The sequence below is a fragment of the Megalobrama amblycephala genome, linkage group LG12 (assembly GCF_018812025.1).
Source record: "Megalobrama amblycephala isolate DHTTF-2021 linkage group LG12, ASM1881202v1, whole genome shotgun sequence".
NCBI classification, from domain to species: domain Eukaryota; kingdom Metazoa; phylum Chordata; class Actinopteri; order Cypriniformes; family Xenocyprididae; genus Megalobrama; species Megalobrama amblycephala.
The window spans coordinates 26,209,911-26,354,089 of record NC_063055.1 but is presented as its reverse complement, the minus strand read 5'-3'; the positions used below and the strand labels follow the sequence as shown (position 1 = coordinate 26,354,089).

Below are 144,179 nucleotides of genomic sequence, written 5' to 3'. Positions count from 1 at the left end.
AAACACGCTCATCGTCCATACATTAACTTGATCTCACCTCAATGCACATTCTCCTCTCTGTGTATATTTTTTTTCTTTTCACGTAGGTTGCACAAACAACAGATGGCTTCGACGCCAACCTGTGGAAGGACAGCATATTCAAATCCAAGGTCACACGCTATCTCTGCTTCACCCGAGCTGCCACCTCCAAAAATGTAAGTGTAAACGTGCACATTGCAAGTTTTTCTCAAGTTTCTTCACACGCCGTCATAAAGTGTGTTTGCCCCGTTTGCTTCAGTCCATCCCTCATTAGGGTTCTCTGCAGATCTTTGATCACAAACTCCTTCAAAATATGTTCCTCCTTTAAAGAGAAGTATCTAAACCGAATGCAAATACTACTCTGCATTTAGAATGGTTTGAGAATATTTTTTTTCACTTGATGTGTGAAGTCCCAGCATGCTTGCATTTGAAAATTCATTGATGATCTCTAGCTCTCCCGAAGGAATTTGGTTTATGATTATTCATAAACGCAACTCTCCGTGTTACTAGTTTACGATTTCATTTGGCTTAATTAACCTGGTCCCTATAGACAGTTTGAATACCTCCCAGCCATTCATCAAAGATGGAGAAAGCATCCAAAAAATGTCAAACTTTTGGTTATGGGGATTCTTGCTTATGAAATATGACACATCAAACAACCATCCAATATGCCTGCTAAAGGAGCACCTATTTTAAAAGATTCCTCTGTGAATTGGAACTATTTGAACATTTCCCTCACATTCGGCTGAGCTAAATTGAGAATGAGCGTCTTTTTATGTGCAGGTATCTGTCTCGAAAGTGAAACAGGTGGCCCAGTCATGCTGTTTAGGTTATCGGTCTTCATTTAAGGTGAACAATGCAAAGTTGAGTTGCCCTACCTTTATTGTTCCACTGTTTGCTGTGTAAGCGAAGGCAAAACATAGCATGTCTTTTTAGAAAGCATTCTACACTTTATCTCTGTCTAGGATTAAAATTCCTCAAAATTATGTATTTACTGAAAGAAAATTACCTTGTGTTCATAATTGGGTTTAACCTGCTGATAGGTTTGCTTGTAGTGTTTGTGAGGATGACAAAAATAGGCTGTGGCTAATAAGCTTGTTTTGGTGGGTCATTGTTATTCAGTGTTGCATCTCACCAGTGCATCTGCTTTTTCCTTTAATATGCACTGTTGCCACAAAATGCCTTTCACTGATTAATGAATAATTATTTTTAAAACGTTTTCAGTTCAGCCCATTAAAAAAAAAAAATCTATTTTTTTGTTTGTTTGTTTGTTTTCTTCTTTATTGCAAGGGTTTTCAGCCAGATGTCCAGGGGTCACAAGGAAGTGTTAAATAAAAATGTAAAAGAATGCAAAAAAATGCATGTTCATTTGATACAATGCACTATACATACATGTTTATACATCGTACTTATATTTAAAAAACAAAATAAAAACCTGCATGAAAATAATACCTGCAATTTCTGTAATTGCATAATTACCTTATTATTTAATGTAACTACATAGTAGTTAAAGACACCTAATATAATGTGTGACCACATTTATATATATTCAATAATATATATACTTTTAATCATTTTAGAAAGGGGATCCCTCACAAGGAGATCATCATATTAAGGCGTCTTGAACATCAAAATGTTTAAAAAAATGCTCTGAGGACTAATATCATGATATATGTGGGATATAATGCCACATTCAGGTGCGTGGGCAGTCACTATCATAACACACACATGTACGGGTACACGTTCAAGACTGCTCATATCACATGGTAAATCATTAATCTCATGTTAACCTTTGGTCTTAAAAAAGTATTTTTCTTTTTTTTTTTCTTTTTTTTTTTGCTCTTTAAAATTTGTAGAAATGTGTCCCGACCAGTTGTTAGGGGAAAGTTAATTTTAAAAGTAATGCATCACAATATTGCGTTAGTCCCTAAAAAAGTCCCTAATTGCGACTTTTTATGAAAAGTAATGTTACATTACTTTTGTGTTTTTTTTTTTTTTTCTTACCTGGGCTGGGCTTGTTTGTTCTGTTTTTGGTTAATGTTAAGGCCCTTTCACATCCAAAGGGAAATGAATAAGCCTCAGGCTGAAGGAAATGTATATTTACACCTGTACAGTAGAGGGTGCACCACAAACAAACCTTTCAGCTGTGCTGCCATTCTGGATTAAAGAAGAATAGGATACAGGAGAAGGAAGTTACTTTTATTTGTAAATCTAATCTTAAGTAATTTTTGCTTATTAGTATGGTTGAATTAGATCATTGAAAGTCAGCAGCAAAGACATTGGTTAATAAAGTGAGATTAAATACATAAAGTATATTTGTGCAATTTAATACAGTAATTATTACGTTTGCATAAAATTTTGAAATTGCTTTTCACAGTTTTTATTCATTTTGAGGAATACTGAATGTTTTTGTGCAAGTGAGATGAATAAATGCATGTTCGCATTTAGTCTAGAACTACAATAACCATCATGCACTTTATTTCTCTCAAAACTATCAGTCAATAAATGTGAAAAAGTAACTTGCGTTACTTATTTGAAAAAGTAACTTAGATATTTTGTTGTAAATTGAAATTGTTGTGTGTTACTTTACTAGTTACATAAAAAGTAATCTGATTACACAACTCAAGTTACTTGTAATGCGTTACCCCCAACACTGGTTACGACCACAGTGAAGCTGTAAACTCATCTTAAAACTAGGTGTAAACAGGGCCTTTGTTTTAGCAAACTCACATTTGTTTTGTGAAATCAAGTCCCACCCTACTTTTTAAGTTGCTATATTGTTATCATTGCAGGAAAGCTATACATCTTCTAAGCTCCATATTATGAGATTCAGAGATGACGTTGCAATCCACTGTGACTGGTTTACCCAGGACAATTCCTGCCTGTTGATCAAGTTAAATGAGAGCTGCAGTTTTAGTATGTAGCACACCAGTCCCCTCTGCCACCTCTCCAGCATGGAGTCTTAAAATGTGTGTCTGCACTGTTTTGAAGTCCCTGACGCTAATAAAACATGGCAGCGCCATCAACAAAGGCTATTTTGTCTGTCAGTCAAAGTGGCCCCCACTGTAATTGTCTATGACAAAAACAGATTCTACAGAATTAGCCAGTGAATTATGTGGTGGGAAGTAAACAGTTTGTGATTTATCATACTCAGGGTTGGAGGTAGATGGCCCTTTGTCAGGTCCTGATGGGAAAAATCTCTCCCGCGTCTTTTATTAAAAAAAAAAAAAAAAAGTGTTAAAAAGAAGAAAAAAAAAAACATGCCTCATGCATAGTAATAGCATTCATCCATATTCGTACCCTCAAGTCAGAACTATGAATAAAAATGGTCTGTAGTGGTAATAACTGCCGGGTAACAGTAGCGACGGCATCCAGAATGTCGGACTCATCACGTCACGCTATGCTAGCTGCACTCTTTCAGGGCTTTTGCTGGATTATTGCTATTTATTACTGCGAAAAATGGTACCATAATGAGTCCAGGCTGGGAAGGCTGAGGGAAAAAGTCATGCTTGAAAATGTCAACTAAACAGCTCCTGATTGTTTTCAAGTACTCCCTGTTCTGAAGCACAAGCAATTTGGCCTGCCACCGACTGGCCCTAGCGTTGGGCTGCCATGTCTGAAGATGATGGCTAGCACACAGGTGCTTGCATGCTTAAAAGAGGGCAGCGATTCAACAAAATTGTGTGTGCTTGTCTGCAAAATACTACAGTGGCCTTTCATTGTAGGTACGAATCATGCATAATTGAAAGCCGCCCGCTTCCAGACGTAATTTTAACTTCTGTGAAGTGCTTTATTGAACAGGCTCATTGTTATAATGGTTTAAACTCATATAATCATTATTATATCACTAAATTTTGTGGCAGAAGCAATTATGCAACGTGGTCGTGGACATGAAGTTGATTGACTTGAAGGACTGTTTGCCAGAGGGCTTCACTCCGATCCAAGACACCACGGATACCCGTAAGCACAGTTTCCTTCAAAAATAGACTTTTTTTTTTTTTTTTTGCTTTCTCCTCTCTCTCTCTCTCTCTTCTCTGTAGTCATCCTGAGGGAGCGCTTCTCCAGAGGTTGTGAATGTGAATGTTTCATGGGCTCAGGTTTAGCTTAATTTATGATAGTGCGAGAGAGTAAAATAAACATTTTGCCCTGAAGGTAGGAGGAGAGGAGAACGATGAGTCATTGTTTATCTCTGCCAGAACCCAGCTTTTCTTTATGATGTGCTTATTTATTTATGTATTTATTTGTGCAGAGCGGGAGTGGATGGTGGTTATCTAATATTAATGAAATGCATTCCCTTGATGCTTTAGTGCTTTTTGAGTGCTATGTATTTCTCCCCTTCTCGTCTTCTCTCTTCTCCTCTCACCGCGCCTTTGAGAACGCCGCAGTATTATTTTGGCATAGGGAGTGAGGGCAGCATGTTTATTATTTTCATTATTATTGCATTTACACGGCCCTCGCCCCGGCGCCGCCTCGAAACGAATGGGATGGGCTCAGGAGTAATATGGCCGAGTCTGGTAGCGGGTTCTGGAGGAATGACTAAAAAGAAGATGGAGTCTTATTGGGCGCTGGTTTTAATGTGCCACTTTATTGTAGTAAAGACATGTTTAATAGATGCCTCAGCCACTATATTGCCATTTCACTCTCAGTCAAGTCTCTTATATGCTTCTTACACACTTGACACTGAAGATTCCCCTCTAGCACCCAAAGACATTTTTATGCAATTATGATGGGCTTTCATATACTTATATGATGTTTTGAGGCTGAAGGCACATATACGTTGCATTTATAAGGTGTTCAAATATTAATGCATATATATATTTAGCTTGTCTGTCTGAATAAACTGTTAGGAAATAGGTATTTTATATATATAATACGTAGTTAGATTGTTGTGTCATTGTTTATAAGGCTTTCCAAGGACAAATAGGTCAGGCAATATGTTTGCGTAATATTGGTTTTAGTTATGAGTCTATGGGACTGTGGCATATAAAGGCACGTTTGGACTCTGGTGTAAATGTAGTTAGACTGCTGATAAATGAAAGACATGATTAGGGCTGTTTATGTTATGACTGTTATATCTCTTTCTCTCTCAGAGGAACAGGCTTTGAGGAAGGATAGGCTGTGTGTGAAGTTGGTCCCCAGGAACAGCACCGATACGGCTATATGTGATGTGGTTATACTGGGGAAATCAAAGCACAGCCTCACTAATTATACATTTATAGGGTAAGATATCATATATTTGGATAAATTACAAACATGACATGTCTTTTGAGAATTAGTGTGTTTGATGTAGATGTTTTGGTCACTATTCCCTCTGAGGGTAAAAAAGTACCAAAGTAAATATCCTGGAGCCATGTTTATTATGCTGTCTGAATCGTCATTTTTTTAACTGAAGATGATTGTTCTTCTGGTCTGTCTGTGTTTTTTTTTCCCCTCTAGTGCCCCTCAGCGCCTGCGGCCTGCTACAGGCATTATGGGTGCTTTCTTTACTGGTGCTGCTTTTCTAACAGTGTTTAAAGCCACTCCTGATATGTCTTACAAACATTAGATAGTGTTTGAATGCCAATTTTAAATGTTTAATATAATACCATATAGACTGAGTAAGTATTTTCGCTTTTAGGCTCCCACAGCAGGTTTAGACAATGGCTGTTCAAAAGTTTGGAGTCGGTAACATGTTTTTGAAGTCTCTTATGTTCATCAAGGCTGCATTTATTTGATAAAAAATAATGATAATTAAAAAAACAAATTTGTGAAATATTATTTACATTTTAAAACTGTTTTCTAATATATTTTAAAATTTAATTTATTCCTGTGATGGCAATTTTCTGCAGCCATTACTCCAGTCTCTAGTCACATGATCCTTCAGAAATGATTTTAATATGCTGATTTGGTGACTAAGAAACATTTCTTATGAAAACAGATAAAGTTCAGCTTTATATTTTTTTGTGGAAACCGTGATATATTTTTTCCAAGATTCTTTGATGAACAGTAAGTTTTCTGAATAGTATCAAGTATTATTAATTATTAAAGGTGCTAAAGAGGATGTTTTGTTTCATACATTTTTGCAATATTACTTGAAACTGTCTTTACTAACTGATAAAAGACTATTTATTAGGTGCACTGAAAGTAATAATATTAATATACATCATCTGTGCACGAGGTAGGACCTTAAAAACATCAGCCAATCGTTTACGCGATCATCGCGTAAGCGATTGGCCCTCTGGCTTGTCAATCACTGCCATGACGTTCCTTGTGCGAGACGTGCGCGGCTGCACGCTCCAGTAACTTTCCACACTCCATAGGCGCTGCATGCAATGTTTTTGTCAGGAGACAGGAGTAACAACTGCAGATGTTGAGTTACCTGCGGTGAGTCCGACATAATGAATCCACTAACACGACACAGCGAATGCCGGTGGGAAACACTCATGTTCCAATACTCGTGCACGAGTTTTGGGAGGCGTTCCCTCGAAATGAGCTGTGAAGGAGGGAGGGTTGTTCTTACGCATGCGCTCATTTCAAAAACTCACTAACAGTCTTTGGTTTCTCAGTCCACGAAAAGATCCTCTTTAGCACCTTTAAAACCCCAATCTTACATTACTGACCCCAATCTTATATATAGTTCAGTCATGAAACTCTTCTGGGCAGCTGATTGGTTCTCGTAAAGCCAGCTGCTTTGGCTAATCAATCTTTCTGTTCTATCAACTAAACCTTTTTATTTCCGTCCTGAACCAGCTCAATTCAGTGTAGTGCACCATGGGTTTTTTCCTAGCCCCACACCTTCCCCAGCACCACCTGCATAGATCTGCTCTGGGGGTTCTCCCTACTTTCCTTGCTTGTATCCTATTCACTCATATCCTATTCACTGTATTTATGTGCGTCAAAGCCTATATATATTCTATTCTTATCAGTAAATGCTGTTTAATTCTATTCTGAGAGTTGAAATAATTTTTAAATGTTCTTGATGATGCTGGGTTTGTCCACAGAGAGCTGAATAATTTGGGGATTTGGTATCAGCTGGGAAAAGTCACTAAGTCGCAGGACACAGGGCACAAAATGTCCTCTTCCTCTACAACTGCTTTTGGTGTTGTCAGGTAAGACCCTTCATAAGAATACATATACTGTACCATATAGCCTATATATAGGAGGTGAAATTGTTCATTGTCATTGAGTCTCATCAGATGTGGCATATTCCAACAATCTGTAAAATTAAGTATACATATACATGTCCATATACAGTATGTAGGAAGTTGGAAATTCAGCCTTTTCGAGTTGAATGCAGCATAAGATAATTGAGTGTGTTTCCATTGATAACCCGAAGTTCAGCACGGACAAAAAAGCCACGATGTGAAGAAAGTGCTCAAGCAGAGAGACTGCCATGAGGAGAGCTCAGTCTGTTGTCTGCTTTGACACACAAAAAAAAAAAAAAAAACACAGTCTGCCCAGCAGCCACGCACATAAACACACAGCCTGAAGGGAAGAAGACAGAGGGGGAGTGTGACTTTGTACCTCATCCAACTCAAACATGTCAATTATTTATGAGCAGGAAGTAGTGGGGTTTTTCCTCTGTAAATAGTAAATAAACAATCACGGCTCCCCTCCAATGGTTCGTTAGTGGGGGTATGTGGATGGTGCCAACTGAAAGTGCTAGATTTGAGCATGCCAGAAGGCCATGAGGGTCTTGGCACTGCAGTTAGGGCCTCTGCACATAAAGTCTATTTGGAGTTTTATTTCTGCAAGCTTTAGCCACTTTATATTTCAATACCTTTACAACAAGGTTGCCAGTTCAGTACTTTTACCTTAAGAGCCTGCTGCTGGACAAATTATGAGGATTTGAGAGATAATATAGTCTCAGTGTTTAGTATTGCCTACTTTGGAAGTTATACACAGCAAAATCCCCAGAGTTAAATAAACTCTGCTCAGAGAACATATGGTCCCTCTCTACATAGAGTTAAAATAACACTGGATCAGAGTTAAAGTTAATTAGATAATATACTGTTTGTGGAGTTGTTTAATTTAATGTCTTTTATCTTCAGTTGATTTCATCTAGGGCTGTGGCTAGAAGTCATTTGTAGTTATGTTTCTCTTCAGTGATTCTGCTTGTTAACAGCAGGTGTTCATCACTAATGCTCAATCATAACTTAATCACTTAATTATCTCATTAACTTTAACTCTGCTTCAGTGTTACTTTAACACTATATAGAGCAGGACCATATGTAATCTGAGCAGAGTTGGTTTAACTCTGGGGATTTTGCTGTGTAGTTGCCAGTTAGTTAGTTGAAAACGTATTAGCTCTGTTCCAAAACCTAGTCATCTAACATTCTAACAACCATGGAACTGAAAGTGACTGATCGAAAACACTCTACATAGGCAGCAACTCTGTGGGCCCTATTTTAACAATCTAAGCGCATGGTCTAAAGCGCACGGTGCAAGTGCGCTTAAGGCATGTCGGAATCCACTTTTGCTAGTTTAAGGATGGGAAAAATGGTCACGCGAGCAGACCATCTATGCGAAAAACCAGATTCCACCAAAGCATTTTTATCTTTATGCACGCAATAATAATCTTTTACGTCCCTATGTGTGTAATAAGCAGAGTGTACACGCTTTGTGCACCCGCATATAGGGGCATATTACTAACATGCTCTTTAAATAACAAATCAAATATTGCACCATTGACTTTAGACCAGGTTTCAGTTGGTCAATGGCGAAGTCTATTTCAGTTTCCTCAAAATAGTAATACGCCTACAATGAGCCTGAACACACCTTGTTTTCAAACCAGCACGCCCATGGGCCCACGAATGGGCGCAAATGCATTTGCTATTTAGTCAACATGGCGCAGGACATGAAAATGATAACTGAAAACATGTCAGCCAGGAAAACATGAAAGTGATCAGTATTTACACCCACTCGAGCAATTTGTTTGCTAACTAAAGAAGTCATTCAGCATCGTCGAGAGTTTAAAAGGCGACTCTGATACTGTTCTGGTTCAGTGTAAATGAACGCGGAATATAGCCACCCTAAACTACGTCATTGTCATGACAACCAAAAAGAATCCCAGTCAGCTCAGGCGGCGCGAGATTCAAGAAGCAGGGAGACGAAACATATAGAGCAAATAATAAAAATATTGTCTACCATCAAGGGGCATTGAAGTAAAAGAGTCCTGTACTCACATCGTGAAGCAAACCACCAAAATTACAGCAGAGAATCATCGTGTGTCATCATTCATTGGTTGTAATCTTCCTATGAAGAGACTGTTGGATCAACGCTCTGCTACATTTCTCTCAGATAAGGTAAAGTTAAATGCTTAACACAATCGGCGTCACTGTGATTGTGCATTGTTATTTTGGAGTGACGGTCGTGCGAGAGACAGGTAGATCAGATAGAGTTTGAAAGCTGCTTGCCGTCGCTTCTCTATCGTCATCGTGTTATACCCGCCAATAGCGAGCAAGGTGGATAAGCCAGTCTGTGATTGGTTCCCGCAAAAGTGTAACAGCGCAGCAGAAATGAATGCACGGGTTTACCCAGACTAATAGAAAATTTTCTTTCTACAAATTTCATTGAAACATATTTTCAGTGTATCGCCAGATGAATGATCAAGCAAACAGGTCCTCAACAATACTGTTCAACATTGAAAGGACTTTATCTTTTTCCTTCAGTTTTGTTCACTTCAAATGAAATATGGCGTTGAATCTGACTTGGGCCGATTCACACATAAATTCTTTGTGATCATTTGTTGCTTTCATCCTGCGATGAGCATAAGATTTTCCATTGGGCTCCACTTGAAATATTGTCTGAAGTTTTTGCTCTTTGAACCTTTGCGCAAGACCAACCTCTGAAACCTATCGTGGTTTCGTGGCTTGAATAAAGCCCTTTGTGCTGTGTATTTTTTTGGAAGGGGCAGCTATAAGGGAGAAGTGTTTGATGTCTCTAAGTCATCCTACATCCAGTCCCACACTTTCACACACTTCCGTCTCACTCTGTTAATTCTTCTCTCTTTTGAAGCCACTTTTCAAGTTGGAGAAGAATAAATTGTACCTCCAAGCGAGGATCCACGCCTCCCCACTCCGATACCTGCTGTGATCACAGACTGTGCACTTTGGTGTTATTACATTTCATGCTCCTACGTCTGTGTGAATGTCCAACTGCAATCTGTGAATCTGTGAAAAAGAACTTGGTTAACAGGCACAATAGGTAACCAAGAGCTTTATTGAAGATGTTGTTGGACTTTTACCGCTAGCTTCCACTTGAATTGAATGTATTTGTTATAGAATAACACTTTTGTGGCTTTTAGTCCATGTCCATTAGCTTTGAGGGAATTTATTGTTCTTCTAAAAGTTTAATTCCACTTACTTCTGGCTGACAATTGACTGTAGCAAATCATATTAAAAAGAAAACTGGCAATATAAAAATTAGAGCTAATTTTAAATATTATAGTTTTGATACCTAAGTAAGCTTAAGGTCATTACAAAGAAAACATATATTTTATCTAATTTAAATATAGTTAAAGGTGCAGTATGTAAGAATTTTGCTGTAAAATATCCAAAAACCACTAGACCAGTGTTATATATTTAGTTCACTGGAGTACTAACAATATCCCAAATGTTCGCAACTATTTGTAAATTGTGAGAAAATTGCAATTTTAACCAAGGTTCCGGGACGTGTGAGGAGTCGCCTGTCAATTGCGTCATACCAGCGTTATCCTCGGTTTCCAGTTTTATTTTGTAGAAACCATGGAAACACCAAAGACGCTTTGATATATTACATGTTTTAATCAGAGGTTGCATTAGACTTTAACATTGTCCGTCATTTTGATGGACAGGGTAGTAAATAATCCGTCACAATCTATTATTACCCGTCATTTTAATTTTCCTATTTTAATTATAATAACATATTTAATTGCTTTTATTTTTGTTCACATTTGAACAAAAATAAAAGCAATTAAATGTGTTATTATAATTAAAATAAGAAAATTAAAATGACTGGTATTCACACATGAAATGTATCTGTACTGTACTAGGCTACGTGTTGGTAGCCATTAAAGAAAACGTAATTTCATATTTATGTTTAAATAGTCCTATGTTATTTTTTAAATTCATTTATTTGATTATGAAAAGTAAACAGCATGAGTAAGATGCATCATAAGATGCGCAATATATCGGGAGACATGGAGTGTGTCTACAAAACAAAAGTTTTGTTTTGTAGAAAGCCTTAATATAGCAGAAAATATAATCATGACATGGAAGCGCGGGCGCGATCACTGGCGCGTGAACTGGAAGGCGTCTTACAGGCTAAATGAACCAAAACTCAGCGCCTGCTTGCCTCACAGACATGAGAAATATATCTATAGAAAGCTTTAAATATCTACTTTAACGAAAACGAAATAATTCAAAACGAAAAGAAATAGGCTACTCTGAGTACGTAGACTAAACCGAATGAAATGTGAATTCTCTCTCTAGGCGCGTCCACTATGAGTAAAATCCCATCAAATCATTTGGTTAAAGGTGCAATATGTAATATTTTCTGTCCGCTAGAGGCCTATGCAAAACAAAGGTGTAGCTTGATGACACCAAGTTTGAGTGCGGAATCTTGGGACATGTGGTCTTCCAATCACAGCCGGTGGAAAACAGTTGGTATATGACTCGGGAAGAAATCATGTTCATGGATGCAATTATTAACGTTACTGTAGTATAAAGCAGAGCAGGACCGAGTGTTGTGGGAGATGAACGAGGCCGCTGGAGCGATTGCGCAACACACGCCTCACGAGCAGCAGAACTTTTATTATGACACAGTCGCCGGCACCGCTTCTGGTTTTCCGGTCATGAGTATGAGGTAACGCAGCTCTGTTTATCACATTAGATACATTTGAGAGTGTTGAAAATGATGTTATAACGTTACTCTGTGTGTTCGCTCGGCGGCTGCTGTGAGACACTTGTTTGAGACACACTGCAGTAAACTAGATCGATTTTAGAATATCATATTAAATGCCGGATGGCTTGTGTTGATAAATGGCATGCAATTAATTGCATAAAGATTCCGCACTCAAACTTGGCGTCATCAAGCTACACCTTTGTTTTGCATAGAAAATATTACATATTGCACATTTAAGCAAATGATTTGATGGAATTTTTAGGATTTTATTTAGTTTATTCAAAATAACATATGTAATATTCTTTTTTCCCTCTGTGATGTAACCAAAAATGGTATTAAAGGCATGAGAATATGTTGTCAAAACAGAGGCTTTAGAATAGGAAGCCTGTGTTCATGTGTTGCATTACAAGGTTTGATGCTGCTCTTGCCTCATTTCACACAAACTCTGTGGGCCCATCAATGTTTACTGTTTGTATGACTCTTTTAAGACGCCCTCAAATTTAAATGCCTTTTACAGTTATAGGAAAGATGTTTTAAACAGTCAATAAGGAATAAATGTTTAATGACCCCTTTAACTTTGAATGCTGGTGGTTCTGCAAATAAACCTTTTTGCCTCAGGCTACAAGGACACTAATCACTGTGTGTGCAGACTACTGAGTGTAAAGTTGTTCAAATCTCAGTTTCCCTTGCTGCCTGTTTGAAATTTTAAAGCATTTTCATGAATGTTTTATTTATTTATTTATTATTTTTTTTTTGTAGTGTCAACTTTGTGACCCCCATTTCATTCAAACTAGGCCCAGTCAATCCAGTTCCCAAACCATAGGGTTGTTGTTTTTCAGGGTGAGCTCTTTAAAGAGTACAGCAGATCTTCTTCTCCCCTCTTTGCTGCCGTTTGTCGTCCTGATAAAACTGTCATCTCTTGCTCTGATATCTGACCTCTAGATTGACAGAGAACATAAAGTTGCCTTGTGCTAATATTTCGGTTTCTCTTTTTCTTCATAGAATCAAGGTTTCAGGCATTTCTCTCTGAATGATAGGGCCATATACAGTAAGGCAGGGAAAGTTTTTTATATCCAAAAGCCGAACAATATAAATGTAAAGGTCAAGCATATTCCCCACTGTGAGCAGGCAGATTTTTTTATGCCGTCCCATGATTCACTCCACTGATTCACTACTGGAGGTCAGTAAATATACAACCACATTGGCAACTTTGGAAGAACTTTAAAAACAAAATTTACTTAAAAAAAGTTCACTTTAAGAGAAAAAAAGACCACCCTGTTAACAATTTAACTATATTTACATGTGCAGTTTACTTAATAATGTTATGTTAAATTTATAAAGGTTTACTACGCAAGGTGAACACAATTATTGACTTAATTTAACTTATTAAATTAACTGCTCTACAAAATGCACTCAAAAAAAAATAGCTCATTGAACAAACTCAATTTAATTGAGAGCAGGAATTGTAAATGAGCGCTCACAGCCTAAACACAGGCGTCACTCTTCTGCGTAATAACCACAAAATTTAAAAACATTACAGATTCTCCTCTTAATTTCCAACATAACTGAACTTTAAACACTAACATAAACTAAAAACATCTTTCCCTTTACTGAAAAATACATAAAATAACACTTTAATCCCTAAATTTACTCTCCTAATGCAGTCCCTTGCAAAGCATGCTGGGAACTACATATCCACTGCCCAGTTAGTTATGTCAACATTAATTTGTGCTTTATACACAATGTTAAGTTGATTGAACAAACACTTATTAAGTAAAGCTCATTTTTAGTAGAAACAACTCAGTTAAATTAAGTTTATGTAGTTACATAAGTTTTTTAAGTAATGTGAGCAAGGATGGTTTGAGTGAAACTAACAACAGTGGAAGTTAATTTTTTTGACTGCATGCTTGTATATGTTTTGAAACATTAATTATTTTGCAATTCTGTTTGATGCCACTAGTGTTGCAATGATTACACGCATCACCTAACAAATGCTAAAATAATAAAATCAACATACTTCACTCTGTTCTGTGGCAGTCATGTCTCAATATTGTCTTAATATAAGCCAATTGTGACCCTCTCCAAGTGAAGGTGCTTGCTGGCACAGCCTGTTTATGTGAATGTCATGGATTATGAGTACTCTATGCAGGTTAAGAGTGGCACTGATGGACGGGTGTCAATGTTTCTACTCTTTGTTGGTTTCAGTGACCTCCGTGTCACCTACTCAACATCAGCTCTCCAAACAATGGCTGATCTACCAGTTCTCAGGGAAGACAGGCCCTGTACGAGATCTGTTGTGACACCATCCTCAAATGTGTTTTCTAGACACTTTTCTGTGTACCCTTTCCCGGAAAGCCCTAAAAAGCGTGCAAATTTCCATACACATCAAGTAAACTCAAACTGAGCAGTGCCACAAACAATAGAATCATCAGCAAAGATCTGTGGCTCTTTAGAGATTCTACACTCCCATATTCCGCTGCGGAATTCTTCAAGATTCTTCCTTCTCCACACCTGACAAGGAACTTTAAGTGGGGTAATGACAAGCGGGAAAGCCGCCACTGCAGAAAGCAGCTGTCTACAAGCCGTAGGTTGTGTGGGCTGCCTGCTCGGAGCGAGCGTTGAGGTGTTGTCATCGAGGATCTCGGATGAGTGTCAAAACACCGGCTTCCAGATTCCTCTCAGTTCGCGCCGCATTATTTTTATATATAGTTTTTATCCCAGTCTTTGCCTCAACGAAGGCTTTGGCAAATTTGTCCACAGTGTGACAGATGTTCTAGACGTCTCCTCCCCGAGATGGACTCGTGCTTCCGCTTCTACGCCGATGCCTTCTTGAGTTTCTCATCAGCCACCCGTGGAGATTCCAGCATGTGGGATTGGGCTTTTGATATTGAGATTACTCTGACTAATTGGCTCCTTTACGAGCCTCTTCAAAATTTTCCAGGCTGTAATTTTGCCTTTCCTGTAAATACTGTACAAGTTAACGACCCTTTTGGTTCATGCAACAGTTTTAAAATACATTAAAACTTGTATTCCGTTTCATCACTAGTGTTAGTCCGAGCACAGTTCAGTCTTCTTTTAGTCTACCTACACCGCTCGTATGTGCCTGTCTCCTCATTTGAAGACTTTGCTCTAATTTGTTCAGTCCTTCATCCCAAGTCAAGCCTCTTCTTCCACCTACCAGGCATTGTGATATTCTTGAGCGCTTGTCTTTGTGTCCACTTGTCTTCCATTTGGCCTTATTAGGAATCAACCATCAACTGTCCTCTGAGATTGTTCCTCGAGACCTTCGTCTGTCTTCAAACTCTGATCTTTCTTGGCCTCGTCGTCATCCGTAGATCTAAGTGGAGCATGTTGAACATCTAAAACGTCATAAGATACAGAAACCGTTTGAGGCTTTCTCCCTTTCTTTTTAACGTATGTTGTTGTGTACAAGGTAATGTTGCAATTGTGTACATCCAAATCCCTGTTCTGTTTTAATTCTGGGAGGTATTATGGCATAATTAGTTATTCAAAATGGAGATTTGTGTCACTCTGATGGGTTTGAATGATGATTAATTGTACTCAAAACTCCAGTGGCCGACGTAATGCAAGCCTCGCGCTGCCGTTGATTATGTAGCCATGTTTATATTTTAAGAATTAGATGTGTAATTGATATGCCATATGCTACCCAAACACAATGTACCCTAAATTGTTAAAAGCAGAGAATTGGGATTGAGTATGGCTACACTGTTTGACAGCTCTGAAGACAGGAAAATGCTTGCTCCTGCAACTTATATTGATTCAAGTATATATTTTATCTCACTTTTTGAGAGGCAGCTCAGAGACAAAAAGTTTTGGAGATGTTTTTCTAGGTGCTTGACACTGGCACAATGAGTTGCCCTATATAAATACTGTATTTTAAGCACGAAAGATGTTAGATAATCTTAAGATTGTCAATTTTCTAAAGACCAACTCTTATCTCTATTTTGACCTTATCAAAATGGTGATGTTTTACGTCCAAATAGATTTGTGTGTCGTAAACAGGCTTTTCACCGAATATATCTCATTTCCATTTTCTGTATCGCTCGGTATCATTCGCTATTGTTTTGGCTTGCTCCAGTGACTGGGGTAGTTGAGGCCAGTTTCGACGAAAGAGCATCCGGACCATCTCCTTTCAGTTTATGGCTGTTTGTGAAATGTCTGGATGCATGTAGAGCCTTGTCCCCGGCTTTCTCTCCCCCCCCCTGCGTTCGAGTCAACCTTTGCAAACGAAGGGAAGTCTTCATTAAATGTGGCAATCGGTTCCACAAGATTGATGCCAACCTTTTAAAAATTCACCATTGGGCCGAATTGAACACGGGCAAATGCTGATGCAGATGAACAGGGAGAAGTCGGCCCCATCGAGAGAAATAAATCTGAGTTGCAGGCTTCAGTTCATAAATACCACAGGCTGTCAGGAAGCATGTTTTATTGCCCCTGATAGAAATTACTGCATTTATTTATCTCATCACACCTGATAGAAATGCAGAGTAGCCACTCACGGCAGACCTGTCTTCAGTTTACTCATGAGTTGAAAACTAGAGCTGACCCACAATTTCCATTCATTTATTCGGATGAATATGTACAGTTGATCTCCAGTGGACAGAGTGTTTGACTAAAAAAAGTGCTTCCAGAAAGGATAGATGACTGTGTTTTGCTAATTTGGCATTTGCCTTTGCATAGCGGATTTCTACAACAAAGTAACCAAGCAGATTTGCATTTGCATCCTTTGCCCGGCCCGAGCACTTCAACCATTTCATCTGTTTATTTCAGACATACCCCTCCTCCATTTTCAACATCTAGGCATCTCCTGCTTTGCATTGATATCACATTTCAGAAGCTTTTCCAACATCCACTTCTGCACTTACCTTCCTAACTTACTCTCAAACTCTAGATTCTCCCGCCGCCTAAATGACATCTTACTCCCCTTGGCTGTGTCACTTTGCTCCTAATCTTCTTCCAAACATGACTCCTTCTGACTTTAATGCATCTGATGCATCCTGTAACCTGTTGGAGATGCTCATTTGGTCTTCAAAGCATGTCTAAAGCAGAATTATGCAGCGCTTCTGATGCAGAGAGACTCAGGCAGCGCGGCACTGAATTTATTGATTCCCGTGAGTGAGTCAGAGAGTGTAATTCACCAGCGCCTGATTGATGAGGAGAGCAAGTTCAAACTGTCCATGAAGTGCAGCGCACGCTATTTTTGCTCTTCCCCAAAACTTTGATATGGTTTGACTTGAGATCAGCAGAGGCTTCGTTTGTTTATGTAAAATGATTTTTTGTTTGTTTGTTTTTTATCTTCTAATTACATAGATGCAAACTCCTCACCTTTCAGTGAGAACTCACTTTTTTGAGATCAAAATAGGTCACCTATGGGATTTGCATAGATCCAATGATAAAGTGTTATTATGGGATGGGGGGGGGGGGGTCTTACAAGGGTATTTGTGAACTTACAAGGGTAAATAAACAACTAGTTGTTTCAATAAGTACAGTGTTTTCTTTACTCTTTACTTTAAAAACTATGTTTAAATAATAGGTAATATTTTATGAATTTGAGGTCTGAGATGTGGCAAACAGTATTGCCATCTAATCTGTCAATATTGTCTTAAATATCCCGAAATTTTAACCAAATGTTGATTTTGAATGTTTTTTTTTTTTTTTTTTTTTTTTTTTTGTGAAAAATTAGTTTTTGACATATAGCGTAATAAAAAATAAAATTCCTACAAATCATCATGCATAAGCAAATAAACAAACATAAGAAAATAACTTTTAAAAAAAATCAGTACGAGCATGCCCCCGCCACACACAATGTTCTCACCTTTTTCCCCCTTACCTGTTTGCATCCCTGTAATTATTATTATTAATATTATTAATAATAATAATAATAATTAGAAGACAAAAACAAAATTATTATAAAAAATATTGTATAATAAATTACATTTATTCAAGTATAAATGTAGTAGTAGTTGTTGTTGTTGTTAAATTATTCACAAACATTTAAAAAAATATTAAATAATAATTTAGAATTAATTAATTAATTATAATAATAATAATAAGTATTATTATTATTCATTATTATTATGATTTATTAATTACTACTACTACCACCACTATTGTTATTTGCATAATTATATTCATCACATTTCATTATTGTAAATTATTGGTTGCTTTTTTTGGGGTTTTTTAGCATTGTTAACATTATTAAATTAATTCACACTCCTAACACTGTGTGTTGTGTGTGTTTTTGTGTGTGGGGTCATGGTCAAACTCTATGTTATGGGGACAAAATTTCCCTGCAAAATAGCAATATCTAAAATCCTTGTCCTTGTGGGGACATGTTTTGGTTCCCATGAGGAAAACAGCATATAAATCATATTATAAAACAGTTAGTTCCTGTCCTTGATTCTGATTGGTCAATAGCTGTGTTTTATTCACGATAAAACACAGCTATGACCGCTTCACCCAATGGTTCTGTGTATCACTACACAACACCCTTAGCAACCACTCTTAGCAACGTAAACTGTATGTTCTCAATTGATATTGTTCATTGAAGCTTACTGTATTATGTAGAAGAGCATTTTGAAAAAGAGATTGATTGAGCGAGTTTATTACCTGCATTCAGATTTAGCATTTTCCTTCAGGTCAGTAATATGTTCATCATAAAAAATCTTTTTAAATGGCCGATGTATTATCTTGTCCTTTTAACATTTAAGGGGTTTTCCCATGACTGACAGCGCTAGTCAAAGTATTTGTCAGTTGCGTCTTGTTCCGTGTTCACAACAATTCAGTCCTTTGGATATAAAAGTCTTCACTACTGACTGACACATTGCCGCCATCTAATGGTGTAATAATGTAACTTCTGCTGCTGTTCATGATCAGGGACTATTTTTTCAGTGGAAGGAAGGCTTTTAGAAAAAGTTTACTTCATGAAAGTTGCATTGATACATATTTCTGGCTTTAATATTTGTATTGTGTGGTAACAGTTTTATAAAAGCAATAAGGTACTCGAGGCTAGTGTTGTATCGTGAATAAGTCACGGCTAAGGGCTTTGCGTTGTGCCTAACAACGCCCTTCAGCCATGACTTATTCACGATACAGCACAGCATCTTGTACCTTATTGCTTACCTAAGTAATTTTTTTTTGAAAATGTCTATGGAAAGTCTGCATAAAACATGGAAAGCCAATGTGTGTGTGTGTGTGTGTGTGTGCGCCTTATACCATACTGGCTTGGGAAACCCTTCTTATTACCAGTGACTCCATGACAACCGCTCACAGGCACCTAAGAGCCACAGACAGGGAGGGAGAGAAAATGTGAGGTTAATGATCAGATGGAGTCAGTGATTCACAGTGGTTAAAGATGGAGACCTACAATCCCTAACATCATTGATTCCTATTACATTTACAATATATTTATATTCTAGCACTTTAAAGAGCTTTAAGAACTTTTTAAAGAGCTGATTAAGGTGTGGATCACAGTGTTGTACCGTCCCAGTAAAGTATGCCAGATCTCAGCAGTTTGCTTCATTGTTCACAACGTTGTACGTTGAAGAGACTTCGAACTGCACTGTGTAAATTGCATTCATGACAGATTTTGCGGGACGTGTTTGCATTGTTACTTGATTTGCATAATTCCTTCATAATTCCTCAGGCAGCATGTGCAAATAAACAGTCCTATCAGAGAACACGGAAATTCTAGAAAGCAAAACGTTTTCAATATATCACTGACTGGGATCTCCTTCTAGAATCTTTACATTAAATACAGTGTTTCTTTCATATCCATTCATTATTTCCTGTCTTTACACATTGTTAATGACTTTTGCTCTCTTTCCTAGACAAATCCCAGAGTCTCCAGTCTCCAGTCCTACTAAAAAGAACATCGTCAGGCCAGACTATGAACACCAAATCTACATCTACACCAAATCAGGTCAGTCCCTCTACAATGTAACTTATCTTATCTCAAGAGTTTACCTTTAATTTTGTCAACACCGTTGTGTTGGATTTTACAGCGTCACTACACAACCTTCCATTGACTTAAATTAACTTTAGCGACATCCCTAGGATTATTGCTGACATTTGGGTGAAAACGACAAAGTCACACCATGATGTGTGCACTTCTATGTAAATATTACAGGTGAATGAGATTTGTGTGCTTCAGGAAATCCCACTGACCACCTCCGCCCTGCAGACCTGTCTTTCAGGTCCAAAATATAACTCTTGAGTTTGGGCTGTGAAGGCATGCTTGTGTGTGTGTTTTTTTTCTGGCTGGAGAGAGACACCATGTGGTGAGGATGAGCTAATCTATAGTACAGAGGAATGAATCTCCCTGTACTGAGGTACATCCAGGTCCAAAAGTAGCATTTGGTCACACTTGTGTTGTGAATTTACCAGGTAACACTTTACTTTATATATAATGCATTATAAAAGTATTTTTAATGCATGAATAATGCCTTGTAATTCACCTTATGATTCATTGTATGGTCACATGAATAATTGTAACCACAGTTATAATAATTATGGTACGCATTTAGAAAGTAGAATGCATAAAACACACAACAAGCAAAGAATCTTAGATGTAACAAGGAATCTGGACATATTATAATGCATTTTAACTTTTGTTTAAATTATTTATGAAAATATATAATGCATTATAACATACATTATGAATTATACATAAAGGCTTTAAGTAAAGTGTCACCAATATTTCTTCTGTGCTGTTTTTGAGTTCTACATATATATTTTTTAATATATACATTTGTATATATATGCATGTCCTTATGGGAATAGGATTATTCAGTTACATGTATTAATGATAAACTGTGCAGTTCATACACTTTATCACTAGTCTCGGCCTGTTAATCACCTGTCAATGTGATTTTGTTCCTCAGATTTTAGTTTTAGTGGCTTAATGTGAGGAATATTCCACATGGAGATCTGGAGGGAAAAAATAAATGATGTGCAAGTTATTTAGATGTTTATGTATATATATATATATATATATATATATATATATATATATATATATATATATATATAAATAAAGATGCTTTGCATGTCTTTGACCCTCATTGGTTTATTTGATATGCCTTTCTTTGATTTTAACACAACCTCAAAAACTTCAGTCAGCCATTGTATAGATTTTATGCATACTGTAATTGCATAATTACAGGCAAGCTGATCATATCAAGGTTTCAGTGGTTAAAATAAGTGACTGACACATTAAACTCTGCCACTTGCCTTTGACGTGGTTAAAATGACAGCAGATTGACTTGTTCTCAAGTGAGGCCAAAGAGAAAGGAAAGGTTCTGTCAACACGAAGGCTGATGCATTCTGCTTCCCTGTCGCCATGGTAATACAATTTGACTGACAGACAGACACATGCTCTGCCACCAATCATCACTCTGTCACCACAAGTAGTGTGTTCTATTGATCCTCCTTTAGCAACGTCTCTGTAACCGTCAGTAACTATGTTCACAGACGAGCTTGGCAGCAGTTTAGTATGCAGTCTTGTTATAGAGTGGATATTTTGGTATTTTTATTGAATGGAGATAGTAGAGAGGGAATGTGAATCAAAGTTTCTGGACATTTAGACAGACCACAATGCCACAGCTCTGATAATGTAGTTTTTAGGCTTATTTCTTATGCATAAATAACTATAATAATACATTAGAATATATATATGTGTATGCACTGTAAAAACAATAAAAAAAAAAACTGTGGTTTGCCAGAAATTTACCGTAAAAAAAAAATATATAATATATATATATATATATATATATATATATATATATATAAGCCAAAAATTATTCAGACATTTTTGATATATTTTTACTAGTGGGTGCAGGACACTATAGTTCATTTATGTAAGTGAGGATAGCAAAAATAAAGTAAACTGTGACATATTATACTCAAAAATCTTCATACAGTGGACTACCAGTAAAACTGATAAAAATTTGGAACCAAAAATTATTCAGACACTTTGACCTGACCATGTTTTTCTTAAGTGTTATCTGACATAATTAAGATTCATTTTTTCTGACACAGTTTAACACAGAGATCTTATCATATTTTATTAAAAAATTTTTAAACTATAGTGAATAAACTGTATTAATGAATGAAAAGTTCAAGGTGTCTGAATACATTTTGGTTTGACTATATATATATATATATATATATATATATATATATATATAAATATAATGTACATTCACTATTATTACTATTATTATTGTTTTTGTTGTTGTGTTGTTATTATTTAAAATCTTATTTGAAATGTCTCCATTAATTGAGTTATGACCTGAGGAGCAAATGTGGAGTTTCGAACAGACAGCTGGATTTACCTTAATCATCGGTGACCCCACATGCACGCAAATGCACATATATGTATGTGCGTGGATGTTGACAGCTGGCCAGGTTCGAGCTGGGCTAAAACCGTGTGCGCTCTGTCAGGCTCGTAGCACCAGCTCCTTCAGGATTGATGAATTGCCTGCTTTCTTGATTAAACCTTCCGTCACTTCCCAACAAAACACACACATGCAAAAAAAAAAAAAAAAAAAAAGGGCCAGCGCATTAAAGACTAGCCCAGCGTAGGAGACTCGACATGTTGGGGAATCTGTCATCGTCAGCCACATTATGTGTGGATTTGAGGTGCCGGTGCTTTGACATTTATTACCAGAGTATTAAAAACTAATTCACATAGATTTGGCAACCTTCATTCACTTGACAGTCCACGCTCATTTTAACAAGTCGGGTCTTTCTAGACTTCTCAACCTCTTACTTTGTTTCACCACCGCCTCTTTGAAGCTGAGCAGATTTTTGGTGTCATTTATTTTTCATTTAGCTTGATGGGTTGAAAGAAATATTTCCTAATTAGCGAAGGAATCAGTGTGAAAAAGAGTCCGTTTGCAACATCTGTGAGGTGACGGATTTGAATACATTCTTTTATGAGGAGTATTAATGAAATAATACTTAGTCTCAGAAATGAGCGTTGTGTGGTCATCACATGAGCCGTGATTCTCTAAATGGGAATATTATATTGATAATGTCTTTTTAAAGTATTATATGTGGTTAGGAGCTTGACTTTTTTTATTTTCATCCTTGTCTATAAAAAAAAACAGGGAATACTCATAATGACATATTCACAGATATCCAATATCCTCTAGTTAACTTGCATTAACATATCTATTACATTAATCAAAAAAGGATGACAATGCCTTTTATTAAATATAATATATAATGCCAATCAATTATTCTTTAGTGCATTAAGAGGTGATTGGAGAGAGAGATTAACATACAGAGATGTTTCAGTATTACCTTGAGTTTGCACAATATCAAAGCAAGGGATGACGAATTTTGATTTTCCGGAACTGATATTAGTCCCCTTATTAAAGCATGTGCATCTGCTTTTAATTTGCTCCAAATAATTGGAAAATGCAACAGAGCTTTCCAATTAAAGCGCCACTTTACGCACTTTAATAATACCCCCATAATATTAGAGCTTATGAAATGACAGGTGAGCTGGTGTATGAATAAAACATAAAGGCTCGTAATAAGAGACAGGAAAAAAATGGGAGACAGTTGTTGGGGGGTTTTTAAAATGCTTGACTTAATTTGCATATATTAATCTCTTCTTTTCAGCCTTATCGAATATTCGTGCGTATTTGAAGTTAAAATAGTGATGACAGGCCGGGGTACGCTTCATTTTTCCACGGATTTATTGCTCCTATAATTCAGGATCTTTAATAAGCCAATATGACTGATCCTCCGAGTTCTGTGGAATTTCGTTAATTGTTCCAGATGGTGCTCACTGATTATGCAAAATGACTTCTCTTTTTCCCCAGTTTTTTTTTTTTTTTTTTTTACCATCCACGACCACACTGTTTTTTTGATTGACTAACACAGAGAAAAAAGATTATTTTTGGGCCAGCACTTTCATTAGGAAACCTCTCATCAGGTTTCAAACAAAAGTTCCATCTTATCTCCGGGTGCAGACTGTGCCGTGACTAGCGCTCCAGCTAGCGCTTGGCAGTCGAGGAGGATCCCATAGGCTTTTAATCGTGACTCTAATCTCGTGTAGCCCAGCAGCTCTCTCCACCCGTGTGGCCATATTTTACAATACCAAAACACTTTAGGCTGAAGGATTAGAGAACACGCACTCAGGCTAGCGACACAAAAACTCATCTGCTAAGTGCGGCTGCTCCATGGCTGGATGGCTAGCCTTGAGGAGCTAGTTGATTAAAACCCCCCAAAGGTAGGCCACCATTTTTCTGCTCCTCCTCTCTCATAGCTGAGGGCCCATTGAAAGTTCACCTTGATTCTGTTTAGCATCAGCTAAATTGCCCTAAATGAATTGTGTATGGATATTTGATGGGTGGCGGTGGGGGGACTAGGAGGGGAACAGACATAGACCAGATTTACAGCTGTGTTTTACTTTCGATGGGTACACGATTTAAGCCGTGCAATTTCGGGGCAATAAAACCGTTCTGAAAGGGAGCCAAGGACTTCAGGTTGGCGACAGGGCATGAAAGACTGCATACAGCTTCTTTTCCAAAAAAGCCATTAATGATTTATTCTCGTGGCCTACGTAGAGGGAGCCTGGGGAAAATGTAGAGTCGGTTTACAACTTGGTTGGCTTGTGTGCATGATAGCATATACCACTAAACCTGTGACTGATGTTGCTTCCAAACATTTGTTTCTGAATTCATCTGGATTTTAGAATCTTTACCCTCAGTCTTCCTTTAGGGGGAGACCAAGGGTCTTCAACCTTTTTGAGGCCTGTTACCTGTATGTAGCATGTTAAGTCTGATCTAGTAAGGTGCACATTGTACTATATTGCCGTTTTTTTAGTACATACTTCTACATTTACATTTTAGTTTTACTCCATGCATTTTAATTTCGGAGGGTCAATGAAACATTTAACTTTTAGGTTTACTTGGCTGAAGTTTTTATCCATCCCATCCATCCCATCCATCCATCCATCCATCCAAAATTCTTTCCAGTCCTGCAGCCCTCCCAGCTTATTTGAGGTATACAAGACTGTGGTGTGACACTATTTATTTATTTATTTAGCATTAAAATACAATTAGAATTATTAACATCCCCTTTTTTATCACTACTGATGGGAAAATATTTAGTATTTTTTTCCTTTCTAATCATGCTAAGAATATAAATGTGTTCTTCTTTTATTTTCTAAATGTGTCTGTAAGTTTCTTGGAGATTTAAGTCAATTATAAGACTAATGAGAGCCACGTGCCTGTGGGCCTAATCACAGTCCGGGGTATCATTCCTCAGCCGTCCATCTCCCAGCCCAGAATAAGATCTGTTCCTTCATTAGTCTCCAGCCTATCAAACATGGCCGCCCTCAATAGATGGGCCTGTCTAGCCTTCCCATTGCCCTCATGTTCAGCAGTCTTTGTTATCGCACATCTAATTAGAACTTGATAAAAATATTTCCCTCGAAATCCAGCCATTAAATATAGGTTAAGGAGATTTATGATCAAATATGCTCTTAAAGATCTTTTAATGGGTCTGTGGACTCGTTAAGTTGGTTATTAACGAGCCCCTAATACATAGTGCGATTTAAACTCTCAATGAGATTCCGGGGAATGGAGCCATTTCTGATAAGGGGAAGTGGGCCCCCCAAAGGCTGTTTTGAAAGTGTTCTGCCTGCTTTGTCTCAAAATATATTAAGAGACTCATCTACAGCTGAATGAAGAGTTTATTTTCTAAAACACTGGCCAATTTCCCACATGCTCTCAAAATAAATGCTTATTGTAGTGAGCAAATTTGTGATCATTCCTTATTGATTGGTGTCATAGCCATGGGTCGTATTCATTCATGCATTCCTTCATTCTCGATTATTCTACATTATAAATTTTGTTTTTGGGAGATGTACCACATGACATTTTACAATCTAAACTAACTCTGATTTAAAGGTGCAATGTGTAAAATTTGGGACGATCTATTGACAGAAATGCAATATAATATACATACTGTAACTATGTTTTCAGTGGTGCATAAAGACATTACATAATGAACCGTTATGTTTTTATTACCTTAGAATGAGCCATTTCTATCTCATTCACCGCAGGTCCCCCCTCCATATCAATTCGCCATTATGCGCCGGTATGTTTCTACAGCAGCCCTAAACGGACATACACTCTACAGAGCGTGTTTAGTCACTATGTTGTTCTTCTTCTAAATCGTTTGTGTTTTTAGAGGTAGCTTGCATCGTCACTACGTTGAATATGCATGAAGTAGTAGTAGTAGTAGTAGTAGTAGTAGTAGTTGTCTGGTTTATTAGAAGCAGAGACCGTTTTTTGTTAGAAGTAAGAAGAAACCTCATTGTTTCACACAAGCTACTCTCTGCTGTCTCAGACGACATCGTCTTGTGTCAGCCAATTTCCTTTTTTGTTTTGTTTTGTTTGTTTGTTTGTTTTTATGTTGGTTTTGCTTGATGTTTTTTGTTTTGTTTTGTTTTGTTTTGTTCTATTGTATTTTGTTTTGTTTTGTTCTGTTGTGTTTTGGTGTTTTGTTTGTTTTTGTTTAGTTTTTTGGTTTTGATGGGTTTTTTTTGTTTTGTTTTACTTATATTCTATCAGTGTTCTATGCACCATGCACTTTTTAGTTCCTAAAATGGACATCTAAACATCTGAAGTCAATCAGGCTATTGCTTCATAACCATGATTGGCTACACAGTTACTTAATTCAGGGCTCAATGTTGTAGCTGCACTGTTTGTTAGGCCAAACTGCAGCTGTCAAACCTTATGCACATACTCGCATCTCTCAATGACACGTCTGAGCTACAGTGTCTACTGAGCCTCATGTCATGGTGAACGTAATGCTACGATGCTTAACATAATTAATGAGGAATGGCGATGCGGCATTGGTAGATTGGTTTAAAGAGATGATGAATGGTCCTATGGCTGCACCAGTGGCTGCCAACGAGGCCTCTCATGCTGTCATCCCTCCTGCCTGAGTCCTGGCACACATCATTACTCACCAGGCCGAGGTGCCACTTTACATCGCCCTGCAGCCGCCAACATGGAAAACTTAATAACACTCCCCAGCTCTGAGGGGATCTATTGGGGCTCCATGCCAGTGATTGTCTACTGTAGAGTGCCAGTGCAACTTAAGTGGAGGTATGGGATGCTAGCTCAGCTCAAAATAGCTCTCACACTGACTGTAGCCCACAAATATGGGCACTGACCCTATTGCGTGACCCTAACACCACTTTCTTGCCTTAATTTGCTTCTCTTACTTTTATGGTTCAACATCCCTTTCCAAGCACGCCCTACCTCCTGCTCCAGCATGGTGAGGTAGCATACCCACAGAACCGCTAATTAAGAGGGGATTTGATGTAATTGTGCCTTCTGCTGCGGCCCATCCGGCACACGCAATTTAGCGGCGGGTCCATTGCCAGCTCTGCCCCTCATGCATGCTCTGGAGAGGCCGAGCTCATTTACTCAGAGTCTCAAAACAACTTCAGATCACTATGCTAGAATTACAGCACCACTAGACCTCTCACATGCCAGAGCTAGTACTAATCTCTCTAGCACACTAGACTAATCCATAGACCACTTGGTCCAAATCAGTTCAATTCCTACCCCTGCATTTACAGTATATATAAAATGTTTATTATTATTATTGTTATTATTATTATTATTATTGTTATTGCTGTTGTGTTTGTTACATTTTGTGTATTTTTTATTTTGTTGTGTTTATTTTATCTTATTTTCTACTTTTTGTGTTATTGTTTATTTTAGTTTTTATAATTTTTTATTTTTATTTTATTTTGTGTTTTAAATTGTTTTTGTTTTTTTTTGTTTGTTTGTTTATGTCTTTTATTTTATATTGCTTTCTTTTTATTCCCACAGTTATTGTATTTATTTTTAATACTTGCTCTTTGAAGACAGTTTATTCTGAGATGAGAAGCTGTGAAAAATGCATTATTCTATGATATGTGTCTTCAAGTTAGGGTGGATTGTGTTTATACCAACTGTGAACTGCATTGTCGTTCACATGAAACATACTCCAGACCACCTTTTCAAATGGACTGGTGTGCTTGGAAAACCACATGAACCGGCATACTTTAGTGTTTAGCATTTCTCTCTATGTAAATTTGCACTTATCATTCAATGGAGGGGGAAAAAAAAAACATTATTAGAGATTATTTTTATCTAGAGCTAATGTTTCTTGACTTCTCTTATGGAATGGAACAGGTGATGATAGGTGCTGGGATTGCATTACATGAAAGCATTTCTGAACTGTGTGCTTATTGCCAGGATTCAGTTGGAACATTTGGCTCTTGTTTCATTCTGGAAGACAGATAGATCAGTGCCCAGTGGGTGATGCTTACTGGCACCCAAACTACTACCAAATTTCAAGGGCCACTTGTCACCCAGATGGAAAAATAACAATTCTCTTCTAAATAAACTTAATACATCTCCCCCACCCCCTTATCTCTCCAATCTCTTGCTCTTTCACTTTTTATGCACTTAAAAGGTTCACCCAAAAATTACAATCATGTCATCATTTACTCCACCTCATGTCATTTCAAATCTGTATAACTTTCCACCCATTACAAAAGGTGGATTTTTAAGATTATCCTGGCCTCTCTTTTTTTGTAATCAAAATTATTAAGTTTAACTCAGTTTTACTCAGTGTTTTAGTCACAACTGTTAACAACCCAATGGACTGGAAGATATTCCGGTTACATTTCAGTCTGTTTTTCACACAAAACTATTACAAGACATACACTCAAAAAAATGAATTGTTGGATTTACTTAAAAAAGCAGCATCAAGTGGTTTCATGCAACTATATTGAGTAATTTTGTACAAATAACAATTGAGTTGTATGCACAAAAGAAATTCAAGTAAAGCTGACAACATTTCTTTGAGTAAATACAAATGATTTGAATTTGTCACTGTTACAGTACATAATATTTATGTGTAGGTTACTTAATGTTATGTTAAATTCATAAAAGTTTATTATGTAAGGTGAACACATTTAGTGACTTAATTTACCTTTCAACATAACTGAACATTAAACACTAACATCAACAACATCTTTTCCTTTAATGAAAAACACTTTAATCCCTAAATTTACTCTCCTAATGCAGTCCTTTGCAAAGCATTCTGGGAACTATGAATCCACTGCCCAGTTAGTAACGTGAACATTAATGTGTGCGTTTTACTCAGCAATGTTAAGTTGACTGAACAAACACTTATTAAGCTAATTTTTAATAGAAACAACTTGGTTAAATTAAGTTCATATAGTTACATGAGTTTTTTTAAGTAATGTGAACAAGGATGGTTTGAGTGAAACTGACAACAGTAAAAGTTCATTTTTTTAGTGTGTATATATAGGATGGTGTCCTTTTTGAGGCTTGAAGTCTCAGAACCTGTTTGTTATAATAGCAAACAGCAACCACTATTTTTATTCAAAATGTTACACTGAAGAAAGAAACTCAAATGGGTTTGGAACGACATGAGGGTGAGTCTATATATAATGGCAGATTTTTAGTTTTTGTCCAAACTAGTCCATTAAACTTTTGTGTTGTTGCATTTCTCTGAATAGCTCGTAAAAAATCTCACATAATCTTACGACAAAAGAATAGCTCATGTTGTTGTACTTGTTTATAAGATCTCTGTCCTACCTACATTTCATTTGGGTTTTCTGTTCTGTAAGTTCTGGCACCATGTTACTCTAAAGTGAAATATTGATTCTTCTCACTTTAATCTTTCTGCGTGAGTACGATGCACAATAATACAAAGTCAAGATGGAATATGAATAAAAGAAGAAAATCAGACAAAAAGAGGAAGAATGGCAAGGGCCACGACAGAGTCATTAAAAGGTGCTGAAAATAGCAGCGAGCCATCATCTGTTCTCATAGCACGGGTCAGGAGCGCTGACACTTCCAAAACTCCTCCTGTCAGGGCAGGGGGCCATTTGTATTCTCTCTCATTAGGCAATTTGACTAATGACCAGGCTGGGCTTTGGAGGGGCTCGGGCAGACCTCCTAGCCCAGGCTCTGGCTTCACCAGGCAGCAGCGTCTATTGGAATGGCACAGATGGTAAACCCAGGCGACAAAATAAACTACAATATGTCGCTAAGATGTCTTCAGGCGGCAGGCTCAATTTTTCTTTAAAAGCAAGAAGGTTTGCTGCTGGAAGACAGTCTGTGTTTGTTATGAGAGAGCTGTTGGGATATCCATAGGGTTAAAGCATCCCATCTTAGCCCTGATTCTTCTACTTATCCCGTGCACTCTGCAGTTCACACCCACTGGGTAACCCTCCCTTCCTATCAACTTCTCCAGATTTCACATCCACTTGCACTATTGTCCTTTATGCATGACCTGCTGCTGCAGTGACTCAGACCGCAGTCTGCTGTTGTTCTCCTGTGGTTTGGCTGGATGTTGTCAGTGTGAGCTGTGGGTGTGAGGAGATTAAATGCATGTTATGGGGTGAAAAGGTAAGGTTATGGGAAGGACTGAATAGTTGTATGGAAAGAGCATTAATTACTTGTATACCGTGAATGTAGGAAAAATAATGATGTTTTGCATGTGACATTTAAACCCAAAACCTGTACAACAAAGAATACAAAACATACATAGTTCCTCACCCAGGATACACAATACAAGTATAAATATATAAATATAGTTATATATTAATAATAACATTTTTAAATGTTTAAATATAACAGTACTTAGTCTATCTATCTATCAATCTAGTGCAATGACATTGCAAGGTGTTCCCCAGCGTATAAGAAGAGTGCCTGAGAACATGTCATCAGATTCGTATTGTCTGAAGGGAAGTGTGCAGGTATGCCTGAAGCATGGCAGCATGATGCAACATCTCGCAGTGTCTCATTCCCTTTCTCAGGGAACCGGGGTTACATACTAGGTAACCCTAGGTGTTCCTTTCGAGGGAACTTCTATGCTGCGTCAGATGCTGATGCTATGGGGACACCATTCCAACTATGCCATGCTTACCAATGCCTGCTTGTTGTTCTCAAACTAACAATCTAAGCACTAAAGCTCAGTGGCCTCAGCCCCAAGACATTATTGTGTCTGTGGGCGAGTGGAGTTGCAACCAAAACTTGCTTCTCGAGCTACAGTAAGCATTATAGCTAAGTCTTTGAGGAGGTGAGGAGTGGGCACAACCTCATTTTAGACTCCCACCCCCTACTTTAAACTCCCTCTAAAAACAACCTCTTGTACCCCAACACCTTCCTCAAATGGGGAGGGGGAGACTAGAAGAAGACGCCATACAACAGCATCCCTGCTCAATCACTCTCTTCTTTTTTCAGCACCCAGATCTGTGTGTGACTTGATTTGCTCCATCCCTCGTTCCTCAGAAGGAGAGCTAGCTTTAGCCACACTCGCCTTTTTGCTTTTCTCCCTTGGAACTCGTTTTTGGAAAGGGCACAGACGATTTATGAGGAGCTGAAGGGAATGAAAAAAGGAGGTGAGAGCCTGGGCCTCAGCCCTGTCCAACCATCCTTCTCTTTCTTCGCCAAACCCACTGCTCCCCGATCTGTGTACGGCTTTCTCTTGTTGCGCCGCCTTTGCCCCCCACTCCTCAGAGGGGGATGCCAGGCAGCCACACTTGTATTCTTCTCTTCTCCTCAGGAACTCATTCCTAGAAAGGGCGTAGATGACTTAGAGGGGCCTTGTCTCAGCCTCAGACGTCACACCCACGGACCGTCTGATGCATATGGCACATTTAACTGGAATCAATTCAGGATTTTCGAAGTTATCATCTGGTTGGTTGAATTCTACAGGATGTCCGGGAGATGCGTGTGTTGGGTTCTTTAATGGTTCACCTGAAAACAAATGCCATGAGGCCAAACCCCCTCGTAGAAGAACACACTGTCATGTTTACAACTGTGACAATGAGCACTTATCAGAATCAATTAAACGCTGGATTTTCTAAAGTTTGTGAAGTTTGCGGCTCCATTGTAGCAGAAAACGTTCTTGAATAGATAATTTTTTAGATGCACGCCGATCTGTTATTGTTGGGACATCAACTTTTTTCACCTCTCTAAACCTGTCCACCATCTCAACAGCAGTGCCAAACAGCCCTGAGGTAGAGACAGGGGCATCAAGGAGGACAGCTTTATCTGACTCTTTGATCCCTGACAAAGGTGGACCAGCCAATAGATGGGCCAGCCTGTAGAGCTGGCCATCTGCTTGGTGGCACAGAGAGCTAGATCTGTGGTGATCCGCAGTTTAGAGACCACCTCAGGAGAAAAACCCTCCCCCTGATCCAGGTCTTTGAGCAGATCTGCTTGGTCAGCTTGCAGTACTGCCATAGTGTGCAAAGCTCCACCAGCCGCCACTTACACTCTGACCACCAACCTTGATGTCGTCTTTGGTTTAGAAGGCAAAACGGGAGCCTTCAGTGATGAGGATGTCCCCGGAGAAAGGTAATCCGCAAATTCCTTTCCACCCATGACATCCACCCATTACCCTGCTTGGCCAGCCCCTCTACATTCGAATAACAGGAAGCCGAATGGACCATGCAGGCAGAGTATGGATGTCTCCACGCACCTGACTCCTCAGTATGGTGGTCTAGGAAAAGGGGAAGGCTCACCGAAGCTGCACACTTATGACTCTGCATATATTGTTTATCTAAACAACCTTCCACAGTCATGCACTTCAAACCCGGCCAGTTTACACTCAGTCTGGCTGTAGCACGAGTCATAGGTTTCACCAGCTCATCGTCTTCAACTGTTTGCTTCATTGAGCAGAAAACAGAGCTATTAAATATATACATTTCTACTAACACCATGTCTATAATATCAGAATCACAGATGAGCAATAAGTCTCGCTTTCCACGGAAAAAAACTGAAAGGTGAGGGGAACTTTCTTGCAATCCTCTACCAGCTCCGTCTGAGATTCCCACGATCGTAGCCTACACGTTGCCTCAGCAAACGTGGAGCTTGAACCGTGGGGCTCAGCAGCTTGACTCTCTTCACTACTGAAGAGCGCTAGCTGGGAACGGAGTTTTCTCAGTGAGAAATCATTGCAATGAATGCATACAGCTCCCTTAAGGGTTGAACGTGCATGCTCCATTCCCTGTCAAAAAACATCGTCAGCCATTAAAAAATGCGGGCGCGGAGGTACACAGTGCTTGAATTGTCATCTTGCTGTTATTCTGCTTACCTTCTATCATTTCTTCACACAATGCTATCTTGACACAGAACTCAAACAAGCAGCTTCCAAAAGACAAAGAAGCTGATGCCATGTTTCTACACGTGCCTCAGACACAGGGTTCCGCGAGGGCGCATCCCCATAGCGTCAGCAACAGACGCAGCATTTTTTTGTGGAAACCATGATTTATAAATAGAAACTTGAAAAGAACAGCTAAAAAAGAACTGTCACTTTTGAGCAATTTAACACATCCTTGCTGAATAAAAGTATTAATTTCTTAAAAAAAAAAATCTTACTGACCCCAAACTTTTATAAACTGGTGTACAAATTGTAGCTAGACTTTCTTTAGGAGGGTCTTTTCTACTCCCCATCAAACTTCATATTTTGCCATATTGTGCTATAATGAAATTCGAAGAACAAATTAAATGAAAAATGAACTTGGTCTTTGCTTTGATCTGTTACAAAGTGTGTTTTGGTCTGTGTATCCAAAAGAATTATTTAAAACTCACTGAATTTCTCTTTTTCACCTTTCACCCCCACCCCCCACCCCCTCCTCTAGGGAAGAAATTATTTTTTGTTTCATGAACTGTGCTGTACTGGCTGACCGAGTCCTCCATCTGTCAGTCTTTTAGCATTAGCCTACATATAAATCTGATGTGTGTGCGTGTTGGTGTGGTGAGCATGGTTGGCGGAAGTCCTGTGTGACAGTGCATCCAACAATGGAAGTGTGAAGGATTAGCGCTCATAGCAGCATGTAAGGGAAGTCTTCTCTGCCTGCAGCAACCATCCGTCAGGGTTCGGGGGCTGTGGGGATGACAATGCCGAAATTTTTCACAACACCTGACACTGCTATTAATAAGGCAATGATCCTCATAGCCACACTCATACTCACTTCAGCACACCCTCATCATTCACTCACTCTAACCGATCCCAGTGCTGAACTCACCACTCTAATCAGCAATTAATGACATGATGGTACCTGTGTACCAGGTCTAATCACATGTCAAGTATTGGCAGACTGAAAATCCCTATTGTGGTATTTGTTTTGAATAAACGGATATCATGGAACATTGAACTGCAAATCTGTGTCCATCAAACTTGTAAAGATCAATGAGCTCTTTTCGACCTGCACAAGGTGTTTTGGTCACACTGTGGTCCTGTAGCTCAGCTAGTAGAGCATCATGCTTGTAATGGGGCAAATCCAAGGTCATGGGTTTAACGGGCCACCAGTTCAAACACAAACCATTGCTTTAAATGCTTTTAAATGCTTTACAACTACTTGGAGCACAAAGACCCAAAGTTACATAATGTGATCTCACCCAACACTTTGCATTTATAGTTGTATATTTCCTGAACACTGGCATTCTGGTGCTTTTGTACCTAGTACAAACATTTCAAGCTTCTTCCATAATCTCAGTTATGCTCTTCCAGAGGAGCGTATATATATCAGGCTGCCTGTGGTCTAACCTATTTGAGTAGAATCTGCCAAGCACCATACTTTACCTTTACGACTTCAGTCCAGGCAGCAGCAGTCTGGACAAACATTACCTTAACACTCCTCCCCAACATGACCCCAAACTCACATCCATTTTTCTTTCCTCACAATCGCCCCCAAATCTTACCATCAGTCCATGAGCGTGTGCAAAAAGCGTGTGCATGTACGTGTGTATTAGTGTGGGACACCCAGTATGAATGGCGGGTGAATACTAAGTGCGATCTGATTGAAACCGCAATGCTTGAACAATAAAAGGGAATGCTCCGGCCTTCAAGTCCCACCTTCATCCATCCGACGCATTCCCGATTCATCAAAGCCTTCCTAGCGACTATATGTTGATTCAAATGCATTCCCCGCCAGCCTTGCTCTCTCCCCCCACGCTGTTGTTCAGTGATGCTTTAGCACATGTTTATTCACTTGTTTTTATGGACCGAAACAAGTCGTTATCATCCTCCTTTCAATTACCCGAGCCCTGCTGGTAAAATGACCTCTTGAAGCTCTTTGTTCAATAGTCCATTCTACAGCTGAGTGATACATTCCCAGAGGCCTGTCTAATGGCCGTAAAGGTAGTATCCAAAATGGTGTTAAAAATATATCCATAGGGAAGCCCGAAGGGGCTATTTCACTACGTCTTTGATGGCTGTGGTGAAGCAGTTTAACCATGTATATCTTGTTTAATAAGTCAGAATGAGTCGGACCCTCCTTTAGCTTTAAAGGTTTTATTTTACTTAGGGTGAGCCATATGGTTGGCATTAAAAAAACTACCATGGTACAACCCTGGATGTTTTGGACACGATACCATGGTAATATATTTATAAACTACTTTGTAAATCACGTCAACGTGCTGGCGGGCTTTAGCATATCATTACTATCCTGTGAAGCCAGGCTATCCTGGTATTTTTTTCTGGTGATATGAAAAATCTGGTAGATTTAGCAGTATAGTGGGTGAATGATGTATAACATGATGTTATGGGGAAATATATGCCTTTCTCCACAGACGTTCTAAGTTGTTCAAAACGTTTCTAAGGAAACTGATTTTTAGAAGACAGCTGTCAGACTCGCGAATGGGAATATGGTTTGTATAACATTAGCAACACATTATTAGCTGTTTGATAAAGTAGTCAAGCCAAAGGGTAATCATATTAATTACCGTTTTTGTGTTAGACATTGTAAAGAGCGATACCACTGTGCTGTGAATATAGAGTTTGTACAATTTAAAAATCATGTCTATGGAAAGTCCCCATAAAACATAAAAATCCACCATAGGTCCTAATGTTTTTGACATGATGTTTTTTTATTTTTTGGTTTATGTCGGTTATGTCGGTTACACCACATGACTTGAATTTTGTGGACAAACTTTTTTTCATATATCATTAAGTAATGTAGTCGTTTTGATATTTATATTTTAATAAACAATGCCAAACTACTTAACATTCTTACTGATCCAACTGATATTAGTGCCCCCCCCCCCCAATAATACAGTATTATTAAAAAATTATAAAAATATATAAATTACTATGAAACATGCCCATCATAGAAAAGGTGTATTTAAGTAATTTTGTATGAACTGTTTCATTGTATTTTCGAATAGATTACCCAAATACAAAAAGTATGTGAATTATGCCAGGGTGGACTGAGCTCATGATTGGGGGACTTTGTCATCATTTATAACATGTTCACCTTTTTCCCAAGATATTTTATGTGTGTTCAGATATTCATTAAGAATAATGGGCACATTGTGGAAGAGTTGAGGACAAAGAAGCATTCAGCTTTTGCCAAGTTAATGAACCCGTATGACAGCTTAAGATATTCTTTCTGCCTTTAGCAGCAAATGTTACACTGTCGACATCCAGGTAACTTATGAGAAGAAGTCCTCTGGTTTCCTCCTTCCATGCCAGCAGATCCCATGCGCTGTTGTAAATATATAGCACTGCTGTTAGATGCCATACTCAATATGTTTTCCATGAGCAAACTCTGGCACTTTCTGATTTTTTTGAGGGGATGGACATTTTTCTTCAGTTCAGTCAATGGGAGCTATTGTGCGCTCGTGTCACCCTGTGTTAATTTGGGCTCTAATGTATTTGATAAACAAAGGGGCGCTCTTTAGCCTGACAGTCGTGACACCCTGATTCTTGCGTGGGCGCCGTGTGGCGCAGGGTTACGCCGTTAATAACCCACTGGCAGCCATCAAAGGCGCTTTAACCATGATCATTATGATAAAGGGCATACACTTAATTACAGGCCTGCTTAATTATAGCTCTGTTGAAGCTCGTTTGTTTGGTAGAATGCTAATTATACCACCGCACTCTTGGCAAGTCCTCTTTCAATCCACCTCTCTTTCTTTCTCGCTCTCGCTTTCTCTCCGAGAGCCGAACACTCTGGCTCATTTTCATGCAAATTGATATCCGGCGAATGTTTTGTCTCTCTCTTTCCCCTTTTTCTTTCGACGTGTGCGAGTGGGGCTTTGTTTTTGGAGTCGAACGTCTCCCTGACAAGACAGGATCAGGAATAATCAAGAGTAATTAACAGGGAAAGAGGGAGGAGAGCGAGTGGGGGGGGGGGCACTCAAATACAGTGGAGGATAAAAAAGGCTTTCATCTCGCTTTGTCTGAGCGAGTTTCTGAGGGGATTCGGGAACTTTCAATCTACTATTTTCGACCATTAGATTAAGTCAAATGCATTTTCAGAACATATAGAACAGAAACCAATATTGAAGGTGTTTGTTTGGAATATTACTTATTTGGTTTTATTATTATTATTATTATTAATGTATTTTATTACACTGCTCTGTGATTGGTCCATAGTAGAGTTAAACGTTAAACTGTGTATTTGACTGTTGTCCCTGGCAAACGACTGTACTAGTTTCATGTTTCACTTTCACGTCTTTTCTGATAAAATAGATTTTTTTTCAAATGTTTCATCCCTGCTGGAAAAAAACCTCCAGCTAAAACCAGCCTAAGTTGTTTGGCTGGTCTTCCAGCCTGGTCATGTCTTGTTTAGCAAGCTAGTTTGGTCAGGCTGGGAGTTCAGCTTGACCATGTTAAACCAGCTTAGGCTGTTTTTTTGAGCATGTGTATTTTTTTCTCAGCGGGGATGTCCAGTTATTTACGTTTTTGGTGTAAAAAGTTGCAGTTATCTAGTAATTTTTAATATATAAACCCCTTGAGGATGATACAAAACCTCTCTGCTTCACGTTGGAGTCATAATAACCTTTTTTGGGTTGGTTTTTCAGTAATGGCAACTTCATTATCACTTATATATTGTTCTCTCTTTCCAGCTATGGATGACATACCCTTTATGATCTCCAAAAAATCTACCTCCACAACTAGAGATGAAGTAAGTTGGAAAATAATAATCACCAATAATCATGATGATCATAATAAATAATTAAATTTTTCAAACAAGTTTCCTAAACACTTCCCCAGTCTTTCATTGGTTTGACAGACAGATAGGTTGAGCCCCATTAGTTGAGCCAATCTTGTTATTTTGGGCTGATCCTGATGCTCAAACAAATCTGTCGCTTATGCAACCAAACTTTTGCTAGACCCCCCATCCACCCAGATGCTGCCCGACCCTTCAGCACTACTGTAATGGATCTGCAGCTGATGAATGCACGCAGACAGACAGAGCTGGCTCACAGAGGGCCATTTGGCCCCTGTCACAAGAGCTCTGTTCTTATTGTCAGAGAGGGAATGAGAGCGAGAAGATTAAAGATCTTAATCATGCTTACTTAACCATGAGCACAACCATGTTTCCCTTGTCTGTTTTCATATGTCATTGTTTTTGTGTTGTTTTTTTCAGATAGAACCAGTCCATTTCTTGAATATTGCCATCAAATCACCACAAGAGATTGAGGAGGAAGTAAGTTCAAATATGCTAGGTAGACTGTGGTGTTCAGGTAGGCCCTGAGAGTATGGCTAATATATATACATTGTTTTATATTGTTTTACATTTGTGTTGTAACACTTTACTGTATGTGCTCTTAGTTGTTTGATGCAATAATCAGTTGCTGACATACTGCTAAACTAAGCAAACAAGGTTTTTAACTATACAGTGATATTTTTGACAAAATCATTAGGATTATTATTAATAAAACTTTATTATTATTATTATTAAATAATGATACATTTTTGCTAATTTTCCTATTGATTTCTTTTTCAGTATGTGGTGTACTGTAAGTCAGCTCCAATAATAAAGATAATTATGTTAATAATTATGTTAATAGAGTAGGCAACTGCAATGAAATGACAGAAGTGTATTATTATTATTAATATTATTATTATTATCATTATTGTAAATAATGTTAGTAATTTTATAAGTAATATTATAAATATTATCAGTAATTATTATTATATTTTTAAATTAAAATAGGTAATTTTCTTATTGATTTCCTCTTCATTGAACTCCAAAAATCGCATAATTTTGAGAGAGTAGGCAGCTGCAATGAGGTGACAAAACAGGATTATTATTATTATTGTTGTAAAAAAAAAAAAAAAAAAAAATAGTAATATTAATAATAATAGTAACAGCAATAATGCCATAAGAATGTTGTGCAAGTCACTTCATAGACAGGAGTTTTCTGTTAAAAACAAAAGAAAATGAACTTGGTGATACGCAAGACTGATAATGGCTTTCATTTCATTGCAAGTCATTACAGAATATCTAGAACAAATTATGTGAAAACAACAGGATTTTGTTTTAAAATGGCAGTTTCTCTTTGTTTAGTTATACATATTTACTATCACATTGACCCCCCTCCCCATCAACACTTTTCATGGCGCATCTCTCCTCGAAGCAGGCTGTGATTAGAAGCAGCAGACCCAGCACGAGGGGAGGGGGGATTCATTAATTACAGCCTAACGCAGGCTCCGCAGATGAAGTAAAGCAGAGATAGTGTAACAGCACTGGGTTTAGTGAGGTGGGCGACAGCACAAGATTAATGGAGAAGCGAGGGCTGACGGCGACGGAGTCGGAGCGCTGCCCTGATAATTAGAATCAGTGTGAGAGCATCCACAGCTATTGTTCTTCAGCCGCATCTTCGACCTGGAATGCAGTTTCCCTGCCACCCTGTCAGAAATGCAAGCCGGGATGCTCTTGCTCTGAACCAGTCACTGTTCGTCATATGTCGCTGTGATATGAAAAAAAATTATATCGGAAATATGTTATTATTAATAGTAATTCTTTTTTTAGTTTTGAGTTAGATTGTGTACTTAGACAATAATTTAACATTTTATGCTCATGCTTATATGCATGTAATGTGTGTGTGTGTGTGTGTATATATATATATATATATATATATATATATATATATATAACTAAATATAATATAATATATATATATATATAATATATTAATAAATAATTAAAAAATTAATTACATATATATATATATATATATATATATATATATGTAGTTTTGAGTTCAATTTTGTTACATATAGACACATATAGGCTATATATATATATATATATATATATATATATATATATATATATATATATATATATATATATATATACACACACAGTCAAACCAAAATTTATTCAGACACCTTGAACATTTAATTTATTAATACAGTTTATTCGCTATAGTTTAAAAAAATAATAATAATAAAATATGACAAGATCTCAGTTAAACTGTCAGAAAAAAATGTATCTTAATTATGTCAGATAACACAAGCAAAACATGGTCAGGTCAAAGTGTCTGAATAATTTTTGGTCCCAAATTTTTATCAATTTTACTGGTAGTCCACTGTATGAAGAATTTGTGGGTATAACATGTCACAGTTTACTTTATTTTGCTATCCTCACTTACATAAATTAATTATAGTGTCCTGCACCCACTAGTAAAAATATATGGAAAATATAAAAAATGTCTGAATAATTTTTGGTTTAACTGTATATATATATATATATATATATATATATATATATATATATATATATATATATATATATACACACACACACACACACACACTATATTGCCAAAAGTTTTGGGACGCCTGCCTTTATGTGCACATGAACTTTAATGACATCCCTTTCTTAATCCGTAGGGATTAATATGGAGTTGGCCCACCCTTTGCAGCTATAACAGCTTCAACTCTTCTGGGAAGGCTTTCCACAAGGTTTAGGAGTGTGTTTATGGGAATTTTTGACCATTCTTCTAGAAGCACATTTGTGAGGTCAGGCAGTGATGTTGGCGAGAAGGCTTGGCTCGCAGTCTCCGCTCTAATTCATCCCAAAGGTGTTCTATCAGGTTGAGGTCAGGACTCGCTCATCCATGTTTTTATGGACCTACTTTGTGCACTGGTGCGCAGTCATGTTGGAACAGGAAGGGGTCATCCCCATACTGTTCCCACAAAGTTGGGAGCATGAAATTGTCCAAAATTGTCCAAATGGTATGCTGAAGCATTAAGAGTTCCTTTCACTGGAACTAAGGGGCCAAGCCCAACCCCTGAAAAACAACCTCACACCATAATCCTCCCTCCACCAAACTTTACACTTGGCACAATGCAGTCAGGCAAGTACCGTTCTCCTGGCAACGACCAAACCCAGAATCGTCCATCGAATTGCCAGACAGAGAAGCGTGATTCGTCACTCCAGAGAACAGGTCTCCACTGCTCTAGAGTCCAGTGGCGGCGTGCTTTACACCACTGCATCCGACGCTTTGCATTGCACTTGGTGATGTAAGGCTTGGATGCAGCTGCTCGGCCATGGAAACCCATTCCATGAAGCTCTCTACGCACTGTTCTTGAGCTAATCTGAATCTCATATGAAGTTTGGAGGTCTGTGGCTATTGACTCTGCAGAAAGTTGGCGACTTTTGCGCACTGTGTGCCTCAGCATGCGCTGACCCCGCTCTGTGATTTTACGTGGCCTACCACTTTGTGGCTGGTTTGATGTTGTTCCCAAATTGCTTCCACTTTGTTATGATACCACTAACAGTTGACCGTGGAATATTTAGTAGTGAGGAAATTTCACGAATGGACTTATTGCACAGGTGGCAGCCTATCACGGTACCACGCTTGAATTCACTGAACTCCTGAGAGTGACCCATTCTTTCACAAATGATTGTAGAAGCAGTCTGCATGCCTAGGTGCTTGATTTTATACACCTGTGGCCATGGAAGTGATTGGAACACCTGAATTCAATGATTCGGAGGGATGTCCCAATACTTTTGGCAATATAGTGTATATATACATACATACATTGTATTATTATACCATATATAATACATTTTACGTAATTTTTCTATTGATTTCCTCTTCAGTATGTGGTGTAAGTGAGCCCCAAAAATATTATGTGTAATAATATATTAATAATTGTGTTTATAGAGTAGACTGCTGCAAAGAAGTGACAAAAAAGGTTTATTATATATATATATTATTTTTTCTAAATAATATCTATGGTAATGTAATTATTTTGTAGTGCTATTTGTAATCACATATTGTAATTGTTATTACTGTAGAAATAAGTAATGAGTATAACATGGATTCTGTAATGTAAAGTGTTACTATAATCTCAGTTTTAAGTGAGCGTATAATATAATTCAGTTGCATTTATAGGCCGGGAGCTGAATACATATTTCCAGTAGGAATCTGCATGTATTCCTTCATTACTCTCTGGATGATAACTTCTCTGCTCAGGGCCCTGACGCACATCGTAATTGACTGATTGCTAATTCTATTAAAAACACATTCATTAAAAAGAGGCATTTTGTGACATTAAACATATGCACATGTAATTGCGGAAAAGCGTCGTAATCACAATCGGGTCCGTCGATAAGACCGCTCCCTAACAAGCATCACTTGAGCCATTTTTTTTGTTGAAGATGTTGGTTCCAGCAATTACGCATTCTTTTCATTTCCCAAATGATTTGCAAAACTCGTAGAGATTATAATTGCTTTTAGCCACGCATATCTAATTTGTGTCTTTTTAAGTGTTAATTAGTTAGTGATTTGAGCTGACGTCTTTATGTAGTTTGCACAGCTGAAAAATGTTATTGAAGGGAGGCTAATGATTCAGGGTGTGTGTATGTGTGTGTGTTTTTTTAGCTACCTAGAATATACAATAAAACATGAACATAAAGATGCACAATATGTGATCTCATGCATGTATGAAAGTGCGACACTTTAAACCAGAACTATAACATGCTATAATGGCCGTGTGAGTGTGTGTGACTGTACATATGGTCGTGTGAGGGAGAAAGAGACTGAGAGGACACCCAGAGAGCAGACGAGAGATATTCAAATGAAGGGGGAATTAATGAAGACAACATGTCACATATTTTCACCTGCTCTGAGCAGGAACAGGAAATGAAGATCTGCTCATCTCGGAGGCTGCCGCCCATGTTCCGCATGTCACTGTCCTGTCACGGGCCTGTGTAAAAATGGCAGGCAGTGATACATGCACTCTGTGATAACAGCCCATTCCTTTCCATCCATCATTTATACATGCGTGCGCACACACACATACTTGCTTATTTATTTCTCAGGTGTTGTGTGTGACTTTTTATTATAACTAAGCGGCGTGTGACATGTGACATGTTGGTGGAACTTGCAGTTTTGCTTCAGGTAGATGAAAGAGAGAGAAAGAGAGATTTGTGAACAGAAGAACAATGTTGTTGTGTGATCCTCCAGCATCACCTAGTGCTGTGAATCTGCATAACAGCTTACAAGGGCATTTTTTGAAGCTTAAAAACAAGATCTTTTTTTTTTTTTTTAAATCATGTTTATTTTGCATTTAAAAAAAGTAAAAGCATTAAATTCCTTTTTGTCTTTATTTTATTTTTTTATTTATTTTTTTGTGGTATTTTTAGATGTGATTACTAATGTACCTTTATATAATGTAATTCCCAATCCTCCTATTTTAGTCACTGTAAATTTTACGTTTTTTAGAAATATAACAGGCTATAATTATTTACTTAACATGCTATAAATATATAACAGGCTATAATTATTAATTTAAAATAAGTATTTATTCGAAATGTAACTGAAGATAAAAGCAGGGGTAAGTTATTTAGTAAATTCTTTATTTTTAGTTGAGTGAACACATGATCTTTCTGTGCATAATCAACATAATCCTTTGTGATATGTCTATATATGAGGTTTGCCTAGTCTTAAAGATATACAGGTAACAGACTACTTCTTGCACTGTATTTGGAAATAATATCAGGGCCTCTAGATGTAATACATTTATTTATGAGGGAAGGCAAAAGCTTAAATGTGTGACAAGTCGTGAGATAATGTGTATTGTGGAAAGCAGTTCATTAGCTTGCATTCATGATTCAGTGGCTGTGTTTTTGGTTGCCTACACAAGGGGGCGCCATTCAGCAGCATTTAGGCAAAGACAATTGAAACACTTTAGGGACGTGAAGTGACATGATGTGACCTGAAGGCCAAGTATGGTAACCCATACTCGGAATTTGTCCCTTTGCATTTAACCCATCCAAGTTAGTGCACACACATTAGGAGCAGTGAGTAGTGAACACACACACACTACAAACTGTGGACACACACCTGGAGCAGTGGGCAGCCATTTGCTGTGGCGAATGGGGAGCGATTGGGGGTTAGGGTAAGTCATGGGTATTGAGGGTGGAAGAGAGCGCTGTTCATTCTCTCCCCCCACCTACATTTTTCCTGCCGCTACTGAGAATCGAACCCGCGAACTTTGGGTTACAAGTCCGACTCTCTAACTATCTGTAAGAGCTGCTATTAGAGTTATAGTTGCTATTAGATTAAATTATGCAAAGATGACTTTTATGCTGCAATCGGTTTAGAAAAGTGGAGAAAAAAAAATACAATGCAACACAAACATGCACAAAAATTCATTGTCATTGTTAATATTGTTGGCATTGCGGTAGAATTGCCAAAGTCATCATTCTTTTTTCTGTTGTTTTACAGTACAACTATTGTTTCAACACTGAACACAGTGCTGTGGCCTTCCCATGGACCCAGTGACTCTAGAGAGTGAAGATTCACCAGTAACACTGGAATAAGGTATCAAACAGTGTAGTGAGCCCTTATTTTATGTCATCTAATAATCCTAATATCAGAGTATGCATACTTAGGGGCCATTTACTTGACACCATTTTCAAACAAAAACTGAAAACTTTGTATGCATTTTGACTGTTCATTTACACAACAACAGCATTTTGGGGGCCTGAAAAGTTTTTGAAAACTGTACCATTATCCTCTCAGTGTAAACTACAAAAAATGTGAATTTGTGAAAATGGTTATATCCTGCTCATGAGTATTATGTGTTCAGTCTACACAGTCTTCAAGTGTTTCTTTATAAAGTGAAATCGCCAACTATTGGCCTGACATGCATAATACAATTTTTTTAATCGTTTTCGTGGATCCGTGTTAACGGGGATCGTTTTGACAACGTTGTTGTCTGTACGCAAAAAAAAAAAAAAAAAAAAAAAAAAAAAAGCTTAGGAAAAACTTTTCCATTTTTAGTACATTGTTGTCATGTAAACATACCCTTAGAGTCTGTGAATTTCACATTAACATTAGTTAAATTCTTGTTTTTTGGTCTTAATGTGAACCATTCGGTTTTCTTTACAGAAAACTTCCCTCCATCACTGTTCCATATAAAGACTTTACATGATGAACTCTCAAATGGATAAAAATCAAGCCCTCTGCATTTTTGTTCTTATTGATTATACTGTTTCAAATGAAAGGGGCTGCAAACACTGTATCTGTTGAATTTTTACATATTAATACATGTTCTCAGGGAGACTTTCAAGAAGCTTCTGCACTGTTTTTAAACAGGTTTTGATGTTTTAATATTGTAATTTTATTATTATTGTCTGCCTAAAACCTAATTTAAACCATTTCATTATGATTTTTTCTTTTTTTATTTATATTTATTTTGATTTTAATTTTTAAAGGACAGTAACTATTCAATTTGTACATGAATAATAATTTCACCATGGATGTTGTTTTATTCAGTTCTTTGAAAACAAAAAAATAAATTTTCATTGAAAACTCATTTTAGAATGTATTTGCCTTTGTACTTTGCACCACAACATGCTCAGCGAGACCTACATGTTTAAGATGCTTTTTTCTTAATGTTTTACTTTTTTTCTTCCTTTTTTTAATTACACACCCTGAGAAATATTCAGTAAAAAGAGACAACTAAACCCACTTTTAATTAGCCTTCATCCCAGGATCTCATTTCCAGTAACTTGAGATGCATTTTATGCCTTTACACTGTAAAGCTTGACGTGAAATATAGTAGTTTGCAATAGTAATCTAAAAATCTTTTTTTTTTTTTAATGCAACAGTTCAACAAGTAAAATGAAATCTCATGGCACAACATTACAGCCCATCAACCTCCATTAATCCCAGAGAGCCCTGCCTTTGTGTTTAATTTTACAGAAAAAAAGCATGTTTATGACTTTTTGCTCTCCCAGATGCTTATCTCTTATTTGTGACCACAGATGCGTTTTTGCTGTCTTTGTTCGTGTCATTCTTGTTTTTTTCCCCAGACAAACTAATATGGGTTTCTAGAGTGTGTGGGTGTCGGAGTCACTGGTGTGTTGATGATTTTAGTAACACACAGCAGCAGCAGGAGGAGACACACAGGCAGTGCACCAGAGCACAGGTTCTGTCTCAATGGCCCGTTTAGACAGCATGAGCCGCTGAGACAGGACGGTCTCACGGCTGTCCTTCCCGTCAACTCACTTCACACTCCTTTGAGCAGGTAGAACATTTAGTTTCCCAGTTAACTCATCCACTAACCAAGACATGTCAGGTAAACACATGTATACTGTAACTACATCTGGAGCAGTGGTTCTCAAGCTTTTTGACTCGAAGACCCCACTGTACAACATATGTATATACAGGATATAATACAGGAGTTGGACAATGAAACAGAAACGCTGGCCAATAGTGTTGGAGGTTTCATGCCTATATATATATGAGCAGTCTTCACTGATTTTACATTCCATCAGTAAGAGCAGAGTGTGAAGGTTGTATTAGCAGATCAATACACAGCTGCACATAAAATATTGCAATTCACAAAACATAATGGGAGACATATCAGAGTTCAAAAGAGGACAAATTGCTGGTCATATAATTAGAATATCATCAAAAAGTTGATTTATTTCACTAATTCCATTCAAAAAGTGAAACTTGTATATTATATTCATTCATTACACCCAGACTGATATATTTCAAATGTTTATTTCTTTTAATTTTCATGATTATAACTGACAACTAAGGAAAATCCCAAATTCAGTATCTCAGAAAATTAGAATATTGTGAAAAGATTCAATATTGAAGACACCTGGTGCCACACTCTAATCAGCTAATTAACTCAAAATACCTGCAAAGGCCTTTAAATGGTCTCTCAGTCTAGTTCTGTAGGCTACACAATCATGGGGAAGACTGCTGACTTGACAGTTGTCCAAAAGACGACCATTGACACCTTGCACAAGGAGGGCAAGACACAAAAGGTCATTGCAAAAGAGGCTGGCTGTTCACAGAGCTCTGTGTCCAAGCACATTAATAGAGAGGCGAAGGGAAGGAAAAGATGTGGTAGAAAAAAAGTGTACAAGCAATAGGGATAACCGCACCCTGGAGATGATTGTGAAACAAAACCCATTCAAAAATGTGGGGGAGATTCACAAAGAGTGGACTGCAGCTGGAGTCAGTGCTTCAAGAACCACTACACAAGACATGGGTTTCAGCTGTCGCATTCCTTGTGTCAAGCCACTCTTGAACAACAGACAGCGTCAGAAGCGTCTCGCCTGGGCTAAAGACAAAAAGGACTGGACTGCTGCTGAGTGGTCCTAAGTTATGTTCTCTGATGAAAGTAAATTTTGCATTTCCTTTGGAAATCAGGGTCCCAGAGTCTGGAGGAAGAGAGGAGAGGCACACAATCCACGTTGCTTGAGGTCCAGTGTAAAGTTTCCACAGTCAGTGATGGTTTGGGGTGCCATGTCATCTGCTGGTGTTGATCCACTGTGTTTTCTGAGGTCCAAGGTCAACGCTGCCGTATACCAGGAAGTTTTAGAGCACTTCATGCTTCCTGCTGCTGACCAACTTTATGGAGATGCAGATTTCATTTTCCAACAGGACTTGGCACCTGCACACAGTGCCAAAGCTACCAGTACCTGGTTTAAGGACCATGGTATTCCCTGTTCTTAATTGGCCAGCAAACTCGCCTGACCTTAACCCCATAGAAAATCTATGGGGTATTTGTGAAGAGGAAGATGCGATATGCCAGACCCAACAATGCAGAGCAGTGCCACAGACTGATCGACTCCATGCCACGCCGCATTGCTGCAGTAATTCAGGCAAAAGGAGCCCCAACTAAGTATTGAGTGCTGTACATGCTCATACTTTTTATGTTCATACTTTTCAGTTGGCCAAGATTTCTAAAAATCCTTTCTTTGTATTGGTCTTACGTAATATTCTAATTTTCTGAGATACTGAATTTGGGATTTTCTTTAGTTGTCAGTTATAATCATCAAAATTACCAAGAAATAAACATTTTAAATATATCAGTCTGTGTGTAATGAATGAATATAATATATATATAACTTTTTGATGATATTCTAATTATATGACCAGCACCTTTATAGAACATATTTTTTAATGGTCGCGAAGTAAGTTCAAATTCAAATGTACTGTAGTACCTACTCAGTACACGATTTTGGACGTAGCTCAGGGTAATGTCAGCATACCTCCATTAAGGATGAACCACATCCAACAGGAGTAAATGTTGACACAAGAGGAAGCTGTCTGAAAGGGATGTCCCGGTACTAACCCGCATTGTAACCTAAAAACATAAAGCCACAGCTGCCTAACTCACGGCAGAATTAAATGTGCGCCTCGACTCTCCGGTTTCCACCAAAACCGATCAATCTCGTGGTTGTGCTGCTATAGCCAAACCTTTGGTCACTCGTGCCAATGCCAAAGTGGATTTCACTGGTGCCAACAGAGGAAATCTGTGAAACGTATTGTTCTCTGATGAATCCACCTTCACTGTCTTTCCCACATCCACGGGAGTTATGGTGTGGAGAAGCCCTAAAGAAGCTTAACACCCAGACTGCTGCATGCAAACAATGGTAGTGTGAAGCATGGGGGGTGCATCAGTGGTGGTTTTGGCTGCAGTATCACAGCATTCCCTACTTTGTTTAATGGGCACGTCACTGCCAAGGACTGTCCATCCATTCTGGAGGACCATGTGCACCTAATGGTTCAAACATTGTTTCCTGAAGGTGGGGCCATGTATCAGGATGATAATGCACCAAAAGTGTACATAAAAAGCGAAGTTGAACATCTCCCATGGCCTGCACAGTAACGAGCAAGTCAGGAAATGTTTTCCTCCATCACATAGTGACCTGGCCACTGTTCTGGAAGAGGATTGGCTTGAAATCCCTCTGGTCACTCTGCAGGACTTGTCATCTGTCATTCCCAAGACGAATTGATGCTGTATTGGCTGCAAAAGGAGGCCCTCACTCTAAGATCAAATTTGTGCATACGCACGCTTTATAAATGAGGCCCTAGGTGTTTCAGTTTCATTGGCCAACCCCTGTATATATAGTCATCTCACTGCTGTTAGGGAATACCAGATTCGGAGACAGAGAGTTAGTTCAATCCAAATAGGTATTTATTGACAGATGGTATGCACAGTTAAGCAGGTGAGTAATGAAACCGTCAAGATAATAAGCAGATGAATACTTACTAACAGAGTCTCTTTCCTTTTTACCAGCCTAACAGGGGAATGGTGGTGACTGGACCGTGAAAAGTAGAGAAAGCAAACACCTTTTGGCAGAGTAAGGTGAATGGACAGTATAATGTTCCAGGTAAGTATAATGTTCCAAACAATATCTTACAGGATTTTGCTGGAGTCATTGGGGTTTCACAAGAAGATAACTGAATATCACAAGGAGATTTCACTGGTAGGTAGAGCGGGTAAGTCCATATTGGAGACCATATAAAAAAAAGAGTGACTGTGAGGTGTGTGCTTTTATTCAGGTCCTGATTGGCATGCTGATGAGGGACAGGTGGGTGAGGGACCAAGTGAGTGCAGGTGGAGGGACAGGAAATGTAGTTTCCAACTAGATGTCTGGTGAAGATGGGAAGATGGAGAGTGCACGTGACAGCTGCCTCCTTGGAAGTTTTCCACAGCCCCTATAAGTGGGGTTTAGTGGGGTTCCTTTTTGTGTATATATTATTATCTGTTATGATGAGTATATTGTTATTGACATATATTTAATTGCACATGTATTTGTACATTTTAGATTACCTTCACCGTCAGCTATAGCGCTCGCTCAAAGTTAGTCTTTAAAAACACTAATAACAAAGTAGCAAGTCTCAAAATCAATATACAAAAAGTACAATAAATGTTTTGACTTGTAGCATTAAAAACAATTGATTTTGTTTTTAGTCTTATTTTAAATTTTAAGTTATACATTGGCTTTTTTATCGATTATGCATCCCTATATTGTATCCACCATGTTAGTAAAGGTCTTTGTACCAAAAACAGTTTTAATTCTACTATGACCTGTTATAGTAGAAGACCAGGCTATATACCTTTAAAGCCCCTGTGGTGAAAATCAAGTTTTTAATGTTGTTTATATGTCTGTGTGATGTTTTTAATATGCTTTAAGACAAACAATGAGCAAATTTGTATGTCAACATGATTGCTGAGTATTTTTTCCTTTAAAAACTGCAGTGAACCACAGTCTCAAACCCGCGGTTTGAAATCACTGGTGTCTGTGACGTCACAAACTACCTTGTAACCAATCACGTCAATGTGCCGACGGGCTTTAGCGTATCATTAACATGCGAACTAGCAGAGGAGTCTCGAGAGAAGCCAGGTTATCCCAGTATATTTCTATGTTGATATGAAAAAACACGTTAATTTAGCAATATGTTGGGTGTATGATGTATATTACGATGTTATGATGAGCTATATGCCTTTCTCCACTGACGTTCTGAGTTATTAAAGCGTTTGTTAGGATACTAATTGTTAGAAGGCAGCTGTCTTGACTCTTAGATGGCGAACAGGAACATGGTTTGTGTAACATTAGCAACATATTATTAGCTGTTTGATAACATAGTCAAGCAAAATGCTAATCATATTACCGTTATATTTCCGATGTTGTAAAGAGCGATATCATTGTGCAGCGTTTACCTCAGTAAGTTGACCGAGTGGATCTCTGAGCTGGAGTGAGGCGGGGCTAATTTGCACATTCATTGATCCGTGTATATTAAATGAAGCAAGGGTGTAGAGTTGCATTCAAGCTATTTTAAGGCATGAAGATTTTTTTTTCACTGGAAAAAAACATTTAAATATGTCATTTCGGTGATCAAAGATGAGTTTTAAGGGATACAATTATTGACTACGGGGGACTTTAAAGGTGCCCTAGAATCAGAATTTGAATTTACCTCGACATAGTTGAATAACAAGAGTTCAGTACATGGAAAAGACATACATTGAGTTTCAAACCCCATTGTTTCCTCCTTCTTATGTAAATCTCATTTAAAAACACTCGGATCTCAACATAACACCGACTGTTACGTAACAGTCGGGATCATTAATATGTATGACCCCAATATTTGCATAATGCCAGACCATTCGACGCATTAGACAAGGAAAGGCAGTATTAACGGCTGGATCTGTGCACAGACAAGGTAAGCAAGCAAGAACAACAGCGAAAAATGGCAGATGGAGCAATAATAACTGACACGATCCATGATATCATGATATTTTTAGTGATATTTGTAAATTGTCTTTCTAAATGTTTCATTATCATGTTGCTAATATACTGTTAAATGTGGTTAAAGTTACCATCGTTTCTTACTGTATTCACGGAGACGAGAGTCGTTGCTATTTTCATTTTTAAACACGTGCAGTCTGTATAATTCATAAACACAACTTCATTCTTTATAAATCTCTCCAACAGTGTGTAATGTTAGCTTTAGCCACAGAGCATAGCCTCAAACTCACACAGAATCAAACGTAACCATCTAAATAAATACTTTACTCACATAATTCGAAGCACGCATACAGCATGCATGACGAACATCTTGTAAAGATCCATTTGAGGGTTATATTAGCTGTGTGAACTTTGTTTATGCGATGTATATATAGTCGAGAGCTCGTGGGGCAGAGGGAGCGCATCTCTTAAAGGGGCCGTGCTGAAAAAATCAGTGCATAGTTAATGATGCCCCAAAATAGGCAGTTAAAAAAATTAATTAAAAAAAATCTATGGGGTATTTTGAGCTGAAACTTCACAGACACATTCAGGGGACACCTTAGACTTATATTACATCTTGTAAAAAAACAATCTAGGGCACCTTTAAGAATCATACATTTTCTCTATTATGTTTGGCTAACTATGTATCAGTAGCTGTGTTTCCGTTACCCTTCAAATTGTGCAAATTGAAATTGTGAAATGAAAATACGCCCAATGGAAGCATGTCAATTTTGCAAAAACTCCCATATATTGCAAAAAAGTTTTTACACTCACATGAGGTGGTTTTTCGGGCAATTCGAAAAAGGAATATTTTGCAAAACTGCAGTTTTTTTGCATTTACAGGTCATCTGGCATACGTAAAAGTCAATCATTCTTTAAAGATGGTGCGGTACATTTGGACAGAAGAACAGAGTTCTTTATGAAACTCAAAAGTCAAAAGAATTACAGGAATACTGGATTCTAAACAAGAAAGAAATGCCAGAATTTATGAAGACCTCAGATAGGAGGGAGAAACACCTCATATGTGGCCGCTCCCAAGCATAAGGGGCTTTCCTTGCCATTAATGCTTGGATAACACGCCTAAGTCTCCTTCGATAATGACAAGTGCAGTGGCTGTGATATACTTAAACCTACTAATATCTGTTGCCAAAAAAAAGTTTTAGTCACAAAACATCAGTTAATGGAAACGCTGTCATTTCGCAATAGTTTTTTATCGACATTTAGAAAATATCGCAAAAGTTTTCCGCAAATCTGCAAAGGAAACTCGGCAAGTGTTGTTCACACTGTTGCATAGGACTAGTGATGATAAGCATTGGGTGGTCATAAGTTAATGATGTCAATGGTCCCATAACAACTGATTTTTCTTATTCTATGGTGAAAATGTAGCACTCTTATTGCAGTGAAAATCCAGCCAACAGTCACCTCACCATGGACCTCACCTCCAGATGGGGTTGCTGAATATGGGGTCTCTCTCAGAACCACAACTCCCACCCACAGCATCACTGCCTCTTCAAACAACCACCTCACATGGTTTTACTTTCAGCCGTGCTATGGCTTTATGATAGGGAAAATAATAATAATATCCTGAGACCGCACTGTAAAATGAAAAGGACTGGCTCTCTCATTGGTCAGAGCCTTTAGTGTGATTAATCCATATGTTTTTGAAGGGAATGGTTTGGCATGAAATATAGAGGGGAACTATTCTCGACTAGTATATTTATCTTTATGCTTGTAATTAGAAAGCAAACTCTTTTTTTGTAAATCTAGTTGATCAATGAGCATATTCAGGATGAGAAATTGGTTTCTGTTTCTTGCTCTCTCTGTATCATTCTGTATTTCTCTATTTTATAGAAGATGGAGAGAGAAAGAGATGAGAGGTTTGTCAGACCATGACTCGGTGTGCATGAACGGACAGGACTGTGTTTTTGTAGGCCGCTGATATAGTCATCTGCTTCCAATGTAGAGAAGAGCAGAGGGAGCCATCCATCGCTGGGCACGTGGACTCAACCTTGTTAGTCTCTCTCTTCTTTTCACAGACACTCACACACAAAGTAAGACATAGGCGAATACATGGAAACTTGTCCATGAGAATAAGCTGGAATCCCGTGATGGGTCTTTCATGCCTTTGGATGGACAGGGTCTCTGAGGAGGAACCTACACATAATGAAATTTACAGAGTTTAAACCTTTGATAAAACACAGGCTGAACTCTCCATGCAGTGCACTAGCATCTGCATTAGACATTGATGGTACTATATGACAAACTCTTGTGGAAAGAGCTCTTCTTGTATTGCGTTTGAGGGATATAATGTAAAGTTTGTACAGTTCTCCAATTCTCTCTCTCTCCCCACATCATTTCCTGTCCTCTCTTCTCTGAATAAAAAAAGTGTTTATAATAACATTGAATGGCTAAGATTGGACAGAAAGTTAGATATGTAAGGATGGAGCACTGAATGATTGCGGTGGACTTTGTTGCTCAACACACACATCCGTAGACTCCTCGTTTGCCAATCGCCTTTAACAAGGGTTATTGTGACAAGCCATAAAGCATCTGTACATTTATTTTCATGCTTTTCTGTGTTGATGACATCATCTAAGGTTAAGAGAGCATGCCGTTGCAGGAGAAGCATGGAGGGAGATTGAAACGTGTGGTCTTCGCTGCACTTCTCCCTTAACAAGCTCAAACTGGACTCAAGGGGGGAACGTAAACCATCACGTCTGGATCTGGCACAGAGCAAAGAGTGATATCAAAGAGCAAGGCAAGTGCAAGGGTTCTTTCTCTCTCTCTGTCAGAATACCTCAGCCATATGAGTCACATTAGAGTAATTGAGGAGCAATGGGCCCGGGCGTGAGGTGATCTCTCTCTCTTTTTTTCACTCCCCTGTGCTGTCCCACACACTTACCATCCCACCTTTGTCTAAGTCTGGAAGTTTAACTTTCAAGACATGTTATTTGATGTTTTTACCCATTCTTTTTCATCATTCTCTTCTTGAAAAAGTCCAATCATTTTCTCTTAGCCTTGTCTGAATTTTCATTTCCTTAAAAGAAAATCTTTGTTTCTTTTGTTCGTTCTTTCTCCCCCTTGGGACACCACAAAGTGGTTTGAACATAGAGATCAATTAGCTCCTTTTAAGTGAGATCAAAGCAACGTGGCCCCATGTCCAGGCATGAAGGCCAATTAAACCTGACCAGAAGGATGCTGGTCCCCATGGACCAATCACCACTGGACACATGCTGCGGATTTAGCAATATGCTATAAAAACACCGCAAATTTGTTTACTTATAATTTGATATACAATATAAACTGTGTTATTTTGGAGGCCAGCAATTCAAAACTTGCCATTCCTTGCTTATTATAGAAGTCATAGTGGTTATATCATGAGAATTGCAGTTTTTCATGTATATTTTACTATACAAAATACTTTTTTTTTATTTTAAAAAGGCAAATTATTATTATTATGTTATTTAATAAAATATTGTAGATGTGGGTGAAATTATGGTTACTCTATGCTATTTTAAGGTGTCCATAATATTAATATACTATATGTACTTACTATAGGGTTAGAATTAGGGTTGGTTTGGGTTTATTTGCATGTAATTATGCATAATTTATAGTTGTTATTATTATAGTAAGAAGTGTTGGGTGTAATGCATTACTAAGTAATGAATTACTGTCATTTAATTACTTTTCCCTAAAAGTAAAGCAAGGGATACTCTTTATTTTTCTGTGATGTAATTAGTTACTTTTGATATAATTGCATTAAATAATGTACGGACTATTGAACAATTCTGTATAAACAATGGGTTTAATGTCTAATGTTAAAATGTATGTTTTTAATGTAACCTCTCCCTTTAAATACTTTGGTCAGTTCAAGAATAATTTATGCAATTTTTGGTTACAATTTATTTTAGGTGTTGTTGTTACAGTGTAAGTACTAAGCAATATTGATTAAGATTAGGGTTAGAAATAGAATTTGTTTGGGATAAGTTGCATATAATTTACTGTTATTACTATAGTAAGTAAATGTAATGTGTAACAAGGACATTACCCATTTTTATATTATTTATTTTAAAAGAGCAGTTTTATGTCTATCCTTGTATTGTTCAACTGGTCAAGGTTGATATGGGATTTATAGAGTAATAAGTAATGCAATAATTTTGATCTAATTACACTGCTGAAGATGTAATTAGTAGCCAGTAATCAGTTACTTTTTTAAACACTGTTAGTAACATGTAATGTGTAACAAGTAAAGAATTACCAAAATAAATTTTATATTCGTCCACATCTATTGAATTTGAATGTTCTTAACCTGAAATTCAATTTAAATAATGTTATTATATTAATATTATGCAATTAACTTTGTGTAACAGAGGTTATATGTTATAACCTATTATTTCAGGGTGATATATGTTATATAATAGTTTATATGTTATGACCTATTATTATATTATTTCAGGTAAATACTTTGATGTATACTTTTATAATGGAATTATGATAGCCAATGCGAGGCAATAAAAGCGAGAAACAAAGTGTCAGAACAGAAGTGAGGGATCGTGAGAGTGAGTCGGAAGAGGAAACATCGAGTCTCAGTCCACAGACAGGTGCAGTGACCCTATCCACCTCTGGAGGTGCCACTTGCATTTTATGGGACATTTATGGTAGACCAGCGCTTTTTACCATGACCACCTGGATGCAATAAGAGCGCAGCTCCTGAGCCTGCTTGTAGGAAACTCTCAGGGGCTCCCGGGGGAGGCAGGCCCTGTTAAGATGTTTATGATTCAGAAAGTGGTCCAGGGGGAAAACACTGACAACTACAGAGAGGGATTTTGTAGAGGGAGCTTGTTTTCTTGTTACTCCCAACACTCCCCCAGAGAGCTGTTTTCCCTCCTCTTTCCCTGAGTAAACCCGCGCGGAGAACAGGGCTGATTTAGATGGTTTTTAAACTGTGCTTAATTACATTTTTGATGACCGGTCAGTTGGTTTTAGGTTTAATTTCTTATACAGGAATCATATTTGGGAGATCTAGTTCCTTTTTGCTTAGAAGAAATGAATCAGCTAAATGCCATTAAAAGTTTGTAAATTAAAGCGGGTCAAAGCCCCTTGTGTCCAGATCCAGGTGGGGGTGCTCTAATAACTTCATTAGTATTGACATACTTCCTGTTCATTGATATATAGGTCTGTGGTCAGACCTTGTAGCTTAAATCATAAATTTAATGGCAAACATTTAAATTACATAATAATTTTGCACTGAAATAAATAAACCAAATATCTGTAGCCTACATCTTAGACATTAGACATACTTTATTTCTCTTAATTTTTATTGTGTGTACATTTATATTTAATATAAAAAACTAAATTAAACAATAAAACTTGATGATAAAATATAATAATACTATTAAAATATTTTAGATGTGGATAATTGTTTTTATATTAGTCCACATGTAAATTATAAAAACTATTGAATTTGAATGTTTTTAAACTGAAATTCGAATGAAATAACATTATTATATATATCAAATTTTATGTAATATTATATTATAATAGTGTAGCTCTGTCAGAATAGACTATGGAAATCAAGGTTATATATTATTTTATATAATAATAATAAATATAATATATAATAATATATGTTATTAAATATTTATTCAGGTTGATTGCATGGGACACTTTTTTCCGAGTCACCTCAATGGCAAAACGTGTCCCAATCAACCTGAATTCACCCTAAATTATATGTAGTATAATATATAAAACGTATTTATTTGTAAGTTTATATAACTTTCCATAAGTTATATATACAATGTAATATATAAATAATATAAAACCTCTGTTAGCCAAAGTCTTGATTCTGACAGAGCTACATTATTTCATATAGTTAATTAGACACCTGGTAACTACATAAGACTGAGAACTTCACAGCTCTAATGCCGCAGGTCTGTTCTTTTCTAGGCTGTAACCCATCTTCCACGCTGACCTTTGATGAGGGAGACCACAGCAATAAATCCTGCGCAGAATCCACTCACACCTTCATGTTTCAGCCCGGTAACTACATTTGACCATTCAGAGGGTTCAAAACTGCAGGCTCTAATAGCCGAGCAGATGGACCAATAAATGATGGCCAAGACACGGCTACAAATCTGAAGAGTTTAAGTGCTCATGAGATAAAACATAGCTGGCTGGAAAGGCTTTTTCTGCCCTTACACTTCTGATGTGAAATTTGGGTTGCTATTATTTGCTTATGCTTGTATTTTCACATACTAAGAGTATTTTCAAAACTTATATTACATTAGTAAGTCTTATAAAGGCCTCTTATATTTTTTCTGTAACATTTTGTGTTACAACATAAAACAGAGACCAACAGTTTCACTCCGGGTCATTATTTATCCGTGATCTTAAACACACGGGAAAAGGATCAGTGGTTGGACCGGCTTCAGTGCTCTGAAAGTCATTTTTGGAGACCCCCGGGTCAGCACATGCAGGGAGCATTGAATGTGTTGATAGAGATGAGGGGGTGCTGGATAGATTCGAAATGCTAGCTTTTGACAGATGCTGCACAGATCTTCATCTCCAGATCCAGCCAGCTGAGGAACATCTGGAGGGATCCCCACGCAGACCTTGAGAGCTGTGTTCTGAGTTGGACTTGTAGCACGGCAATGACGGATACGGTCTATGAATTTGTCACAATTATATAATAAAAATAGTGCTGTCAAATCGATGTTGCAATTAATCATGATTAATTGATTTGACAGCACTAAATAATAATAATATTTTTTATTAATATTAGAAGAAGAAGAAATACTATTCTGTATTTCAGATTAAATACTTAAAGGGTTAGTACACCCAAAACTCACCCTTATGTCATTCCAAACCCGTAAGACCGTTGTTCACCTTTGAAACGCAAATTAAGGTATTTTTGATGAAATCTGAGAGGTTTATGACTCGTCCAGCTATTTATCCACCAATTTCAAGGTCCAGAAAGGTGCTAAAGACTGCTGTGGTTCAACCTTAATTTTATAAAGCGACGAGAATACTTTTTGTGCGCAAATATAGACTTTATTCAATAATGTCTTCTCTTCTGTGTCATTCTCCTACGCTGTCTACATTCAGCGCTTCCAGGTTCTACTTTTTTTGTTTTTTTTGTTTTTGCGCACAAAAAGTATTCTCGTTGCTTCATAAAATTAAGGTTGAACCACTGCAGAACTATTTTAACAATGTTTTTACTACCTTTCTGGACCTTGAAATTGGTGGTTAAACAGCTGGAGGAGTCAGAAAGCTCTTGGATTTCATCAAAAATATCTTAATTTGTGTTCTGAAGATGAACGAAGGTCTTACGGGTTTGGAACGACATGAGGGTGAGTAATAATTATAGAAATTTCATTTTTGAATGAACTAACCCTTTAAGAATGTAGACATTTCCTGAGGTACAATGACATACAATAGTCCATTTAAAACTTTTTAAATAGCATTTTGCTTTTTTTAAAAAAAATATTCCTGGAGAATATTAAAGTTATTCATAGAGATTTAATAACCTCATGTTTATTGACCGACTACATGGAATATTAGTATTTTTAAAAATTAATATGTCACACCAAAAGACCAAAATCTAAAATTAGCTATTGGCAAAAAGCAATACAAACTAAAAAATTAAAAATTAAAAAAAGGCACCATCCACAGTATGGTATACCCATATACATTAGTATGGTTCATCATGGTTCATGGACATGCATCAACTGTCTTTATTATTATTATTATCTGTGTAAGAGTTATAATAACTATAGGTTGAAAATAAAAAGAGAGAGACCAAAGGACCGTCAATCATCAAAGCACCTGAAATTTTAGTTGAAACATTAAGCCATTACCTTGATCCCTACGTTTCCCCTTTAATCTTCACGGCACACTGTTGGTTTGCCATAATTACAAACCAGTGACAAATTTTCAGACATCAGCTCCCCTCAGTGTGCGACTCTAAATCTATTTAGAACATCTCAATTTCCAGGCCGCAAGCCTGGTTACACACATTTCATTTCAAGAGCTGACTGAAGTTATTCCTCCCACAAAAGAGAAACAGGGGATGTATGTTGTAAATGGCACGTATCCTAAAATCAGACTCGGAGCCGCCACTGAGCCTGCTTTGCCATGGGATGAATAAATCAGTCTGGAGAAGAACCAAATGAACAAGACAACCATCTGCTGAAAAGCATTGTAAATCTCTGGTTTGGGAAACGTTACCATCCCTTCAGTTGTTCTATAAGGATTCGCAGGCCTCACTCTTTTCCGTAACAACAACGCAAATGTTAATAGATTATTTGTGTTATTATCATGATTCTGAGTGCATTACCATTGCCTCTCTGCTGTAAAGGATCATTTGTAGCTTGGGTGTGTGCTAGTATTTCTCTAGCATTAAAAGGATACAAATTTGCCAAAATCTGCAAATGTTTTCATGTGACATTTTCCAGATTCAATGGAGAAATCAAACACATCTTCTCTCAACACAGTGCTTTGTTAGCTTTACCAAAAATAGTCTGTTTCATCTTAAGCTAACTTTGATCTGCTTCAGATCCTGACCTTTGATAAGAGGACTCTGGATGAAGTGAAATTTGTTTTCCTAGTATGGTGTGTCATTAAAACGTTATCTCGTCATTTTTACCTCGTTTCTTGTGCACTTATATCAACTTTTAAAGGCATCGTCCCTAATTGTTCAGTGAATTTTAGACAATTAGAACTGACATATTAAGCCATACTTACTATTTTTTAAAGTTAATTCCAGTATGCTGGAATCAAACTCACATCCATATGAATTGTCGTCCTATATTTACTCCTACTCCCCCCTGTTTGGTTTTTTTTTTTCTATATTTTAACATTAGCATGTCAATTTGACCAAAGCAAATGCTCTGGCCCATTGTCTCTATAATAACTTTACAGTAACTTCTATGTTATTATAATTTAAATGTAAATTGTATGTTTCATGGGTTTAATATTTGTTTATTTATTTATCCTTTTTTTCATATTACAAACAAGTTGGTCATTTTCCTTCAAAAAAAGTCTTGGCATAAGAAAGAATGCCCACATCTGTGAACATTTTTTCCCCCTAAATATAAAAATGTTGTTACCTGTTAGTTGTTTTCTGTTTAAAACAAGGAGTCACAGTCTAATGTGATTCTTTGCGCTCTAATCGCGTACAGTATTAGTGCATACTAATTTTGAAGCAACAACAACAACAACAACAAAACCTTCGCAAACTCTGATGTAGACAACCACGTGACTATTAAAGGTAAGTTAGAGCTAACAGTAGGCCTACGTTAAACGTGTTTAGTGCCGTGATTAATAAATTTGAAGACGGCTCAAAAAAATGCTTGTTTCATCAAAAGAACGTCAGTGAAACTGAAGAAGTAAAATGTTGATTGGCCACTGGAGGGCGATATTGACCCTCTATATAGGCCTAACACTGAGAATTGAGACAGCAAGTCCATCAAGGTAAGCTGTACTGAACTGCTCTCGGTGCTGAAGAATTAACTACAGTATACAAGTCATTCATCAATATTAATGTGTTTAATGCAAATTAGTAGTTAATCTAAATTCTAAACTTGAAATATAGAGAAATATATTAATCAAAGTTTCATGACGACAAGTAGCCTACTTGTAAATGAGCTGTTCATCACTGCATGACGTTTAATGCAAATGTGTTTGTTAATATAATTTTATTTTATTATTTATTGTCAGCCTAAAATAATCTTACACCTGAAAATAACTTTGTAAAGAAGACGCTATTAAATTACTAAAGTCATACTATAAGTTATTACATTCTACGCCGAATGTAGGTAGCCTACGTTAAATAATTTAAGAATTAATTATTTTTAAATTATTAATTCTTATTTAATTCTTATTCAGTGGCTTTTGTAATGCATATTTTCAATTGTGTGAAAATAACTTAAAGTTGTCTTTTATCTTGAGTTCAAGTGTCTGAAAAGTGAAAAGGTTCATTATAGCAAGCAGTCATTAAAAGATCAAAGAGGAACCAAACATGAAAGTTCACTGACACGAAGGCCTGCAATTTACTGTATGTGTCTGCTTCTCACTGCCATTAGCAGGGGTTGCCTTCTTTTTCAGGATTTGTTAAGATAAGTGAAGGATTAACCCGTAGCTATGCTCCAAACAGCTCCAAGATTTACCCGACACGAAACACAAATATTATGTGCAGCTTAACATCTATATGTATTTTATTGACAAAATGAATGTGCAGTAGCCTTATGTGCAAAATATGAGACTTCAAGAAAAAGAAAAAATAGGAGAAAAAAGAAGTATAATTATGCTATAACATATTATATGCTATAACACGGTAATCGATAAATAATTAATGTCATTTCTTGTGAGTTAACGACGGCTTTTTATTTCTTTCTCTTCAAAATTAGCCTCTCTAATATGTAGATTTCCTATATTTAACGAATTATTAATATTATTATATTTTCATCGCGAAAGAACGCTGTCCAGAAGTGTCCAAGCATTTTGCTAAATTTGTCGTTGCTATATTAATAAAGTAAATATGTAAATCTATTTCGATGACGTTGTTTCGTTGCGATCAAAAGCGACGTGAGCATCGTCAGATGGCAGTGATGCTCTCAGAGCTGTGAACACACCGCTATCATCTAAATGAGATCGATGTGTTTCTAGCTTAAACAGATTCCATACTTCACTTCATACTTCATTTACAGAGTTATAATTGACACTAGTTTTGTGCGCATTCCTATTCAGTGTATTTTAATTATTATGAATGAATGAGGCGCTTTCATATGTAGGCTACTACTGTACACCCAAAGCGCTTTACAATCATATCAGGGGTCTCTCCTCATCCATTATTCTTTTTATTATTAGGGTTATTATTATTGTTGTTGTTGCTGGTGTCAGAATTGTATTATATTGTTGTCGTTGCATTATGACCATTTATTATTTTATTATTATTATTATTATTATTAGTGTAAAACGTTCTATATGATTAATATTAATACAACAAGTCTGAGCAAATTAAACGATGTAAATAAATGTAAACTCACCGCTAATTCAATATCTCGCATTATACTTGAAGGGAAACCTCCCCTCAGGAAACGAAATTATTAGGCTAATTTATCTCAATTTGATTTTATTTATTTTGAAATGGAAACACTGCAATTAACAAAATACCCTTCCTTTGTATTTTATATTTTAGTTTGCTGAGCGTACAAATTAATTTTTTTAATATGTCAGTTAGCTAGTTATTCATTGGCTGGTTGGATAGAGAGACAGAGTCTACATTACGAGATTTTTACCCGTTTTTCATACTGGTTAAACACGGAATAACGCATTATTGCGACCGGACACAATAATCAAATCTTGATTTGTTTATTAATTGTCCTGTGAATATTTATTTTTTTAAAAATCTAACTAAATAATATCTGAAATTAAATATTTGCATTGCCGTTGTACATATTTAGCCAAATATATATAGGAAACCGCAATATTATCTTTCTTTTTTTTTCTTTCTTTTTTCAATAATTCATTTTTTTCGTTTCTTTATAAACAAGCAGTTTAAGTCCTCTTAATGCATGTTGCGTTGTTCTTACCTTGTGGTCGAATTATCCGAGTTGTTTAACTAAAACAGTGTAGCAAAGCTTGCAAACCTTTATTGAGTTTAGATTGGCTTTTTCACCTTCTCTCTCACTCACTATGGTGCACGTGCCACACACCTGCTGCTGCTGAGAGAGGGAGGGCTGTCTGAAAGAAAACAATTAAAGAGAGTTTCTCAAGCAACATTGCATAAATCACGTGTATTTGCGTTTCTTGGTTTGGGCCTCCTTGTCAAAATTCTTCAGAGACCAAAGTTCAGAACCTATCTCGTGCGTTCACTGAAACCCTTTCAACTTTTGTGGGCACAACATTTGGGCCTTTGCGCCACCAGTGACGGAAGTCAAACGACTTTTAAGGGACTCTAAACATGTAAGGCGTTCGCTCTGATTGCCTTTCATGCTTGTCCAATGAGATCCGTCTTTATGAAACACTTCGTAAACCAGAGTTCCAAACAAAAGGCCAAGTCCCTAAAACACAAGTCACGCCACCAGCATATTGCTCGCGGCCTTGGACACAGTTCATTCCTCTCTGTAGCAATTACTTTCTTCATAGGACAACCCTGCTAGGGGGAAAAAAAAATCTTAACCAAGCCTAAGCTAGTTTCCTGGACTTAGCTGGTTCGCAAGCTGATTTTTAACAGACATGTCTTTCGTTTAAACTGTGATACTTGTGATATTTCCAACCTACCTCAAGTGCATCAAACATGTTATGCAATCTATATATTAATTACTCTCAATCCAGACATCTTTATACAATCGTCGTTTTTTAATAACAAGCTTGTATGAGTGTGATTTTCTCAACATTTTCTCAGCAATTAGGCCTAGCCGTTTCTCTGCAGATCATTATTGAAACACAAGGGGGAGCCTTGCACAAATCTTGTTTAGGCACAAAAACGACCCTCGGGCTCTAGTTTCACTACAAAGGATATTCAGTGAACCTCAATCAAGGTAAACGATTCATCGATCTTTTCTAATGATAGGGAGTCACAAGGTTTTATATATAGTATACATATACATTAAATTTGGAAATAGTGTCCCCCCTTTTTGTTTATTTATTTATGTATTTTTAAAATTAAAGAAGCACTCAGAAATGTTTTTCTTTCCTGGTCTAGCCTACACTTCGAATTAGACCTACTATACCCAAAACTGAACATTTTCAAATTTCCTACGACACTGAAGAAAAGCAAATTACTTTATTCTGAAACGTGAAATGTTGGATAATATAAAGATGTTTTTGCTGATCATGTGATCTCAATATGGCAGCAACCATGACAGGCGACCTGCCCAATGTAGAACGAAATCTTCCACTTTATCCTTTTCAACAAATTTTCAGAAATATTATTCGTTTATTTGGTTGTAAACGTTTGTTTTTGTTTGTTTCTGGGGTTTTTTTGTTTGTTTGTTTGTTTTTTATACAAAAGCAGCAGCCTACATCTTTTACCGCAGGCTACAGTAGCCTCTTTAACAACATACCGTTGAAGAAAATTAGCCTATTTTTGTTGTTGTTGTTGATATTATTGTTGTTGTTTTATATATTTTGTGTTATTATTTATTTTAAGTAAGTTGTTGTTGTAGGCTATGGTCCACCTTCCTCCATTGTTTCCCTTTAATCTCTGCCCACAGTTTATCATTGTTATTATCGAAATTTACAGTTCGTCCTTTGACTCACCTCCTGTCTTTAGATTGATGGAGTATTTGATTGGTGACCAGCAGCCTTGCTGATCATAATGCTGCAGTGTAATGGAGAAAGTACTAAAAATACATCATCAGTTGAGTTCGACCGCGAATAAACCGATTAGGAGACTGTAATGAACTGGCCGCCGTGACCTTATATGGTTTTCTGAGTGTCAACTGAAGATATTTATTTGTAAAGGTGTTGTGCTGGTGGGGGTTAATCTGTAATGAAGGGTCGTCATAGGTATCTCACTTGGCGACTGCTTGAAGTCTCCTAAATGGCTCGGAGGTAGCACGGAATCCCGGGAGTGAGGCGGTAACAGGGGAGCGTGACGAATTACGTATAGCGCGAGGAGTTAAGCGCGTGCATTCCTCCCTCTCAGTGTAGCTGTAAGATGTTTGGAAAAGAGCGTGTTAACTCCCATGCTTGAGTAGCTACGTGACTTGAGGCGTTGAAGGCAAGTCGTTGTTTTCAGTTATATTAAAAACTGACGTTCAAATCCCATTATATATTATTATGAAAAAAGCAATAAGCTAAATCAATATTGCGCGGTCATTTTCCTTTATTTTTTTGACGAATTTTTGACGAATCTTTGCAGAGTGTTTTTTTTTTTTTTTTTTTTTTTTTTTTTTTTCAAATAAATAGAGAGAGAGAGAACGAGAACTTGACTGTAGTTAATCTCAGCAACAACTGAGGACACGTGCAATTAATAAAGACCTGAAGATGAAAGGCGCAACCATTAGTGGGTCTCAACCAAAATATCCAGCACTGGGATCCTAACAATTGCTCTCAATAGGTAGTCAATGTATATCATTGGTAGTCATGGCTATCGTTAGCCTGTCTCAAACATTTGTGAAGCAGTGGGCTGCCATAAATACAGCTGATTTATTGTTTTCCCTCATGATCAAAACGGTGAGCAAAAATGTTTCCTTACAATACCGCTATAAATTATTCTGTGCAAAATGTATTTTTCATTTAGTTAAACGATTCTTTGTTTTTTTAATATGAACAAAATGTCTAATGGAAGGAATTATTTACTCTCCTAAATAAAAACCAAGGTAACAGAATAATACAATTAAAAAGAAACGACACATTTTAATAATGTATAGCTAAAAGATTCATCACTTATCTGTTGCATCATTTCATTTGTTCTGATGCGTCCTCTTTTATTGGTTTATTGGTTTTTGGATGAGAATAGATCTAACCAAAGCGGTCCCGCCGGAAAAAAAAACCACAAAGCGCACTAAATAAAATGAGCTCGATTTTTATCTTTTCTGTTTAATCGGTAGTAGTATTACTCTATCCCATCCATCCAACAGGACCGCGCAACGGTTTGCATTTTATTTCATCTGACTCTGTCATCCGCTGTCTGTGGTTATCGGCCCTGATCTCCAGGTGCATCGTAGACGAGGGTCAGAAGGTTCGAGGCTTCATAATGGACACAAAAGCACAAAGCATGCGGACGGGGCAGGCGTGATGCTCCGCTACCTGATATCAAAGCCAGCAGCCTCTGCATGAGAGGAGAGGGCCTCGGAGCAGCCGGAGTAAAAAGCAAAGAATAACACGCGCTTAAAGTGACACCATCTATTTACAACAACAACAATAACAGTAACATTTTACATTACAACACTGTAAAAATTATTTTCATGGTTTGTTATCACAACATTTTTTTCTTTTGTCAAATCAACTTCAATAATTAGGCTAATGTAGTTCAGAAAACATAATATTGTGAGTTTCTGTTGATTAAACCAATCGCCTTCATTGTATTAACTCAAATTTTTAATTTCAACGAACTCAAAATTTTAAGGCAACCAGGTAATTTACTTTTTCAAGTTTTTAAGTTTTTTTTTTTTACAGTGAATACGCATGTTACAAATTTGACGTTATTGTGATTAATTACAAAAGAAACAACGCGTAATTGCAAACAGAGCCACAGATTAATTAAAAAATTACATGTTTTCTTCTGTATTCACCCAATCACTTTGTAACATAATGATGCAAAGTGTGGGATACTACTAGCTAAAAAAATGAACAATAAAAATAACAGTTATTATAACAATTATTGTTGTTGTTTTGTTAACAGATAAAATACATTTGCTTTTTTGTTCTGTTTTAATTTTTGCGCCGTATTCGTTAAATTGGAGTTATTTTGTCCAAAAATGTATATATGTATAATGTAGTATTGTCCAAAAAGGTTGTGAAATGGGTGCGACTGTATCACTAGTTTTAAAAAAATTGCTCAAAATGCAACATTACTACATATATGTGGACCATCAAAATCAATGTTTGAAGTGATAAATACATGAATATATATATATATATATAAAATTGTATGAATACAGACTATATTGACCCTATAACACCCTTCTTTCTTTCTTTCTTTCTTTCTTTCTTTCTTTCTTTCTTTCTTTCTTTTTGTCTGAATTAGCCTGTGTTTTCAGACTCGTTTGTTTCACCGCAATTTTCGTAACGTTGTTTACCATCCTTGTGCGCCTCTAGTTTGGGAGGCAATGCGATTTTGGAGGCGGAACGCATTTAGTTCCACTCGGCAGAGTGCACGAACACTGGCGCACCAATAGCATCCCTATGTCAGTCAATAGTCTGCAAAGTGACGCGACCAAAAGGGGAGGGTGCTTTCTCTCAAGCCTATCTCAGTTTTGAGATTTCTCAAGCTGCAGGGAGCCGAATGGCGCACTAATTTAAGAGTTAACGTTTAGACATCTCCTTTATATTTTCGTGGATTTTTTTTACTAATTTCCTGAAAACTTTTGCGGGTCGAGACGACTTGTGCACGGTGTAGGAAAGGGAGGATCTTCCCTTGCAGCTCGTGATAGCACAGTCGGGATACAAACTTTGCGCTTCGTGCAGAAAACGTCTAGACTGACTCGGACGTTAATTAACAGGTGATTTAGTGCGTGTTTTAAGTTTTATAGTTGTGTCTTGTTGTGCTTCTATGCCAAGGTTTGATCAAGAGCAAATAGTAATCTTGCAAGTGTCAGTTACAATGAAAAGTTTTCTTGAGCTGGCCATCTTTGAGATTTCTGTAATATCAACTGATGTTGTGTGCTGTAGTTTTGGGATTTAAAGCGTGGACAACTCTGACAAATATGTTGTTGTGGATATTACAACAGGTCCAGAGTCACTAGGACGGAGTTTGCTTGCAGGTAACAGTGGGAATATTTAAAGATGTTGGACGGTATAAAAATCGAAGACCATCCGCTGCGGTCGGGACAAGCTACGCTTGGAGTTATGCTGGGTAAGTGATTCGTTGTCTTCAGCATTGCGAACACATATTCGGGGCATACGAAAATATTATTCCTCAGAATTTTATAATGCCGTTTTATCAAGATGTTTAAGAGAACTACAGCTGGAACTGTGGCAGTCGAGCTATACAGGCGGCTGGGATGCATCCTCCTCATGGGTCAGGCATTTTACCGGCCGGCCGCATATCTGTCTAATAATCATAGTTATTTCCCAGAGAAAATAAGCCCAATACACAACTGGTGTATAAAATCATTTCTCCTACATTTTATGCGCAACGTAATGTATTTAGTTCGATGCTCTAATATTGTCATTTTCATGATACATTACTTATTTCTTATTCACACATGGCTGCTTCATTCTAACAAAATATTGTAACGTATAAATCCTGACGTATAAAAAAATAGGCCTGCCGTAATAAATAAATATACACACACATGAAAACAAGCAAGCAAACAAACAACAACAAAAACCTAATGCATAATTTTTAATTATTATTATTGTTTTTATTACAAATGTTTTTGTACGGTAGGCTATACAAACAAAAAGTACAATTATTGTCAATAATTTAAGCATCACATAGGCAATAAGCATCGCAATTATGTAAACTTTTTGATATTTAGTTTTAGCTGAAAGTTTGTGCGTTATTTTAATTTTTGAGCGTATATAAATAATAATAATAATAAATCCTATCGTACATACAGTATGGTTGTGAATTGACAGTTATTCACACAGCATTTGTTTTGTTTTTTTTCACCGTGTCATATTTATTTAGGCTAATAGGCTATAATATTAAGAAAAAATGATATCATAGCCACTTGTTCATAATCCATTCATATGAATAATCATTATTTTAAAATTTCAGTGTTATTAAAATGATGCATTTGCCCTCCAGGGACGGAGTGCCATCACCAGGCGGTGTGTGAGGGGTGCCAGCGGCCGATATCTGACCGCTTTCTGATGCGCGTCAACGAGTCTTCATGGCACGAGGAGTGTTTGCAATGCGCCGTGTGTCAACAACCGCTCACCACTAGCTGCTACTTCCGGGAGAGGAAACTTTACTGCAAACATGACTACCAACAGTAAGGGCATGGATTATTTGAATGATATTATTGGTGTAAGACGCGCGCAGGTTCATTGAGTTACTAGGTTTTTTTTTTTTCAACTGTAATCAAGCAAAGAAAGTGACACAATTTTCGCTTTTACGCACTAAGTAGGCCTATTTCCCCTCGTAAAGTTGATCTGTATGTGGCGTTGGTGGTATGATTTTGTTGAACTTGTCAACATCTTAAAATGCTGTTATTTTTACAATTGAGCAACCAAGTGCACTGTGGCATTGTCGAAGATTAGTCCTTATATTATAGATTGTATAATATTATAGATTGTATGTCCTGCGTTGTCTTGTTCTTTTTTCTTATTTCTAAACTGAGATAAGCTACGTCACTCCTGTGATTTTGAAGGAACTTTTGGGCTGTGATATTTTGCAATGGGAATGAAAATTAAGCGATTTCATTTAATTGTGACGTTTATTCGATTATTTTGTCCAGAGCCCATGTAAACATAATTATTTGTTCACCTGTCATTCATACAGTAGGCCTAAGTTTAATTAACGCAGATTGATGTTGACGGTCAGCGCAAATTATTAACTTATCTTAATTTTACCTTTCTTTACAAAAATATTAAAATGAGACAGTCGGCGTTATTTTTGGAAATAGGCCTATATATTTTCTTTTATTTCTTGTTTGCTCGCAGATAATAAACCCACTATAGTTATTTTATTTTAATTAATTCATCAACGTGTTTCCATTAGGCCTAATTTATTAGCTAATTTATTATTATGATTATGCCCATTAATACTAATAATTAGGCTATTATTGTTGTTGTTGTTGTGCACTCGTAATCGTTTCTATTGTTCTATTGCAGAATGCCTTTAACATAATTTAGCTGTAACCATCATGAATGTCCAAAAGCTGCGGTGCACATAAATGCTATATAGCCTATATTTTAACACCGTGTACAACAATTAAAATCTGCTCGAACTTCGTATTCCTCTTTTCTATAAAATGATGAAGTCCTAATCATGGTATGGGATAGTTTGAATGTGCTCAGTGGGTGGGTGTTGTGTTGTAATTCACCCGGTCCTGAAGCTGTGTGTGGACCGCAGGTCGCCTTATGTTGCATGTCTTCTCCCCGTGTTTGTCGCTACTTTAGCTAGCTTTTGTGTTAGGGGTTTTGAAATATCGCTCCCTCTCTCTTGGCGATAACTGGGAGGTCCCTATCGGACACCAAGCAACAATTAAAGGGCCATATCTACCGCCTGACTTTAATAGTCGCCGATTCTTTCAGCTCGACCGTGAAGAGTTAGTGTTAACAAAATTAATTTCATAGCTCTGGTCTTATATTCCATTACCCTGGAGACGGCAGCTAGAGCCGAGACAGGCCAAACATGTGAAAGGGGTTTTGATTTTTAGGTTCTTTTTAGGTTATGATTTCTAAGAAGGGATGACAATCAGATATTAGTGTAAATCACATTTTTGCTCGCATTACAAAACCTGCCATTTCATAAACAGCAGTTTCGTCTCAGCATATTCACCTGCAATGGAGGTCCTTTCACACACCCGCGCTACACAGGTAGCTAGCAGTAATATTTGTTTATATATTTCTCAATGACGGGCCACTTAGTAGATGTAATTGGCACCTTTTTGAGTTTTATGACGTTCATTTAGGTTGTACTTGTCAACCCCGCAAAGTGCCCGTGGCTCCAAGTTGAAGCCTTTAGCCGTTTCTGATGGAACTCCGCCTAATGACATGCTAGCATCAATTGATTCATGCCCTATAATCATTAGAACCGTAAATCACGACATTGGGCAAACGTTCATATTCACACCTCTCTGTCAGCTATTTACAGCACGAGCTTACCGGCGGGAATTTATAGCTTGTTTTGGCGCGTAAAGTTCACCCCGCTGTAGCTCAAGAGAAACTTGAAATAACAACCTTTCGTTATTAGAGGATTAGCTTTGGAATTACGATCTGCATATAATATTTTTTAAATGGCTAAGCAGACCTTTGCGTTAGTGCCAATTAAAGACACAGGTTATGGAAATATAATTGTGTTTTCAAGCTATTGCAACGCCACTACATGTACATCCTCAATAGATTATTATTAATTCTCTGTCTTTGAATTAGACTATTATATAGACTACTAAATATATTAATTAAAAAAAAAAAATTACAAAGTAGCTATTTTGGACATACAGCTTTTATTATCATAAAATGAACTATGAAATTCAGAAAAGCTGGAAATACTTTTTTTTTTTTTTTTAAATTGGGCCTAAATGTTATTATAGGCCTAATAGTTTTATATTAATTTTGTTCAATATACATGAAATATTTGTTTTTAATATGTTTTAATGTTTTCATTTATTAGAATAAATAGATTTTCTGAAAAGCAAATGAACGATGCTTTAATGTTATGAAAGTGTGAATACTGCACATCCAAGAAGAAGATTTTAAGCAAGGATGGTTTGTGTGTGTATGAGAGAGTATATGTATAACTTGAATTATTCTCAAATAGACATCAGGATTTCTGTATAGATAAATAGATAGATGACACAACTTCTGCAGTGCAACTTTACGGTATTATTTAAAAGAAGTGTATATACTGCATTATTTGAATGCAGTGTTTGAATGTTCCCCTCTGGCCCTTACTGTCAGTGCAACCTGGCTCAAGTCTGTTGTTAGTCTTGGTCCAGGGATAATTTGCTCGAAGTAGGAAGTTGTGGATGATCCCCTGGTGTGCTGATAGTTCTATTTTAGCACCGTGGGGGCGTCCTCCTGCGTTGTGTTGTTTTTTAATTAGCTCTGCTTTGCGAGCGGGATGCCATATTCCCGCTGACATGAGTGGATTTTGGTCCTGGCAGTGTGTTTTCTACATGACTGGAGTCGTATTCCCTCCCAATACACCCTGAGATTGTGTGTTACTCAGAATGCCTTTACTGTCCCATATTATCATTGTTTTAAAAAAAAATTATGTAACTCAGCATGCGAATGATTTGTAATGTTCTTGAATGCTTGTTGTTTAAAATTGAAAGCTGTTTTTATGAAAGTGTGAGAAGGTAGTACATTTCGAGAAGTGAGGAGTGTACTAATCCTGCAGCGTTCAGGGGTTTTTGCTTGCAGTGTTGAAGGCCCTCGTAGCTCTCTGCTCTGGGATGAGGCCGAGCCTGAGCCAGCCTGTTCCTCTGCAAGGAAGTATTGGGTTTTGTGTCAACATTAGCCCAGCCTCTCCTGGCAGCATTAAAATGATGCAATCATCTGTCATCTCATGACTAGTGCCACACACCCCCCACCACCAGACGTTTAACGCTTTGACCTAACGGGATGTTATTCTGGTGTAGAGGGGAGCGTTAGATGGCTGGGTTTTGCTTTTAAATTCATTCATGGGATAGATTATTTAGTTTTCTCTACAGGTCTTTTCTCTTATGTGTTACCTTGACATGTAACTCCACAGCTGTGATGGTATTTAACCATAGTGTGCTATGTCTATGTGTTTAATGTGTCCGCCAGAGACAACTTTAAAGGATATTTATTTTGCTATTATAAACACTGTACATGCAGAAGCTAATATTTCTTGAGCCATTCTATACATTATGAATGTGATATTATGAAAACGTTGTCACGAACACTAGTTTTCTTTTATTTGAACTGACCTCGAAAAACACTTTAAAGCTTGACTTGATTGATTTTGAAAATTGGTGTTTTTACCTCAACTGAATTATTAATCCATTTGATCAAATTATAAATGAGTGTTATCCTAGTTATGGTTAATACTTGAACTTGAATTTATATTTCTATATACATATCAATATATACACATTCAAATAATTTTGTAGATATCATTTTCTATTTATATAATAATTTCTAAGAATAAACAAACAATTTTGATGATGTTACTATAGCAACATAATGAGGATTTATCTCCGAAAACTTAAAGCTGAATTAAATATTTTAAAATAATTTGTTAAGACATTTCTAATCTATAATTTTAAACATTGGTTAATTATCCAGAATTGGATATACATAATCAATAATTTCTTCACCACTATAACATCACCAAACAAAATGGTAGAAATAATGACAGAAACACTCCCCTCGTCAGCCAAACAGATAAGGCCGCCCCTAAATGCCAATTTAAAGGGATAGTTCACCCAAAAATAAAAACTGTGTCATCATTTGGAAGGAAGGAAGGGAGATATTTGGAAGAATGTCAGTAACTAAACAGATCTCGCCCCTCATTTACTTCCATAGGAAAATAAATACTATGGTAGTCAATGGGGGGGGCGAGATCTTGTTATGAATGTTTGGTTACTGACATTCTTCCAAATATCGTCCTTTGTGTTCAGCAGAAAGAAGAAGAAATTCACAGAAGTTTGGAACAACTTGAGGGGGAATAAAATAATGACAGAATTTTCATTTTTGGGAACCTTTGTGATGTGTTTGTGTTGGTCTGGTTGGGATGCTGTTTTTCATTCTCAGGGGAATCAACTTACATATGGTTTACTTATAGTTGCACACATAAACCGATATAATCCACTGTGCAAATAGAAAGATTCTTTCTATTTTAGCATAATACTAAGTATCCATAAGCATGACATCTTTTCATTATTCCTCTTTAGTGTTGTTGTAGGCTCTTTTCCTGTTTCTGTTTCACAGTGTTCTCAACATAGTGATGAAGCTCAGTGTCTCCACAGTGTTATTCCTACAAACAGGCTTTTCACAGGTACGCTAGAAAACACTGACACTTGGGTGGCAAGTGGTGCCATATGGCATCTCTATATATGAAGACATTATGCAAGTGGGTTTGTCTCAACAAGGATCTTGAATTAACCTATACATCAATAAAACAAAGTGGGGAAAAATAGAATTCATAAATGCTAAAACAGCAGTTATATCACGATTACTGGTCTCTTTCAAAGTCTCAGCATCCTCTAAAATAATCCTGGACTATTAAGTTGTCTTGCAAGAGTGTTTCAACTGTCTTGTCATAGACAAGAAGATTTAAGCTTGGCGCATGTCTTAGATGCGAGTTATGAGGATGATAATCAAATCTCATCTTGGACTTTCAGACTCTGTCTCTCCCTCTCTTTCTTTTTTTCATATCCTAATGAGATTAGCCTCCCAACAGCCATAGTACTAGCTGATTTGAATGACAGGTCTGCTCCGCTATCCAAGGCTATCTTACTAAGCTCTTCGCCGCATTGTCTTGAATGGAGGGACTGACGGAAGCTGTGTGCCCTAATCCTCTTATTTGTGTCAGAGGGAAGAATGAGGTGGAATGGGACAGTGCTTTGGAATGGCACCACTGCCACTTCCTCCCTCTGAGCCCTCTCTCACAGCCAAGTGAGCATGAGAGGGATCTTATGGGGCTCAGGCTCGCAGACAGGCACAGTCACACATGCATTAAACAGTTTGCTCCCTCCATTTAACCCTTGTTCTGAATGCATTTTCATAAGGTACAAAGCTCTTGATGATCATAAATAGAAAATATCGGAGTAGCGTTTCGGCACAAATTGAAGAATTCTGGCAGGTGTTCAAGAACCATTAAAGGGATACTCCACCAAAAATAGAGAATTCTGTCGTTTACTTGCCCTCATGTGGATACAAACCTTTCTTCTGTGGAACGCAAAAGAGATTTTGAAAAATGTCTAAGTGTTCTTTGAAGAACTTTGTTTGGACACTAACATTCTTCAAAATATCTTCTTTTGTATTCCACAGACAAAAGAAAGTCATACAGTTTTGGAACGACATGAGGGTGAGTAAATGATGACAGATTTTTAATTTGTTGGGTGAATTATCGCTTTAAATGTCAAAACTTGCCTTACTATATATGGGCCCCATATCAGGGTGTTTTAGGGGTCATTTGAAAGAATGACTTTTGCTGGTTCTTGCTGGATGCTTTGTGGTATTTTGCGCCCCCTCAGTTTTCCTTCACGTGGAATAAGCTTTCTCCGGGTCAGACCCTCCTGGAGCTAGAGGTAATCTGTCTTCAGCTGGAGCTCCCACAGTTCTTTATTTACTCATTCAACTAGTTGGAAGTCTGTTAGACTGCAGATCAGATGCTCTGAAACCAATCTGATTACCTCAGCCAGCCAATTACCTTTCTCCTCGCGACCACAGTTCTAAAGCTCCGCATTCCAGATTGTGATATTTCTTCATTTTCATTACAAAGGGAAAGAGAAGAGATGCAGTTAGAATGATCTTGAATGTTGTCATATACCACCAAGGTACTTGTACGGACCTTTCAGGAAAAATTAAACAGAAATATTGGAAAAGTTACTTTGGCATGCAATTGAATTCCTACAATTTAGCACATACTGATGTTTGCAGTGAACATGACAGTTTGCATTTTAGTTGGCTAAAATATTTTGTGGTTGAAACTTTAAACATTATTGCTGGAATCATTTTTTTTTTTTTTTTAACTTTTTTTTTTCTACTTGACAGCTAAAATGTAAAAAATGCTAAATGTAAGTGTTTTTATAAAATTATAAGCCTTACATTTCAAAAATTGGAGCCATTAAATTGTAAATGCCTCATTATAGCTTCTGCTCAAAAACGTTAAAACAAAAGCTGATTGCTAAAACCTCATTGACCTCTCGTATATGATAATATGAGTTTGATAATATGATAAAATGGCTTTATCCTGTTGGAGGTTGTTTTCCCCAGCAATTGAACAAAAGAACAAATATTATCTTATCTATCTACACTATAAAAATTGCTATTGTTACCGTAAGAAGCTTTTTCTAACTGATTTGACCCTTAAAAATGACTTTCCTTGTTGTACTAGTCAAGTTAATTCAGTCTATTAAATATTTTTTGGGACCTCTGTTTCTAAATGAAGATGAAGTTACGTGACAAAATGCTCTTTTTTAAAAAACATTGTATCATTTTGCTGTGTGTAAGGCTATATTTAAGTTCATAACTTCAGATTTATAAAGACATTATGATTGTTTTTTCCCCATTAATTTAAGCTCACTGATCTTTTATAATCGCTGACTGATCACTGATGATTTTAGAGAATAAGTCTGAATTGTACTACAATGTCTAAACTGTTCTAAAAGTTAGCTTAAAGTAAAAGAAATAAGCTCTGCATGAGAGCAGGAGTGTCATTGCTCAGTGTGTGTGTGTGTGTGTGCATCCGGGACGAAATCCTGAATCCCAAATGTAGCGGTCTAAGTATTCCTAATCTCCCTCCCAGGGTTGAAGGGAAGCTGAAGTAGGAGACAAGTAAACTGAAAAAAAACAGCGTTCTGACCAGCAAGACCTCCTGTTTCCCCACCCACAGTCCTGATCTTCTGTCGCTATGGGGATCACTGCTGATCGGCCCATCGTTGACTGGACCAAGGAAAACAAACGTGAGCAGGAGATGGTGGGGATCGTATTTCCATACCTCCATGGGACTGCGAGCCCCCCGCAAGCAGCTAAAATGATTTGTGCTGGAGGTCAAAAGACCCATGGTGGCTTCAAAAAGTGGAGAGTGGAAATATTTGGATGTTAGGCGGAGTCAATGAGAGGCACAGTGATGGAGAATGGAATGACAGGAAACAGAGAGTTGAATAAGCAGCTAACTGGATTGCAGATGTTTCAAAATTTTAATAATCTTCTGTCAGAAGATTCAGAGGAGTTAAACACACAGCCACAGCAATGTAAACACAATTGGTTTTAATTCAATAATCTTCAATAAAATTAAAGGAATATTCTGGGTTCAGTGCAAGTTAAAGGGTTAGTTCACCCAAAAATGAAATTTCTGTCATTAATGACTCACCCTCATGTCGTTCCAAACCCGCAAGACCTCCGTTCATCTTCGGAACACAAATTAAGATACGATTTTTTTATCCCCCATAGAAAGCAACATAATTACGACATTCAAGGACAAGAGAAGTAGTAAAGATATTGTTAAAATGAGTCAACATGACTACAGTGGTTCAACCTTAATGTTATGAAGCGACGAGAATACTTTTTGTGGGCAAAAACAAAACAAAAATAACGACTTTATTTAACAATTTCGTCTCCCCCCGTAAGTCTACTACACTGTTTACATTTCGTAGACAGTGCAGGCTTCTGTTTTCTACGTCAGAACGCCGACTCAGTAATTTGTTTATCGAAGATGAACGAAGGTCTTACAGGTGTTGAATGACATGAGGATGAGTACTTATTGAAAGAAATTTCATTTTTGGGTGAACTAACCCTTTAAGATCAATCAACAGCATTTGAGGCATAGTGTTGATTACTACAAAGCTGTTCGTCTCTCCTTTTCTTAAAAAAAAAAAGGTAAAAAAAAATCACTTACAATGGAAGTAAATAGGGCCAGTGTGTAAACATCGTAAAAGTACTCACTGTTTCAATAGCCAGTAAACCTTAATGATGACAAGAACAACTTTACAGCTAAAATAAAACAGAAGTATAAACAGAACAATTAATGTAAGTGCTTTTATAAAATTATAGGCTTTGCATTTTTTATTTTAAATACTTTAAGAATTGGTCACATTCACTTCCAAAGTAAATGTCTCATTGTAGCCTTTTTTTTTTTTCTTTTCTTTTTTTATTTTTATTAAAGAAAAGGAGAATCATTTTTGGGGCAATGAATATTATGCTCTCAATTGATCTAAATAGAAGCAGAACAGATTAAAAATTGTTTTCTTTTTATAATTTTAACAGTTTTATTTTAGAAAAGGTTTCTGCTGAGTACTTTGTGATGTCATCTTTGGGTCAGGTCCCATCTTGCTTTTTTATGCAGAGATGCAACCTTTGTGAGCCAAAAAGAAAAAAAAAAAAACAATTCCTGAAAGTATGATACCGATCGTCTGTGCCGTTTTACCTCCTCTCTTTCCCCCCTCTCCACTATCCTTCCATGTCTCTCCTGGCTGGATGCTAATATTTCTCTGAAAAGAGCCACAATACATCTTCCTGGGAATTTCCACAACTCGCAAGTGCAGCAAAATGATCTCCCAGTCTAAAAAAAGGTGGATGAGGGAATGAAATATTGAAGATTTCTGAAAATCGAATAAAGGAAAATGATTTATTCCATAGTGCCATTTTAATGAAGACTCATGTGTCTTTGTTTACATACGAGCGAGACCAAAAACCTAAAATATTGGCTGATTAATATTGAGATATTACGTGTTCTTTGTTTTTGTGTCAAACAATGCATCCTCTTTATTCTGTATTACCTTGTGAACACTGTTGTTTTGATAGTACACTTTTTACCAGTCCTCCAGATGCCCATCCTTTTTGGCAGGATTCATAACCACAAACACAAACATGCTGTTCAGACATAATAGAGTTTCGAAGAAACACTGAACATTAGAATTGCTTATTCAGCAGGACGAGAAACATAGCTAAACTCACTTGAGTCACATATGGAGAATAGATAGACCTGACTTTTGCATTTTTTATCCCTAAAAAGATTGGCTTTGCAGTCAAACATTTCTATTATGGCCTCAAACATGTTCTCCATCTCAGACCAATCCATCTCTTCTCCTGGCTTCCCTGCTTCTGTTGTTTTTTCTCGGGAGTGAGTGAATAAGTCCATTCCCCCCTCCCGAGGTGGGCGTCTGTCTGTTGTCAGGCATGAGGAGCGGCCCCTGCCCCTGCAGTTAGCAGGGGGAAAGCGATCCTGACCCCCGGCCCAGAACATGAAACCAGAGCCGGTGTGTGGCGCTTGGTGCTCAGCTGGAGAGGCGGCAGAGCCCTGACCTCCAGCTCCACATCACACCGTGCGCCAGACTCCTCTCTGCCCTCCTTCTTTAGCTCTGTAGTGGTGGGACACGGTGCCAAACCACCTGAGGGCAAAGCCTGAACACCCCACGCGCCCAAAAACATCTCCATCTGGGAGATAAACAGTCTGCTACAATCCAAACAATTTGCTGTCACATTCATCCTCATTTGCAGAAGTACTCTTTACAAGAGTTAAAGGATTAAATAGTGTTACACAATATATAATATCTAAAATAATACACATTCAAATATTAATGGAATAAAAGCAGACTGTATTCAAATACAGAAACGAGACGTTGACTGGTGTCATTTTAATGTGAGTTCCTATTATTTCTGAAGCTCTGGGTTGATGGTTTTATTAGTGTACAGAGGGTTTGGTCTCTGTGACAAAACATTTATAAAACATCTCAATGATTTCTTTCTCAAATAATCATGTCCAGGGCCGTTCAATCCATTAATACCAAAGTATTTAATACTTCAAAGTGCTCCAAAGTACTTAAGTAACTCTACATTTTGTGCACTGTTTTGATACTGTTTTGGTCATTCACATGTTTCACATGCAGGTGTTGAACTTACTAAAGTCCTTCTTCATCACTGTCAGATGAGAGGATTTCCAGTGGATTGTAGATAAATATTCCACTCAGTCCAGCGCTTTTTTCTCCATTCTCCGTGTTCTGAGAATAGTGTTGTTTTACTGAATGAAAACCAGTCCAAATGATTCAGTACGTGAATGAGCTGTCTGAATCATTGCCAATTCGTTTGAACAATTCATTTGAAAGAACCAACTGAAAGAAGTGATTCATTCGCGAATAACTTTGAGTTGCTTCTTTTGAATGAATCGCTTTGATTCTATACCGCCAACAGAAAACAGGATGCATGACAGACAGTCATGTCAGTGCTGATATATAGATAAATTAACTAAATTAATAACTATTGATTTATACAACGGGATGAATCAATACTGAAGCTGGTCAATGACACCATTTTCTTTAAGAGCTGCTGTGTAGCCAAAATTATTTACCAGTTATCACTGTAAAACCGCTTTGGCACAATCTGCATTGTAAAAAGCACTATATAAATAAAGGTGACATGACTTGACTTGACAGGGAAAATGTTTCTCATGTCAGTGTAAATCACTACCAGACAAGGATGTATTAGTGCCTTTTTTATGGGCTTGTGCTAAAACCGTGCAATGCGCAAGTTGTTTAACAAATCCTGAAATTGGCTTAAGTCGTTTCCGCTTAAAGGGATCACCCAAAAATTAAAATTTTGTCATCACTTACTCACCCTCAAGTTGTTCCAAACCTGTATGAGTTTCTTTCTTCTGATGAAAAGAAGTTATTTAAAGGTGCCATCGAATTGAAAATTGAATTTACCTCGGCATAGTTGAATAACAAGAGTTCAGTACATGACATACAGTGAGTCTCAAACATCATTGTTTCCTCCTTCTTATATAAATCTCATTTGTTTAAAAGACCTCAGAAGAACAGGCGAATCTCAACATAACACCGACTGTTACGTAACAGTCGGGGTGTACGCCCCCAATATTTGCATATGCCAGCCCATATTCCCAACATTATGAAAGGCATTAGACAAGGGCAGCCAGTATTAACGTCTGGATGTGCACAACCAATCATCAGACTAGGTAAGCAAGCAAGAACAATAGTGAAAAATGGCAGATGGAGCGATAATAACTGTCATGATCCATGATAACATGATATTTTTAGTGATATTTGTAAATTGTCTTTCTAAATGTTTCGTTAGCATGTTGCTAATGTACTGTTAAATGTGGTTAAAGTTACCATCGTTTCTTACCGTATTCAAGGAGACAAGAGCCGTCGCTATTTTCATTTTTAAACACTTGCATTCTGTATAATTCATAAACACTTCAACTTCATTCTTTATAAATCTCTCCAACAGTGTAGCATTAGCCGTTAGCCACGGAGCACTATCAAACTCATTCAGAATCAAATGTAAACATCCAAATGAATGCCATACTTACGCGATTAGACATGCTCCATGACGAAAACTTTGTAAAGATCCATTTTGAGGATTATATTAGCTGTGTAAAGTTTGTTTATGCAGCGATAGAGTCGAAAGCTCTGGGGGGGGCGGAGAGCGCAAGCAATTAAAGGGGCAGCAGCATGAATCGGTGCATAGTTAATGATGCCCCAAAATAGGCAGTTAAAAAAATTATTTAAAAAAAATCTATGGGGTATTTTGAGCTGAAACTTCACAGACACATTCAGGGGACACCTTAGACTTATATTACATCTTGTAAAAAAACGTTCGATGGCACCTTTAAAGAAGATATTTTGAAGAAATATTCCATCATTGTACCGTGATACTGCTACAGCTGGCTATGTTTTTGAAGGCAATTTTGAATTTAGTGCAGTGTCATGTGAATAAGTCTTTTAGAAAAGCTTTAGAGAGTGCGTGCGCCAATGAAACAACTTCTTATTTTGCTATTTTCTGTTCTGTTCTCAAATTTTGTAATCTCCCACTTTCCCTCTCTTTCTTTTAATCTATGTGCTATGTTTTACCTATCAGCAGAAGCAACAGTCTAGATCAGTGCTTTTGCTTCAGGGCTCAGATTTTGCATTTGACATTGAGTCAACTCTGCACCACAATTGCTAATAGTATAAAAGTTAACAATGTTGCATTTTCTTTTTTTATTTGCATTTTAGCACCGTTTGTTTCCCTGCATTCAAATATATCAGAATAGACTTGCAACACATTGGGGTCACAAAACACCCCTTGAGAATGACTGGTCTAGATAAGTTGCTCTCCCAACCAATTTACATACTATTAGCAAAGCGCAATCAAAGCAAGGTCAGTGATGTGTCGGAGTTTTCAAAGAGAGCCCTGCAAACACATCGTCCATAACGTTAGACCCAGTGATGTAAGCGGAGAGGAACAAATGATCTGCTCTGAAGTGTTAAGTGCTTTAGTGTTATGATATCAAATGGAGCATGAAGGCTTGGACAGAGGTTTATGATTTCACTTCTGTATCCCTTTCATGGCTCTTTCCTGTCGTTATTTCCCATTCTCAGAGCAGCTGTCTGTCACTCACACGTGGGCTGTATTTGCATACAGTTGCTGAGTTGACTTTGTATGTGACTACGTAACGCCATGTGACGAACAGGAGTGGATACGTTCACAGTAAACCAGTACTCAAAATTCTTTATTGTACGAAATTAAACAAAAATGGATTAATATTGAACTGTGCAGGCTCAACAGTTCCCCAAATTAAACTGATGAATTTATCCAAGTATTACTTTGATTGCACGTATATCCTTTGGGAAAAGTTTCCTCCTCCCATTTAAACCCTATTTATTGTTCTGTCATTAATATACGTGAATACGTGGTTGTTTGCAGTTAATTATTTACATTTATCATTGTTTTGTCCGCAGCAAATCTGCAACCTAATTTTGAAAACAAAAAATCCGTAAACCATGCGATGCTCAAACACGGACACATGCTCTGTAAAAACCTCTCTGTGTCATTGTGGTGTGGGTGTTTGCCTTTTTAACAAAGTGGCTACGCCTGGTGGCGTATTTGTTTCGTGGTTTTCAAGTAGTGCCCGCGTTTCTGTATCTGACAGGCTGCAGAGTTTTTTGAAGAGCAGACATTCGGTTTATTCGCAATGGAAGGGCAGCTGCTGTATCCTTTCAACATTTTGGCCTGATCCGCCGGTTACACGGTTGCAGGCACGCACATACGCGTCGCACATCTGCATCCCACATGCTTAGATACACGCGTACACATGTTGTCGGATTTGAGACTATAATCAGATTAATTGGTCCATCTTTCCTTGGAAACCCAACATACATTGTACGTTAAAGCATTTTTTTTTACAAGAGCCGTATCGATGTAACATTAACCAGAAGCCGTGCTCGGAGTGTGGGGTCAGAGGGAGACTTGAGGGCCCCTGACATGACATCCTAATGAAATAAAGACTGCAGAAAGAGAGCGAACGCAAGAGAACCGCTCAGAATTAGCTATTAAGAGAGAAGAATGATTCCTTTTCTCAGTACCGTGCTCACAAATTATACCCCTAAAAGTGTTTTCTACCTTTCTTGTTTTTAAAAATGTTAACTTTTACCTCAGATGTTATGTCTCCCCATTTGAGAAACATGAGTAAAAATCAGTCATGGCCCCACGAGGGAACCCGAACATTAGTTGAAGTATGTTTCTAATCCTTATTAACATTCTCCAAAGTCATGCATGAAATATGTTTTGTGCCACACTACGCACCATGTGTTTTTCTTTTGCTCCACAAGTATTTTTCAAACAGAGATCTACTACACACATTGCCGTGCATTATTTTATTATAGGGTTGAAGCTCACCGCAGCCCTTAGAGTTTAAGAGAAGGAAAAACTGGCCTTGATTTTCCACCAGGTTTTTGCTCGCTACGTCCCAACGTTCCTTTCTGCTCGATTGTTATTTCGTAGTGATGTCATCAGTGCAGGTACAACATGAAGTTTTATGTCTTTTCACAAACAGTCTGTTGTTCCGACAGGCCTTGCGTTACCTCGCATTACCATGAGACTGTTCTCTGCTGTCTCATGAATCTGTACTTCTCTCTGTCAGGTTTTTAAGTCTCCCCAAAACCATATCAAACTCCAGGGAGAGATGTATGATCAATCAAAAGGCTCAAACGTCATTATTTTTTGAGTACTCCAAGTATCTCCCACCCATGTGGGGTTTTTTTTCCCCTCCGTGGGAGACATGTGAGCAGCTGCGAAGAAACTCTTTTGCCAGCCATCGGATGAACCCCAGTGGACATTCGTCAAGGATTATGAGGGAAGTTTTTCTGTTTTTCATAATTGAAATGTTACGTCTGACCATTGAGAGAAAGACAAACGAGCAGCTTGAGAGCCAAACAGGAAGACTTTTTGGACTCTTGGCCCGAGTTCATGTAGTATATCTGAAAAACAATTTTAGTTGTGCGGAATTTGAAGATGTGGTCTTCGAGTTCCACATTATATATGTAATGAGCAGAGCGCAAGGAGGAATCAGGGAAAGGGAGAGAGAAATACGATGAGTGGTTTCTGAAGGCAGCATTAACACAGGGTTCTGTAGTATTAAAAGAGATTTACACCCTAATGTTTTAAAGCAGTTTTCTTTAGCTCACCAGCTCCTCTTTTACAGATATTTCAAGGAAGCTATAAAAGTGAACCGACAACTGGAGCAAAAGCCCTGACACAGCATTGAAGATCGACCCTCAAGCCATATTGCATCTAAGACCCGACAACTCTTGGGGCCCTTGGGTTTGAGTTCAACCGCAGTTGTTGAAAGTCAAAGCAAGATAAATAAGTATATGCTTGCTCTGAGGTTTCGTGTAACTTCGTTAGGAGATGTTTTTGCTTGAGTTCAGCAAAGACTAGGATTATATAACTTGTGATTATGCTCCTTATGATACCTGTTCTTCACTTTTTGTGCTGGAGGCCCATTTGTGACCCAAATGTAGCAGCGTTGTCTGTTTCTCATGGAGTTCTTTTGAAGCATGGGCTCTGCGTGGTCCAGAACGCTTCTGCTCTCTGTCAGATGTCAAACTCCCCTCTGGACTGACCAACAGGCTCTCTTTGCACCCTGATGTGCCCATAACATTTAACGGTGCTTTGGCAACGCCAAATGGAAACTCTTATTTGGCCTCTGCAATCAGTGGATATTTCTTCTCTTCTTGGGTGAATTTGTCTCTCTGTTTTCGTCGTTATTGTTTAATTGGTTATTTAACCCTGAGTCTTTGATATCTGTGCAGGATGAAGACATGGTATACAACATATGTTAAAAAGAGGTGCTCTACCAACAAAAGAGGAGGTGTAACCAAAAAATCAAAAATGCATGTGAATTGGAAAAAGGTGCAACACTCACTCTTAAAGAACTCCAACTTTATTGGTTAAAAAAAAAACGTGACGTTTCAGCCATTGTCAAGGCTTTCATCAGATGTCTGATGAAGGCCTTGACAATGGCCGAAACGTCATTTTTCTTTTTTAACCAATAAAGTTGTAGTTCTTTAAGAGTGAGTGTTGTACCACTTTTCAGTGTTGCACCTTTTTCCAATTCGCCGGACAAAGACATGGAAATTTGATGGAGAAAGTTACGTCTTCTCACAGGGGTGCTTGTAGGAGTAATAGCTTCTCCATAGGTTTCTTTTGACAGTAGTATAAGTGGAAAGTCGCAGTATTTTTTTATGTGTGTGTTTGTGTGTAACCTTTAAATAGGTTAAATGGAATAGTTTTGCTTTACATAGACATTTGGTGCACATGCACAACGCCAAGCCCAACTGTAGTCCAATTATCATTCATTAATGCTAAGAACAATCATTTCAAACCTGTTTGACTTTCTTTCTTCTGTGGCACACAAAAGAAGATATTTTGAAGGTATTTTGTTCATACTATACAATGGAAGTCAATGTTGTTTTGGATCGTTTTGAATTTTATTGTATAGACAAAAACAGTTGAAACATTCTTTGACAAAAAAAAAAAAAAAAGAATAATTTTAAAATTTTAAGAATTGTCTTTGTAAACACGCTAGATTCTCATTCCACAGAGGAAAAGCGTTTATGAACAGATATCAACCCTCAAGAGTACTGTTTAAAGTACTTTTACTTGATTTAAAAATGTCCTAAATGTGCATTACCTATAAATCAGTACCATGTCATTATTAGTCCTTGGTACTTTAATGACTATGCTGTATTTTGATTATATTCCAGGGTACTGTATTGTGGGATGTGCACATCAGAGACTGATTTCTGCAAGGTGCACATTCTTTATCTCGGTTTTCGTGTCTAGGCTGTCCTCCTGGAGATGGACACTCGCCCTGTGGCGGCAAACCACCAGAGGCCTGTAGGTAATTGCACAAGTGGTTGATATTTCAAAGCCTGCGCTCACTCGCTGTCCTCCAAATGCGTTTAGGTGCTAGACTGGGAGCGTGTAACCTATTCTTAAGATATTTCAGATAGAAAGAGATGTCATTTTCCAGTGGTTGCATGAGTTTAGATGTCCGTTTCATCCTTGAGATTTGTGATTCTGGCGACATCCATGCAGATGCATTGCATCAAACCCAGGATGCACTTAAAGTGTCCTTCGCACGTAGCGGTTTATGTGGAAGGTTCATAAGACCTGCAGGATCAAAGAAAAGCAGGAAAGAACGCCATAGAAGGGAACAGGAAAAATAAATAGAGAGGGTATGTTTTTTCTTACTCTTTATTTTTTTCGTTGTCAACACTGTTAATCATGTTAGCATCGGCTTTACAGCTCCTCCCACGGCGGGGGCTCATGCTGTGGAGCGTTGCCCGTTATTTTAATTCGTTATTTTTATTGCCCTGAAGAAAAATAAAACTGAGAAAACACAAAACAGACCTCTTAAACATAAGAACAATGGCAGTTAAAAATGAACATGAAAAAAGAAACATGAAACTTCACACCACAGACCTATATCCTATTTCTGCATATTTTTTATTGTGCTGTAACAATTTGTTCTCTGAAAGGCCAGTGAGCGAATGAAGATCATACTTGACAGTTGCTTATTTCTTTCCTGCGTTCCCCATCCCATTTGTTTATTTTTCAGGTTAGCTTTGCATGGAAACATTCATCAATCTGCTGTATAAATGACATGATGTGTGTCAGGCCAGTTTTTGCAATAAACGCCAATCTTCTGTTCAGCGAGTCTTAATTGACCTGATTGCCACGCATATCTGTTCTCTAACCATTATCATTATAAAAACACAGCTGTTTTTTATACCCCTATGGCATATCCCAATACATTTACCACTAGGTTAGTAAACCAATTCCCATTTGAAGCAAAACATTGTTTTTTGCTAGAATGCATTTTGGATGGGCAAAACAAATAGGTAGGATTCTCTGATTTATTAAGGCCACACAGACCTCAGAAATGTGTGGTAGGGAATCCGCAAGCACATTTCACCCCTATAATCAGAATTTATATGCCAGTAGGGTCGCAAGCGATTTGTTTTGGCTGTCCGTTGGAGTGCAAACATGCGAATGAAGAGGCTGGTGCGGACGGAAGGGGCGAACGGCCTCAGAAACCTCTGGTTCCTGTCTCACACTTCATCTGTTTTACGCTCTATGCGTTTTAATTGGGAGTTATTGCTGGTGAGATAAGTGTGTGGATAAGCTTGCTCTGATCTATGAGGTGCTTGGACATAGCCAGTGCCGTGCAGTAACAGTAATGTGTTCGGGGTCTTGGGCGTGACCCCTATTCCACTCCTCTTGCCCTCTGAAGGCTTCTCCTGATCTCTTGCACATTTATTAATTCCGCATCCCTTCTTGTATTTATTGAACAGATGTTTGAAACTCCTGGTAACTTTTGACTCAGAACACTTTCGTTAAGCGTTACCTGCAATCAAGTGTTTGTTTTTAGGGGAATCGCTCATGCCAGTGATGGTGCGCATACAACGCCAGGAGCATTCTGGCTGTGGCCGTGTTAATGCTCAGCCTAAGGGGGGTATTATGGAATGTGGCAGCTTTGAAGCTATCGCCTCTTTTCCCCTTAGTTTTCTTGCTTTTTCTGGTCTCGTTTCCCAGCTTTCGTCTGATCCCTCCTTCCTCCTCTTTTCTTCTCCCCCTCGTTATTTATAGCCATACCCATCCTTCACCTGTGAATAGATGGTGAGGATGAAAGATTACTGCTCTTCAGGCGTGCATGACTGTTGTTTCACATGGATTAATGGGGCTAGGAGTGCTTTCCCTAAGCACAAAGAGACAAATTTGAGCATTAAATTAGACAACTCTTACATGCCAAAAGTGTTTGCTCATTGGACAATCGCCAACTTGTTTCCAGAGCCCGTCAGAGTAAATCACCTTAGATTCACTGATGAACACTAATCCTGTAAGCAAGCATAAGTATGCTAAGATCTAGACCCCGTTATATTCTCTTTTAGGCTAAAGTAAATCTTGCTTTGAGCTGTATATTTTCAGACTGCAGGAATGCTTTGACGTTTCATGGATAGTTACAAAGACTTTTTTTTCTATCCCTTGGAGTTGACTGTAGAAGCTTAATGTTGGATGTAATTCACTCACCCCAACGTGAAGTTCTGATTATTTGTGACGTGTGCGGTTGCAGATTACTCGTGTAACTATCAACACTCTTTTGAGAAGCCTGTGAAATGGCTTTGTGAGCTGTTTTATTGTGCTGATGTATTGAAACGGGAAGTTAGGATGGGACAAACCACATATTGAAGGGCTTGTCCCTTCTTTTTTTAGCCTTAAAATAGTGTATATGTCAGTAGTTGAACATTATTTACTAATTGGCATTAGTGGGATGGGAACAACATTTTATTGCACAAAAACTTGGAAACGTTGGTGAGAGCAAGATGAGTCATCAATATTTTTGGTCTCTTTTTATATTGAAGAGAAATTATTCCCCGATTTCACAGACAAGGTTTAAGCTAGCCCCAGACTTAAATGCATGTTTGAGCTGTTTTAACTAAACTTAACTTGTACTGACATATCGTAAAATATGTAACTGCCATTGGTTTGTCTCAAGATGCACACCAGTAATGTTTTTAATGTTTATAAAAGCTACTTAAATGTCTTAATTGAACTAAGGCCTAATCCCGGTTTAGTCTAAGCCTTGTCTGTGAAACCAGGCCAATGTATATTATTAATGTGGATATCTGCTAAAACTTACATTTTCAGATATTGTAGGGATGCACTGATATTAAAATTGGTCAATAAGATGAGCTGATAACTTTAAAAAAAAAAGTCTTTAAAAAAAATGAAATGCTAAAAGCTTTAGGCATCACTGCATTATAATTTTCAGTATAAAAAAATGGACATTCATTTTGAGATTTCGTCCCACTTTATATTAAGTGGCCTTAACTACATCAAAAAATAAGTACAATGTACTTATTGGGTTCATATTGAATTGCAAAACACTTTTGCTGCTATTGAGGTGGGATACGGGTAAGGTTAGGGAAAGCTTTGGTGGTATGGGTAGGTTTAGGGGTAAGGTTTAAGGGATGGGTCAACAGTGTAATTATAAATCTATTAACAGAAATTAATTACAGATGCAATTACATTAAGGTGTTTTTAAAATATAAGTACAATGTAAAAACATGTATGTACACAATAAGTGCATTGTATCAAATGATTCATTTAAATGTAAGTACATAGTAGTTAAGGCCACTAAATATAAAGTGGGACCTGATATTTTCTAAAGATTAAACTTAACAGTTGTGTTAAATGATTACTGTTTTTAAATATGACATTTTAGTAAGCATTAGTAGTCTGTAAAAAAAAACAAAAAACAAACAAAAAAAAACCATACATCCCTAATATAGATAACCTCAACAGATATAAAATGCCTTACAATTCACTAATGTTTACAATTACAAAGTTAACAGTTGTTTAAAATTGTGACTTGACATCCTTCAGTTGTTCAAGTGTCTTCAAAACTCAATCCACTCAAAGATACACAGATGAACATACACATGGAGAGAAACACATGCATAGTTTCCTATTTAGAGCCTTTAAACACAGCTCACTGCACATTAATCATTAGATCGGTGTTGTGATCACTCTTTGGGACCGCGGGCCACGTTTAGCCACGTCTGTGTCTCAGGACCCCCGGGCTGACTCCCTCATTGCCTGTACCTGTGCCTCGATTATTAGCTCTGGATCCAGAGAGTGTGGTTGCTGTCTCCTCCTCCCCCCTCGGGGAGAGCCATAGCTGGGCTGCGAGATGAAGTCGGGCAGGGGTGGTGGGGAAAGAGTGCTGGCTGTGCTGTAATTACTCCATTGATATTCCTTCCACAATAATGCTGTCACTGCTCATTTGCATAAGTGCTTCTCCACTCTCGCGGGAGCAGATGAGCACAGACAGAGGAGGAGAAACCTGGAGGAGTTTGGTTTTCAGTTCAGATTAACGGGTTCGGCTCACGCCGTCATCTCTCCTGATCTATCCCTCTAGAAATATACTGAGATATAATGGTGTGGGCAGCAGCTGAATGCTAGGAGAGTAGGAGAGGGACAGGAGATTGTCCCTCAAGTTGGATCATCAGTGTCAGGATGCTGATATGATTTTAACATATGCAATGTGATGGTCTTCGAGTAGTGGTCTGTCTTGGTGCAATGCAACTGCCCTTGAATGTCAATTAAGATCACATGGCTTCATTTAAATTCTGATGTATTAGTTCAGAAAACTCAACCGGAGTATGTGACCGTCTGTGTACTCTCTCGCTCTATACCACTCTATCATGAGCATAACAGGTTAACAGCCCATAATACAATAACATTTACACAAGAATTCACTATGTCACAGTGTTAAATGTTGTAAGTGTTCAATTATTAGTCAACCTAGTCGCATGAAAGCCCTTAATTTGTGTGTTGCCGTTGGGTTTTTCCAAAACGTACATCCGCAACCTAAACCTAACCAATGTTGTTTTTAGTGCTTTGCATAAAAGAAAGATCAAAATAGTGGATTATTATACTAAAAAAAATATATATATTTTTTTTTTTCAGTTGTCAAATGTTTAAGTTGTAAATAAAGATTATTGGAGTGTGTTTTACTAGAAAATACTATTTCAGTCTTTTAAAAATGACACAGTTATTTTAAATTGTAATAATATTTCACAATATTACTGTTTTTTACTGTATTTTTAATTAAATAAATGTAGCCTTGGTGAGCAGACGAAACTTCTTTTAAAAACATTAAAAATCTTAGTGGTTCCAAACTTTTGGACTGTACTGTATATATATATATATATATATATATATATATCATCATTTGTACTGGGATATATGATGTAAAATATGTTGAGAAACAGATTTAGCTGTAACGGAGCAATTTTGAGTACATTTGAGTGAACTCAAAGCAGTATTTCTCTATTCAGTGAGTAAAAAAACCTGGAGTGGAGCTGGAGTCAGTGTTGCCAAGTCCGCAGTTTTCCCGCGGAATTGGGCTACTTTAACACTGTTGCCGCGGGTTGTTTTTCATGAACGTGGGTTGAATCAACCCCAAATAACATGATATCTAGCCCCTGGAATGTGAATTTTACCAGGGAAACCTCGACAAAAATGTGGATTTTACCCCCCAAAACGTGATTCTTTTCCTGAAACACGTTTGGGCTAATTTTGAGTAGCAATTGGGCGGGTTTTGTTGTGAAAAACTGGCAACCCTGGATCGAGCGATCATAGAACGTTTGAGTGGGGAGGAAAAATGCCATCACTCCATTCCGTTCACATACTCTGAACCCAACCAGTCACTGCTGGTATGATCAAACAGATTTTCTCATATGGTTAACAAATCTGTTTGTTTAACCCTGAATATAACACCTTGTATGGCAGCCATCATAAACATCTGCTTTGCCAAAATGGTTCCCGGTTTCTTTGACGGTGTGCATCCATCCAGACTTGCCTGCACAGAGTGCATGCTGGGTAGATTTTGTGGATGTGTGCACCCATGACAGGTCCTCCATCTTGGTAGCGGGAGGTGTTCAGAGCCTTTATTTAATGTCACTGATCTTCGCCTCAGTGCTGGCGTGATGAGCATTGGTCATTGGCTGTTTCTCCTCTATTGCTTTTTCTGAGCAGGCTGAGGCCTCGGCTCTCTCCCCTCAGAGTCAGGCCCTCAGGCTCCACATCATTTATTGCTGTCAAGAGTCAGGGAAGGAAAAAAGATGGGGTGATGAGTAGAGAGTGCGAGAGACGGGGAGAGAGAGCGAGAAGGGGAGACAAAACAGGAGAGAGTAGCGATTCCAAGGGGGACGCACAGAAGCGAAACAACCGATTTAGTCAAATCTCAGCTGTTGAATATTTAATGGAGCCTGCAGTGTTTATTTAGTTAGCCTGTCGATTTTTAGCACACTGTCAATAGCAGGCTCGCACGCCGGGCCCTGATGATCTTTAGTGTCTGCGCTCCCTGGGGTCCAGACGCTAAACACAATTATGGATTTTTTTTCCCCTCCCTCTCCCTTTTCTCTCTCTCCCCCACCACCGCAATGTGTTTGATATTTTTACTGATCTAATTTGCAATCTGGTAGTTTATTGTTTGGCATTTTAGTGGCGCTCAAGTGGCGAAGCAAATTCGATTTCTGCTCATAATTCTTTATAATGTCATTAATGCTGTTAGCGCACAGGCGTGGGTCTTAAATAAAAAAAAAAAAATGTTGGGAATCTGTCCGCGGATGCGCACATTCCTGCTTTTATTGTCTCTCCTCCCACTTTCATTTCACTCATTCGGTTTTTAATTAAAAATCCTTGCCTTGGTTTTCTGTCATTGTGAAATATGAAATTACAGTTGTATTGTATTTCAGAGTAAGAAACAGGAAGCTAAGCCTCCGCTAGGATGTATAGCAACACGTCTCGCAGACAGACAAAATGGGAAAAACATCACATAAGGAAAATAAATAAATAAATGATGCTACATTTTTTTTTTTCTAAAGATATTGTTAAAATAAAGGAGGGAATTATTCATGTCTACAGTTTTTGCATCAAAACAAGGTTACTTCAGCTTCAAATCTCCAAACATTCTCAAAGTTAACATTTTTAGCAATTCATTTGTTCGTTTTTATTCTTAAACATACATAAATCTTCACATCTATGTCTCCTACGCAAGCCACACTAGACGTGTTTGAGCGCTAGCTGATGGGGAGCACACGGCAGGTTAATAGTGATGGTTTGCCGCCTGCTAATGGTGATGGTGTGCAGCTCTAGTGAGGGATCTATTTGCTGATGATGGATGAGCGGTAAGCCACCCAAGGCCTGCGATTTTCCACACTCGAGAGTCTGTCAGCTTTTTAAGTGGACGAGCACAATTAGCACTGAAACCAGAGCGTAGGCTAATCTGATGGCACGCTTGACAAACAGAGAGGCAGAGAGAGGGGAAAAAAGAAATGTGCTCTTTGCAACCAACCTGAAAAGAGATTAGAGCAATAGTTCCTGTCAACTATGACTGAGAATGCCAGGGATGGATAAGCATAATTGGGTGTTTCTTCAACTGTGGGCACTGGAGGCTGTTTGTGGGGTTGATTTTTATTGAAACTAATATATATATATATATATATATGGATCAATGATGTGATGGGTCATTTTTTGTCCAAAGGCCTTAATAATAATAAAAAATAAAGATATGACATCCAAAGTATGCAAGGTAGTACAACTAGGTCATTCGGTTTAACAGTCCAAAGGCCAATGCAGCCATTTCATTTACAATATCTTAAAATGTAATAAATGTATATATTTTTTATTCTGCCATGATTTTGTAACATCATATATCAAGAGAGTGCAAAATGGTATTAAAATTATGTGTAGAAGTCGTTGCTTTGTTATGAGAAAGAATGTCCGGCAAAATGAATTTCATTGATGTCATTCGGAGTAACCAATATAAAGGGACCATTTTGAATCAAGTCATGCGGTCAATATCATGTGACAGGATGTGACATCATTCAGACACATGGTCATGAAGCAAAGTAACTAACTCTCTCTTAATTATTTGAAAAATTCATGTTTTCACTTGCTCATTCGCATGTCCCGAAACATCAGGTCATTCGGTACAACTGCATTTTCCAACATGGAAAATGTTGTAATATTTTGAAAACTTGTACTAAATATAAAAGCTATATAAAATATCTAGCTAGCTAGATATCACTCTTTTAGCACTGTTTGAAAATATCGTCATTCGGTATAACCAAAAGTGTAAAACTGAAATTTTGGTTAAACCGAATGACTTTTTTGGTGAAAAATTTTGTTCATCCTGTAAAAAAATGACAAAAGCAGTGTTAATTGATTATAAAAAAAACATATAATCTCATTGTTAACACTTAATAAAAACATATATGTATATTTATACATACATACATGCATACACACATAATGTATGTGCAGTATACCAAAAAAAAAAAAAAAAAAAAAATACATAGGCCTAGATTTTCTCTCAGTGATCATGTCACCACAAATTGGTTACCAACAATTTCAGAGACGTGTTTATAATTAAATATAAGATGTGATGTGGAAAGGAAATTACATCTTGATTGGAAATGACCAGGAAAATGGTATCTAATTGTATTATGCTTTAGGGTACATGAATTGCTAGCTATTATATTAGCCTTAATTAGCCTAGCAAAAAAATTGTCAGTTTTGTTCCATAGAGTCCTAAGATGTGTTTTGAGTGAGTTTATTTTCTGAAAATCCACAGGTCCAAAAGTGCGCGTAGAAACGGTCTCTAATTCTATAGTGATAGCATCAGGCACAAAAACAGTACATGCATTTTGTTTTTTGTAAACAGTCAAAAATATTGGTAATACAGGTCAAGGCTGGCAGTCAAACAACTGTGTGTGTTTGTGTTTGTGTGTGTGTGTGCAAGATTCCCAGGATGTCAAGGTGGTGCAGACAGGGGACATATCATGTGTGGGGTGATCTTTCGGGCACGTCACAGCAGCTCAAGTGTGTTTCTCAAACAAACTGGCTACACATCAAAGAAAGGCAACACCCTAGCCTGTCAGCCGTGTGTGTGTGTGTGTGTGTGTGTGTGCAACTTAACCTGTTCTCACCTGATACATACCTGCCATCGCTGGAGGGATTACCCGGCTGTAATTGAAGGCTTCTGTGTTGATGGTTATTTTAACACCTTGAGGTAAGAGCCAACCTTTGGACTCATTAAGCACTGAGCACGTAGTCTTTGCGAACACCTGAGAAGGCTTTTCAGAAGTGCTCCACTTAATGTGGCTTCTTTGTATTGCAATTACAGCATAATAAATTAAGAGTTTAAGAAGAGTAAGGAGAAACCGCAGAGCCATGGGGGCCAAAACAAAGGAGGTCTCATATGGAGCCAGAGATTCTTCCTTTCTTATCCAGTTTCGACGCTTATATCTTCATACCGTTGTCTCTTCCAATGGCAAATAATTCAAAAAGGATATCAGATGTAGGTGACAGTGATTCATTGTAGTATGATGCTCTTGGGAATATGGTTAAAATTGACTGTGAAGGAATACGGTAACGGTTCTAAATGGTTTGGTGGAGCAGCATAAAAAAGATGAGAAGCTCTGGACTAATAGACAACGTCTGTTCAGACATTAAGCAGCGGGTAGCTGCATGGGTTTATTTTTCTTTTGGCTGTTGGGAAATGATTCTCGCATACTTGGGTGTTAAAAACCAATGTAATCGCACATACTGCATCATTTACGCATGAGAAAACACATCCTGTCAAAATAAGTCTTTATGATGGGCCAGTGTGTCATTCAAATACTGTAAACATATTGTTTCGATTCTCAGTCATTCCAGCAATCGCTACTGTTACGAAACTTCGCCACTCCCAGTATAATTTATTCAGTGATGGTTTCCACAATTTATGTGGCTCTTCGACTAATTCTCACACGCTTGTTAATTCACTGAATGTTTTGCTTTTGATGACTGTGATTTAGAACAAATAACCCAGTGAAGAGTTCTATCTACCTAGACTAAGAAAACATTGCTGTCTCCCCGTCGTTCTGCTCTATCTTTGCACCTTTTGACTGTATAATGAGAGATGACAATTAGACCAAGTCAAAAGAGCTGCACAATCAAAGGCCTGTGATTCCCCTTGGCAGAGCGGGCCCTCTTTTTAGCCGGTTTGTGCCAAACTGGAAGCAGATGTGGGCTGCCACAGGGCCCTGACCAGACTGCTAGAGTGTCTCAGCAGGGCCTCCGCTCCCTCCTGCCATGCACACGTCCCCCTCTCTCAGCCCGCACAGCACCACACACCACCATGAGACGTGCTGGAGCCCAGCGGTGCTGCCGAGCCAAGTCGCCACAATAAATGAGAAAAACTCTCCGACTCGTTTCAGTAATGACAAAGCCCAGAGCTGTGGTCGAGTCATAAGGTGGGCTAACCAGTGCTGAAGTTGCCTTGTTTTATCACTTTGTTCCTCTATATGTTCCTTTTCAGTTCTAGTACTTTCTTTCTCTCTTTCTGCTTTCCCATCTGTCTCGTCTCATCCTTCTCCCCCTCTTTTCTCCTCGTCGCTGCCTTTCTGTTCAGCTCTATCCCTCCTTCTCTCCCCAAAGCGACTTTCTGCCCTAATTTGATCTTTGTGGCAGATCAGAGGAATGTGATTGAATTTGCGGGAGAGAGTGTGGTGGAAAAAAAAGAGAAAAGAAATACATTCTGATTTATCCGCTCTGACTGAGGTGTAGCACCAGATGTGTCGCTGGACCTGGGCTGAAGGGGCTGTAGTCATGATTTTTTTGATGAAAATGAGGAAAATAAATTAATTTTGACTTTATTATTATTAGGTTATAAAAAGCCAGCCTGCAAAAGGATTATCCTGCTTAACATTTAGAACATTTCTCACAAAATAATCACAAACTCAGAACCAGTGGTGAATGTAGGCAATAACACTTTACAATAAGGTTGATTAGTTAAACATTAGTTAATGTATTAACTAACATGAACTAACCATGAGCAATGCATTTGTTACTGCATTTGCTAATCTTCGTTAATGTTAGCTAATGAAAATAGCATTGTTTGTTCATGTTAGTTTACAGTGCATTAACTAATGTTAACAAGATTTGAATGTATTAGTAAGTGTTGAAATTAACATTAACATTAACAAAGATTAATAAATGCTGTAGAAGTGCAGTTCATTATTAGTTCGTGTTCACTAATGTAGTTAACTAATGAACCTTATTGTAAAGTGTTACCGCAATATTTGAATCTCTTTTCTTACAAAGTTTTCATTACTACAATAAAAGTGTGAATTACTGAAAACAAATTTGATGACAGCATCAGTAGCCAATTGAAAAACATTAAACAGTAATTGAAACAAATAATAATTATATATTATATGTTTTCTGGGAAATCAATGTCTCCCATGGTCATTTTCTGTGAAGATTAACTACTGTTAATAAACAAATTGTAGTGTAAATAGTTTTGTTCAAAGTCAGGGTTAGGGTTGATTCATGATCAGTCAGATTACAGGGAAAGTACTGCAATTAGTATCCAGATATATCCTGTAAATATTATTTACCAGCTTCAATCAGCACCAGTTCAGTCGTCTGTAATTATAAATATTTGATCTTTTTTTTAATCTGATTTGCTTTGTCCTGTTTATGAGAGAACTTTCAGGAGGCATATTTTGTGCCTTCAGCTTCTGTTGTGTGTAAATATGATATTTGAAAATGCTAGAATGATTTGCTTTAAATAACTTACCGGGAGCCAAAATGTGGTTTTGTATTTGCATGAAACTGAACCTGTGGATTGCTCTTGACAGACTGACTGGCACCCGATACTGGCCGGAACAGAGGGATGAAATCAGCCGGGGAAGAGACAGGGGCGGGTGTGAACGGGCCAATAGAGCGCTATTGATTTGTTTAACAAATTAGCCATGATGATGGCAGGTGCGGTCGCCAGGGCAGGTTGCCGGGGTCAGCTCGTCATATGGTTGCTAACAGACATAATATTGCTCTGTGCTCTGATCTCTTCATACTCACACAAAAGGCTATAGGGACACCCCTGGGAAATAAGCTGTCTCTTTCTCTGCCTCCCTCTCTCTCTCTTTCACACACACACACACTCAAACTACCCATCACTGCCACTCTTCAAATTAACTCCCCAGAAGGTTAAGCTCCCTTGATTCATAATTATTCAGTGCCCTCTCCCTCTCTCTCTCTCTCTTCATCCTTTCCAGTCTCACCTCCATCGCTTCTCCTGAGTGGCACTTGCCTTTTGGTGGAGGACCGAGGGAATTAAATTAGCTTTACTGACCTGAGAAAAGCATAGCCAGATGACGGGCAAGGGGAATACGGCTTGATCTCTGTCTGTTTGCCTGTCACTCCTTCTAATCTAGCTGTCTATCTGTCAGACGAGAGTGTTATTGCCCACGGACCTCTCTGTGGACACGAGGCTGCTCCTCTTCCACGCTTCGCCCTTGTGATTATGTTACCAATAAACACACCGGTGGCGACGACCGTCAGTGCACGTCCCTCAAAAAAACGGTACACGAGGCCCTTTTGCAAGCGTTCTTTCAGTGAAATTTAATCTAATGGCTCAAGACAAGGATCACTCCAAATTCCTGAATGACGTGTACAAATCCCAGCCAGGCCTGACTGTATTGTAACAGCAGTAGCTGTAGTTCATGCTGTAGTTCCCGTAGGGTTGCTTGGCATGGGGTTACATAAGGCAAAGAGCGAAAACAACCTCAAAGTGGGAATGCTGCAGAGCGCCAACACCATGGTTTTGTTTTTAAGAGTGGGACTGACATGAAGCCTTTATCTCTCTACATGATATACTGAGTCATTTGGGCCAGTTGGCTCAGAGGACAGCAATAATTTCACTCCCATATCCAGGGTTTATAAAAAAAAATGAGGCTGGGTAGCGATCAGATGTTTCAGGGTTTTTTTTTTTTTTTTTTTTAAATATTCTCTCTGAATTATTATATGTATGGGATTTCTGGTATTTTATCCATTTCAGATTTGATTTGTGATATTACAGTTGTGTTGCACTGTTTATGGTGTATTTTCATCTATCACAGTTCAACTGTGTTAGATGTGTTGGGTTTCAGGGTAAATGTCGTTCTTTTTTTAAACGAGGCTAAGCATTTTATTTCAAATTTATTATTTCATCACCTACAGGTAGTTACAGATTTTATCACACTGGTTCAAATGGCAATATGAAACTGTCATATTAAGATCAGATAAAGGGTGATCAATGCAGTGTTATTTTAGTGTCATTGAGATACTACTATAGTTTTTTATTTAATATTTAAATGTTTTAGTAGTTATAGTTTTTTTAATATGTCTATAGTTTATATATATTTATACAGTACAGTCCAAAAGTTTGGAACCACTAAGATTTTTAATGTTTTTAAAAGAAGTTTCGTCTGCTCACCAAGGCTACATTTATTTAATTAAAAATACAGTAAAAAACAGTAATATTGTGAAATATTATTACAATTTAAAATAACTGTGTACTATTTAAATATATTTGACAAAGTAATTTATTCCTGTGATGCAAAGCTGCATTTTCAGCATCGTTACTCCAGTCTTCAGTGTCACATGATCCTTCAGAAATCATTCTAATATGCTGATCTGCTGCTCAATAAACATTTATGATTATTTTCAATGTTGAAAACAGTCCTTGATGAATAGAAAGTTCAAAAGAACAGCATTTATCTGAAATACAAAGCTTCTGTAGCATTATATACTACCGTTCAAAAGTTTGGGGTCAGTAAGAATTTTAATTTTTATTTTTTTGAAAAGAAATTAAAGAAATGAATACTTTCATTCAGCAAGGATGCATTAAATCAATCAAAAGTGGCAGTAAAGACATTTATAATGTTACAAAAGATTAGATTTCAGATAAACACTGTTCTTTTGAACTTTCTATTCATCAAATAATCCTGAAAAAAAATATTGTACACAAATATTTTGTACAATTGTACACATTAAATGTTTCTTGAGCAGCAGATCAGCATATTAGAATGATTTCTGAAGGATCATGTGACACTGAAGACTGGAGTAATGATGCTGAAAATTCAGCTTTGCCATCACAGGAATAAATTACTTTGTGAAATATATTCAAATAGAAAACAGTTATTTTAAATTGTAAAAATATTTCACAATAATTACTGTTTTTTACTGTATTTTAATTAAATAAATGTAGCCTTGGTGAGCAGACGAAACTTCTTTTAAAAACATTAAAAATCTTAGTGGTTCCAAACTTTTGGACTGTACTGTATATATATATACTCAATGGACTACTGTTTTAACATTATCATTATTGAACTGTAACCTGTACAAAATATATTAATTTATGTACCATTTATATAGTTAGCTTATTATACAATTTGTAATTTTTTGCACAGCTTAATGATGCACTAAAGTTTTTGCTTGTGTTAAGCTGGCTTGTATTCGTTCCCAAAAGTAGCAGTGGTTTTGTACTTCATACTGACTACTAGTTTGGATGTATGAAGTTTACTGGACACTTTCCACTTGTTTTGTGGTGCAACAGCTGTGAACATTGTGTGTTAATGTTCAGCGTTTAAAGGGTTAGTTCACCCAAAAATGAAAATAATGTAATTTATTACTCACCCTTATGTCATTCTACACCCGTAAGACCTTTATTCATCTTTGGAACACAAATTAAGATATTCTTTTTGTGCGGCAAAAGAACTAATAACGACTTTTCAACAATATCTATATGGGCCGATTTCAAAATAGATATTGTTGAATTTTTTTTTTTTTTTTGACAAAAGTATTCTTATTGCTTTATAATATTAAGATAGAACCACTGAACTCACATGTTTCAAATATGTTTTTAGTACCTTTATGGACCTTGAGAGTTTCAATGGCTTTGCTCTCAATAGAGGCCTCACTGAGCCATCGGATTTCATCAACAATATCTTAATTTGTGTTCCGAAGATTAACAAAGGTCTTACGGTTGTGGAACGACATGAGGGTGAGTAATTAATGACAGAATTCTCATTTTTGGGTGAACTAACCCTTTAATGCCCTGCAATTATTCCTAATCTTAAGCTCTGTTTTTATGGTTTATGTTAAATTTAGTAATAGTAGGAGGAGGAGCAATAGTAGTAGTCGTATCTTGTAGTTGTCGACCGCATGACATGGCTGATCATGTGATGCCAAAATGGCGGCACCCATGACAAGGCGACCCACTCCAAAGGTGTGTCCCAATTCAGAGACTGCAAGGCCATGCCTTGTAAGGTCAGCCCGAGCCTTGGTAAATGCGATGGTTTAGCCTACGGAGGATTGCTCTTGTCGCCTAGCAACTGTGATAGCTGCCATTGACGAGTGGCAGTAATGTTTGTACTGGACTTTTTTAAAAGTTATATTCAACTGTTTGAAAACAAAAAAAGGGTTCACAACCTGTCTAAATATGTTCACCTTGGTCCATTTATGTACATAATAAAAAGTATAAACTATTTATAAAAGTGCATCTTAGTAAGATATGTCAACATTTAAACGACTTTAATTTTAAATATCGTTAGATATTCCACTATGTTGAAACCCAATACTGAGTAGAAGTATTTACTTACAGTACATTTAAAAATGTAATCTGGCATTTAAAAAAAAAATTCCTATCATCACCAGCGCACAATGAATCTTGGGATAGTCTGGTCTGAGAAGAATCCATCTGTTGTATCCTTCATGGTCTGGGAAAGAAGGACGCATTTCGAGGACGCATTTGAAGGAGCCTTCGAATTGGGACAGCCTTTGTCACGCCGTTATGACGCATTTGGTCTTCAAATTCAGCCTTCAAAGGATGCAGCCTCTATATTGGGACACAGCTCATGTAGAATTAAACACCTGGGGTCTTCATCTCATTTTAATGATATTTTTTTCTTTATGTGTAAAACTTTTTTAATTAGCAAAGATTTCAATATTTTATGCTAATTTGATTGAAATGGCTAAATCAGAAGATTGCTCAGCTTTATCTTCTATTATTACTATTTCAAAACCCCTGAGCATCAATCGTGTCTTTCTCTTAAACATTCTCTAATGTAATGAGTGTACGGACTAAAGTCTGAGCTGCTTTCCCTCAGAATACCGCTTAATGAACGCTTCTCACAAGCCAGGCAACAAGAGGCTATTCTGTGTCTCCTGATAGCCGCGTTTGCGTTCACTGCATAAAGGCCGTGTTCAGCTCTATGCTTGCAGTCTTTAAAACAGTTACGAAGCCATTCCTGTATGGCCTACAGAGGATTAATTACCAAACTACACCCTCCCTTTGGGCCCTATTAGAAGATAGAGCAAACGTAAACACACTTACAAGTACACATCAACACGCATGCAACATTCACACGTTCACTGACACAAAGGGGCACTTCACAACCGAGTACTCTAATGATATGTCGTCAGTTTAGATAATGACCTGCAAAGAGATAAACTGAAGTGTGCATTGGAGGTAATTAGATTTGTAAAGCTGCAGAGCTAACTTCAGGTAAAGACCAATGGACTATGTGTTTTTTTTCTTCTGTGGACCTCCAGTGTCAGAATGTCATGACATTTGATGAGGGTTTTTGGACTTCGACTATGAATTCTTGTACAATGGTGGAGAATGCAAAGACAATTTTAGTTCAGCATGACTCCAAGTCAATGAACTCTGAAAATAAATAACTTCACAAGAAGAAGAAGAAGAAAAAAAAAAACACCCAGGTAAAACGGCAGGTCTCCACAGTTCCCATAGTCATGAAACCCATCAATTGTTGTCAGTTTAAGTGTTTGCCGTAGAATTGGAGATTGATTGATTGATTGTTCGTTTAGCTACTACTTGTGGTTTGTTGAAATAAAGTACTTATTTCAGAGCTTCGGACTAAAAAAGATGACCAGATGAAGATCAATGATCAAGATCAATGATGTGATGGGTCATTTTTTTTGTCCAAAGGCCTTAATAATAATAAAAAACAAAGATATCACATCCAAAGTATGTAAGGTAGTACAACTAGATCTCTTTTATTGAATCCAAAAGGTTTTAATGATATTTTGCTACATATAAAGGTATTTTAAAGATTTTGAAGTGTCAAAAGGTCATTCGGTTTAACTGTCCAAAGGCCATTACAGCCATTTAATTTGTGATTAAAATATATTAAAATGTAATAAATGTATATAATTTTTATTCTGTCATGATTTTATAACATCATATATCAACATAGTGAAAATGGTATTAAAATTATGTGTAGAAGTCATTGCTTTGTTATGAGAAAGAATGTCCGGCAAAATGAATTTCATTGATGTCATTCAGAGTAACCAAAATAAAGGAAGCATTTTGGATCATGTCATGTGTTCAATATCATGTGACAGGATGTGACATCATTCAGCGCCTGCAAGTGACCACATGGTTGTGAAGCAAAGTTACTAACTCTCTCTTAAAGGTGCCCTAGATTCAAAAATTTAATTTACCTCAGCATAGTTAAATAACAAGAGTTCAGTACATGGAAAAGACATACATTGAGTCTCAAACTCCATTGTTTCCTCCTTCTTATATAAATCTCATTTGTTTAAACGACCTCCGAAGAACAGGCGAATCTCAACATAACACCGACTGTTACGTAATAGTCGGGGTGTACGCCCCAATATTTGCATAATGCCAGCCCATGATCCCAACATTATAAAAGGCATTAGACAAGGGCAGCCAGTAACGTCTGGATCTGTGCACAGCTGAATCATCAGACTAGGTAAGCAAGCAAGAACAACAGCAAAAAATGGCAGATGGAGCAATAATAACTGACATGATCCATGATAGCATGATATTTTTAGTGATATTTGTAAATTGTCTTTCTAAATGTTTCGTTTGCCTGTTGCTAATGTACTGTTAAATGTGGTTAAAGTTACCATCGTTTCTTACTGTATTCATGGAGACAAGAGCCGTCGCTATTTTCATTTTTAAACACTTGCAGTCTGTATAATGCATAAACACAACTTCATTCTTTATAAATCTCTCCAACAGTGTAGCATTAGCCGTTAGCCACGGAGGACAGCCTCAAATTCACTCAGAATCAAACGTAAACATCCAAATAAATACTTTACTCACATAATTCGAAGCATGCATGCAGCATGCATGACGAAACATCTTGTAAAGATCCATTTGAGGGTTATATTAGCTGTGTGAATTTTGTAAATGCGCTTTAATATAGTCGACAGCTCGTGTGGCAGGGAGCACGCGAATTAAAGGGGTGGCGCTGCCTAAATCAGTGCATTGTTAATGATGCCCCAAAATAGGCAGTTAAAAAAATTAATTTAAAAAAAATCTATGGGGTATTTTGAGCTGAAACTTCACAGACACATTCAGGAGACACCTTAGACTTATATTACATCTTGTGAAAAAGCATTCTTGGGCACCTTTAACTATTTGAAAAATTCATGTTTTCACTTACTCATATGCATGTCCCGAAACATCAGGTCATTTAGTACAACCGCTATAAAACATGTAATATTTAAAAACTTGTACTAAATGTAATATGTTTGATTGTCCTTTTGCTAGCTAGCTAGCAATCTAACTACCTAGCTGGCTAGATATCAGCCTGTTAGCATTGTTTGAAAATATCGTCATTCAGTATAACCAAAAGTGTCATTCGGTAAAACTGAAATTTTGGTTAAACCGAATGACTTTTTTGGTGACAAAGTTTGTCCATCTTATAAAAAATGACAAAAGCAGTGTTAATTGATTATATAAACCACACAATCTCATACCCTTAATACTTAACACTTAATAAAACTTCCAAATTAATTATATCTCCATTAGTTGTTTTTTTCGTCAATGACCCATATATATTTTATTATTAATTGAAAAGAACCTGTTCATAAGAAAATAAAAATTGTAGCTAATAGAGTGATAATTTTAAATGATTTCTTTGGTCTGGATCCTGAACTTTCAGGAAAAATTGACTTCACTTAATTGCTCATGCTGCTGAGTTTGTATTTGGCACTACTGTATTGATACTTTGCACAGGCTACTATTATACTAATAGGGCATAACCCTGATTTAATGCTAGTTTTGATCATTTGTGTTGTCTTAACTACATACATCTGCAAAACACAGCATCAGAATGGAAGCTTGAAAGAAAAAAAATAGCCTGTACTGGATATTGTGTCACATCTTCTTAAGAAATGTCTTAAAAAATAGCTCACTTTTACCACATAGCATGAGAACCACCAAAGAAAAGTCCCTGCCATTATGTGTGCCTAATGAAATAAACAGTGCAGTCAAGCAAAAGAGAGATTTTTTTTGCCCAAGGGTTCAGATACTGCCAATCATCAGAAAGAAATATGTCTGGCCAGTACAGTCATTCAAAACTTTCTCTTGCCAGAGAAGAGTACGTGTTGTGTTGGTTTTGCAGAGTGTGCTGCGACTACAATCGGGGTCAGATTTTTTACCTTCTTAATTAGATGAGGGACAGGCTAATTAAATCAAATTCATTATCCGCAGGTCTGGAAATCAAGCGGCACTATTGGAAATAAGGTTAGGCTAGCCCTCATCCATCATGCTCCTAACTAACCAATTTACGGGCCTGACTTTTGCATGCCACGTTATTAGCTTGTCATAAACAGTTAGCTTTAAGATCCGTGAGTGGAGCCCTGATAGCGTTGGCGTTTATCACATTAGTTTCTAGCACTGTGTCAGCCTCTTTCGGCCCAAGATAAAGCACATAGCCGGTAATCACGTTACTACACACACACACACACACTCCATAGACTTACAGTACAAACGGCCGCCACTTAAAGCAAGCCTCTAATTCACTATAATTAAGACATACTACTGCAGCCTTTTGCAAATAAAGGCTCTTTAACACTCTTTAAATGGAAACTTTTCCTTATAAAATGAATCAGACAGCACATTTATGCTTTTAGGATTCGTGCCTCATGTTTGTCACAGTTCAGGGGTTTGTATTTTTATGCTGACGTAAATTTTGAAGGGTCAAGCGGCAAACTAAACAGGTTGAAACAGAATTTTTAAGTGTTTACTATCAAGATTTTGGACTTTCTCATCTATAAACAATCTATCCTGTAAAATAGATGAAATTTCTGTCATCGTGTTGTTTCAAAACATGCATCTCTGTCTTTCTTTTGTGAAACACAAAAGAAGATATTTTGAAAAATGTTGTTTTTGTCCAATGAGAGTCAACAGGGTTCAATGTTGTTTTGAACCCCACTGACTTTCATTGTACGGACAAAAAACTGTTGAAACATTCTTGACAATGTCTTTTGTGTTCTACAGAAGAAAGAAAGTTTCTTTTTTTTTTTTAAACAACATGAGGGTGATTAATAACGACAGATATTTTATTTTTTGGGTGAACTTTGTAAATAAAACAAAGATTATTGGAGCAACAATATGGTTCCAAAAAATACTATTTAGTTTTTCTACTTCAAAATGATATGTTTAATTCATTGTATAACTTCACTGAAATTCCCTGTTTCTACCCATTTTTTTTTTCAGTGTATCTTTATTTTTTGTTGTTTACAGGTAATTATAGTCTCCTCAAAACAAGCATTTGGTTACACACTTTTGTGTCCACAAATGGCACTTGTCTTCCACTTTGTGCTTGAATCCGAGAGCGAGACTGTGGAGAGAATGATAGAGAACAAGTATAAGAGAGGCGATTTGTCGTCTGTGTGTATTATAGAGCTACGGTCAGCCTGTGAGAGCGAGAGAGGAGGGGTGGAGGGTAAGAATGAGCGTGTGAGGGATAGCCTCATCATTCAGAGTTTACTCACACTAAATTGAGTTGAAATAATAGGCTTATTCAAGCGGCCCTCACACAATGACACAGAGGCAGGTCATATCAAAGGCTGGCCTGAGGGCCGGGGAGACACTGCACAGGGGGAGGGCTTTCAGAGGACGGGTGACGGCACTGTCACGGAGCAGGGGACCCCACTGACAGACACCTGGAGGAAGGGGAGAGGGGTCGGGGGTTTGGACGGGGCCCGGAGGCGCTGTCATTCGACAAGGGTTGGAGGTTGATGACAGCCCTCGGGTCATTTGGTACCGAAGAGCCACGGTGGGGTCGAGGGACACCAGAGACCAGCCCAGGGTTGGTGGGATGTGTTAGTAGAATCAATCACACGTCTGACGTCTTGACTTGCTGGTGTTCGGTAGTTTCAATCAAACGCTATGCATGCTGCTGTATTCTTTTGTTTGATTTGGCATTCTCTGTTTTTGTTTGTGAGTCAATGATGATCATTTTTTATCCTAATGTTAATTTATACAAATTATTCAGACACTGACCATGTTTTGCTTAAGTGTTATCTGACATAATTAAGATTATTTTTTCTGACAGTTTAACTGAGATCTTGTCATATTTTATTACCATTTTTTTTAAACTACAGTGAATAAACTGTATTAATGAATGAAATGTTCAAGGTGTCTGAATAAAATTTTGATTTGACTATATATATATATATATATATATATATATATATATATATATATATATATATATATATATATTATGAATACATGTCTTGTATGATTAATTTGTTTCATTCAATTTTATTTCTGATTTTATTTTTTATTAATCTTTTTTTTCTTTCAAAAAACCCATGCAAAACCCAACTAATGCACTAAAAAAAAATCATAAAACACAAAATTTGTAATAGAGAGGATCCCTGCAGCCCCTTGTTTCTGCCAGGAAATAAAATAAAATAAAATAAAATAAAATAAAATAAAATAAAATAAAATAAAATAAAATAAAATAAAATAAAAAGTTGCTTCTCTGACTTTTCTTCTTGCAATTGTGAGTTAATATCCTGTAATTCTGACATTTTTTTTCTGTTGTGAGATATTTTGTGTGTATATTAACATATACTGACATATTGTGAGATATAAACTCACAATTGTGAGTTATAAAGTCAGAATTTGCAAGATATAAACTCACAATTGTGAGGAAGATTGTTAGAATTGAGAGATAAAAGGTTGCAATTACGTTATTTTATTATTATTTTTATTATTTTTTTTGGTTCTATTGTGGAAACAAGCTTCCATACTTATGAATGTGTCAATGTCAGTGTAATTTTCTGATATTTATGAATTAATATTTCATGATATTTTATAATATACTTTTTAACTTTACGTTTTAAAAGCCTTTTGGAAAATAATGTTTATTATGTGCATTCAGTGTGTAAGGAAAGGAAAATGCGTTGTTAGTGTTTACTTAAAAGATAAACACATGACATTTTAACTGTTGAAGTACTGTAAATTAAACAAATATGAATACAAAAAAATATATATATTTTTAGGATTTTAAAGAGTTTTTCCTTTTACTTATCATGGACACACTTATGTAATTGACTATTGTATGCCTGAATCCTTGCTGTGTGTTTGTGTGTGCCAATCATTTTCACTGCCAGTCATTAGTCACTATGTGGCATAAACTGCTGCCTCTGCATTATAGAAGCAGCTGCTTTTCGACAGGCCGCGCTAGTAAACAATGGCCCACGCCGATATGGACAAAACAGGCCAAGACTGTGTAAAATCAGCCCATGAATACACCACGCACACTCCCAAAGTCAAAGGGTGTCCAATTGGCTCATGAATACGCATTCCCTCCACCAAAGGGAGACCGGGCGTTTGTTAAAGGGAGTGTGTTGTCTGTGTGTAACAATATAAAGAGACGGCATATCTGATCAACACGAGGATTCACACCGTGTAGGGAGTTGACGGAGCCGCCCCTCCTGCGAGCTTACATGAGCTGTGCTTCAGACAGCTGGTGGGACAGAACTCAGCTGTGCACGGATCAACATGTGTCCGCCATACATTGTCAGGTCTGCGTCTATGCATTTGGAGCTGTAATTGTTATTTCAGATCAGAAATATATTTGTAATGAATCTCAGCACTATTATATGAAGGCTGAAATAGAAATTCCCACATTCAGTTGAACAGTGCACTTTGGAGATGGAGGGTTTCCTGTCACTTTCACTGCCAGATCACTTGAGGCAAAATACATAGTTGAACACACAGCGACTAGAGAGAATACTAGAATAGTAGTAACGTTAGATGGTACGGGTGAAAAAAAAAAAAAAAATCCCCATTGCGATGATAGAGATAAAACATCCCTCCAGATCAGATACACTGGACGTGTTTAAGCAAGCAAAATTTTATACAATTAATTTATTGTTCTTTTTGGCCTGTTGTTTTTCTGCTTTATTATTTATGGTGTAATGTCTAGACATTACGATGTGTTGGGTTCGGTGCTCTACCTCTAAGATGAAAAGGAATTTTTGTATGAACTCATCTGAACCGATAATCATGTATGTTGTTGTTTTGTTGCCGCAATGACGCAATGATCTCACGTCGGAACAAGGTGCTGAAGAGTTTGACTGGGTTTGAAATAATCAGTGGCAATCAGATGTGGGAATATTAGTCTTTTATTGAAGTTTACTTTGATTAAATTGTGGTCAACAGTTTATTAGTGGTGAAAAAAAAGGCAATCACAATGTTTCTTTTGTTATCATTTATTTTGTTCAAATTAGGGTTGCACAATGTATCGATTCCATATTGTCTGATATTAGAGTTGTTGTTTGTAGCGGTAGTTATTAGTCGATATTGGATATTTAAAGGATTAGTTCACTTTCACATGAAAATTAACCCAAGCTTTACTCACCCTCAAGCCATCCTAGGTGTATATGACTTTCTTTTTTCTGATGAACACAATCAGAGATATATTAATAAATATCCTTCCGTATTCAAGTTACGAAGAAAGTGTAAATTGGCATTGCGTCTGTTACACTTTTACCGTAAGTTGAATGGAGGGCGTAGGACATAGCGTAAGCTTTTTGAACTGCAAGAGTTTTACACTTTCTTCGTACACTGAATACGGAAGGCGTTCATGGTGGAAGCTAGATATTTTACTTCATAACTTGTTAAATATGGATATTGTTTTTTTACACAAGCGCATCGCTTCACTTCAGAAGGCCTTTATTAAAAGTCGTTAAATTATGAGAACAAATTCGTTAAATTACGAATTTGTTCTCATAATTTAACGACTTTTTTCTTTTAATTTAATGACTTTATTCTCAACATTTTATCTCAACTTTTTTTCTCATAATTTAACGAATTTGTTCTCATAATCTAACGACTTTTTTCTCGTAATTTAATGAGTTTATTCTCAACATTTTATCTCGACTTTTTTCTTGAAATTTAACGAGTTTTTTCTCGTAATTTAATGAGTTTATTCTCAACATTTTATCTCGACTTTTTTCTCGAAATTTAACGAGTTTTTTTCTCGTAATTTAATGAGTTTATTCTCAACATTTTATTTCGAAATTTAATGATTTTTTTCTTGTAATTTAATGAGTTTATTCTCAACATTTTATTTCAACTTTTTTTCTCAGAATGTAACGACTTTTTTCTCGAAATTTAACGAGTTTTTTCTCGTAATTTAACGAGTTTATTCTCAACATTTTATCTCAACTTTTTTCTTGAAAATTAATGAGTTTTTTCTCGTAATTTAATGAGTTTATTCTCAACATTTTATCTCGACTTTTTTTCTCAGAATTTAACAACTTTTTTCTCTAAATTTAACACGTTTTTCCTCGTAATTTAACGAGTTTATTCTCAACATTTTATCTCGACTTTTTTTCTCAGAATTTAACGACTTTTTCCTCGAAATTTAACGAGTTTTTTCTCGTAATATAACGAGTTTATTCTCAACATTTTTTCTCGACTGTTTTCTCGAAATTTAATGCGTTTTTTCTCGAAATTTAACAACTTTAATCTCGAGATGGTTTTATATTTTTTTTATTATTGCTTGGCCCTAATCCTCTTCCGTAATTTTAGCATCAGCCATTTATTGGTTAAAAATAATCATCGGCTTTTTGGTATTGGCCTGAATTTCAATATCAGTGCATCATTTAATCTCATATATTTCGGCTAAGAAACTTGTTTGCCGTTTAAGGTATTTTATTTATATAAAAATGCTTTTTATTATCAAAATTAGATTATTAATGTTAATTTCTAAAACCTTTGGTGTCATTAAAAAAGTAAATTTCGGGTATGGTATGTTTACATACCTTAACACACAGCATTTTAATTGCATCTGAACATATATAAGATCATGAGGAACGAGTTTAGTACCAGGGAAATTCTTTCTGAATCAAACTGGAAAGTCTTCTCCAATTGCATTTGTAACTGTAATTCAGTCAACTGCGGCCAACTCCGTCTGTGTATGCGAATTTGTGTGTGAGTGTATGTGTGTGTTCAGAGTGGCTTTGTGGGCTGAAATGGAGAGCCTTTGGTAAGTGGCTGATTGGAGGGGAAGTCTGTCGGTTTGGCACGTGCCTTGTCCCATGGGACATGTGATAGCCCGGTGCCCACGCACCAGCGCCAGTCTGTGCCAGCAGGGGATTTCATTTCGTCCTGCCTGTGCCAGCCATGTGGAATTTCTTTAACAAAGATCTGAAGGCCTGGCTCTTTTCAAACAAAAGGTCACGCATGACGGCCTTCAGAAGTATTGTTCTGCTTGATTTCAGATGAATAGAGTATGGTGACATTACTGTTTTTTTTCTGTTTGAGAGGAAAGAGCTTTACATAAACATTTACTATAAGTGCTACGGTATCTATATCATGATCTGGCGCATCAAAATGTTATGGCAGGGTTAATGCATGCTGATCTTTCAGCGTGAAGACCTGCCGCTGCCTCTTGCCCTGCTCTGCATCCATAGTGGATCCTTTACCACTGTGCTCTTCCTGCTTTCTCCCTCACATACCAGAGGAGTTCAGGGGCATCTCCACATCTGACCCTGTCCTCTGCAGCTCGAGGATGGGCTTTCAAACCCAGCCAGCTCCCCGTCACGCCTGGAGCCTCACCAACTGGCCCAGACTCAGGGCAAAGAGAGCAGAGAAGAGACTGACTCCTCCTTTCTGGACATTATTCTGGCCAGTCGAAACAATTGTTGGATGCCTTCTATCACACACACCTGCTGTTTTACAGATACAGCCCTTCGCAAAAGTATCCAGACCCTGAAAGCGTTTCTCTTACTTTTAAAAACATGCACTGTCTGTAATGCAGCGTTGTACATTAAAACTCAAATGTATTATTGTGAAAATAATAAATAAGACTGAAGTAGCCATAAATATTTAATTCTTACATTTTCATATGTTATAGAGCCACATTTTGAAGCAACAACAGATTTTAGGCAGATATTTTTTGGGAGATCACAGAGTCTGAATGCTTTTGCTCAGGGTATTATTAGGTTTGAAAGTTAATTTATAATATTATTATATTTATTATATATAATATATATATATATATATATATATATATATATATATATATATAGACATATCCCTTAAAGTCAGTCATGGCTACAAAATAACCATTATCCATACATTTCCACCATTATCACAAAAAAGGAACACAATCACAAGGAATGTTGCAAGTGTTGCCAAGTCTGTTGTTTTCCCGCAGAATTGGGCTACTTTTACACAGTTTCCGTGGGTTAAAGCGACCATGGAACGCGTTTTTTACCCCCCGGAACGCGATTGTGCTAGTTTTGGCTGTGATTAGGCTGGTTTTGAATAGCAATTGGGCTGGTTTTGTTACGCAAATCTGACAACCCCGGTTGTTACACTATGTGGGGTAAGTGGGGTAAGCTGCCTATTATAATCTTTCCAGGTAAATTTAGTATAACCATTCATCAAGCTGAAAAAACACTATTGTCATTAAATCACTGTTCTCATTTCTTTTTATAAATGCCACATACATTGCCTGTGGCAATGTATGCAACTAGCCAGGGTCTCCTCTACAATATAATCAAGAATATGTTTTTAACATAAGTAAGCAGAACAGCAAAGAAAATCATCAAAATGCAACAAAAGCAAGAGAGGAAAACATCCTTTGTTCATTGGTGGTCTCGGAAGGTCTCTTGTGTGTGTTTGTGTGTCTTTTTCCCGCATTCCACCATCGCTCTTCACTCCGCTGCGCTCTCACTTTTGCCATCGTTGCTATGGTGACATCTACACATTTCATGCCAGCCCCACACACTGCAGACATATTTGTTTGGCTAGTGTAACTCGGCCCCACAATGAAAGACGCTTTTCAGCATAACACCTCCTAATCTGGAATTGAGCTTTTTGAAGGGGCCTGCTGAGCACAAATTCAAATATAGTTTCTCTATGCTAATCTGGCTGGTAATCCTCCAGCCTTTGGGTCCCGAAACATCCTGTCAAAAAAAAAAAAAAAAAAAAAAAACTTGTTTGTTTTTCATTTTCTCCAGCACTTCCCCCTCAAATGTAGCATTCTTTACCAGCAGAAACCGATAACCGAGAGCCTTTTTTTCCCCTTCCACCACCAAATTTCCATTAGCCCCGTGTTCCCATAGTGAAACCCAGCAATGCACCAAGACTAGGATCCCTTCATGAACTTTGCCCTCTTCTCCCCTGTAGCAGCTGGTCTTAGCATGTACTTGTAGCCATCAGCCGCCCAGACACAGCCTTGGTTAATATGTGCCCACAACTGCTAACATATCCATCATGGAGGATGTGTGCTCTCCCCGCGCTGACTTGCATACCCTCCCGGCTCTTTCTCGCGCACCGAGCTTCTTTTCCTCATTCATCACTGGTGGCTTTAATGCTAGCGAGCCTGCCAGTGATGCCATGGCAACAAGGCTCTGAACAAAACAATCTCTAACCAGGTTCTTTTAAGAGTGTTACTCTCAGGTTAAGTTCTTGAGGCATTTTGGCCTCTTTTGTTGAGTTGTAGAAGCAGAGCAACATTTACAAAGTCATTGTACCAGCTACGGAGCTGTAAGTGGCAGAGTACAATATGAATGGCATAGTACATTATGAATGTACAACATGAATGTGACAATAATATACTGCTAACCAACCCAAACCTAAATGGCCACAATACAACATCTTTTCCCAGCCTTGAAATATTATTACAAATTAAAATAACAATTTTACAAGTTTACAATTTTAATATATTTAAAAATGTAATTTATTCCTGTGACGGTAAAGCTGAATTTTCAGTATCATTACTCCAGTCTTCAGTGTCACATGATCCTTCAGAAATCATTCTAATATGCTGATTAGGTTCTTAAAGGAGTTACGTTTTTTTCCGTAGGTTGAATACGGAAGGCGTAGGACATAGTGTAAGCGTTTTGAACTGCGAGAGGCATTACACTTTCTTTGTACGTTGAATACAGAAGGCGGTCTGGCGGAAGCTAGATATTTTACTTTATAACTCGTTAAATACCTACACAAACGCATCGCTTCACTTCAGAAGGCTTTTAATAACCCCCTGGAGCCATGTGGAGTACGCTTATGATGGATGGATGCACTTTTTTGAGCCTCATTGGTCCCATTCACTGCCATTATAAAGCTCGGATGCATCGGGATATTTGTTAATATAACTCCGATTGTGTTCATCAGAAAGAAGAAAGTCATATACACCTAGGATGGCTTGAGGGTGAATAAATGTGACGAGCAGGGCGGGCGAGAGCCGTGAGGGAATGGTGCAAGGCCGGTGACGCGAGTGATAATGAGCGTCAGCTGCGCGTTGCACCGGTCTCGAGTCCTTTGCTGTCGTCGCTCCCCTTTTATGCTTCCGGAGCTCCTCCGTGAGAGAGACTCGAGACCGGTGTAACGCGCAGCTGACGCTCATTATCACTCGCGTCACCGGCCTTGCGCCGTTCCCTCACGGCTCTCACCCGCCCTGCTCATCACAATAAATCTTAGGGTAATTTTAATTTTAAAGTGAACTAATCCTTTGAGAAACATTTCAGGATACTTTGATTAATAGAAGAGTCATAAGAACATAATTAGCTTTTTTAGCAGGGCTTATGCCAAAATGATTAAAATCTTGAAAACCATGCTAGTGCACCTACAGAACGCATAGAGATTATCCTTACAAAATCGTCCAGTGGCGATCTGTCAGTTAATCGTACGTTCCTCCACGGCTCCTATCTCTTCCACTGCCCCGTGAACTGACATGGGCCTCTTCAGCAGCTTTTCATGGGGTCAAGAGAGCAGCTGTTGACTTTATAACTCTGCAGAGCCTGCCGTTTCACAGCTAGCTACCGACTTTAAACAGGTCTATTAAATGTGCATTCGCCACATCTCAGCCAGACAGTGACAAGACAGCCAGGGAAGGGGGTACACAAGTTTGGAATGCTCTTGTCAAGTCTGCTGAAATATATCTTGCTAAGAAGTGTCATTATATAGGTGAAGAATGGGGGAGAGGGACTAAATTGACTTTTATGGTCACATATTCTTTCTCTTTTTATTCTTTTTCCTTATAGTCCTATACTATGTCAAGATTGTAAAAGCACATGTAATATTACAGTTACATTAAGATTGTTTTATTCCTATTGAACGTCAGTTGTAAAAGACAAAACTGAAGATAAGCCTATCAATGATTTTGCCTTGTCACATTGGATAAGTGCAATCTTAAATCACAGAAGAAACCGTGGGAAGCTTGATTTCAATGTTTCGAAGGGATAGTTCACCTAAAAATGAAAATTTTGTCATAATTTACTCACCATCATGTGCTTCCAAACCTGTATGACTCTCTTTCTTCTGTGGAACACACATTTTGAGAAATGAAGTGTGTTTTTGTCCCTACAATGAAAGTCAATGGAGTCAAAAAACTTTTTACTTTTATTGTATGGACAAAAAACGGACAAAACTTCCTTCAAAATGTCTTCCTTTGTGTTCTACAGAAGAAAGAATGTCATACAGGGTTCAAAGAAATGTGAAAATGCTCATTTTCACTGAACTGTTTCTTTAAAACCGTGAATAAGATTCCATCAGCGTGACCAATTTACCAATTTAAAGTGTTTTTAATTAAAAAGTGGGCATAATAAAGAAATAAACAGTGATATTCTTTTTCACAGTCACAGCTGACTTAGTGGGTGTGGAGAATTTCCCTCATTTGAAACAGGAGAAGGAATCTATAGGAATAAAGAAATAAGTGACAGTGCAAACAAACGAGTCCGGGTTCATCTCCACGTCGACTAAGCCCTTGTCACCACGCATTCTCTTGATTTCCAGCTTAAACTAAGTCTCTGTCGCGTAAACAGACCCCCCACCTCAGCGTGCTAGCATCCAAATAATGACAGGGTCATTCCTGCTAATTAAAACGAAGGTAAACACTCCTTCTTTTTCACTTTTTCAGGAGTTAGGGAGTCGGAGGGAAGGGAGGGGAGGACACACATACGCGCACAAGCATCTTTCCAGACTCTGCTTTCGGTAATCCACTATTTATTCATTCCGGGTAAACTCCACAAGATGGACAGGGCATGGTTCTCCATGGAAGAGTAGGGGGTTGGGGTGAGTTAGCAGACAAGCTTCTCCAGGTTCTGTATGGAGCTAAGGAATTTTTCATTAGTGAACAGCTGGGTCACAAGTGGCTCCAAAGCCATCTTAATATTGTGTAGGCCCACAGATTAGGCTGCCCTGAAAAGGAGCCAACGCGTGACGTTCTCCACCGAATCCCGCCTTTGCATATTTGCAGAGCCCTCGCTTCAGAACACCTTATATTACTGTTTGTTTTATTTCTCAGAAGAAGGCCCTCCAGGGTCAATAGTAATTATGAAGCCCTCTACTCCAAATGTTGCTTTTTAACCACTTCAGCGCTGAAGAATTCCGCTCTTTGTTTTCCTTCTCAAGTGCGTCTCAGGAACGTATGGGAACAGTATTTTAGATCTGTGCACCATACCATTGATGATATAAAATGGTACTTTGATAGAACTCATGACATATGTTTCAAAAATATATCAATGCCAGAATTTTGTTAGATGTCGGATGTATTTAAATGCATTCATTGCATTAACTCAAAATTTTAATTTAAATGAACTCAAAATGTTAAGGCAACCAGGTAACTTACTTTTTTTTTAAGTTAAACCAACAATTCTTTTTTACAGTGTACAAATATATTCAATTATATACATTTTTATGCTGAAATATATGTATACACATTATTATATTATTATATTTCTATTTGACTTTTGATTATATAATATTTCATAATATTATTATTAATATTTTTAATAATATTTCACCATATGTCAAGCGTCTAAGTGTCATAATTATATGGTAGTCTAACATTGACCATGCTCTTCATCTAAAGGCACGTCATCCACCAGGGACTGACGCTAATGTAAAGGATTTTGTCTGACCAGTATTCCTTTCATTAGGCTATCTATGGGAAGTTATGGCTCATAGCATACGTTATGCCATCTGAGAGTTATTAGTCCCACTGTAAGCAGATTGTCTGCAGTGGTCTGCACAGCAAGAAGGCCTGTTAGACCTCATTTAAAGTGGCTTCGAAGGGTGAACCACTGAGTTATTAGTATTATTAAATAGGTACAGAAAACTTTAGAGGGAGTCCTTTGTCTGTTTGCTTTACAAAATCTCTTTCCTCTGTCATCTTTCTTTTGTTCCTTCCATTTTTTCCCTCTCATTTGAGTGCATTTTTTTACCAGTATACTTTTTCAAAAATAGAGTTGAATCAAGAGTCCTTGCTTCCCCTCTTTCTCTCTCTTTCAGATGCTCTCTCATTTGCAGTGCATGTGCTGTAAAGATGTCAGGTCTCCAACGGGGCCAGAGAGGAGATGAGCATTACTGCAGGCTAGAGTTACAGAGCAGAACGCTGTGATGAGAAGCAGAGCAGTCTACAGAGCACTGCCCGTAACTCACGCCCTTCTGCCTCCTTTACAAGGGAACACGCTGTAGCACAGTGACAAAGGGTTTGGGAGATGCTAAAAGGGGGAAATTCACTGATCTTTATATCTATGAATCTCTTCTTTTCTATGCTGAAAGAGAACTCTTAAAGCTGGTTTGCTGGTCTCAAAGGGATAATTCACCCAAAAATGAAAATTCTGTCATTAATTACTCACCCTCTTGTCAGTCCAAACCCATAAGACTTTCATTCATCTTCAGAACACAAATGAAGATCTTTTTGATGAAATCTGAGAGCTTTCTGTCCCTCCATAGACAGCTATGTGACTGGCACTGTGATGCTTCAAAAAGTTCATAAAGAGAACTGAATTTAGGCTTTTTTTCACATAGAAACATTCATCAACTCACACATCAGTTATGGTAAACGGAAGCTCAAGCAGAACCAATGAGGTTCTCGAGATCTCGAGATTTGTTTTCGCGCATCAAGCAGGTTCAGTAAATTTTTATATGTGAATAAAAGCCTAAATTAAATCTGTTCATGTAAAGAGATCGAGTCTCTTCAGAAAATTTGGACTAAACTGCTCAATTCATGTGGATTAGTTTTACAATCTCTTTATGAATATTCTGAAGCGTCAAAGTGGTAGTTGCGTAGGCTGTCTATGGAGAGACAGAAAGCTCTCAGATCTTCATTTGTGTTCTAAAGTTGAACGAAAGGCTTACGGGTTTGGAACGACATGAGGGAGTAATTAATGACAGAATTTTCAGTTTTGGGTGAACTAACCCTTTTATGTTGTTTTGGATGGTCTCCCAGCCTAGCCAAGTTCTATATTGATGGTGTTTACAGGAGTTTTAGCACATTTCCAGCTGGACAACCAGTTAAATTAGCTAAACATCAGCTTAACCAGGTTTGAAGGCCAGCTTATACCATTTAAGACAAGCAGGTGTAATTTTTTTAACCTGGTCTCATGGGAGAGACGTACCCGTGGGCACGTTTTCGCGAGACACAAAATTACGTACAGTCTCGTTTTGACGTCTCGTCGCGCAATATCATGTCACGACTTAAAAACGCTTCTTACCGGAGTGCGCGATTTGTAAACGGACGTACTTTGGACTTTCCGGCTCTAGGTGTTTCGCTTTTTTGGCCGCAACCAAGCTTGCTCGGTAGCTCGGCCGATATGGAGTTGAACTTACGACGAGGACTCGATTCCTTCACCCCTATCCCGCGAAAGGCGACTGACTGGTGCAAAAAAAAAAAAAAAAAGAGATCTAAATGAGCTGAAAAACGGTACACGATTGCGGGCGCTTCTTACGTCACGTTTGCTTTTGTTAACGCCATCGGGTAGGTTTAGGCGTAGCGTCGGTGGGACGTTATTTTAAAACGAAACGGAGCGCAAATGTCAAATCGAGAACCGCGGCAATTTGTCTAAAAAGCAACGTCATAAAAACGTACCGCATTCACCCTATTATCTGCTCCGGCAAAAAAAAAAAAAAAAAACACGCTTTTAGCGCCGCTCAGTGGACGATATGTACTCACTGGTATGTATTTCGCGACTCGGGAAAACTTGCCCACGGGTACGTTTTCGTCATGAGACCAGGTTGAATTTTTTATATATGTATTATAATTATTATTGCTCAAACTCCCCTCTAAACAATCAAAAATGACTAGTTAAGCACCTTTGGCTTGTTTAATCTATTAGAAAGGATATGATGCTGTTCATTCATTATCTAATATTGTAATCAGCACTATCACAAAGCCAGTGACAAGTTTCAAAACTCTTTTGACTCATCATTTTGTGTTTGTTTGTAAATCTGACACAGATGGGTCAGTTCTTGCATACGGTTCGTCATGCTCACGCCCACTCAATCCCCTTTTTCTTTCATGTTTTGTGTGAGGCAGCACTGTCGCTTTGTACACAGGAGATGTGGTTCTGCATTGAGCATGCTCACTTGAGATCTACAGCTGTCCAAACACACACTGTGTACCTGTCTGCCTGATGCCTAGGCTTAGTGTACTCAACCTCCACCGCTCACAGTCCTGCTGTCCTTTTCATATCAGTGTGGCCATCTTTCCACACTCATCCTTCTCTTTGATTTTTTCCCCCCATATGAAGTGAATACAAGAACACATTCAGTTATGGAAGCTTGTTTCTGCCATGAAATAAAAAAATAAAAAGGTAATTGCAACTTTTTGTCTGGACATTATCTCTCACATTTCTGAGAAAAAAAGCTACTTTTTTCTCAGAATTGTTTGAAAGTTTATAACTCGTTTATAATTATCATTTATAAGTGTATAATTTATATTGACCAAATTTATAATTCTGATTTTTATACTCAGAATTCTGGAATATAAACTCTGAACTGCAATAAAAAAGTCCAAACTCTGACATATAAACTTGCGATTGCTTATAAAAAGACACAATTTCATTTTTACACTGTATACGCTACTGTAAAATAAAATGTAATTACCTTTTTTTTTATTATTCTGTGGCAGAAACATTGAACAAAATTGACAGTAAAGACATTTTTAAAGTTACAAAAGATTATTTCAAATAAATGCTGTTCTTCTGAGCTTTTTATTCATCAAATAATCCTGAAAATAATGTATTACAGTTTCCACAAAATTGTTAAGCAGCACAACTGTTTTCAACATTGATAATTAATAATAAGAAATGTTTTCAAAGAACCAAATCATCATATTAGAAGGATTTCTGAAGGATCATGTGACACTAATGATGCTGAAAATTCAGCTTTGCCATCACAGGAGTACATTACATTCAAAAATATATTAAAATTGAAAATGGTTATTTTAAATTGTAATAACATTTCACAATATTACAGTTTTTACTGTATTTTTTATTGAATAATTGCAGCCTTGGTGAACATAAAAGAAAAAAAAAAAATTCAAAAATCTTACCGACCCCCAAAATTTTGAATGACATATGAAGCAATCTCAGTTTGCATTGTGGCAAGCTTTGTGGAAAAAAAAAATCCAAGATGGCGGACAAAGTGAAATATCAATTATAAATGTTCATGCAGTTAAAATGGAAATTTGTGTGACTTTGTATTTTTTGCTTATTAGAGTATCTAAGCGACATAACACTAAACTATTGGATTTAATTAGGAGTCATGCTAATTATATACATATTCTGCATATAGAGCATTCCAAATCAGTCCTTTGAGTTTCATGATGTTTTTGTCAGCTGTTTTTTTTTTTGTGTTTGTTTGGCAACAAGGTGGCTCGCAAGGTCTTGAAACAGAGCTACTGTGTCTACAGGAATTTATAGATGGATGAATAGATGGACTTTTCTGCAGCATATCTTTTCTGCAAAAATATGTTAAGACAGCTTGATGTGTGTTAACTCAGTCTGTGAATGTTGCACTTGGCCCAGTGTTTCGCTGAGAGGCATTGAGGTAAGTGTGTAGACATGTTTGGACACCGATACTCTCCCTCAGCCGTGCCTCCCACCTTTGCGAATGACCCCTCAAGTTTCTTCGTCTTTCAGTTCACCGGAGCAGAAAGCATAACATTAATCAAAGACATTTTTGATGATCACGCCTGAGAATAATTTAACCGCTCAACCAGGTAGAAAATGCGTCGTATATTTGAATATATCTCCTCTTGTTGTGTGATACCCCTCAGTTTGTCAGATCAATAAAGGGGTTTCAGCCATGCGTGGAATATTTTCCTGTCAGATGTATAACAGGAGCTGCACGAAACATGTGTTTCTGTGAACAGAAAGAGAAAATTTAACATGTCACATAACCACTTTCCAAAAAATTAGGACAGAACCCTGAGGCACTAATTTCACTAAGTCCTCAAACATCAAATGGGTTTTTGGATCTAAAGCACACTCAAAAACACAGATTGGACATGAAATATGTTATAACTAAGAATTTTCAGTCAAATGTTAATGGCCGTAAGGCTGCTTTTGGCATGTGTAAAGCGACATCGATCTGCATACTTTTCACATCGATTGTGGTGATTAGATGTTTTGTGAACCTCATTGATTGTTTCAGTAGTCTTATATGGCAGATTCATGATTGTGGGAATTCACGAGAGCTCACTTGTACGGCATAGAAATTCAGGTGTTGAATTCTGAGGGGTAATAAATCAGCTGTTGCAAAACAAATATGAATAACAGTCCCTGCAGCCAGCCACCTACCTGCGCTAAAAACCTCCCAGCATTCTTAGATGCATAAGACAATGGTGTCATAGACCAAAGCAGAACCTGTCTAGGCAAATCCGCTTATCCATCACGACGAGGTAGATGATCACAGAACGTTCTTCGCCGATACGGTGACTCATACCGCGGCTTACGAGCCATTTGTTAGCCACAAGGCACATCATCAACACCCCACAAGCTTCAAAAACGGTTTGCTTCTAATTTGATAGATATTTTAAACGAACAGGGGACAAAATGAGAGATGAAACGTGTCTTCTGAGATCTTCCCTCAGTGTTCTTCAAGAGAGAGAGAGCCCAAAGATTGTTTGATGGAGGAAAACACCTCTGGGCCAGTAATGAAGGTGCACATTCTCGTCTAATGTGTTTTACTTTTACCTGCTGGGAGTTTAATTAAAAAACAAAGAGCCTCAATTTAAAGCCCATTACTATGCTAATTTAGTATAGAGAGGGAGGTGATTAAGCAGCTCTTAGCGTTGACTTGAGCTTGCCCAGGGGAGCATGGAGAAGACACTCTTTATTTGCCTTCATTAGTTCACACTGTAATCTCTCCACGACGAAAAGAAACGCTGATACCAAGCAGTAATAGAGGCCCATTTCCTCATGGATTATTAAAGAGAAGTTTTACTTTAATGATTATGGTATTTGTCTAATGAAACAGCATTTTTTAGTCTGTGTTTAAAGTTTAAGGACTTGAGTTATGATCAATTGCATTTAATCTCACCCCCCAAAATGGTAGAAGTGTTGCAGTTTTTCTTAAAGAATATTAAAGAGCAATGATTTTATGGCACTCTAAACCAGTAGAAACTTTATCTATGTTGGTCGTTCACAACCAAGTCATGATTTTGGCTTGGAGTTGTACTCCGTTTCACATGCTGATTTTTTAGTGCTCATATTACTTAAGTAATATAAATGTATTTTAATTTTATGGTCTTTTAGATTATAAACTGCAAAAATGTGCAGTATAACCAGCAGCATAGTGTAAGTTCAACCAGCATTTGGACGCATAGAAAATGTCACAGCTAGTGTTTTAATCAGCTCCCTAGTTCAGTAGCCTAGCAAATATGCAGAAAAATATCTGTTCTGATACTGTATGTAGATGGAGGGATAGATAGATAATTACATTTCCCAGAATGTACAACATAGACACAACAACAGAATGTTACACATCATTGCTTCACCTAAAGCTATGTTTCCACCAAAATTACCCAAAACAATTTGTCCCAGGAACTTTTTTTTCCCCAGTCCTGTTGCTGTCTTCGTACTGTAGACCGCGAAGATTAGGCGGTGATGTAAGACTGCGCACGACTTTCCAGTTCCCGCTGGATTTCGTCATCCGCATATAAGCCTAATAAAGCCTGAACCTTGTCGTCTGTCCATCGGTTGTATTTTTTTAAACTCCATTGTTGATTCAAATAGCAAACAATTCCTAGTGCATCCACTGCAACAGACTTTTAAAGGTGCCCTAGAATCAAAAAATTGAATTTACCTTGGCATAGTTGAATAACAAGAGTTCAGTACATGGAAATGACATACAGTGAGTCTCAAACATCATTGTTTCCTCCTTCTTATATAAATCTCATTTGTTTAAAAGACCTCCGAAGAACAGGCGAATCTCAACATAACACCGACTGTTACGTAACAGTCGGGGTGTACGCCCCCAATATTTGCATATGCCAGCTCATGTTCAAGGCATTACACAAGGGCAGGACGTCTGGATGTGCACAGCTGAATCATCAGACTAGGTAAGCAAGCAAGAACAGTAGCGAAAAATGGCAGATGGAGCGATAATAACTGACATGACTTTAACTGACACAGTTAAAAAAATTAATTAAAAAAAATCTATGGGGTATTTTGAGCTGAAACTTCACAGACACATTCAGGGGACACCTTAGACTTATATTACATCTTGTAAAAATTGTACACAATTAAAAATTGTGGTTGAAATAAAATGCTGCATGAAGTCAACCAATCAAAATGCTGGCTGAACTCAACCAATCAGCATGTTCAGCACCCAAGTCCTACCCCTGAAAGTTCCTGAACTTTGAAAAAGTACTACCTCACGAGCATGGACTTTCTGAGGGGGAAATTTTTACCCAGAACTTCATTTAGACCCTGGTCCCTGTGGTCGAAACACACCGAGTACCACCCCAAAGTCCCTAGTTCCTATGGAAAGTTCCTGCTGTCGAAACGGGGCTTAATTCTTGAATTTTCAAAATTATAAGATACAGTATCAGAATAATCTTTCCCAGAGGATTTTTAGTCTTTCAAATTGAATCTGTAACTGTAAAGCTGCCCTAAACTGTTCTCTTTAACTCTTTGTCTTTGTCTCTATTTCTTTGTTGGTATCCAGGAGACAAGATCCATGTCACATTTTTTTTTTAAAAAAGCTCATAAAAGTCACATAGCCTGTAACCAGGTAGCTCCCTGACGCAGAGTCTGACAAATCTCTTTCAACCGGGCCCCTTTTGAAACACCTCAGCATTTGTGCCTTCGTGATTGACACGACCAAAACACATCGCAGGCCTGGGGGGCTTGGTTGGAGAAGCCTGGGGGGGACTCACTGTCTTCAAAGTGATTGTTTACAGCTGTTAGTCAGAGACTTTGATGGAAATGTGGTGACATAAGAATCTATTCTGAAATTGTTACAAGCTTTTTTTTTTTCTCTCGTTTCAATGCATGTTCAGTACAGACGTGAGGATAGGTGGGGATGAAAGCATGTGTTGCTAAATGTACAACGATTATCGAGACGCACACTCCCCCACACCTCTCTCCCCTCTCTAGACTCATCTTTAATCTCCTCTGGGTATGTGATCCTTATCAGCGAGTTAGAGGCATTGAGGGAAAGGTCTTTAGTGGTCGGGAAATCATTGGCAACATGTGGTGAAAGCTTTAAGATGTTGTCACACTTTAAGTTGCTCATAAGCTGTTCAAAGAGAATATGCATACTCCGACGGCAACCGCTCTGTGAGGAATTGGAAGATGAGGGCCTAGACTCTTTTTTTTTTCTCACAGAAATTTCTTCCTCAGATGAGCTGTCAAACGCTCTGTCCGTGCAAGACGCAGAAAGCCTGCAGGGAAAATATCATGCCAGAAAATAGGGAATGTAAAGATCAGTATGCAGTATTTTTGGGGTCTTTTGCCTTTAACAGGGGAATGAGGTCAGGACATAACACAAGCCAGATTCAAGCCAAATATAATATAAATTAATAATATTTATTCTTCTTATTTATGTTATTTTATTTTATTTTATTTTATTTTATATTTATTTATTTATTTATTTTACTTCATTGTGATTTCTGGTAATAGAGCACCTGCTGCACTGAGATTCCAATGGTGGACATTTCTTCTGGCCAAATAGTCTTAATGCATGATCAACTAGCAACTACACTGAACTATGAGAGTCCGGAAGCAGATAATGATCTTTCCTAAAGTTATCTGTGTGGATTATCTCAGATTTGACTTGTGGGGTCTGGGTCTGTGAGGGTCTGAATCAATATTGGCACCGCACTGCCTGAATTGTGCCTGTTGATCCAAATGTGAGGGTCTTATCTGCTAATCTGTGCGCTCAGGTGTTTGGTGGGGAGTGTACATCCTCTAGACAAACAAATTGGGTGTCTAAAGGACTTCAAAGTTTCCCCCTCCCCTATCCTGTTTAGTCTGTGTCTTTCTTCGTTGTAATTTGTATTAATAACTCAATAGACTTGACATAGTCTTGGCACTGTAATTTCACCCTGATAATTCATTATACACACATCATTCACTCTCATCATAGTATCCACAACTCTGAAACTCTGTTTCACAACCTAGTCAGCCACCTTGCTTTCTATTGCCTACTATGCCTTCCAACTAGAAAACTGATTTGCTTTGCATAGGCAGCAACTAGTGCTCTACACTGGTGACTTGACTCCCAATTGATTTCAAATTGATTTGTTAGAAGGTGCTATACAAAATTATTATTATTATTGAGGTATTTTAGAAGGCAGCTTAATAAAGATTTGGGAACAGTCATTTTGCTGTGGCACCCAGGGAGCGATTAGGGGGGTTAGGTGCACCTCAATTGTGGGTAATGAGAGTGGAAGAGAGTACTGTTCATTCACTCCCCCACCTACATTTCCTGCCGGTACTGAGACTCGAATCCATGAACTTCGGGTTACAAGTCTGACTCTCTAACCATTAGGCCACAACTGTGTCCACTAATGCATAATGTAAATGACTCTTCAGACCAAGAGTAGGAAAGGTGGGATCTGTAGCCCTACAGACAAACACAATCTTGTGTTTTTTGTCTGGTGGTAGTACTTTTCCTTATTGAGTTTGTAGAGGCAGATCATTTAAAAAGGCCCAGATGTGTCTCGACTGAAAGATTCTACACTCTAGTCTGTCTTGTGCTTTCATCTCAGACAGCAGGACAGAAATCCCCTCCAGAGGATGTGCAACATCCCAGTATGTGCTTCTGTTGTTCATGTCCGTCCTAACGGTCTGGTCTGGTCTTCTCCTCTGCAGTCATACTCCATTGCTCACCCAGGCTAATCAGGTAATGTTACGGGGGATTGAAAGCAACGCCCCCAAACCCAGTTGGCCTTCGCCTACTCACACTGCGGTGTTGTTTTAAAGCGCATTCTTTCGGCGCTGAACTTGGAAAGGTATTAAAGTGGGATTAGGGGCTCCTCCACAATCCAGCGCTTGTGTCATTCACTGGGCTGCTCTCTTTCACCCCCCTCTCTCTTTCTGTTACCCCCCGCCTCTGCCCTGTTTGATTGTGGCGATCAGTGGGAGTTGAAGTGACTGTGCCTTTCAAAAGGAAAAAAAAGGGGTAGGGTTAAATCCCTACTCCACTGCTCCCTGCTAATTCCCCTTGTTCCTCCAAGAAGGATTTACTTCTGCTGCCAGCTTGTGAAAGGCTTTCTCTGCCCATCCGAAAAGTTAGCCGTCGCCTTCCTGCGGAGGTGTGGTTGCTATAGCAGGGGCGTCATGCGTGGCTATTCCATCAGAGGTCCCGCTGAGAATGGGGAACGGGTCAGGGGGGCTGACAACAGCCAAAAAGTCCGGATTAGATGCCGGGACAAAGCCAGGACAGGAAGATTCCAGAAGGAACAAATGGGAATTACAGCAGCAAAAATAATGCAAAGTGACAGAGAGGGGAAATAGAAAAATAATGGCTTACAAGATTAGAACGGGTGGGGAAAAAGGAGGTGAGAAGAAAAGAGGCGGATGAAAGAGAATGTTTTCATTTGGATGAGAAGGATCCTGAGAGCGGGGCGGCGTCGAGGTGAGCAGGCGAAACTAGAAAGTGTCACCACTGCTCAATAGGGTTCATTTCCTGTGCTTTCCGACTTTTTTCGCCTTGGAATCTTTGACGAGGATTCACATTGTTGAATAAGCATTTGATTCGGACTGAGTCATGACAGATTCATTATTCTGTTTGACTTGTTTGACAGATCCGGCATGTAACTGGTTAATTTAGTCAAAATACTGTGTCAGCCATAGTTTAATATGAAAGTCGTGAATGTTTGGATGTGTTTAGACAGCAAAGATTCCATGAATATGATGGAATGTGCAAAATCATCTTGTTATTGTTACCCACTCATCTTTTTGTAATGTTCTTTACAGATGTTTCAGAAGATCATATCACAGCGCTGTGGTCTTCATGCCAAAAATTACAATCATGCTAATCTTCAATGCTTGATTTGTTGGAAAAAAATCATTCTATTTACATGTGATTAATGAAATCTGTATGGACATAATTGCTTGAACAATAGGGAGTAACCAACAACAGATCATACTGTGTCTAAACACAAAATGATGAAGGTGTGTTCCTTAGAAATATTCCTATGCTTCCTTCGCTCAGATTGGAGAACGGAGCCAGGTAGACGAATATCCCATGAGCACAAGAGAATTGTCGACATGCCAACAGTTTAGTTAGGATTAATAGTTTTCCACTGGCAAAATCTTCTAATCTTCTTATTGTCCAACAATAAATAAAAGATTATAAGCTTATGTACAGCCTGCTCCATATTGTTATACTCTAAAAAAACAAACTTTTTTTAAAAACTTTTTGATGCCAAAGACCCCCAAACATGATGGCCCCCTTGTGAGGAAGCTAAAATATCAAGGAAACTGTATATGTTGATGTATAAAGACCCATTTATGGTGGGGGAAAAAATAGAAAGCAAAACATAATTTAGATAAACATGGTGTTAAATTTTAAATAATTTGTAAACTGCAAAATTATATAACTGTATGTTGTAATGTAATTTCCTAAATCTGGAAAAAAGATACTAACTTAAGTTAGTTAAAATTAAAGGGGACCTATTATGCCCCATTTTACAAGATGTAAAATAAGTCTCTGATATCCCAAGAGTGTGAATGTGAAGTTTTAGCTCAAAATACCCAACAGATAATTTTTTTATAGCATGTTAAAATTGCCACTTTTTGAGGTGAGCAAAAACGCACCATTTCAGTGTGTGCCCTTTAAATGCAAATGAGCAGCTGCGCTTGGCCTAAGAGGGCGGAGCTTCAAGAGCCGATTCTCCGGTGTCAGGAGTCTGTCAGGACGCACTATAATGTCAGAAACTGTGAAAATATGCTGCATGGAGATAGAACAGGTATAGTTTAGTTTAATTACGGTTATAACTTATATTGTCTTCTTGTTTTTATCCACTATATTAGTACAAGCCTGTTGTACCGGACCCCTTGCGACTTTAGCAATGAGTTTTATGACTATGATCTTTAGTTTTATTGTAAAGATGAAGCGTCCGTTTTCACTCTAGAAAATCACTGTAAGAGCTTAATAAAACACAGTGCAAGTGTGCATTAAAATATTATCCATAAACTCTCTCTCTCTCCCTTGCATTATCATCAACATACACAGCGAAGTACACAGAAACACTCGTTACAACTAACAGTAAACAAATATATAAAGACCTTATGCCTTCACAGGTGGTGCTTAGTAAATTGGTAAACTTTATATCCGTAAATCAACTCCGATGAACTGTAATAAAGTGCTCTCACCTTCATTACTGCCGTATCCAGTATCACTCTGGAGGCTATAAGCTGGATCATGAACAGTTTACTGATCTATCCTTGAATAACAACTTTTTAGCACAACCTCTGTTTTGTATTGTCTCTTTGTATAGACATTCGTTCACAAAGCAGTCCGTTGTGAATTGATTCACGCAGACATAATCGAATTTCGGTAGAGTTGAGGGAGCATTTTCTTCTAAAACAAAATGAATCCACCTCATCTTCAGCAGCTCAGATTTAGGGAGTAAATGGAGAGAGCTATGTGGAATAATCCATCCAGCTACAGAACACCTAAAACGCTTGGGAGATGTTCTCGTCAGTGTAGCAATGGTGGACTGTGTAAACTTGCTGTTAACTCGCTTAGGGCAGTTCTATGTTAAAACGGCAGTGTCTGTCAATATTCGTGGGAGGGGCCTGTGGCTAATGTGACGTCCAGTGCCAGGGATCTGGAAACGGCTTGTTCTGAGACATGATTCCGCTTATGATTTATGGGGATTAAAAAAAAGGAGTGGTTGGATTTTTATCATTATAGGGTGGTTGTGTACACACACTGCCAACACACATTTATAGACAGATGCTATTTATAATAGATGCTATTTACACTAAGTGATAATAGCAGCATTTTCTTAGCGATATGCTATTTACACTAGGTGAAAATAGCGACAGATTCTATTTACACCATGTAAAAGTATCAGTTCTTTGCAATAAGAGTAAATAGTAATTAGATGCTATCTATACTTTATATTGGCAGATACTATTTGCACCTCAGAATTTCCAGAGTTTCCCCTAACCCTGCCCAATACTTTTAATATTATTAAACACTCGTTCACAGTTTATTTCCACCTTTAGTACATTGTTTTCATTTTTATTGAAAATAAATGCGAGCTCGGCAAGACGTGTATTCGAACCCACGTCGATCGCGTTAAAAGCCATGTCTGTGAGGCTTACTCTCTTCTGCTATGCCACTGAAGATGTTGAATTCTGTGTGTCTTTCTTTAAACTTGAGTGGCCCAACCAGACATTGGAGGGTGGAGCTAGTGTAAATAGTGTTTGCCAACAAGGGGCGCTATTTGCACTTAGTGTAAATAGACACTCCGTAAAATTAATAGTATCTAAATCTGTAATGTAAATGCATCTGTGGGATTTAAGTGGGATTTTTAAAAAAAATGTTTTCATTGAAATTTGGTGAACACCAGTTTGAAAATCTCATAACTATAAAATACAAGTTTAACAGAAATGGAAATGATCAACAGTTGTAAGTACATTACACCTACAGTATCCGCCAATGAGCATTTCCCAATTATTTTCCGGCATTATTAATGATGCAGCTCCATAAATGACAAGGCGTTTCCACTGTAAGCTACGTCGGTTTATTCTCATGACAGCTCAAAGGACGCCCATAGAAACTCTGACGTGCACAACAACAGTCGCGACAAAAAAATACCCAGCTATACAAACTCCAACAAACAGCGATGCAGCTGGTCGTGTGTCCAGCGGGCTGTCATTATCAGTCCCCCATCACCATCTCACAATGAAATTACCATCACAAAACCCACCATATTTACACATTTTCATCTGAACTCATATTAACACATATTCATCACTGTCAACCAACCCTGTCAACCATCAGCAGAATATGATGATGGGCATTCTCCCTGTCTCTCCCTCCCAATGAACAATGCCACAGATGAAACGTAGAGATACGCACAAGCGCCGGGGCAGCTGTCCTACCAGCCAGATCAAACAAAAGAACCAAGGCTAATAAATCAGCTTTTATGGGCTGGACACTGTCACACACCCGCTTCCTGTAGAGGTGGGCTCCCGCTGAACCTCAGTAGATGAGAGCGAAATGGCAATATCTCTGCCTGTAATGAAAGCAAAATGATTTTATCGACACCCTTAGGAGGAAATGAAGGCTGCGGGGGCGGCCGCGGTCTGTTATGTAAACAGACATGTATTGTGGAATGGCGTATGATTTTAGAGTATATCTGACTGGAGATGAAGATGCCAATTCACAGCAACATAGTCATTTTTTGTGTGTGTGTGTGTATTTTGTTATTGTATTATTATGATGTTTTTATGTATTCAGATCAATAGGTTGTTGTTTGATTACAAAAATGTAGAAATCCATTATGTCAATTTTTCTTTTTATTTCATAATTTAACCGATATCTAATGAAATACAATGCAAACCTTACACTTTTTAAGCCATCTTCCCTAAGAAATAACTTCCCGTTTCAGTAGCATTGTGTGAGTGGCGGTGGAGCCTGTCTAATCACTGCAGTGAGTGGGGTAAAGCCAGTGGAGCTGAGGGCCCACGCCGCTGATTGAGGTTTGCTGGTGCGTTGGGTCGAGAGGTGATCCCGTATTTCCTCCCATTGGGTTCTGCTGAAGCGTTGAGGGGTTATCCTGGCTGCATTAACAGATGAGCCAGTGTCAAAGCAGATCGCTCAGGGGCTCTGCCTCATGCCCCCTGCCCCCTTAATCACCAAACTATGATGGACAAGCATACGTAAAGACATTCACTGTGCTATGACGAGTTCTGACTCTTTACTCTTAAGGTGTTTCTAAATCTCTAAAGGGCTAGTTCACCGAAAAGTTAAATGTCATTATTTACTCACCATCATGTCATTTCAAACCTGTATGCGGTAATTTTTTCACCATAAAAGTAGTCTAAATATTTTAAAGTTTGTTTGTTTGTGCAGGTACAGTACTGCCAAATGTTTAGGGTCAGTGAGATATGAAAAAATATATATATATAAAAATGATTTTATTCAGCAAAAATCCATGTAATAGATCAGTTGAGACATTTATGAAATTTCGATAACACTTTACAATAAGGAATCATTTGTTAACATTAGTTAATGCATTAGTTAACATGAACTAACTATGAACAATATATTCTTACAGCATATATTAATCTTTGTTAGCGTAAATTAATGTGATCTAACATGTTCATGATCTAACATGTTCATGTTAGTTCACAGTGCATTAACTATGGAAGCTTGTTTCCGCCACTGAACAAAACATAAAAAAGGTAATTGTGACATTTTATCTCACAATTCTGACTTTATAACATGCAATTGCAAGAAGAAAAGTCAGAATTACGAGATATAAAAATTGTGACATTTTATCTCACAATTCTGACTTTATAACACGCAATTGCAAGAAGAAAAGTCAGAATTGTGAGATATAAACTTGCAATTGTGAGAAAAAAGTCATAATCGCGAGATATAAACTCGCAATTGTGAGAAAAAAGTCAGAATTGTGAGATAAAAAGTCGCAATCTTTTAAATTGTTTTATTCTGTGGAGGAAACAAGCTTCCATAATTAGCTAATGTTAACAGATACAACATTTGATTTTAAAAATTCATTATGCTATCAGAAAAAATGTGTGGTGCTTGTGACTGGGGCAGTACCCTAAGGTACAAAGGTAAAAAGGTACTAATATGTACTTTTACAGTACTAATATGTACCTTTAAGGTACTAATATGGGTAGCACTTTATTTCACAGTCCTGTTCCCCATGTACTTACAATGTACTTATGATAGTAATTGTAATAACTAGGTAATAACTAGGTACTAACCCTGAACCTACCCTTAAACCTAACCTTAACCCGTGTACCTACCTTATATTACCCAGTACTTTCTTAGGTAAGTAAACTGTAAGTACATGTAAGTGCACACACTGTAAAATCAAGTGCAACCCTAATATGCACCATTTAGGGGTAAATAAGGTACAAAGATGTACCTTTTCACTTTTGTACCTTAGGGTACTGCCTCACTGACAAGCACCACACCTTATTTCTGATAGCATAATACATTTTTAAAATCAAATGTTGTATCTGATAACATTAGTTACAGTGCCGTACCTTTTTTTCTGACAGTGTAGTAAAACGTAAAGCATCCTTGAGCCCTATAAAGGCGTTATATAAATGAAACTTATTATTATTATTAAATGCTGAGATTAACATTAACTAATGTTAACAAATGAAACCTTATTGTAAAGTGTTACCTCTAATTTATTCATCAAATAATCTTGAAAAACTAAATGTATCCTACTTTCTACAAAAATATTTTGTTTTCAACATTGATCATAATAATAAGAAATGTTTCTTGAGCACCAAATCAGCATATTATAATAATTTCTGAAGGATCATGTGACACTGAAGACTGGAGTAATCACTGCTCAAAATTCAGCTTTGCCATTACAAGAATTGATTACATTTGAAAATTATTAAAATAGCAAACCGTTATTTTAAATAGTAATAATATTTCACAATATCACTGTTTTTACTGTAATTTGATCAAATAGATTACCGACCCCAAATGTTTGATCGATGGGTTTAGAACAAAGTTTTAACCTTGTATATGTCTTTATAAACTTAATTGTTTTTGTTTTTTTGAGTATTTATACATTTGTCTCTTCTCTTTGTCACTTTCTCAGGTTATTTGCGACCAAATGCAGCGGGTGTCTGGAGAAGATCGCCCCCACAGAGTTTGTGATGCGGGCGCTCGAGTGCGTGTACCACCTCAACTGCTTCTGCTGCTGTGTGTGTGACCGGCAACTAAGGAAAGGGGATGAGTTTGTACTGAAAGACGGACAGCTGCTCTGCAAGAGCGACTACGAGAGGGAGAAAGACCTGCTCGGGTCCGTCAGCCCTGACGACTCAGATTCAGGTATAAATAAAGACTATTCTATACACCATAGACCGTGATGTCAATGTATTCATGAACATAATTTTAGGGGAGATATCATTCTCATCTGAAGCCTTTCTTTCTTCTGCAAAATACAGAAGATGATATTCTGAAGAGTGTTTCAACTGTTTTTGTTCATCCAATGGGGTTCAAGTCAACACTTGGCAATAAAAACTGAAGAAAAAGAAGGGAAAAATATGCACAAAAAGTGTTAGATATGGCCCCTTTAAACAACAATCAGTGGAGGAAGAGCAGTTCTGACAGACAGAGAGAAGCCACACTGTGCTGTCTGATGTTGGCAAGTTAAGAAAAAGATGAATCTTTGAGTGACAAGAAGGATTTCAGACCCTTCTCTCCAGAATCCCCTCACTTCTTATCGGATGCCCTTTCCCTCACTTCACCATAATGATGCATCTCACCAAGCCTCACTTTTAACATCCCCATGTGGATTTAATTTAAAAGCACACAAGCACGCAGCAAACTCTCTCAAATGCAGAGAAATTTGTCAGATGCTTAAGCAAGACTGCGTGAACTTTCTAGGACGTTTGTGTCTTTTCTATTCTTCATTTATAATGTTTGAATGTTTTTTTTTGTTGCTGTTGTTGTTTTGTATGTTTGTTTGGGGTTGAAGTTGACCTGAACACAAGAAGTGAATTCATTTGGTTTTCAGCACACCACACTACTGGCAGAAAAAGAGATCAGAAACAGATGCGAGAGAGGACCGAATCGGCCCATCATGTTTGTATCTCCCGCTGATTACTTAAAAAGGCCAAACCATTTGCAGGCCTAATCGCCAGAGATGTTCACTGCTGATGCCACAAAAGCCACTGGTGCCAAATTGCAGAAGCCCTTAATCTCGAAAAACAGTCACGCTGGGAACGTGCCCATTTGGGTTTTTAACTTTTGAACTGGGCCACGTTATGGAGTTTGGCACCTTTTTTTTAATTACTATTATTATTCTATTAAACACAAGCTGATGTGGCTTATTGGATGAAACCTCCACCCACTGAACAATAAAGCCAATCCCCTGTTTGACTATAATAATTACAGTAGGAAAGCCAGGAGCCATTTTGTGAATATGGCACATTAGCTGGACCTACTGAGAGAGATTACCACGACACAGGGCAGGCTTGATTAACCCGCCTGAGGATCACCTTAGACTAATTGAGACACTTTGATTAGTTCGTATGAACAGGCGGTGTACATTTTGCGATATGAGGCGAGATATTGAATTGAACTTTATGGATCGCTGAGCTTAAATTGTGCTCACATAGTTTGATTTGACTTTTTTTTTTTTGCCCCATGTTTCTTCTGTGAGCATGTTCACTGTTTGAATTTGCGGTTTTGCTATCTGTTTCACTTCCCCTGAATATTAGACCTCATTTCCCATATGTACTCCACTTTCATACCTTCCCCAAAACGTTGTATCCGCTGTGTGTTGGATTCTTATCAAAGATTTATATAGTGTAAAACAGCCAAAGCCGTGCGCTATTAATTTTAAATGACACAACGTCCAGTCCAATGACAAATTCACATACTTCACAGTCAGAGTTGCAGTCTTGCAGTGGATGTGGCCCACTCGTGCACTAATAAATTGATAACAAAAGTATTAAAACCACATGTGTCTCCTTTCATTATGGATGCACTGTGACTGAATCTCCTAAAATTGAAAAGAACAAAAACATCTATTTATCAGTAGGTTGTCAAAAAGTTGCAGAGTTTTAAAAGTAAATACTGATTCTTGTGAACGATGGATTTCTTTCCAGAGAAAAGCGAAGATGAGGAGCTGGATATCAAGCCGGAAAAGGGCTCAGGAGGCACTGGGAAGGGAGATGATGGGAAAGACCCGAGAAGACCCAAACGACCACGTACCATCCTCACCACGCAGCAGAGACGCGCCTTCAAGGCATCGTTTGAGGTGTCTTCCAAACCCTGCCGGAAGGTGAGTTCCTCTAGATATCACTTTCCTTTCTCGTTCTATGGAAGTCCATTCCGACTTTATAAGATAAAGTTTAAAATAAGAAACGGTCTCATTGTGAGATATAAAGTTGCCTTTGTGATAGTCACAATTAAGTGAAATAAAGTTTCAATAATATATGAAGTTGCAATTCATGACTCAATTGTGAGATATGAAGTTGCGATTCAAATTTTTTGGTAACACATTAGTTTAGGGTCCAATTCTCACTATTAATAACTAGTTGCTTATTAGCTTGCATATTACTAGGATATTGGCTGTTTACTAGTACTTATAAAACACCTTATTCTGCATGACCATATTAATCCGACCCAAAACCTAAACTTAACAACTACCTTACTAACTATTAATAAGCAGTAATTGTGAGTTTATTGAAATAGTGAGAATTGGACCCTAAACTAAAGTGTGACTAATTTTTTAGTCGCAGTTGTGATACATTGTCACTTTGTAACTTATAGTCACGTTGTGAGATATAGTCACAATTACAAGAAATAAAGTTACACGAGATCCAGGGGTGGAGTCAGGTAGGTTAAGGGATATGTAAATTGGGAGGAGTTGGATCCAGATCCAGGGGGTGGAGATGGGTAGGTTAAGGGATATGTAAATTGGGAGGAGTTGGATCCAGATCCAGGGGGTGGAGATGGGTAGGTTAAGGGATATGTAAATTGGGAGGAGTTGGATCCAGATCCAGGGGGTGGAGATGGGTAGGTTAAGGGATATGTAAATTGGGAGGAGTTGGATCCAGATCCAGGGGGTGGAGATGGGTAGGTTTAGATCCAGGGGGTAGGTTAGGGTAGGTTTAGGGAAACGTAAAGTGAGAGGAGTTGGATCTAGATCCAACCCCGCCCCCTGAATCTCGTGTTCTGCAGTGAGGACCATCTCAAAATTTCAAGAAATAAAATCACAGTTGTGGGATATGAAGTCGAAATTATGAGATATCAAGTCACAATTACGTGAAATAAAATTGTAATTGTGAGATTTGAAGTCACATAGTAATTGTAACAGTCACATTGTGAGGAATAGTTGCAATTGCGTTAAATAAAGTTTTAATTAACGTGGCAATTGTGAGACATGAAGTTGAACTGAGATTTGAAGTCACAATTGTAATATATAGTAACGAAACAATGAAGTTGCAATTGTAAGATGTCAAGTCACATTGCGATAAATCGTTAAATTAACAAAAAAAGTAGCAATTGTAAAATATCAATATGCAATTGTGAGATATGAATTTGCAATCAAGTTGCACTAACATAAAAAGTCGCAATTGCAAGATATGCAGTGAGATATAAAGTCACATTAATTGAGATACCTAGATTTTTTTTTTAACTCTCTGAAATGGGATTCCAAACATAATACACAGACTCTTCATTAAAGACATAAATGATTTTTGTTGTGTAATCCAGGTAAGAGAGACGCTGGCTGCAGAGACGGGCCTGAGCGTGCGCGTGGTTCAAGTGTGGTTCCAGAACCAAAGAGCTAAGGTGAGTCTAGACCCTGTTCACTACTTTATTAATCATCCAGTATTACCCGCACAAACCTGATAATGTACATCCAAGGAACAGATAACACAACAATTTGCAAGTAATCCTCCAACAACGCACTAAACTCCTCGCAACCGCTGCCAAAAGAGAAAGAGCGAGTGAGGCGCGAGACAGCAAATCTCAGTCGCTATCTGCCTGAAGCTTAACCTCTCGACGCATTCCACAAAAAACTCCCCAAGAGTTCGAGAGAGATGTATTCACATCCATCCTGCTCTTACGTTAGCGTCTGAAACCCACCTCAGAGCACTGATTTTATCTTCAAAAGGCTTTGGATAATATAATGCAGCCAGATCAAGCTTGGCGTAGTTCAAGCAGAGGTGAACAACAAGGAGCATCTCTCTTTAGATAGCCCAGAGTTGGTCTGGGGAGTCACAAAGTTTTCTGATTGTGCTTTTATCGTTATTTTTTCAGATGAAGAAGTTGGCGCGGAGACAGCAGCAGCAACAGGAGCAGCAGAACTCCCAAAGGCTGGGCCAAGGTAAAATGTCCTAATATAAACCTGAAGGCAACCAGATCAGTCCGAAGTAAGATTTCGCTGGAAATCAACAAATATAAATGGCATTTATCTCCAATCTCCAGAAGTTTTGTTGCGCTTTTGTAATCGTGTGGAATTAAACGATCTACAGTCAGATTAGCCAAAACATTTATTAAAAGAACACATTTGTAGAACTTGTAGAATTACAAACTTTTACTTTACTTAAATCATAAAAAAGTTTTCTACTGATTTCAGTGGGCGCAGATTCCGTGCAGGCTTCTTATAGGAAGTTTTACTCCATCTAGCTGTTAAAGTTCAATGTTAGAAAGAAGGGTAGAAAGTGAGGTATCCCAACTGACCTCCTTCCACATTATACCTTGCAGTGTAAGTTGTGTCCACCCTCCTGAAAACAGGGCGAGCGACAGACACTGACCCCTGGTCGCTGTAGATTAGGTAGAAAAACGAGTGCAGCCCTTGTGTGAGGGAGGAGTGTGGAGGTGGATGAATTAATTTACAATCTAAACGCATTGAAGTTGCCTCCACTTTCCCATTCCCTCCTCTGCTGGAAGTGACCCAGCATCCCAGTTTCAGTAAAGTGGCTGTCTCATGTTGCCATGCAGCTGGGCGCAAAGGATGAGCTGTGATCTTCACACTCATGTAGTTCACGGCCTTATGTTTTTAAGACAATCTGCTGCTGGTCACGCTTGGTGACATTCCATGTATTACTACCATTTTTAGCAATGCAACAAGGCTAATTTTCCATTTTCTAGTGTTAAAGATCTAATCCATCAAGAAGTGTCTTTTCGACAGTTAATATGTGATCCAACTGAGCTTCTGTAACAGATGAGTTTGGATGAGACTGTCTGGAAAATAGAAATGTGAAGAATATTATTCCAAGCACTACGGAGGAGGACAAATGTTTCCTCTACAGCTCAAGAGTCTTAATTCCTGTACAAATATTTGTTGTAAGGCAGTGGAGTCCATTCCTCCATCAGTCATATTTATTTCTTCACTCTCTGCGTTTCTCTTTAGAGACTGTGGAAATCATTGTAATGCAGTTTTATTCTAGAGATAAAGCACATTTCCCTCTTATGGCTGTGTTGGATAAAATATACAGCTTATTGTACTTAAGACATAAATTATAATAATGAAAACATTATTGGCTTAACAAATGTAAGACCTTGAACTTGAGCTAATATTAACACAAAGTCTGTTTACATTTTATATCCCTAAAGCTATAAATGCATTTTTTTTTTCTGTGTACTTAGGAATTTTAATAATCAAACATATTAATTCTATTGATTGTACTGTATGCGGCTAATAATATTGCTTGAGACCTGTTAGCACGTTTTATTCACATTTTACATCCTTAAAGAGACACATGTTTTGTTCTTTGAGATAAGAGCTAGTCTTCCTGTCTTTATTTTGTGGCAAACTGAGGGTTTATATTGACATTTTATTGCTGAACAGACCCTCTTGTGCCCGCTCTCCTGCAAAGCCATAATCCAGACGATCATTGAATCATCTTCAGTGATAAACCACGAGCAATAATACTTTTATTTTATAGACCTATGTTGGACTATTCTCACGATGCATTCATTTATGGAGCTTTGACTCTGCTGCGTAGAGCAAAAAGATCAGCGCCGAACATCAGAAGTGTAAAGTCATCACATTGACACTAGTTTCACTGTGTTTGCTTCAGCACTTCTTTGGCCTTTAGCTGTGTCACATTTAATGGGATAATTCAAGTCAGATAGTAATCCATCTTTGGTCGTGAACCCTACCCTCATGAACCAATAGAAATGTTTTCTCAGAGAAACGAAAGAAAACGATAGGGTGATGGGGACGCTCGAGAGAGACAGCTAGGTGTAGATGAACCATTCTGGTGGTCTGAGATACTGAGAAGTCTTGTGAAGTCAGACTCCCCTTTGGGAAATACCAGGGCGAGTCCATGATGTCATGAATCATGGAATTGGGCTGGAATATGTCATCCGAAGGAGCCCCACGGTTAATACATCGTTATATTTGTTATCGTAAATCCTATCTGTCTTGGTTATAAGTGTCAGCTTTCCAATAGCTTCAGCTATGGTGCTAGTGATTGGTGTGAAAACTTTCTAGAAAAGACTTTGCTGCATCATGTTATGGTTCAAGGGCATTTAACAGATGTCCTGACATCTTACAACTTTAGGTATGTGGGTCACAGACGGAAAGAAAAGAAAAAAAATCTTACATTTAAAACAAAAAAAGCTCATAGACTTACTTTTGGATGGTCATGAAAATGTGTATACCATTTAAAAAAAAAATTAAAAATGTTTTTAAGGGGAAAATTACATGTTACAAAAATCGTGCACTGCAAAAAATGCTGTTCTTAGAGTTTTTGTCTTGTTTCTAATCAAAATATCTTAACGTTCTTAAATCAAGAAGCATTTTCTTGACAAGTAAAAATTATTTTCAGGAAAAATAAGTCAAAATTAAGTAAGTTTTTCCTTAAAACAAGCAAAATAATCTGCCAATGGGGTAAGCAAAATTATCTTATTTCAAACCAAGAATAAGATATATAATCTTGTTTTCAGTTTGGATTAAGATTATTTTGCTTACCCCATTGGCAGATTATTTTGCTTGTTTTAAGGAAAAACTCACTTAAGTTTGACTTATTTTTCCCCAAAAACAAGAAAATAAATTTTACTTGTCAAGAAAATGCTTCTTGATCTAAGAATTTTTAGATATTTGGACTGGAAACAAGACAAAAATTCTATGTAAGAACAGCATTTTTGCAGTGTGGATTATTAATTTATACATATTACAAGTTATACAAGTTATTAGGGTCAAATTATCTTTACATTATAAGAAACTTATTGACCTTATTGACAGCCATGCGGGTCTGCAGAACTCCTCTCTTTGGCATCATTTCCTGTTTTTGTTGTCGTTGTTGTTGTTTTTCCTCCTGCATGTTGGTTAGACCATATTTGATTTGGTGGGCTTTTTTTAAATGAATTTATAGATAGGACCAACAAAATAAGCATGCTATCTATCCTTTTATTTTTTTTACTCAGTTTCTTGAAAAATCCTGGATTATGGGTAAGCAAAGTGTCAGTGTGGTGAAACTCAACATCAGATGTCTTTGCATCAGAGCAGAAGATGTAATGGAAACTTGTGGAAGCCTGTAGAAATGAATTGCAGACATCTTTCTTGTGAGAGCTCACCACTCAAAAGCAGAGGGCTGAGATGGTGGGCTCCAGACTGGAAGCCACAAGAGTCATTCCTAGCCCTCAGCATTGTGTGTGACTCATAGAGTACTGCCCTATAGGGCTGGTGTCACAGCGTCTTCTCCCAGTACAGAACGAGAGTGTTTCTTGTTTGTTGGTTTTCTTGAAATTCAACTTGATTTTGAGGCCAGATACCAGACCCAGCCTTGATTTTTGAAGAAACCCAATCCACAGAAAGAACAATTCTTACTAAATGAAGCATTAATGTTTTGCATTATGTACAGTTGTTAAACTAACTACGGTCTCCAGTTTGCAGAGATGATGTCAGTCATCTCTACCGTGAGAATGTCGCAAGGGCTGATCAACGTCTTCTTTTTTTTTTCCCCCTCCAGAGGTGATGTCCAATCGGATGGAGGGAATGATGAACTCCTACACACCACTGGCTCCAGCCCAGCAACAGATGGTTGCCATGGAGAACGGTTACAGCACCGATCCCTTCCAACAGGGCCTCACCCCTCCTCAAATGCCCGGTGACCACATGAACCCATATGGTGAGCATCAACCCATGAGTTCTGTCATGTTTGCTCCCTGAAGCTGGGGCATGTGTTTGGACCACAAGGTTCACAGAATGCGACCACACCACCCTCCTTTCCTCATGAGATTACGCAAGCACCCCGTTTTATTTTGAAGTATTCCTTCCAAATGAATTCAGCGTGTTTTAAAACCATACTCGCCCCATCCACTATTCCCAGAGCTACCCATTTGGTTTATTCGCTCTGGGTCTCATAGGGATTAATGGTGTAGTCTGTTATGCTGTGTGACACCGTCTATTGGATGTTTGGTAAAGAGCCGAACGATGATCTGTGGTGTGGCATGTAAAAACAACAATGGTTAACCATGATGACTGACGCTCAAAGTACCATGGGAAAGCATGGGTCTGCTAGCAAAACAACGCAATGAGCAAAACCATTGAGAGCTAACTAGCCACATGCGCTTTTGTCAAAAAAACAAATAGCATCCATTACTAATTCATAAATGTCGTTATGTTTTTAGAGAATTGCATCTTATGACATTTTACAACCTAAACTAACCTTTCCTTCATAAAAACATTAAATTATCTAAAATTTTAAAAAACTTATGTACCTTGACATGAGCTTTTGAGGGACTGCAAGGGTCTTCTCTAAGTTATCTCTTCCTGTTTTACTTTTTACAGTATTTTTTTGCATTTTGGTTGCACCATTTTAAAGGCCCACTGAAACGCTCAGCATTATTGAATGTGTTGACGTAATTTCCACTGAAACAGGAAGACAAGGTGGGACATGTCAAGCAGGCTAATAGTGTTTTGTTTATATCAAAGCTCGGCCGGAGCCATTGATCTTGGTAAAGCCTCATTTTCTCCTCCTAATCTACTACATATCACTTTAAAATATAGCATTCTATAGAATTCACATGGGTCCAATACATTTTCTAATGTGAAACCAGACATATTTATGCTGTCTGAATCATTCCCTATCCACTGTTTAATGCACTATGTGCAGTTCGTTATGTAGAAAATAGTAAATGTGTGGACACATGACTGATTTTAGCCACAGCTTCAGTGTTTAACTGTAATGTGGGGAAGACGCTTTAATTCTAGAGAGCATTTGATTGGACAGAAAATCTGATGAGAAGCTGAAGTGCAGAGTAATGTCATCAAAATCATTGATCCGTATTGGCAGAAGTGAGAGACTGTAAGTTTTGAATATATCTTCTGAATGCAAATTTTGTCATTGTTTTGGAGCACACTAGCTTATCAGTAAGGCTAACATATTCATACTAAAAGCCAAAAAACTTAAATGTTGATTTCATGGGGACTTTATTATATAAATATAAATATTTTAAATAGAATTCTGTCTGATTAAGTTTTCTTTTCAGTCATTTCATTTTTCATTCATTTTAATGAGGCGTTTTTTTTTTTTTTTACTTCGTTATGTTTTCAGGACAGTTATATCAATGTACCATGGGAAAGCATCCATGCGTCTGCTAACAAAACAACACAATGAGCAAAACCATTGAGAGCTAGTCATATGCGCATTTGTCAAAATTTGGTATAACGTTTGGGTAAGAAGCGAACATTCGTAAGATGCGATAATTCCTCAGAGTGAGGCATTTTCTGCACAACTACAATTGTTCTCAGTATTATTGACATTAACTTCAAGCATTAACCACATAAATCTGGAGACATCGGTCACAGCCAGCCTAAAAACAGGTCCCAAGTGTCTTGTCATTCGTTCTCCTGAATGGCAAGACCCAAATCCCCGGTCTCATCACACTCCAGCTTGGGTTTTATGGGAGAACAGCAGGGACAGACAACATTGCCAGCTCATTAAAAAACCATAGCCCATCAACCTGTCACTGTCTTGCGGAATGGTGTCATTAAGTACTGCAAAGCGTATTACAGCTAACTGTGCCCACAAGGAAAATGATAGAGCGGGAAGATTAGCTCAGAAGTAAACATTTGCTATTAGCTCGGTTGTTAGTGAGAAACCATTCAGTTTAACAATATCCGATTGTCTGGAATGTGGGATCCCATACAAATACATAATTGAACAGTCATAAATTTAATGTTGTTTATTTGAAAAGTGACTTTTAATATAAGGGTCTATGATCATTAACTTTCCAACTAATTTCAAATTTGCCTTGAAAAATATAGGCTATATATATATATATATATATATATATATATATATATATATATATATATATATATATATATATATATATATATATATATATATATATATATATATATATATTGCCTCACTTGCTCATGAGGATCTGCAGAGTTGGTTGCACCACATATACCATAAATATTTCATAATAATAATTAAATTTAATATGAAAAATAAAAACATGCTCATCATAGAAGAGGTGTATTCAGGTTATTGTATGTACGCTTTTTCATACTGTTGACCCGTTTTCTCTTTTCTCTTCCCACAGGAAATGACTCGATATTCCACGACATTGACAGCGACACTTCATTGACCAGCCTTAGTGACTGCTTCTTGGCCTCGTCCGAGGCGGGCTCAATGCAAGCGAGAGTGGGGAACCCCATCGACCGACTCTATTCCATGCAGAGCTCCTACTTTGCTTCATGAAAACCTAAACTGACAAGGAAATGCAAGAGTGGGTCACTCGCTGCAGCTCACTAGTCAGACGCCGCCTATCAAGGAAATACAACGGAATCGTCAACAAAGCTTAAAGACGAGACATCTTAGATAGACATACAGGCAAAAACAGAAAAGACAAGTGAACTTGAAGACTTACGGTCCTTATTTCTCTGCAGTGAAGCGCCAGCTCCGGATGGCCCAGGTGCCTGAGGCTGAGATTTTTTTTCTAGTTACTTGTAGATTGTTTGTACATGACTTTCTCAGAAGTAGCATTTCACTTTATCCTCATTGACTTGTGGAAAAGAGTATTGATGTACAGTTTGACGTCACTGAAGCATCAAGCCTCGACTCATGATTTCCTGCCAGGAGAGGCAGAAGATCAAGACACAAAGCTCATAATGCATGAATCCATATCCTTGTGATTGTTACGTTTAAAAAAAATGGAGAAAAAAATCTTGTGTTGTTCAGATGTTGAAATGTGATGTTCGGACTCATAATTTCCTCTTTTTCATTATGTTCAGCATTGCATTTTTATCACTTTAATAGGTTAGCCCTCTGAAAGACAATGTAGGAAAGCTTTGAGGGGTGATATGTATAGCGTATCTGCATTTGTAAGTATGTTAGTGTGTGTGTGTGTGCGTATGTGTGTGTTCCGGTCTCTTCGGCCTGTGTGGTTGTGCGAGTGTGTGTGTGTGTCTGTGCGATGGTAAGGTACTGTCATTGAAAGCTCGAACCATGTGTATATATACTTTTCCCAAACAAATCAGTTGTGCATGTTAAAAATGGAGATCATTCTATTTATTTAACTAAAACATGCTTTTGAAGGTACTTAAGAAACTGAAAAGCTTTATTTAAAAAGGAGAAAATCATGTTTAAGTAGCTGAGGCATTAATTTCACACCATACTTGTATGTCTTTTAATTAGGAAATACAATGTATCTTTATTCCAGCAATGTACAAAAATATGTGCTATTTATTTGTTTCAGCCCTGACATTGCCGAAAAATGCATTTCCAAATGCAAAGATTGCTAATTTGCCAAAGTCTGTTGGTAGAATGAATAAAGTCCTTTTCTCCTTGATTTTACAGTGTCATATTTATATATATATAATACATTTGTTTCTTTTACTTCTATTTTTGTTATGCTTTCTTTTCTTTTAATTTTAATATTTACATGATGATTTTGTTTTCTTGAACACATGGGATAAAAACTTAAACTAGAAACTAAAAGTAGCTTAAAAGTTATGTTTAAAACATCCCTTCAACCAAAAACAAACAAAAAAACAAT

General features: G+C 37.6%; 2 protein-coding genes across 3 annotated transcripts in view; both read left to right on the top strand.

The window, feature by feature from the left end:
- Positions 1-45,543, top strand: part of mvb12bb (multivesicular body subunit 12Bb) — a 63,160-nt gene extending 17,617 nt beyond the window's left edge. For both annotated transcript variants that reach the window (XM_048210290.1, XM_048210289.1), the window contains exons 3-11: positions 87-194; positions 3,882-3,978; positions 5,109-5,238; positions 6,999-7,106; positions 19,731-19,822; positions 37,824-37,882; positions 38,348-38,407; positions 44,451-44,546; positions 45,117-45,543. In XM_048210290.1, coding sequence (XP_048066247.1) covers positions 87-194; positions 3,882-3,978; positions 5,109-5,238; positions 6,999-7,106; positions 19,731-19,822; positions 37,824-37,882; positions 38,348-38,407; positions 44,451-44,507 — 711 coding nt within the window. In that variant the 3' untranslated portion in view covers positions 44,508-44,546; positions 45,117-45,543. The remainder of the gene's footprint in view (positions 1-86; positions 195-3,881; positions 3,979-5,108; positions 5,239-6,998; positions 7,107-19,730; positions 19,823-37,823; positions 37,883-38,347; positions 38,408-44,450; positions 44,547-45,116) is intronic.
- Positions 45,544-66,833: 21,290 nt separating this feature from the next.
- On the top strand, positions 66,834-143,972 carry lmx1bb (LIM homeobox transcription factor 1, beta b). Its single transcript, XM_048210671.1, has 9 exons — positions 66,834-67,440; positions 67,669-67,793; positions 68,694-68,880; positions 132,298-132,530; positions 134,315-134,490; positions 135,927-136,004; positions 136,476-136,542; positions 140,138-140,296; positions 142,725-143,972. Exons 2-9 carry the CDS (start codon positions 67,724-67,726, stop codon positions 142,880-142,882), a joined length of 1,128 nt encoding a protein of 375 aa, XP_048066628.1. The 5' UTR covers positions 66,834-67,440; positions 67,669-67,723; the 3' UTR covers positions 142,883-143,972.
- Positions 143,973-144,179: the final 207 nt, after the last annotated feature.

Coding starts and splice junctions, on each gene's coding strand:
- lmx1bb (XM_048210671.1), top strand. CDS start 67,724: ATGTTGGACGGTATAAAAATCGAAGACCATCCGCTGCGGTCGGGACAA. Junction 67,794..68,693: donor TACGCTTGGAGTTATGCTGG/GTAAGTGATTCG, acceptor TTTGCCCTCCAG/GGACGGAGTGCCATCACCAG. Junction 136,543..140,137: donor CTCCCAAAGGCTGGGCCAAG/GTAAAATGTCCT, acceptor TTCCCCCTCCAG/AGGTGATGTCCAATCGGATG.